At 53.3% G+C, this 127,862-nt stretch overlaps 4 protein-coding genes and 1 non-coding gene across 8 annotated transcripts; 1 reads left to right on the top strand and 4 right to left on the bottom strand.

Annotated features, from left to right (window-relative positions):
• Positions 1-10,223: 10,223 nt before the first annotated feature.
• On the bottom strand, positions 10,224-18,361 carry LOC113916850 (migration and invasion inhibitory protein). Its single transcript, XM_027583949.2, has 10 exons — positions 18,330-18,361; positions 17,215-17,402; positions 16,627-16,962; positions 16,130-16,214; positions 13,860-13,968; positions 13,727-13,779; positions 13,111-13,240; positions 12,838-12,934; positions 11,769-11,903; positions 10,224-11,512 (listed from the first exon to the last, which is right to left on the bottom strand). The coding sequence occupies exons 2-10, from the start codon at positions 17,335-17,337 to the stop codon at positions 11,474-11,476; spliced, it is 1,107 nt and encodes a 368-aa protein (XP_027439750.1). The 5' UTR covers positions 17,338-17,402; positions 18,330-18,361; the 3' UTR covers positions 10,224-11,473.
• A 7,507-nt stretch (positions 18,362-25,868) lies between these two features.
• MFN2 (mitofusin 2) lies at positions 25,869-53,969 on the bottom strand. 4 transcript variants are annotated; one of them, XM_027614772.2, is made up of 20 exons: positions 53,719-53,969; positions 52,363-52,504; positions 51,883-51,967; positions 47,921-48,099; positions 43,827-43,962; positions 40,495-40,657; positions 39,692-39,816; positions 38,887-38,995; positions 38,658-38,765; positions 37,010-37,163; positions 36,723-36,790; positions 36,468-36,589; positions 34,151-34,277; positions 33,630-33,734; positions 33,275-33,377; positions 32,622-32,842; positions 31,846-32,001; positions 30,247-30,443; positions 29,287-29,421; positions 25,869-27,953 (listed from the first exon to the last, which is right to left on the bottom strand). In XM_027614772.2, the coding sequence occupies exons 4-20, from the start codon at positions 48,093-48,095 to the stop codon at positions 27,884-27,886; spliced, it is 2,274 nt and encodes a 757-aa protein (XP_027470573.1). In that variant the 5' UTR covers positions 48,096-48,099; positions 51,883-51,967; positions 52,363-52,504; positions 53,719-53,969; the 3' UTR covers positions 25,869-27,883. The 4 variants fall into 4 exon arrangements, with proteins under 4 accessions (XP_027470573.1, XP_027470565.1, XP_027470581.1 ...); XM_027614764.2 differs by lacking the exon at positions 51,883-51,967 and adding an exon at positions 52,883-53,110 and having other exon boundaries at positions 53,719-53,966; XM_027614780.2 differs by lacking the exon at positions 51,883-51,967 and having other exon boundaries at positions 48,027-48,099; positions 53,719-53,968.
• A 12,706-nt stretch (positions 53,970-66,675) lies between these two features.
• On the bottom strand, positions 66,676-93,138 carry PLOD1 (procollagen-lysine,2-oxoglutarate 5-dioxygenase 1). Its single transcript, XM_027570409.2, has 19 exons — positions 92,981-93,138; positions 85,340-85,431; positions 84,127-84,260; positions 83,560-83,723; positions 82,424-82,536; positions 81,015-81,078; positions 79,093-79,190; positions 78,094-78,195; positions 77,399-77,530; positions 75,890-76,011; positions 74,559-74,663; positions 74,061-74,186; positions 73,655-73,796; positions 72,922-73,035; positions 72,259-72,324; positions 71,616-71,720; positions 69,917-70,063; positions 69,062-69,187; positions 66,676-67,544 (listed from the first exon to the last, which is right to left on the bottom strand). Exons 1-19 carry the CDS (start codon positions 93,054-93,056, stop codon positions 67,389-67,391), a joined length of 2,184 nt encoding a protein of 727 aa, XP_027426210.1. The 5' UTR covers positions 93,057-93,138; the 3' UTR covers positions 66,676-67,388.
• A 4,228-nt stretch (positions 93,139-97,366) lies between these two features.
• KIAA2013 (KIAA2013 ortholog) lies at positions 97,367-103,469 on the top strand. Its single transcript, XM_027576642.2, has 3 exons — positions 97,367-98,515; positions 100,610-101,463; positions 102,814-103,469. Exons 1-3 carry the CDS (start codon positions 97,483-97,485, stop codon positions 102,829-102,831), a joined length of 1,905 nt encoding a protein of 634 aa, XP_027432443.2. The 5' UTR covers positions 97,367-97,482; the 3' UTR covers positions 102,832-103,469.
• A 7,828-nt stretch (positions 103,470-111,297) lies between these two features.
• Positions 111,298-111,415, bottom strand: LOC113917106. The gene has a single exon (XR_003518126.2). It is a non-coding gene; the product is annotated as a U5 spliceosomal RNA (small nuclear RNA).
• Positions 111,416-127,862: the final 16,447 nt, after the last annotated feature.

Raw genomic sequence — 127,862 nt, 5'->3', positions numbered from 1 at the left:
CTTTGGCCACTGTGGTCCAACGAGAGTTTCTGTGCCCGTGAGTGACAATGTCCTGCCATGAGACAGAATGGTGCTTCAGTTTTCTTGCTCTTTTATATGGACGTCTAGGTGTGTCTACTGTTGCTTCCCTTTTTCCTCTGTCTGGGGCGGAAGTGTTTAACGTCTTCCGGGGCCCGTCTTTCTGTCTGGCTCTGATTTAGCAAAAAGCAAGCTACGTCCAGGGCCCGTTGGATGCTATTTTCTTGCTGCCGTGCAGCCACAAACCTATGGGTTCCCTATCATACGTTAACACTCCTGTTTCTACGGTATTCCTTTGGTTATTTTTCCTCCTAATCCTTCAATGTTTATAGTTTTTCCTTTAGCAGGTCTTTCTCTCCTCCTTTTTAAAATTTATTTTTCTGTAGTGATCTCTATGCTCAATATGGGGCTCGAACTCGCAACCCCTAGGTCGAGAGTCACACGCTCCAATGACTGAGGCAGCCAGGCGCCCCCTCTTGAATAATGATATTTGGGATCCTGTAGCTCCTAAAAATGTGTCTGTTATTATTTCTTTTCCTATGCTCAGTGCTACTTGCATATATGGCCTAGTATCCCTGGTTTCAGGGGCCAGTCAATCTACCCCGGGGTCCTGGAGTTTTTTGTAAAAGAAGTTTTAGTAAATTTCCCTGTTCCCTTTGTCGGTCTTCCTGTTCCTCTCCCTCTCTCTCTTTTTTTAAAGATTTATTTATTTATTTATTTATTTATTTATTTGACAGAGAGAGAGAGCACGAGCAGGGGGAGTTGCAGGCAGAGGGAGAGGGAGAAGCAGGCTCCCCACTGAGCAGGGAGCCCGACGCGGGGCTCGATCCCAGGACCCCGGGATCATGACCCGGAGCCGAAGGCAGACGCTTAACGACTGAGCCCCCCAGGCGCCCCTTCCTTCCTTTTTTGTAAACTAGCAGCTGGTATATACAATTTCTTAACTAGGTAGACCTCTATTTCCCATGTATATCTAGGATATTTGTACAGATTTGTCCACGATTCTTTTTTGCATCTTTCTGCCAAGTAATAGATTAATTTGGCCAGTAGTGCCTTGTATCTTTGCAATGTTCCCAAACGGTTTAATTTTTCTTAGCCCTCCCAGTGCCTATCCGAGGCAATCTCCCATGGTCTTGACTTTGGCTAGTTCTACCTCATGCCCAACACGCCAAGGGGTGAGCCCCGGACGGGCCTCCGCTGTCGACTGCTCCTTGCGTAGAGCCCACCTTGGCTTCACCTGCCCACCCCTAAGGGTTTCACCCTCAGTGAGATGCTTGCCAGGTCTATTAATCACATCAATTTGTTCCCCAATTTATTATTTTTAGTTCTGTTGCGGGCAATTCAAGCAAGATCCTGGCATTTTTTTCGGATTCTTCTAAATTTTCCAACACACCATGAGTCAATGACATGGAATCCTGCCGTCCGCTCCAACTGTGTCCTGAGCATGGGGCGAAGGTGTGCACACGAGCCGTGTCTTTCCACGATGTCGGTTTTATTCAATCATAAGGCGGGGGTAACATAATGAGGAAGCAGGTCCAGGATTCCAAACTCAATGACATTTCACCTCCCGATTAACTTGGCTTCTCACAGGGCACACGAGCAGCACACAAGACGAGCTACACAGCAAACAGGAGAAGAGAGGGCACAGGAAGGTAAAGAACTAGACATGAAGTCAGTCTGCAGGCGCCGGGTTGAGATGAGACCTCGGTCGAGCCCCGGGGCAGCTCTCGGCACTCACTGCTTCATAATTATGTTCAAGGAGGGAAGGGTCTCCGTTCTGTTCGGAGATCCCTCGGGCAGAGCCTTGGGTACAGCTGCCTTGTTGAGGCGATCAGAGAGAGAGGGGTTGTGTCTGAAGAGTCTGACAGTTTGCTGCAAACATCCTCCTCTTTTTAAAGGGGTTTAGTCAGTCTCAAGCCCCTGCAGACCCGCTCTGCTTCTGTTGGTTATCAGTTCTGGGGCGTCCTCAGCCAGTGCAGGTCTCAGCGAGGTCGGGTAGCTGCCGTCCCCTTCACTGCCGGCTGCACTGCTTGACACGGGCCCCTGCTTGGCATGGGTGACTCCATCTTGCTCTCTACAGGCCACCTAAGCAGATCGTGACGGAGCGGGCGTGGTGGCCAGAGAGGGCTTCCCTGAGGAGGTGACATAGAAGCTGAGAACTGTGGGGAGAAAGAACAGGAACCCACAGAGAGTGGGGCTGCTGGGAAGACCTCTGCGAGGGCAGTTAGGGGGAACTTCCAGTGGCCCCACGGGGCCCGCGCTTTGCTGAGGGCGAGGAGAGTGAGCTCCAGATGAGGCCAGAGGTGGGCAGGACCCTGGGTTGCTTAGTCAGCACCCAGAAAGAAGGAGGCTTGGCCCTCGAGCAGCGCAATCAGACCGAGAAATGTAGATAGGTAATAAATAGCCACAGATGAGTCATCTCAAGCCCTGATTTTTGAGCCTGCCTTGCAGCTCTCCTCAGCCTGCATCCTTCCCAGGAGGGGCCCCTGATTTCAAAATGACCAGGTCAGGCAGAGCTCAGCCCCCGGGGCCCCTGTGTGGGAGCTCAGCCCTGCAAGAGCCCAGGGGGCAATGCAGCTTTTCCTTGCACCACCTGTATCCCTATCACCTTCTCCGGACTCAGCAAAATGAATAGCACACAGAAAACCTCTTTCATGTGATCTGTGCTGCAAATTAAAAAACAAAACAAACAACAACAACAACAAAAACCCTTGTATTAATAAAACGGAATATTGGAGATAGCCAGGTGCTGTTAAAGGAAAAAAAAAAAGAAAAGAAAAGAAAAGAAAAGAAAAAGGAGACGGTCTGGAAAAGTCAGACCAAAGCTGGGTTCAAATGGCACGGATGTCCCCGCCATGCCCTGCCACAGCTGAGTGAGCTGGAGTGAGCTGGTTAACCTCCCTGGGACTGGCTTCCCCCACTTCACAGTGCCCTGCAAAGATGAAAGGAGCTGACAAGGCTCCCTGCAGAGCTGGACGCACAGGAAGCTCTAGAATATTCATAGCCCAGCAACTACAAAGATGGGGATCTATTCTAAATATGCACATATGTGATCATCTAGTACAGATGAGACCCCCCCCCTTCCACTGTTGGATGGGGGCACTAAGGACCTCATTTAACCTTACTTCCCTAGGGGCCCTATCTTCACATACAGACACATTGGGGGTTAGGGTCTCAACATACGGATTTTGGGGGGAACACAAGTCCGTCTGTATACAGTCCTTACCCACGTGAGCCCATTTATTCTTCCCCATACCCCGAGAGGTAGGCATTACAATAGCCAATGTTCGGCTATGAGATTGAGTTGAGAGGCAAACCGTCCAATGTCACATCCGAAAGAAGAAAAAAAGGCACCGTTTTCTGTTACTCCAGTGATAAACAACCCCTCTCCCTGGCCCCTCCCCCCAGCCCCAAATAATCTGGAAAGGAAGAGGAGAGTCATAAGATTTGGGATCTGAAGAGTCTCAAAGCAGGAAAGGGCTGCTTTCTCCCGCGGATTGTTCTAAGACTTCCCATACTTAGCATCTCTGAGTTAATGAGGGCATGGAGTGCCTTGCCCAGAGTCAATCTGTTAGCAGTGACAGAAGTGCACTTGAGCGGGTCTGAAGGAATGGGGCGGAGAACCCCAAGCCCGGTGGCTCAGGGAGGGGCGGTTCAGCTAGGGCAAGCAGGTGTCAGCACCCCGGGGAAAGCTCTGTGATCAGCTGGTGACCCCAAGTTCCTGAAGGAGCTCTGGCTACCACGTCAGGATTCTCTATGCCCCAACACTCCTCAAACTGCTCACAGAAACTCCCAGCTGAGGAGGTTGCGTGACACACTCATGCCCTTGGGGTCTGTCCACAACCCCAGGCCCCCGCTGTGAGCTCACTTCTCACCCTCACATGTCCTTCCCCCACAGCCCCTCCCCCGACCTTCCACTTTGCAAATGGCTGGGCAGCTGCGGTGGGGGTGGGGGGCTGACAAGCAAGGCCCATCCCCCCCCACAGTGGACACATCAGATGGGCAAGAGCTAAGCCCGGAGGTGTGGGGTCAGAGCTACAGCCAGCGGCACAGTCAAAACCACGAGAAAGAGAAAGAGAGAGAGAGAGAGACTGAAAAAAACTCCTTCCCAGTCAGAATGAAAAGTGAGACCGAGAGAAATTGAGTGAGAAGCTCTCGGCAAAAGAAAAGCCAAGCTTTGGCTTCCATGAAAGCAACTCAGCCCAGTGGGTTGTTAAATGACTAAGTGTTGGGGCCACAGTGACAATGACAGGGCCTCCTGCAGCACGTGTATGTGTGTGTGTGTGTGTGTGTGTGTGTGTGCATGCACGCACACACGCACATGTGAGAATGCTGAGTGGGGGGGGGGGTGTGAGTGTGCAGGGGGGCTTGTGTGCACGGGGGCGGGGGTGGGCGGTCAGTCTGCCAGGGCTGCCCTCACCAAGCGCCACACACGGTGCGGCTTACACAGCGGAAGTGTGTTGTCTCAGAATCCTGGAGGCCGGAGGTCTGAGATCAAGGGGCGGGTGGCTCCCTCTGAGGTCCTGTCCTTGGCGTGGAGGTGGCCATCTTGCCATGTCCTCACATGGCCTCTCCTCCGAGCGTGTGCCTGAGTCCAAATTTCCCCTTTGTCGAAGGACGCCAGTCGTGCCTGATAAAGAACTTCATCACCTTTTCAAAGACCTCATCTCCTAATCCGGTTACCTTCTGAGGTGCTGGGGTTACAGTTTCAACATACGAATGGGGTGGGGGGAGACACGGAGGTTTTTGCTTTCCCCCAAAAATCAAACCTGACGCTAAGAACCGAACCGTGGCCGGGAGCTTGCCTGCGAGCGGCCGTCACGTGGGCCCACCCAGCCACAGGGCCAGGCCTCACTCACCCCGAGCTCCTCGTGAGCTGTGTCAGTTTTCCAGGGCAGCCATGGTCACCACAGATGGGGTGACCTGAAGCAACTGAGATGGATTCTTTCACGGTTCTGGAGGCCAGAAGTCCAAAATCAAGGTGTCAGCAGGGTTGGTTCCTTCTGGAGGCTCTGAGGGAGACTGTTCCAGGCCCCTCTCCCAGCTCCTGGGGGCCACCAGCAATCCTGGGGTCCTCAGCTTATAGACGGGTCACTCCAGTCTCCCCCTCCTCGTTACATTCCCCTCTCCACGTGTCTGTGTGCCTTCTTTTCTCTTACAAGGACACCCCCTCCTGGAGTTAAGGCCCTCCCTCATCCAGGATGATCTCATCTCGTGAGCCTTACCTTCATTACATCTGTCAAGACCCTTACCCCAAATAAGGCCACATTCTGAGGTTCTGGGTAGATAAACATCTTTGGGGCCACCAGTGAAACCACTTTGTGGACCCAGGGGTGTTCCTGGCTCTTCCCGATGCTGGTGGCCACCACATCCCCCGAGAGTATTGACAAGCCGGGGCCCACAGGGATGAGCAGCTCCCAGGGACCCCGGCCCCTCAGAAGGCCCCAGCCCGGCAAGGCGAGAAGATCCGATGAGCCCACCTGGCCCTGGTCCAGAGACATGGGGAGATGAAGGCCAACAAGGTGGCCCGGGGAGGGACGGCTTCCAGAGCTGGGGAGGGGGCGGGGCCGGGGGTGCGTGGGGCCAGCCAGGGAGACCAAGGAAAGGTCTGGACAAAGTTCCTGAAGGGAAGACAGGAGAGAGGTTTATCGCTGAAGGAGATGGATGGAGGCTTGTGTCACCTCACGCCCACAGCCGCTCTCTTCTGTGTCACCCGGCCCCGCATCCCGAATTCTGAGCCAAGGAGTCCTGGAAGGGCCTGAGTGGTTTCCAGGCTTCGGGGCAGCCCAGCCCTGTTGTTCTCAGCTGCCCCCCCCGGCTCTCCCAGGCATGCAAGTATGGGGGCCCACTCTGGCAGGGACACGGGGCCAGGCAGGGCCCTTCACCAACCATTTACCAGAGAAATTACCTACCACTCTCCCCTTCCCTCCCTCATTCCTTACTGTGTTTGAGGCCCAGTGGGGTAGACTCTCCAGAGACAGGCCCCCCCGACATTGCAGGACACCTGGAGCAAGCTCTTATTAAGTTCCAGCTGTCCCACTACGCATCTCATTAACTTATCATCTCGCTCAGACCTCAAAAATGCCCTCATGAGGTAGGCAGCATTAGAATGCCCACCCTACAGATGAGGAAGCTGGGGCTCCGGTGCCCACTGACTTGCCCTGAGCCCCAGGCCCAGGGCTCTGCCCACTCGGTTGGCACAGACCCCACCAAGCTGGGAGGGTGTTCCCTCGAGCTGCTCCTTCCTCCCCCAGCAGACTCTAAAGGGGGATTGCGAAGGCTGCCAGAAGTTGTTGGGAGTGGGAAAGAGGGGTCTCCCTCTGCGCTGGGGTTTTCTGATACCCCCAGCCCTGAGGGCAGGCCAGATCCCCCGAATACCGTATCTGAGATCTGGGAAAATTCTTAGAGCCTCTCCCGTCCCCTTCTTTCCCAGCTGAGATCCCATGGGTCCCCAGCCCTGGCTGGCTTGGGAGCTGGGACCTACAGCCCCTAGATTCCCACCCACCCCGCCCCTGCCCCCGCCATTGTCATGCCAGAAGGCAGAGAGGGCTGCTGGTGCCTTCTGGGGATGGAGAGAGAGGCCCACTTCCAGCCAGACGAAGAGGACCTGAAAATGAGTACCCTGTGGTCAGGGCTCAGCCTAGTGCCACGACAGGGGGATATCCCAAAGGCCACCCAAGCCACCATCGGGCGCCCCGTCAGTGAAGCCCAACCTCAGGCCACCCCCACTGGCCACAGCACGGTCCCGTGGAGGCTGGCTTCGCTTCGCGACTTCCTGCGCAGCCTCGCCAACCACCCTCACACACCTGAGACTCTGGCCGTGGGGAAGGCCCTGGTCACCCGCAGGCCTGTGGCTGACTCTGCCACCCATCCTCCTCGCTGTAGGCAGGGCCCAATGACAGGACTGCTCTGCCACCTGCTCTTAGCAACAGCTGGGGAGCAAGGCTTTAACCCCATTTACTCGATACTCCATAGCTCTTCCTCCCCGGGAAGACGTGCGCAAGGAAGCGTGAATTCAGCCCTGCGCCCGGTCGAGACAGCACTGATCTTATGACGGGGTGGGGCAGGGGGCTTGAACAGCTGATGAGAAGCGTCGTGTCTTACCAGTTAGGGCCCTGTTAGGTCAGCCTCCCCACCTCCCACCATCCCTGCCACCCTTGAGGTGCAGGAGTTAGGTGACATGCCCAAGGTCATGGTCAGGAAGCCGCCAAACAGTGTGGAGAGGGTCTGAACCCCGATCTCTGACTTGGGGTACCCTGTAGAAACTTGGCACCAAAATGTTGTAAATTCCCAGAACATCAGAATGCCGAGTTCAAATAGCACGTGGGGAACTAAGTCTGGAAAATCCAGCGTTTTGTTGTCTTCTGGGCCACGCGTGGTCCACCTCCATGAGTACAGAGAAGTAGGAATGGAGTGGTCGCTCAAATTCCCAAAGAACAGCAGCAGCTCCCAGTTGCCATCCGGGAAGTTGGAAGGGTCCCTTGGGAGGCCAGCTAGCGTTCCTTCCTCTGCACGCTCCCCATCTGCACACCAGAGACTGGGACCCACAGCTGCTGACAGGTGTAGGAAGTTCCCAGGGTGGAGGGCTCACTCCCCACATCCCCTCTCAGGAGGCCAGACCCCCAGGATCTGCTGGAGACGCATGACAGTATGACCTACTGAAAACCAGTGACCAACCAGAGCCAAATTCCTGGGACGCACTCTCTTCAGGTCCCAGGGCCGTGTGGCCTCTTCTCCCCAAGACCTAGGGGTTCATGGGCTCAGTCACTCGCCTGCTACCTACCTGTTGAACCCCTACCATAGACCACGTGCTCCTCCAGACTAAAGCTGAGGACGAGTCTGAGCCCAGCTCCTGCCCCCAAGCGTCTTGCTGTGGAGGGTGAGGCGGCTCTGGCAGGTAAGCAGAGGGGGCCTCAGACTCTGGGGGCCCAACCCAGTTCTGTGGGAGCAGGGCAGGCCTCTGAGGAGCAGACGTGGAAGCTGAGGCTGGAGTAGGAAGAGAGCTCCGGGCAGGGGGAGCAGCGTGGATCAAGACCTGGAGGCCAAGGGCAGCCAGCAGGTTTAAGACTCAGAAAAAAAGCTTCAGCAGAGCTGGAGGCTTGCTCTGAGGGGCGGGAGAGGGGAGCAGTGTCGGCTTCTCCTGCGTGGGGGCTCTGGGTGGGGGGCAGGCCCCTGCTCTGTTACCTGGATCACTGCTCGCTCTGCGGAGCCCCGGGACAGTGCCTGGCACACAGTAGGAGCTTGACACACACATGGCGAACAAGTGAGCATGTGCGTGAATGAATGGCCCACGTGGGTCCACGTGTCTACGCGTTGATATGGCAACAGAGATCAGACCCCCACCCCGTTTTGTTTTGTTTCTACGTTTATTTATTTAAGTAATCTCTACCCCCAACGTGGGGCTCAAACTCACCTCCCTGAGATCAAGAGTCATGCGCTCCCCCAACTGAGCCCACCAGGCACCCCTGTTCTTAATTCTAAGTGACTAACACACGACATCAGTTTGGGAGGAAGTGGGTGATCTTGCTTTTTTCCTTTGGGATTTATGCCACGTACTTGGAGGGGGAAGGGAGAAAAAGAACATTATTAATTTGCAGGAGTGGGGAGAAACATGTACGACCTATCAGTGTGCGCACCCCAACACAAGCCTCCTTTGGCGCAGGGACATTAAAGCCCCCTCTTATCACCTTCTTGACGCAGGTGGGAAGCCAGGTGGGAGGAAAACGGCAGATCCTGAACACAGGGTAGCCACTACTTTTGAGAAAACAAGAAAAGAAAATTCCAACTAAGAAAAAAAGACTCCCTCCGCTCTCACAAAGCTATTACATTCTAGCAGGGGAGAGAGACGCGAAGCAAGGAAGCACATGATCAGACACTTAATAAGCTGTAAGGCCATGAATGGACAAGTGTGGGGAAGGGAAGAGTGTGACGGGGGGGGGTGCATCTGAGGGGCACGGCAGCTGAGATGTGGAGGGTTAAGTGGGAGCTGGAAGGGGTGAAGGTGGGGGAAAGGAAGAGGTCTGGGCAATCCTAAGTGAGGGGGGACCGGGGGGGCCTCGAAGAACATAGAAGGGCGCGTGGGTACCTGGGAGGGCAGGACAGCAGGGGGGGGAGAGGCTGCAGGCTGAGTGAAGGGGGCCTGGGAGACATGCAACTCTGTCCAGGGGTCTCTGTCGGTGACCTTCATTCTTGGGGACCCTTAGGTTTGAAGAAGGCTATTCCCCCCAGATTGAAGCGGTCATCCGGAATAGCTCAGGAGAGGCAGCGTGGGCTGGACAGGAGCCCAGGGCCGAGTCCTCCTTAGCCTCCCTGAAACACTGGCGGGCAGACCAGCAGCAAAGATCAGGTTAAGTCTTCCCACCCCAGCCCACTGGCCCTGAAGGCCCCAAGGAAGCCACCGCAGAGACCACCACTGAGACAGCCGGCGGGGTGCACAGAACCCAGAAGTCAGTACATAGAAAGTGTCTCAGCGTCCCTGGGTGGGCTCAGTCAGTGAAGCGTCTGCCTTCGGCTCAGGTCACGATCCCAGGGTCCTGGGATAGAGCGCATCCCCCGCATAGGGCTCCCTGCTCCACGGGGCTCCCTCTCCCTCTGTGCTCTCTCCCTCTGGTCTCTCAAATAATAAAATCTTTAAAAGATAGTAAAATAAAATTTTTTAGTAAAAAAAGACTTTTTGTGTCTCATTAATTCTAAGATGCAAATTCTTTCACATTTTAACATCTCTGAAATTAGCATGACCTCACAGCCTGAGCATCAGAGTTTAGACCCATTTTTCCTGGTGGCGGACAAAGTAAGGGTGAGTCTGACTATCAATGGTGTCACAGTGTCTGGAGACCATGGGTGTGGTTTCTCGCACACAGGAATGACTGGAAGTAAATGGGTGAAACCTACATTTTCAAAAGAATTGTGTTTCCAGAGAAACCACTTACCCTGAGGCTTTAATGGCCCAACACTGCAGTCAGGACTTTTATGGGAAACATCTGTCTTGTTCAAACTGTTGCTTTTCTGGGTCAGCTGAACTTCTAAGCTGATCTTAGCTGTAAATTCATAATTTTTGTTTGGCCAAAGGTTTCCAGATTCTCTTTTCCCTCTGGCCAAAGAATTTCTAATAAAACCACTGACTCCCACAGGCCCTATGACTTCAAATTACATGTGAACAACATAAAAAAAAAAAAAAAAAAAAAAAAACCAACCCCAAACAGCCCAATTTAAAAATGAACAGAGGACTCAAACACACGTTTCTCTGAAGAAGACGTACCAATGGCCTACGAGCACAAGAAAAGATGTTCTCCATCAATCATCATCAGGGAAATACAAACCAAAAACCACGAGATACCAACTCACACCCATTCGGATGGCTACCATCGAAAAAGCAGAAAATAAACATTGGTGTGAATGTGGAGAGACTGGAACCCACAGAAGGGCCCTGAGAGCAGGGGGTTCATCAGCTACTGCAGCAGAACCTCGCCCACCCTGACTAACACGGGAGCCGTGCGCAGCAGGCGGACCAAGCTTCCCCGGCGTCACGGCTCTCGTGGAGGCCACAGGAGACCATAACCCTCGTTCCAGCCCTCTAAGTTGAGAAACCTCAGAAAAACCGTGTGCCTCCTCTGGCCTTCGGGCTCCCATTTATTCCATTTTTATCCTACAAAACCAGGAATTTCATACTGTTCAACCTATCAAGAGGAAGACAGACATCGGCTGGTAACCCAGGAGGGGAGATCTGGGCCCTCGGCCAACCTTGCCTTCAGCTCACCGCCTGGCTCTCGGCTTCCCCGTCTGTGCCTGCCAGGGCTCTGATCACCCGGGGCTCCCAGGGCTGGGCTAGATAGAGAGGGCAGGGGAAGAGCCACCGGCCCAGAGACTTCAGGAGAAGCCCCCCGTCAATGGACCCCAGCTTTAGGGACCAAGAAGAAGGGGAGAACTCACTGTCTGCTGTCCACAGCTTCAGCCTCATCCACGGGGGCCTGCCTGAGACCCTGAGCCCCAAGCCCCCACCTGGGAGGCCACCTGCCCAGAGTTGGGAGCTGCAGAGCCACGCCCGGGGCCATGGAATCGCCCGGCCCAATGCAGGTTGTCAGACGTGTCTGCCCCTGGGTGAGGGGAAGAGGCTGCTGCCGGGCCCCCTCCCGGACACTGAGGGCATCAGCAGGGCAGACCCAGCACACAAGGCGATCCGGAGCTGCACAGAGTACTGAGCTTTATTTACGGACATGTCATAGAATCCTCTTACCCCCTGCCCCCCAACCCTGGAGTCCCCACCTCTGTCCCCGGGAAGGAGAAAAGCCTGGGGCCATCCACCTGCCCACCTAGGAGGGTGGGGCCTAAGTCCACCTCCCTTGTCGTGGGTGCCTTAACAGGGGAGACGGGTTACAGGTGATGGCAGGGGCTCTGCCTTCCTCCAAGTGGCCAGTCCTCAGGGCTTCCGCCAGGGGGCACACGGCTGGGGTTCCAACTAGATTGGGGTGCAGGGTGGGACCCTTGTTGGCAGGGCCTGGATGGTGAATGGGGAGGTGTCAGAGGGGGCCACTTGAAAGGTCATCCCCAGTTCCCACCTCATCCCCTTCTGGATCAGAGAGTCAGGGTCACCTTCCTGGGTGGGGTGGGGAGCTGGCAGGGAGCAGAAGAGCCTGGAAGGGTGCCGAGGGCCGGGGGGCCGGGGCCCTGCACTCCCTGCCCCGATCTGCCCCCCACCCACCCCCAGGCCTGCTCCAAGGCATCTGTCCCTCCTGGGGCATCCTGGACCATACCAGGTGAGAAGGACTGGCAGCTAACAGCTTCCGGTGCTGGGCCTCGGAGGAGACACAGGACCAGAGGTCCAGGCTCTTGGGTGCTGAGCTTTTCTCGGACTTCGGAGGGAGAATGTCCCAGCCCAGCAGGCAGTGCTGTGGAGAGCGAGGGGTTAAGGCGCCTGGCCTGTGGCAGGGCTCCCTTCTGATGGGGCGCACCCCAGGGAGGGGGCTGTGCCTCTCCCCTTGGACTGCCAGCATCCCCTAGCTGGGGCTGTGTCCCCCCAAACAGTCATGATGTCCCCTGGAGACAGGCTCCCCCAGGGCAGGGCCCGTGTCCACCCAGCGGGTTACCCCAGGCCTTCCTTTCCCTGCTGACCCAGGCCCTGGGCCCCTGGCCTGAGGCAGAAGGAGGGAAGCCTGTGGATACCGACAGAGCGCTTCCTGCGTGCCGGACTCTGCCCCACGCCCCCGACAGGTACTGATCACTGAAGTGCCCCACTCACCCCACCAGGCTGAGGGCTGTTTGCTGTACCCATTTTACAGATGAGCACACCAACTTTCCTCAGCATCCCTTCTCCTCCCCCATAATCCCAGCTCCCCCAGCCCCCACAGGCTCCCCCCTACCCGGGAGACATAAAGAACGTTTCCATGGGAGACACTAGGAAACATAAGGACCTGGGTTCAAAGCCCTGCTCTTCCACCTGCTGACCTGAGACCAGTGACCTCCCTCGGCCTCCGTCTCCTTATCTGCACAGTGGGATGGCAACAGGACCCACAGTCTTGGCTGCTGTGAGGGCTCCATGAGGTAATCCTCCTAAGGACTCCGCACACAGCACCCAAGAGCTCAACCAATGAGGCGCACGTGCACGACGCCGGCAGGCGGGCAGACACTAACCCTGGAAGCGCGGGGTGGGCGAGGAACAGGGGACGAGCACAGGGCCAGGTGACGGGAGCGGCCCAGCCCGAACTCCACAGACCTGAGCGCTCGCCCTCCTTGCGCCCAGCCTCGCTGTGTGGCCTTGCCCCAGTCTCTGGCCCTCTCTGGGCCTCAGGATCCAACTCCCCCCAGCCCCACACGGCTGCTCACCCGGGGCAGGGCCAGCGTGTCGGAGGCGTCGAAGCTCTTCCGCCGGTGGATGCGGTACTGGTGCGGGGGGTCCAGGACGGACAGCGGGATGCTCACCCTGCGGGGGCGGGGGGGCAGTGGACAGAGGAGGCTCGGCGGCGCGCGCCTCCTGGCGGCTAGGGGGCCCACCCTGCCCTCCCGCAGGACTGGCAGGCCTCAGGCTCGGCTCCTCGCCTCAGTCGCTGCCGCCCCTCCGGGCTGCCCCGAGGGGTCCTACCTGCTCGGGCCACTCACCTGACCTGCGCTGTCTGCACCCGAGTCTCGGGACGCTTCTGGTCCCGAGGTGTCCGGCACAGGCGGCAAGGGGCGCCAGGATCGGAAGGCACCAGAAACAGGCGCCGGTTGACGCGGTAACAGTACAGGCCTGCGGTGCCGGGAGAAGCAGCAGCTCCTCTCAGCTGCACCCCCAGATCCCTGATCCCCCTGCTGCCCCCACCGCACGGGTCCGCCAACCCCACCTCCCCCACGGCCACACGCACAGGTGTACACACACAGAACACGAACCCGACGTGACGTACACACGTGTGTGCATCGTCTGCTGTGGATGGGAACCCAAAGCAAAGGCTCGGGTGCTCGTGCGACTGAGCCAGCGCCCCCACGCCCCTCCACGAGCACAGAGCAACAGAAGTGGGGGTGCACAGGAAAGGGGGCGGCTGGGGAGGGGGGAGGGGGGTGCCACAGGCTTGGCCTCAGCTCCCCGCCACTCCCCAGCCCCCACCCAAGGCTTGCCCCACCCTGTCTGGACCCTAGGCTCCCCCTCCCTGAGTCTCCACTACCCCAGCTGCGTCCCTAGGCCCCCGAGACCTCGCTCGGCGAGGCTATGGGGCACCTGCCAAGAATTTCCACTCACATTCATGGTCTTCCTCCACACCACTGCTCTCCCACGGGCCTAGGAACTGGGGTCTGTGAGGGGACAGGGGTGAGCAGGCTGGGCAACGGGGTCCCTGAGCCGCTCTGCCCACCCGTTGGCCACCCCTGCTCACTCAGGGTCACTGTTGATACACTCCTCCTTGTTGGCTTCCCGGAAATCCTGTAGCTCCGAAAAGAAGGCCTCGGGCTTGCTGGTGATGGGTGAGCTGTTGTCCAGAGACCCTGGAGTGGGCGAAGCACCAGCAGCTGCTGTGTGGCCACCGGCTGAGCCTTAGGGGGCACTCAGCACAGCACTCCAGTCTACCTGCTTTGCCCCAACTCTGCCTCGTACAGACCTGGAGGGCACGCGTCACTCGCTGTGACTGCTGGTCCTGTCTCCGTGTGTGTCTACCCTCACGCACAGCCTGTCGTCCGTGCAAAAAACATTAAAACAAAAAATACTTACAGAGCCCCTCCTAGGGGCCGCAGTTTGATGTGCCAGGGAAAGAGGAGGGAACTAGACAAAGCCCTGCCTTCATGAGCCTTACAAATATGGTGGCAAGGCGGTGGGGGGCCTGGGAGGCTCAGTCGGTGAAGCGTCTGCCTTCGGCTCAGGTCATGATCCCGGGGTCCTGGGATCGAGCCCCGCGTCGGGCTCCCTGCTCAGCGGGGAGTCTGCTTCTCCCTCTCCCTCTGCCCCTCCCCCTGCTTTTCCTCTCTCGCTCATGCTCTCTCTCAAATAAATAAAATCTTACAATAAAATAAAATAAAAGAGAAAAATTTCATCAGGGTAGAAAATAACACGTTGCAGCTCTACCACTGAGCAGATGGGAGACTTCGTGAAGTGCCTCAGGGCCAGCAGCTCAGCCTTCTCATCTGTCCACGGGGACAGGGGACGACAGCAGCACCGGCCCTAACAGATCATCGTGAAGGGCAGAGGACATTAAGAGGAGTAAAGCCAAGGGAAGCTCACAGAACACCTGTAACAGGTGCTCCCTAAAACCTATGCTCCTCACCCTTCCCAGTGTTCACAGACTGATGGGACTGAACGAGGAGGCAGGAGAGACTCGCGGGAAGCAAATCCTCCGGGCGCCCAGAGGGGATGAGGCAGAGCACACAAATGCAGGGACAGGCCTGAGATGGGGGCGCTCGTTCCCCCTCGGGAAGGAGAGCGAGCACAGGGACAGGGCGGGCAGGAGGCAGGCGCCTCCACTTTCCAGAAACGGGAAGCAAGGCAGTGAGCTGACAGGCCGGGAAATGCTGGGGACAGGGCCTGTGTCCCCACCACCACTGGGTCTCAGCAACCCCTGGAGCACCTGCCTCTAGGAAGTAATTCAACCTCTCTGTGCCTCAGTTTCCCCCTTTATGAAACGGGGAGCCAAACGGCAGCAACCTCTTATGGCTGCTCACTCACTCATTCGACAAGTGTTGTGGGAGGGCCTACTATGCGTCACACACCTCTAAGCTCAGGCTCAGGAGATAGAGCAAGAAAATGGCTATGGCCCTGCTTGAATGAAGCTTACATTCTACTGGAGAACTCAGCTAAGAAACAAGGAAACAGGACGATTCTTGAGAACGAATGATACGAAGAACATACAAATGACTGATGCCACAGGCAGGGATGTGGGGGGCAGGGGCCCTATGACATTATGCTCACAGAAGGCCTAGCCCCTGAGCTGGGCCCTCAATGATAAAAAGCACCCAGAGGGTGTGAACCTGAGGAAGTGCATTCCAGGCAGCACGGACAGCAAGTGCAAAGGCCCTGAGGCTGCCATGAGCGTGGCACGGTCAAGGACCAGCAAGGAGGCCCATGAGGCTGGAGCAAAGAGCCAGAGGCTGGTAGTGAGACGTCACGTCACAGAGCTACCTGGGGCCAGGTCTTACCTCGTAAGTCTAGATAAGGATTTTGTATTTTATTCTAAGTGCTAAGTACTCTGATTCCCAGGTTTAAAAAATCCATTCTGGCTGCCAATCAAAAATGGATAGTAATGGGGTGGACGAAGCCAGAGGGAGACCAGCCAGGCCACTGAGGTTGCTGAGGGTGGGGGGTGAGGAGGATAGGCAGTACAATGTAAAGAGACGATATGCACACGCAGTTTTGCAGGGGCCTGGCACCAATACATGCTAAAGAATATGGCAGCTCTGGAGCGCCTGGGTGGCTCAGTCGGTTGGGCGTCTGTGTTCGGCTCAGGTCATGATCCCAGGGTCCTGGGATGGAGCCCCATGTCCGGCTCCCTGCTCAGTGGAGAATCTGTTTCTCCTCCCTCTTCCCCTCCCTCCCCTCGAGCTCGCTCGCTCTCTCTAATGGGAAAAAAAAAAAAAAAAAAAGAAGAATATGGCAGCTCTGACTCATTCGTTCAGCACCGGTAGGGCTCAGGCAGGCATGCGCGGAGGCGGGCCATACCTGCAATCCAATCGTAGCCCAAGTATGGCCGGAGGTGCCCGCTCCTGTCCGGCAATGCAGACTCCTCACTGAGGGTCACTCTTGACTGAGGAGGGGGACAGAGAGGGGCAAGGGCTAGGCATGCAGGCCCAGCCCGGAGGAGGCCCCAACTTGCGGGAAGGAAAGGGGCCATGTCTTAACTTATACCCTGACATGAGCCCCAGGACTCCGCCGGGAGCTTGGGAGTTGGAAGAGTTTGGCCCCCGATCCCCCTCTATGTGTAACTTTGAACAAGCGTGGCCTCTGAGCCTTGGTTTTCCCATCTGTATAATGGGCTCATCACCTTCTTCCCAAAATGCCGAGAAACTAACAACCACCACTTTTTAAGCACTTCAGCTGAGCTGGGCATGACTCAAGGTATCTCCAGGAAGCCTCCCACCCTGAAGGGAGCCTGCCGATGAGTGCATTTGTGAGACAGGGAGACTGAAGTTCAAGGAAGTTCTATTCTCCCATGTTACCTTGGACAGCCACTTTTGTTGATCCAGGGTGGAGCTCTGGGCCTGGACCTCCTGAGGCCCTGGACTGTCCAGCTCTGCTGAAAGCGCTGGGTCATTTGGGTCTGAGATGGCCAGCAAGGGTGCCGAGTAGGGCCTCAGTGAGCCCAGGGACGCCTGGTGTCGGTACTTGGCAGAAGGGAGAGAGATCACTCCAGAGCTGGTCCCACCAGGCCCGGACATATCACAGGGATCGCCCTGGTGCGCAGGGTGTAGGCCGGAGGCTCTGGGGGCCATTAACAATGTCTCCTGGGACGATGGTGTCCGGGAGTCGTGGCTGCTGCTGGAGTCCAGGGCTGACTGGAAGAGAGAGGCCAGGTCACCCAGGGAGTGGCCCAGCTCCCCACCCAGCTGGCCTGCACCAGGCACAAAGGCCTGGTTCCTCAATCCTCAGCCCTGCTCCGGCCTCTGCAATGTCCCAGGCCAGTCAGTCCCTTCTTTGCTGGGCCTCAGTTTTCTCCAAACTGGGCATGTTGCCCAGGAGGCCTGGGACCTGCCTGGTTAGGGAGCCCCTTCACGCCCCCCTTGCAAGTTCTCAAGGTGGGTGCTCACCTTTGAGGCTGCTTTGGCCACCGACCGCCGAACGGCATCCTGCCCGACCCGCAGCTGCCTCAGGAGTGCCGAGTTGAGCTGCCGGAGATGCACCAAGTCCTTGGTCTCCACCATCCCAGGCATATGGCGCGGCTTCCTCCTGGGCTGCGGTGTACCCTCGGGCTGGGTTCCAGTCCCAGCTCTTCTACCTAAAGCGAAGACAGCATGACACCAGCCAAGGAGGCTGCCCTGTGGAGCCAGAGGCCTGGGTTTGAATCCCCACTCTACTACTCCCTAAGTGTGCGGTCTCAAGCAAGTTATTTAATCGCTCTGTGCCTCAGTTTCCTCATCTGCCAAAGAGAAATGATAACAGACCTCCTCAAATTACTGTAGGGAATAAACGAGGCAATGCATGTTAAGCCTTAGTATGGCGCCTGGTACACAGTGAGCACTCAACAAATGTCTATTATTAAACTGGCCAGAGTGTGTTTACTTACCTGCCCAAAAGGGAACAATCCCCCTTTAACAATCTTAACTATGAAAGTAGTTTAATTTGTAGAAAACAATTAGAGCAAGTCTACAAATGTAAAGTATTATAAATTGTGAATCCAGCACAGACCAGGCTTCTGAAGGGAGGCTTCCCTCTGTCCTGTCCACCCTTCCATCTTCCCTTTCTTTTTACAAATCAGGAAACCAAAGTTCAGAGGAGTTAACCAACTTGCCCCACGTTCCACCGCTAGTAAGTGACAAAGCCAGGATTTTAAGCCGGAATCTGGCTCCAGGACCTCTTGCAGCAGAGAGGTGCCTGGGACGCCTTCTCCTTCCTCCTCCTCTCTCGGTCTTTTGCCCCCAGGGACCCAGGCTCAAAGACACACAGATGCCTCCAGAAAGGATTTCTGCAGCCTGGGGAAGGGGCTTCCTAATCGCCTCTGGGATCCAGGCCCAGGCTCCACCCAGAAACTCAGTCTCCATCACTGTGCACCGGGCGGGTTTTAACGCCGGGTCAGGCCAGACCCTCCTCTCAGAATGGCGGCCCGGCCCCCCGCCCGCCTCACCCACACTGGTCACCTGTGGACCGCCCACACCAGGGGCCGAGTCCTTCCTCCCCACGCCAGCCCCGCCGCTCCCGCACTCACCGCCTGGAAGCCTGGAAGCCTGGAAGCCCGGAAGCCCGCCGCCCCAGGGAGGCTCTCGCAGCCCGGAGTTCCGCCCGGCCGCCCTTTGCTTCGCCGGCTGTGGGCGGGGCCCGACGCGGCCGCCCTGATTGGTCAGATTGCGGACGGAGCCGGCCGCTCCTGCGAACGTTACTCCGCGTTCAGAAGCGGCAGTTTCAACATTGGGGCGGGCCTAACAGGAGCTGATTGGTCAACTTCCGAGACCGCGTACTGGTCGCCGATTACAGGAATGGGGGCGTGCCCCCGCAGGGCGAGCTCCGATTGGTCAGGACGGGGCCGCGGGCCACGCCGGGTTAGGCGGCGGCAGTTTCAGTCTGGACCTAAAGTTGCTCCTCAGCAGCGGAATTCAGCTGTGGGAGGCCGGGCGGGAGTGGGGGAGTCGGCGGCTGGAGACTCATTCTTTAATACTTTCTTTCCTGTATCATGTCGTGCCTACTTTGTACCAAGAAGCACAGTGCTAGGCACTGGGAGGCAGAGAAGGAAGAGGGGTCCCTGCCTGAAGGAGAGGCCGTGGGTTAAGCACGAACACAGATACCTGTAATCCAATTTGTATGCGGAGCATGCCAGCTCCATTTTACAGAGAAAAACCAAAAACGAGGTTGTACAAGATGAAGTGACTTGACCAGAACATTTTAAAACCAATCAGTGTAATTCAGCAAATTAACAGGAAGAAAAGAAAGGAGAGGAGTGAAGGAGGATGGAAGGAAGGGAAAAAAGGAGAGAGAAAGGGAGAGCAAGAGGGCTCATTTTGGGGTGCTGGACACGCGCTAAAATTGGATTGTGGTGGAGGCTGCACAACTTTGTAAACTTGCTAAAATGATTTAATTGTACACTTAGAATGAGTGAATTTTATGGTGTGTAAATTACACCTCAATAAGGCTATGTGGGTTTTTTTTTTTTTATAAGTTCATACCAACTATACAAGCCAGTCATTTTACTCCTAGGCATTTATCCAAGGGGGGAAAATTGTCCATACAGAGATTTGCATATGAATGTTCATGGCAGTTGTAGCCAAACATAGGTCAACAGATCAATGGATAAACAAATCGTGGTATGGCCATACAATGGATACTACTCCGCAATAAAAAAGAATAAACTATTGATATGCACAATATGGATACATCTCAAGATAATTATGTTGCACGGAAAAGAAAGAGTATGTACTGTATCTTCCATTTGTATAAAACTTTAGAAAATGTAAACAGATCTGTAGTGATAGATCAGTGGTTGCTAGGAAACGGGGTGGAAGAAGGCATGATAACGGGGCATGAGGGAACCTTGGGGGTGATGCCTATGTCCACTGTCTTGGTTGTGGTGATGGTCTCATGGTGCATACATATGTCTAAACCTAACGTACACTTTAAACATGCAGTTTATTGTATATAAATTATATCTCAATAAGGGACGCCTGCCTGGCTGGCTCAGTCAGTAGAGCATGTGACTCTTGATCTCGCGGTTATGAGTTCAAGTCCTGTATTGGTCATAGAGCTTACTTTAAAATAAATGAACAATTGGGCGCCTGGGTGGCTCAGTTGGTTAAGCGACTGCCTTCGGCTCAGGTCATGATCCTGGAGTCCTGGGATCGAGTCCCACATCGGGCTCCCTGCTCAGTGGGGAGTCTGCTTCTCCCTCTGACCCTCTTCCCTCTCGTGCTCTCTATCTCTCATTCTCTCTCTCTCTCTCAAATAAATAAATAAAATCTTAAAAAAATAAAATAAAATAAATAAATAAAATCTCGATAAAGCTGTTTAAAAATGTGAATTGGTGGGGCGCCTGGGTGGCTCAGTCGTTAAGCATCTGCCTTCGGCTCAGGTCATGATCCTCAGGGTCCTGGGATCGAGTCCCACATCGGGCTCCCTGCTCTGCGGGAAGCCTGCTTCTCCCTCTCCCACTCCCCCTGCTTGTGTTCCCTCTCTCGCTGTCTCTCTGTCAAAAAATAAATAAAATCTTGGGCACCTGGGTGGCTCAGTTGGTTAAGCGACTGTCTTCAGCTCAGGTCATGATCCTGGAGTCCCGGGATCGAGTCCCGCATCGGGCTCCCTGCTCAGCGGGGAGTCTGCTTCTCCCTCTGACCCTCCCCTCTCTCATGCTCTCTCTCATTCTCTCTCTCAAATAAATAAATAAAATCTTTAAAAAAAATTAAAAAAAATAAATAAAATCTTAAAAAATAAATAAATAAATAAAAATAAAAATGTGACTTGGTTAAACGTCTGCCTTTGGTCATGATCCCAAAGTCCTGGGATCAAGCCCCACATCGGGCTCCCCGCTCCTCGGGGAGCCTCCTTCTTCCTCTCCCTCTGCCCGCCGTTCCCCCAGCTTGTGCTTGCTCACGCGCGCTGTGTCAAATCAATCAATCAATCAATCAATCTTTTTAAAAAAATGATGTGAAGCGTGTAAAAGAAACAAATAAGAACTTGGCCTCATTGGGCACAGTGTGTTTGCCCTAGCTGGAATGGACAGCTGTCACTCCCGTGCCCCCACCCCCTCTCAGGAGTGGCCCTGAGGACAAAGACGAAGGCCAATCCTCCCAGTGGACACAGCTGTGCACTGCACACTTGGTCACCCATGCATAAAGAGGGGTGAACAGCCTGAGGGACAGACATACACAAAGCCCTGGGTGGTGGCAGGTGATTTGGCTGGTGGCCAGGAGCTTAGGGGGTTAAAGTTTGGAAGATGGGGTACCTGGAGAACTGGGGAGGGGTTAAGAAGGTGAGCCAGTGAGCACCAGGACGGGCACAACAGACGAAATCTGTGTCTCACGTTTCGAATCCACCCATCAGAGAATGTCCAAGGCAGGGGAGACGGTCAACAAACATCTGGGAATGGGTGACGTGCTGGTAGACGTCAGCCGGCCTCTCTCTGCAGCCACCCTAGTGCGGGTACACAGGGCCCGAGGACAGACAGAGCAGTCATGACGACAGGGGTGAAGTGGCCCGGGCGGGCTCCTCTCCCAAAGGCTCGGGGAGGTCCTGAATGCCTGGTCTGCCGAAGCAGGACCAAAGCTGAGCCCTCCATACGCTATCTCCAAGGGACCAGCCAGCCATCAGTAGCAGGTGGATTGCATCCGTCCTCTGTCCACCCTGGAGGGGGGCAATTTGTATTTACTGAGATTAATGCCAATCCACATATGGTCCCCCCTGACCACCCTGCTGCGGGGGGGGGGCTCACCCCCACCACCATCTGAGGGGCTTTAGATTCCCTGACGTAGTGACATGGTATACACACGTCGCCTCACACCAAGGGACCTGTTTTTTGGCAAAATGTGGAACAATGGGCATCTGACCAAAGGATCCACCGATCTTTCCAGGAACCTCAACACCCGAATGGCATAGCTTGGAAGGACCAAGCTCAGGGACCATACTTCACAGCTCTGCTCTCCAAGCAGCTGAGAAAGGCCACCGTGTCCCCTGTGGCTAGAATACTGGGGGACAGGAAGCAGAGGGTGTAAGTAGAGGCCCCTCCCTCCATCACTCCAGTGACCCACTTCTGGAGTTCGTATTTCCCGTGCCTGGGGGCAGAAAGCTTCTGCTGAGGGACACAATAGGGTCCCATCGAACTTGAAGTTGTGGCCATCCCCCGGTGGCTGGGCCTGTCCTGCTGGCGGACCAGCGGGCAGAGTCGCTGTGCTGCTGGGGGTCAAGATTCTGGTCCCCGTGAGGAGCCAGGGCTGAGGCTGCGCAGTGGGACAGGGGAGTGTCGGGAACCCCCTCAGTGTCTGTCTCTTGGTGTCTCCACACCCACTGGTAACAGCAAGTGGCAGTCACGGCAATCATGGCCCAAGCAGGACCAGACAGCCAAGGGCTAGGGTCCCCTGGGATGAAGTCTGGATCACCCCACCAGGAACCAGAGCAGCTGAGGCACAGACGAGGACAAGGGCAATCTAGAATGGGGCTGGACGAGGGACCAGCTATACCAGCAGGGCCTGTAGCTTGCGCCACTAGTCCCCGGAGGCAGAGACTGTGCTGGCTACGGCCTCGTAGGGCTCTGTTGGGTCAGACTTAGACCTCCCCTCCCAGGCAAGAAGGGAGGGAAGGCAAGCGTAGCTCTGAGTGATTTGAGGGGTAGACTTTTCTACGTAAACCCTCTGCCCCCCTTCAGGCCCTCCTGGCCTCCCCTGCCTGTTGCTTCAGCCCCGCCTGGGCTGGGTGATTTGTGGTGAACACAACCTATCCACACCACAGCCCCAGCCCACGCCTGTGCTCCTCACCTCCACCACCCACCATGGACCCCAGTTTGGTGCCCCAGCATTCATATATGCAACCCAGAAATACAGAGTAAGTGCCCCAAGAGGCAAATCTTCAACCAGTGGGAAGAAAGAAATAGTGGGTAAATTCTGCCCCCCTCCGTCCCCACCAAGAAAAGGCACGAAATTCGCCTGCATGGCTTCTCACGGTCACCGCCTGTTACTCTGCAGGCACATCTCACGGCAGCCAGCTCTATAACGCACCCTTCTGCTAGCTGTCCTTCCTTCCCACTTCTCTCCTCCTCCCTCCCTCCCTGCTCCTCTCTGGGGGTGTTCTGCAGAAATAAAATGAGGGTGCATGAGCCCTCTGCTTGAGGCTCTGCTTTCTGGGGAACCCTGGCCAAGGCACCATCCATGTGCCGACTCCCAAATGTGTACCTCCAGGCCGGACTCCACGGAGCTCCAAGTTCTTGTATCCAACTACAGAAGAGGGGCCTTACATTTAACATGCCCAAAAGGGACTCCTGATTTCCCCCAAACGTGCTCCACTGAAGCTCTCCCCGTCCCAGCATGTGCCCAGGACCCTGAGTCATCCATGACTCATCCAGTCTGTCAGCACAGCATATCATTTATTTTTTTTTTTTAAAAGATTTATCTATTTATGAGAAAGAGAGAAACCCAAGCAGACTCCGCCCAACGTGGGGCTTGATCCCACAACACTGAGACCCACGACCTGAGCCGAAACCAAGAACCAGATGTTCAACCAAGTCACCCAGGCACCCCCCATTTCGATCTTTAAAAGGACTTCAGAACCTGAGCGCTTTCCACCACCTCCATCACAGCCGCCTGGCCCCAGGCACCATCCTCTCCTCTTTGGGACACTGGTCATCTTCTGCCAGGTCCCCCTGCTTCCATTCTTACTCTGTTGTCTACACAACAGCCTGAGACCCCATTAAGATGGAAGTGAGCTTATGGGACTCCTCTGCTCAAAGCTCTCCAATTGCATCTGCCTCACTCAGAGTAAAGCCAAAGTCCTTACCTGTGAGATCCCAATCTGCCTCCAGTTCCTTTTCATACCTTATCTCCTGCTCCTCTCCCCCTCCCTCACTCCAGTCACACTAGTCTTATTTTGCTCCTTAAAGATATTGGGCATGCTCCTACCTCAGGGCCTTCGCACCTGCTGGTCCCTCCATCTAAAATGCACTGCCCCAGATAGCCCCACGGTTTCATTCCCCACCGTCTTCCTTCAAATGTTGTCTTCTCAGAAGGCCTACCCCAACCACACTGTTGTTACACCCTCCCCAAACTTTCCCTGCCTCATTTCCCCCCATAGTCCTTATCTGCTGATATACAATGTCTTTTACTGAACTGGTTTTGCCTGTAGTCCGCCTCCCTCCACTAGCATACCAGCTCTAAAAGGACAGAGCTTTTTATCCACCTTACTCACTGCTGTATCTCTAATGCTTAGCACCATGCTCATTAGCACATAGTAGGCACTCAAATACTTCGATGAATTCATGAACTTCCTCATTTGCACAGAGGCAAATAGATCACCGAATTTCCGAGATTTGGGTTCTTGCATATCAATGTCTGACGTGTGCTAAGCTCTCGTTAAAAGCTGGCTGTTCTAATCTCAAGCCTGAGAGTCTGACTCAGAGCCAGAAATCCCTGTCCTGGAGGACAAGAGTGAATTTAGCTGAAGAGGGCCCAACCTTGGAAGAGGGGTACATTCTGGCCACATACTTTGTGATTAAATAAGGACACTGTTACTGGAAAACCAAAAATCCCACCTCTTGGATTCCCCAGAACTCTCAGTGGGTGGATGAGGTAGGCTGAGCAACCACCGGCATCTGGTCTTGACTGGGGATAGAGAACTAGGCGGTGTTGAGTATGGAACAGGGTATAGAACACCTCTTTCCAAATACAGGCCATCATCTAGTAGCTGGTGAATGACTTAGTGGGTTGCGAATAGCAGCGGAAGAGAGAATACCTGTGTTATCACAGGAAAATGGAACTGACCAACTTCAAATTTTTCGTTGTACCTACACATACACACGTGTGCTGGTTCATCGTGTTATTTCTAATTGTGGGTAAAAAAGAGAGAGAGGAAGGAAGGAAGGAAGGAAGGAAGGAAGGAAGGAAGGAAGGAAGGAAGGAAGGAAGGAAGGAAGAAAAGTAAGTTTGAAAGCCACTGGGCTTTGGGAAATTAAGACTTAGGCTCCAATCCAGGACCCATCAGCCCTACAGTGCTGAGACTGGAACATCTGAAAGCCCCTAGTCCCATGACTACTCTTAGGAGGTTTCCAGTAGCAATTCTGTTCTGGCCCCCAACCCTGGAGGGCTGATAAGATGTGGACTGTGTTATCAGGACAGGATTCATTAATTCAAGTGTCAATACTGACTTCTGATTCTGTGCCAGGCACCGGACTAGATGCTTGGCACGTTATCAATAAACAAAACAAACAAAAATCTCAGGCCGTACAGAGAGCTAGTGTTCTAGCACATGGACACACCAAACCGTATTACGTGCTAGAGAACAGCTCCTAGGAAAACATGGCTACTCCACAGGTGCAGGGTAACGGTCCCCGGAAGTACCAGGGAACAGGGAAGGAAAGAGGGATTGAAATAGGGTGGTCCAGGAAGATCCAGACAATGAGGTAACATCTCAGCAGGCTTGGAGGTAAAAGAATTAGCTGTGACGTCTGGGGGAACAGGCAGAGGGTCAGCCAGGGCCAAGACTTAAGGAGGTTATGTGCTTAGCAGTTTCAAACAGCAAGGAACCAGTGTGGCCAAAGTGGAGGGCACCAGGGAGTGAGGGGTGGTCGGAGGCAGTGCAGACCTGCAAAGTACCACTGGAGTCCAGGATGACACCCCAAGTTTGTGGCCTGGGCGTCGGGAAGGATGAGGCTGCCACCGACCACAGTGCGGAGAGTGGGGGCACCAGGGCCTGGAGCACACGTGTGGGGGGCCAGGGAGGCGGACAAGTCACTGCCGAGGGCCCTTCAAAAAACAGAAAGCTCATAGCCAAGTTCTCAGAAGGCAAACTAGGGTGGGTCAGTCTGAGTCATTACTTTTTAAGTGAAAAATGAATGGCTTGGAGTTACAGCGAAATCTGTAAAGACATCACTCTAGATTTCCTGGGTCTTAAAAGATCAGTTAACGCCTTTTGTTCTCAGAGTATCAGAGTCCTTCCAAGAGCAAGAGGAACCCACGGGCAGATTACAGTTGGAACTTCCCCTGAACAAAGTTAAGGTCATTTCAAAATACAACCTGCAGACATGGTTTGCATCAGAGCAGTAAACTGAGGTCCCACAAAGTGTTTCCAACTAGGTTTTATTTTAGTGCCAATATCATGAGCAATGATACAGGAGTAATTCAGGCAAAGAGATCACCTTAACTACATCAGAGAAAAAACTCACTGTGTCAAGCACGTCTCACACTCCAGCAAATGAACATAAAACCAGAGAACAAAGTTAGCAGCATTAAATTAAAGTGCTTTTTGCCACGCTTCTGTCAAGAGTCTTTCCCTCACTGGGATAAATTTAATTTTACTTACTGTGTAAGAAACTCAAAATTCCATTCATTGCCCAGGGGCTACATTCAAAAACATTCAGGTTTAGTTATTAAATAATTTCTTTTTCCCCAAAAAGCACAAAATTCATTGGAATTGTGTGACAATGATTTCTCCTGACACGCTGGGAAGTGACCACCATCTAGGCCCGGCAAAAAGCTCAGAACATTCCCCTGCCGTGGGAGGACCTGGGCGAGGTCCACCACTTGGTTCCACACAGCAGGTGCACTAAGGGTCTGAAAGACAAGTGGGCACCTGGAGAAGGTGCCACCTGCATGGCCACCTACCAGTGAGCAGAGGCCACCAACTCATTTCCCGGAAGCCGGAGGGCGGGGCGTGGGGATTGAAGAGGACAAGCCCCACCTCTCTGCCTGAGCCCCACCTCTTTCTGGGAGACAGGACCTGCTGGTTTCTAGGAAGGTCTCAGACCTGAACTGTGAAGGCTGCTTGCCCCAGTTAACACCTTGGAGACAGGAACCTGCCCCCACTTCAACCAGTAACAATCCCAAACTCAACAGGAAACATTTCTCAAAGTTAACAGGAGGCCAGGTAAGGGTCAGTAAGAGGCTCTGGGGATCAGGGAGGATGGGAGGACCGGAGGATGGCTGCTGGGTCTCCCACACCATCTCTCAGCCAGCGGCAGCCTCCCTGGCACAGGAGACTTAGTCCAGAGGACCGGTGGCCAAGGGCAGCCTGGGCCAAGGCAGGGGCGGGAGCGTTTCTTAAGGAACCTAACAAGGATGCAATCAAGCTAACAGCGTGGGCTCTCAGACCCTATGAGCCCCTCACAGGGCAAGGTCATACAGAAGGCCCTGTTCTCCGTGGACTCCACATTCTCCAGCCATCCTGGATGGGGTCCACCCTTCTCCCTCCGCCATCTCTCCTTCAGCTACATCCTTGAACGCTCTGGACCAAACCATCTCTGACCAACAATAAGACCAGACGACACGGACTAAGGACCGAAACCAGAACAAGGGACCAAAGAAGAGGAGGGAGGTCAAGGCCCTCCCTCATCGTGGAACCAGCTACCTGCTCTCTCCACACGGCCCCTCCCCTCAGCCACCCTGACTCCAGTCACTTCTGCAACATCTTTCCCACCCCCCAGGGCAACGAGGCCTGCCTCAGCCTACAACCCAAGGCAAGCCCCACACCTCCAAGACGTGTCTGAAATGCTCTGCTGAAGGAGCGAAGCACAAAAGCTGAAGGGCCAAATTGACACACACACAGGCAGCAGCCCTTCTGGGACGGACTTGGCCTTTCTGGAACTTGTTCTAATGCAACCTGGGAAGAAAACTCAACCCTAAGGCGGCCTTTCTCTGCAGGGGTGCTGGAGTGCGCGGCAGGCGGGTATGCTTGGGTCGGTGTTAGTGTTGGCCGGAGAAGGGGGTCTGCCTGATACCCTTAAAGGCTCCAACCAGGCATTCTGCGGTGCGGGCAGATCCCAAGACCTTGTCAAGCACTCAAATGAGTTTCAATCAAGTGCACCCGACAAAGCAAAGACTCGACTCCTTGGTACCATGCTATCCACAATCACCGTTTAAAAAGTCTCCTTTAGGGGTACGAGCCAGATCTTCCTGCAACAGCAGGCAAAGGGGGAAAAAAAAAACACTAGCGATTAGGGGCTCAAAATGGTATGAGACGGGGGTGCTTTCGCTCTCACGGTGGCGGCCACGGGCAGGAGCTGTGCGTGGCCCTGGTGGGAGGCCCACACGGCTGGCGGCACCGCCCTTCCCCACGCGGGCTCCGGCTCGCGGCGGCCCACTATCTGCTGGGCTGCAGGTACTGGTGGGTGAACATGTTGAGCTCGCTGTCCAACCAACCGGCTTTATTCCTGCAGAGAAATGGTTCTTTTGTAGCACTCAGAGCTGGTCACGGGCGATAGTGTGACAGGCCAAGCACTGTTCTAAGGACGTTTAACATGTAGCTTCGTTTACTCCTCTGATCACCCCCACTCCACAGATAAGGAGAAGAGGCCCGGAGAGGTCCCATAACTTCCTACAGTCACACCGTCATGGTGAAGCCAAAAGTCGGGCTTTTCTGACCTTCAAGCCCTATGCTGGCTTTCCCTGACCACAGGCAAGTCCCCGAACTGTCCGGAACTTGGTTTTCCTGCCTGTAGGTGAGGGGCTGGGTTGCTGGATACATAGCCCTTACGGGTTCCCCCCGTCCCCATTGGTGACGAGCAGGAGAGACACACTCCACCACACACGCCCCCCATGAGATGTTCCACGTGTCCCTAGAGGAGGCCTGAGCCAGGCTGGTGGGCGGGGAGGGTGCATCTGCACTGTCAGGGAGGGAAAGTCCACTTGTCACCAAGGGGGCTGGCACTGACGTCAGCGGCGGGGGCAGGAAGCACAGGGTCCCCATGTGCAGATGTTATCTCGGGCTGAGCGGGCCAGGGACCTTTGCACAGTGCTTTTAGGTTCAGCTCTGTGGCTCTGTCATGAAATCCTGCTCCGTCTTACAGATGAAAACAACGAGACCTAAGAAAGCTCCGTGACCTCTCCAAACATGAGGGCCTGGGCCAGAACCCAGGTCTCTGGCTCCTTAGAATCATCCTCTCCAGTGAAGCATGGACGGAAGCTCTGACTTTCAACAGGGACCCCACATGGATCTGGGCGCCAACGCGGGCCCTGCCAGCCACCAGCTGCCTATCCCGCTCTCCTGTGGGTAAAAATGCTGACCTGCCCCCTTCCCTGGGCTGAGAGAGAAATGGAGTAAAGCGTGTGGCAGGTCTAGCCCAGAGTCCCCCGCACACAGTAGACAATGAAAGATAATCAATGTGCAGAGTATCATAGACTGCTAGGACCACGCACGCCTGGATTCTTCTACTCCTGGCCTGGCCATCTCCTATGGGACCCCAGACAAATTACTTAACTTCCTTTTAGAAAAAGGAAATGGGTCACATGAGCCTGGAGGGATGCCGAGGGCTCAAGTGCCAGCCACGGGCCGCTAAGGAGAAGCATACGCCTTGGTTCCTCCACCATCAGCACAGCCCTGACTGCAAGCATCTGGACGCCGGGGCCCTACATCTCGTTGAAGCTCTGGCGGCACACCATCTAACCTCTCACACACGAGGGAGGTTCGTGTCCACGCCCAAGCCACAGACACGCCCGCGCCGCACACCAGAGCCCACCACCTCCGAGCACCTGGGCCGACCTCACCTGAGCAGTTTTGCTTTGCTCTGAAGTGAATCGAGAACTTCAATTTTCTTGTTCATGGCGGCAATTTCCTGCTCCAGGTTCTCCCGAGTGACATCGACTTGCTGGCACAGATGAGCAAAGGTCCCAGACAGCTCCCTGGGGGAGAGAGAGGCGGAACACCGTCGCTGGCTAAATCCTACCGAGCGCAGCGCAGCCCGTGTGTCAGCCGCCGGTAGCTCTGGCCAGCGCCAGCGCGGCGTGGCACAATCCTGCCCGCCCCCTGCCAAGGCCGTGGACGTCACAGCCACCACCCACTCAGCATCACCACAGGGAGCGAGCCGGGAGCACCCTGGCTTGGGCACAACGGGCCAGGATTCAGATCCTGGCTCTGCCGCTAATCACCCAGTGGCAGGGGAAAAGGGACAACTCCTCCAGTCTCAGTTTACCCATTTGAATAAAGGAGATGCCAATACAAACTACGTCTACTTCAAAGGGGTCACAGAGGAAATGAGAAATGAGGTGCCAAGTGCCTAGCAAGGGGCCCGCCACGCAGCGATATAAGGCAGGCCGGCCAGTACTCCCATCCACCAGCCAAGCCAAGCAATCCAGCCCCAGCTGCCCAAAGCTATGCCAGGAAGACAGGCCTGTGGCTTAGCATTTCAAAGCTCTGCCTACAAACCAAGCCCTTCAAGGCAACCTTTAATAAATGCTACAAGTAACGGCCCTCGTCTTCGTCTTCCCACACCCTCCCCTCCTTAGGGGAACAGAGGCCTACGTGGTCCCAGCCCAGGACATAAGGTGTCCCTGGAAAGACCCCTCTCCCCGTCCCTGGTCTCAAAGCCGGCATGGCACAGCTGAAGGCCAGTGGCAGATGATGCTCGGGACCCAGCGGTTTCCAGGCCAGGTCCAAAGGGAAGCTAGAGGGAAGTCCTGGGCCACAGGCGCCGGCGCTGGCCCCTCAGCACGGATGAGGACACTCACTGCTGGACTTGGTGGCTGCAGTTGGAGCCAGTGTAGCTGATGATGAGCTGTAGCTTCTCGCTGGCATACTCTACAAACTGGCGCTTGAAGGCCCTCTCCTTGGCCTTGGTGGTCCAGGTCAGACGCTCGTAGACATACAGGAGGCCATAGAGCCCAAAGGAGAGGGCGATGAGCCGCCAGCCCACTGCCTTCCACACCTGCAGAGGCACACTGATGAGCCGACGCAGACTCTCTGCCATCCCACTGCCCCTCCTCTTGGCTGTCACCGCCAGACTTGCCCAAGGATCCCAGTTCGGAAACAAGGGTAACTGAGTGTTGGCCACACGACCTAACTTGTGCAATGGACGTGGGGAGAAAAGGAAGGTGGTGTTAAGATGAGAAGCATAGACCCAGACACTCAGAATTCCTAAAAATGAATGTGGGCATGCTCCACAGTGACATTCCATTCCAATGGCACTGACAAGTAGAATTCTGCATTTCGTTCCCTGGTTAATGGTTCCTGTTGGTCTGGTCTGTAATACGCTGGGGTTCAAGGCAGTGTGGTTATGGTCAAAGAGCACTGGACATGGAGCTAGAAATCAAGGCTTCAGTGCTGCCTGCCTGCCTGCAACTCGGGCAAGTTTCTTTACACCCATTCTTCCCAAAAGAGGCATAATGGCCTCCACCCAACTCACAGGGTTGTTTGGGTAAAATGGGGTATTAAGACGGTCTCATGACCATCAAGTCTCAGCATCTGAACTAATGACCCTCTGTCCGGTCACTGTCTATGAATAAAGCAGCACAGCATGCACCACGTCCAGAGAGGGAAGGCAAGGGGCCTCAGATTTGCACGCCCGCAGCCCTCCACGCCAAGGACGACTCCTGGCAGTTCTGTTATCGTCACATCTGCGACCCCTGTATAGCTCGAAAGACCTCAACCGAGAAAATGAGGCCGCAATGTCAGGAAAACTCAACGTATTACCTAATCTGGCTGCACTGTTATCTTGGGTCAGGACGTGGGGAGCACCCTAGTTATCAGGAAGGCACCCTGTGATCTCAGGCCCTGGGGTGGGAAGGGCAAGAAAACCAGGAGATAGACAGACAAGGGTTCAAGGCCCAGCCTGGGCTCTTTGTCTTAAACCCTTGCAGGTTTTGCTCTCAGCCTCCTCACCTACAAACGAGAAGCACCTGGCCACACCCACCTATCTAGAACCCAGCTTTGTCCATTTCTCAGGCCTCTTCTCTGCCCATCGTGTAGTATGGGCCCCAGTGGGGCCAAACATGGCCTTGAGATCAGAGTTCCAATCCTAACTCTATGTCTTTGGCAAGCCAACAAGATGTTCCTCCTCTGTAAGACGGGACTGCTGTTGTCTAAACCCCATGTTAGTGGAGCGAGACTTAAAAGAAGTCAACGAATACACGATGAAGCTTAGGCTCAGGCTGCGCACCGCTCCCCATGCGACCACAGTGAACAGTCGCTGGTGGCCGTGAAACCACCGGCGTGCCCACCATGACACACCATGGGGCCAATGCAGGGACCCCCGCCAGGACCGTGCCCCTTGGCCCCCACCCGCCCGCCCACCTGCCCCCAGCCTTCCCCGGGCAGGGCTTGTCACTGACCACGCCTCCAACAACGAGAATGCCCATGGAAGTCCTGGACGTCAGGGAGGCCAGGCCGGTGACCATGGAAACCATGAGCTCTTCCTGGGTGAGGGAGCCCTGCGGCAGCGGGGGCATGCTGGGGTTGGCTGGCGTCAGAGGCATGGGGCGCTGCACCTGAAGAGAGACAATGAGCGGGGTGAGAAGAGTGTGGCAAGTCTCTCATTCCACAGAACCCTCGGGGAGCCCGGGAACAGGCTCACAGCGTGGCTCTGCAATTTCCAAAAGGCAAAAAACCAAAAAACAAAAACAACAGCAACAACAAATGAGCTTTGCGTGCAGCCAGGAAAAATTTAGGCTTCGTAACAGATATGCCAGCCCCAAGGGGAGCACTAGGGGACCCCACAAAATGTAAGCACTGGCCGTCCCACCAAGTGTGGGATGCGCACCAGGAACAGTACACACAGTAATTCAAGTGGAATGGACGGGAGTGGTTTAAAATCTAAATTGTGAAATGGTGCCATATGGGTACACTTAAAACTTCTATATTTAATAAACGCTTATTTTAATATAAGAGAAAAAGTTCAGCTAACGTTTTAAATTTCACAATTATCAGTGCTTAGGGTAACATACGACAGATTTGTGGCAAAAACCTGGAACCGCGGTGTGCTGTGTGGCTGGCAGCAGACGTGCCACGGCTGTTACCGCAAGAAAGGCCCGTCAGCCCGGCCCGGGTGTCTGCAGGCAGGGTGCAGAAGGGCCTCTACCGAGGCCCGTGGGTCAGGGACGCTGCTTGCCTGGTCATTGTAGCCCATCAAGGCCCGGCGGCTATTCTTGGGGCCCAGGAACCTATTCACCAGCATGGTCCAGCCGAGGGAAAAATGGAACTCGATGTCCTCCTGAAAGTCAGCACACAGCTTGTCACAGTTCAGGTCATAGCTGAGGGAGAAGCACTGCCGAGGGACCAGCATGTCTATCTGACTCCGCACAGATGCAGGAAGGAGGGGTTTCAAACCATCTGTCAGGAGCAGAGATGAGAAGGCCCATCAGTTCGGCCCCGTGCCGCACATGGAGGCCGTGCCGGCCACTGCCGAGGCTCATGCTGACAGTTCGGCAGGAGTGAGCCCATGGGGCCCGTGGGGCTGCAAGTCCCTCTCCCAGACAGGCAGGCCAGCGCTCCCCAGGGGTCTGTGGACCGGGGCGCCACACCTGCTGATGTTTATGCCCCGTGTGAATCTCAGGACAGGCCAAACCCTCGGCCTGGGACAGTCCCGTGGGATCACCCAAGACGGCGAGTCTGTGTGTGGAATGAAGGCACAACACACCCCAAGAACCTGAGGGTCTTGAGCTAACTCATCATCAAAGGTGACAGACCAGGAAAGGCCGTTATTTCTGTGGACGGGCCTCCAAAGTGGACCTCTGGCACCGTGAAGCCCCCCGCAGCACTGACCTATCATGTCCTGCTGCATGGTCTGCAGGGAGTTGGTGATGGCCGTGGAACAGCGGTCGGACATATTCCGACCCAGTCCTTCCTCTATATGGCGGTGCAGTTCCTGCAAGTGGAAGGGAGAGCTTAAGAGAAGCAGCACCACGGTCGGGAGCTCCTTCTGGGGACCAACCTGAGGCTGGTGAGCCCGCACCCGCAGGTGACCGCGGAACGCTGAGTGAAGCCCGGGTCCTGCCCCCTGGCTGAGGGGCCTGGACACAGACCAGCAGGGGCTGCACCACTGTCCCACGTGGGCTACTCCACCCTGCAGCCAAAAGGGATGGGGGTGAGAGCAGAACACCTGCCACTGACAACTCACGTTCTTGTAGACCTTGAGGACCACCGGGGAAGGGTGGAAATCCATCTGGTATTCGTCCACCAGCACCGAGAGGCGTCTGATCTCTTCCGCCATGGCGGTGGACACCTGCGGGACGGGGCGCACCATTAGGTACGGAGGGCGAGCCCGCTTCCATCCTGCAGTGTCAGGAGAGGCTACGCGACGCTCACAGACTGCACCGGCCCCCCCACGAGCCCGCAGTCTCCTCGGCTCACTTGCGGCGGGAAACCTTCTGAGGGAGAAGGGCTATGACAGAGGGGCGGGCAAACGCTCACCCCAGATGCGGAGGAGAGGCCCGAGGAGAGGCCCGGAGGATGGGGGCTGGCCCAGGGGGCCCCAGGTGGTGGGGGGGGGGGAGTACTGTGCGCTCGAGTCAGGGCCACAGCTCCCTCCAGGAGGCTGAGAAACCGCCAGGATGAGGACGTGTGCTCTTTCACCTTCCTGGCACCTGGGATGAGACTTGGAGACCTGGTCTCCCCGGGGTGCGCCCTCCCGCTCCTTACCTGCCTCTCCACCTCCTCCGTGATCTGCTTAATGCGCAGTTTGTAGTCCTGCGCCAGGAGCTCCAACTGCTTGTCAATAAACCCCAGCCGCTCTTGCCGCTCCTCCCGCATTTCCAGGCAGTAAACCCTGAGAGAGCACCCACCGGTTTCAAGAGCGGGTCCCCGCCCAACCCAGCGGAGGAGCGAGGGGACACCGGAAAGCCTGCGTGTGCCCCGGTGGTGGCCCCAGCAGTACCACGCACATGCGGAGAGACGCGCTCTCCCCCCTCCCAGCTGCCAGCCACGGACTCTTGGGTCTTCCACCCCGGAAGGGGTGGTGGCGGGGCAGGGAGGCTGCTTTCAGGGGGCTTAGAAAAAGTTCTGCCCATTCACAGAGAAAAACAAAAAACTCAGCCTCACTAGTCATCGGGGCAATGAAATTAAAAAGAGGTTCTACTCTACGCAGGCAGAAGCCTGACAAAAATCAGCAAGTCTGAAGTGTTGGCAAAGCTCGGGGAGCGCCGAGTCCCAGCAACGCACTGCTGGTGGGACTGGGAGCGCATTCAGCTGTTTCAGAGAGCAACAGAGGAAAACAGGGTAAAACTGAAAATGCACACACCCCAAGATGGAAGAGTTGTACCTCCAGGAGTTAATCCCAGACAGACTCTTACAAATGTACACAAGGGGACCGTAAACTGGTGTCCCCTGCAGCAGGGTTTGCAATGGGAAAATAATGGAATCTAAAGATCAACCCCGGAGGGGTGCCTGGCTGACTCAGTCAGTGGAGCTTCCAACGCTTGAGCTAGGGGTTGTGCATTCGAGCCCCATGCTGGGTACAGAGAGCACTTAAATAAACAAAAACTTTAAAAAATCCATGGGAAAATGATGTATGTTCCCAAGGGAATACTCAATGGTAGTTCATAGTCCCAAACTCCAACTCTACGTTATCAACAGGGTAGGGGGTGACACCAGTGCTGAGCAGAAACAAACACGAGGTGCACTAACCCGGGCAGTCCCGATATGATGTCCCTGTATTTAAAGCAACATTACATATTCTTCAGGACCTATGTGAAAGTACTTTTTAAAGGATGACAGCTACACACCAAATTCATGGTTGTGGTTGCCTCTGAGGAATGGGCAGGATGACAGTGGGGCAGGGGCTGAAGAATCAAAGAGTACGTAATGGTTTTTTTATTTCAACTTTAAGATAATGTAAAGCAAATGCTGAAGGAATCAAGATGTTTTTATATTATTCTCTATTATTTTCCTTATAAATTTCTATAAAAAAAAGGTTATTTTTAAAAAAACATGGGACGCCTGGGTGGCTCAGTTGTTAAGCATCTGCCTTCGGCTCAGGTCATGATCCCAGGGTCCTGGGATCGAGCCCCGCATCGGGCTCCCTGCTCGGCGGGAAGCCTGCTTCTCCCTCTCCCACTCCCCCTGCTTGTGTTCCTGCTCTCGCTCGTGCTCTGTCAAATAAATATTTTTAAAAAATTAAAATAAAAATAAATAAATAATAAATAATAAATAAAAATAAATAAATAAAATTAAATAAATAACGTGTGTGTGTGTGTGTGTGTGTGTGTGTGTGTGTGTGTGTGTGTGTGTGTGTGTGTGTGTGTGTGTGTGTGTGTGTGTGTGTGTGTGTGTGTGTGTGTGTGTGTGTGTGTGTGTGTGTGTGTGTGTGTGTGTGTGTGTGTGTGTGTGTGTGTGTGTGTGTCCTGGGCAGGGTGCCTGGGTGGCTCAGTCAACTGAGCATCTGTGGCTCAGTCAACTGAGCATCTGACTCCAGATTTTAGCTCAGGTCATGGTCTCCGGGTCCTGAGTCTGAGCCCCGAGTCAGGCCCAGCACTAAGCCAGAAGTCTGCCTGAGGTTCTTTCTTTCTCTCCCTCTGTCCCCCCTAAAATAAGTAAATCTTAAAAAAAAAAAAGAAGAAGAAGAAGAAAGGTATTTGGGGGCGCCTGGCTGGCTCAGTCAGTGGAGCATGCCACTCTTATTCTCGGGGCTATGAGTTCAAGTCCCACGTTGGGTGTAGAACTTACTTAAAATAAAATAAAACCTTTAAAAACAAAAAAACATGTCCTGCTTCAAGCTCTGAGAAATGCTGCAGTGCTCAGTGTGCTGTTACATGGGCTTGTGGGCAGCGTTTCAGGAGACCACCGTACAGACCACAGAGGACAACCAGACACCCAACGGCTGTCCCCCCCAGGCTACTCCACGTGGATCTAACTGGGCCTGGGGGCATCCCCGACACTCAGCTCTGCCAGCACGTCCGCAGGCGTGGGGGGTGACCATTCCCCAGCACTGCGCCCGGGGCACACGGTCGCGGGTTCTCACCGCTGCTCCTGTGCCGCGATGTGCAGGGAATCCATGATGAAACGCACCGCCTCGGCAATCTGCTTGGCCCGGACTGTGTGCTGCTCAAATTTGGTCTTTACCGCAGACTGGGAGATGCACTCCTGGAACCGACAAGAGGTGCTGAGGGAGGCAGGGGCCACCAGGGCCCACCAGCCACAGGCGAGGCTCTGGCATTCACTGCCAGGGACATGGCTGGTCCACAAAATAGCCAGATACCGGAATCAAAGGGCTCACCTCAAATCGTCTCTCAAAATTCTGAAACTCAAACATCCGCACTTGAAAGCCTTCTGCAAGAGCACCCCCTAGGAGAATTGCACCACGTGAGTTGGGAAATAACTGCACAGCAGAGGAAAATGGTGAAATCCCCCAAAGCCAATGTGACCGGGCACTGGGCTTAACACTCTCCCTCATGGCTCTTCTTACCACCTCATTCTCAGAACTATCTTCTACCGGCTGACTTAGCACAAACCAATTGTCTCACACAGCCGGGAAAAGGAAGAAGGGAGTTTGTTCCAAGTTACCTCCTTCAGGCATGCCCTGGGCCTTCTGGATCCTGGCGTTGAGCGCCTCCTTGGCAGACACAAAGAAGATGCGGTCTCCAGCCTGGCCTCGATCCACCACACCCAGCTCATCCACCAGGAAGCTGGTACAACGTTCCATGTGCTGCCGCCGCACCTGAAGCCCAAGCAGACAGGTGTGACCAGGTGGGATGCCGGTGGGCCCCTCCTGATGGAGCCCACAGCCCCCAACTACCTCTCTTCTAAAGAACAGGTAATATAGTCACACGGTTCAGTATCCCCGAGGTGCAAACACACACACGCACACACACACACAAAGAACTCCTCTCCCACCATCACTGTTCTCTAGCCACCAAGCTCCCCAAAACCAACAAGATGGGGGTTTCTTGAGGTATAGGCTGCCACAGCTCTTTTATGCACATACAAGCAGAAATGCTTAAAGATGTAGGATGCCCGGGTGGCTCAGTTGGCTAAGCATCCAACTCTGGATTTCAGCTCAGGTCATGATCTCAGGGTCCTGGGACCGAGCCCCATGTCAGGCTCCGCATTCAGCATGGAGTCAGCTTGGGATTCTCCCTCTCCCTCTGCCCCTCCCCCCACTCATGCTCTAAAATAAATAAAATTTTTCCTTAAAATTAAAAAAATAAATGCTTAAACATGGCCCAAACTGCCTCTTATTAGAACCAGCACAGTGTCTCACTTTGGCGCCCCAGAAGGAAAGGAAGGCAGGAGCCAAGAAATAAATCTAAACCTGGGCTCTATCCTGCCAAGCCGAGTCCTCCCAGGACCTTGTTTATAAAATGAGTGACCCAGGGGCACCCGGGTGGCTCAGTCGGTTAGGCGTCTGCCTTTGGCTCAGGTCATGATCCCGGGGTCCTGGAATCGAACCCTGTGTCAGGCTCCCTGCTCGGTGGGGAGTCTGCTCCTCCCTCTCCCCTGCAGCTCCCTATGCTGCTCCCCCTGCTCATGCTCTCTGTCAAATAAATAAAATCTTTAAAAATAAATAAATAAGTAAATATAATAAAATGAGTGACTGGAAAATCCCTTCTAGCTCTGAAATCCTACAAATCCTAGGGTTCTACTGCCAAGTGCTTTCCTCAATGTTAGCAGATTTCTTCTTTTCAACAACTGTTACATCCACATCACAGGCAAGGAGCTTCCCAGTCACACTGCCCAGCGTCAGCCTGCTCGCTGCGCACTTTGCCATCCCATGTTACCCATCTACTACTCCTTTCTCTTTCCTTTCATGCAGAACAAGCAAAGAATTATGAATTGTCAGCAAGGATCAATTCTTCTCCACTCCTCCTTTAAGCTTCTTTCCTGGATGGCTTCCAAAAGCTGAGCCTGTTCTATAATGATTAATTCTTTATGAACTGAAGCGAGCACTAGCCTCAAACAAGGACGCAGCTGATGCGGTGGGGACGCTGTTCCGACCTGGACAACAGCCTTCTGAAGAGTAGAGGGAGCGGGGCAGGGGTGGGGGGGGGACGGGGGAAGTGAAGAGTGCTCTCAGAGCCCTCGGAGGAACACTTGGGAAACCTCCGGTGATGAATTGTGTCACAGGCCTGATGTGGACCAGGAGCCCACGAAGAGGCCCTGGGTAGACACACAGGGTGGCACTCCCCAAACTGACGAATAAAGAGCCACCAACCTCTTCCATGTACTCAGGCTCTGAAGCAGACGCGTCCCAGCGGTTGTTCAGGATGAAGATGTTCGGGCGGGACAGGCGCTCACTGACCTTGTGGAAGAACTGCTTCTCCTGATGGGGGAAAGACCTCAGTATAGGAGGGGTGGTGTCGGCCAAGGCCCTGTCAGCCGCAAGCCCCCCTTCCCGCTCAGCTGGGTTCTAGGGGTACAGGAAGAGGTGGAAGAGGGGTTACCGTCTGCATCAGTGTAGACTCTGAGTTGGCCACCAGCACAAACACATCAGCGTCCAGGCAAAACTTGTCAATCCAGCTGTCCAGCTCCGTGGTGACATCGATGCCAGGGCTAGAGGAGACAGAGGCAAACTATCATCAGGCACCCAGACCAGGGGCTCTGTTCTTCCTATTTTACACAGACCTGAGGCAGTCAGGCAAGGGAAGAAGTAGTTACAGATCTGAGAGAAAGTGGGCCTGGCCTTTACCAGATGATGTTTAGTTTTCACTTCATACGCTTCTTGATTGTCTGAAAATATGTGTTTTGTTCCATCCCTGTGTCACTTTTATAAAAACAACGATTTGTAATTTCGCTTTGGGGATAACAGTTAAGGTAAAATTTTACATGCACGTGAGTCCCATAAGCACTAAAGCACCGTACATACTTTCCAAGATAGTTATAACCTGTCCCCAAAGTGGTCCTTCGAGAACATTAAATACCACACGGACCCCACCACCGCCAGCTTCCACCCCTAACACATGCACCAACATTGGGTCGAGGCTGAGACCCTCCTTCACTTTTGGGCGTCCCCCCCATCCCTCTTTACAGACCATCACTGGGACCTCTCCGGGGCACTGACGCCAACGGACACAGTAACCGGCCCCTGGGAAATCCAGGAGACAGGGGGATTTGGCTGAGCCAGTCTGAAAGGTGGTCTACCTAAGCAGAGCAACGACAGGCCCCGGGGGACACTGGCCTGGATGACGCCGAACCAGAAACCTGAAGCCTGCCCAGTTTGGACCTCCAAGGGAGGCCCCTCCCTCTCACCTGTCCATCAGCACGAGGTCATCCTTCAGAAGCGGACACTTGGAGTTGGGCCACATCACACTCACCAGGCTGCCAGCATGTAGCTGCTCGTCCTGGTGAAGGGCATGGGCCAGCTGGTTCACAGTCTGACAGGGCAGGAGGGAAAGAGAGAGAGGTCAGGGCTGAGGAAGGTTCACCGAGCAGAAGGCTGTGGCGGCCCAACGCCGCGGCCTGCCCTGCGTGCGACCCCGTCTTCTCTCTTTTCACACGGAAAAGCCAAGAGCAGGGAGTTGCAGTAAGAAACCACTGTTCTTCACTCCCCTTTTAAAGCTTCTTTCTTGGATGTCATCCTAAAGCTGTGGTTATTCTGCACCGATGAGTTCTTTATGACCCAAAAGCAGCATCTAGCCCCAAAGAGGAATGCAAATGGCTCTCAGAAAAATAAACACGGACTAGCCGCTAGCTGCTGATTCAGAATCCCAGAGCCAATGCGGGAATCGCTCTCAAGCAGCCGCTCAGGAAATGAGGCACAGGCTCGCTTCATGGCAAAGAGAGGCTGGCGGGCCTGCTTGGCATTCCACAAGGACCTGGAGCCTCCTGACTCCCGACCCTCCCCGAAGCTCTGGCATCTCCTTGACGGCTCAGCTCCAACAGGGCTTCCCATCTACCCCCCACGGGGGCACTGCCCTCTCCCTTGAGGTGCTGACGGTCCGCTCACAAGGGACATCCCGGTTGGTCTAAGCTCTAAGGCCACCAGCACGCTCAGGGCCGAAAGCCGAGCGCACAGGCTGCAGCTGGAACGGTCCCTGCCACAGCCCCCTCACCTTGACGCTGCGCTTCTCCTCCGAGCCCTCTGTGAGCAGGAAGGCCTCGTGGCCGTCTGTGCCCTCGACCCGCAGGAAGCAGTTGGTGGTGTGGCCGATCCCAGAGGGCAGAACCTTGTCCCAGAGCATGGCATTGATCACGGTGCTCTTGCCATTGCTCGTCCTGTGAGGGGATACCAACCATCGGGGAAGCTCCCCACACCTGCGTTTCAGGCTCCCACAGTGAGGCTGCCGGCCAGAAAGCCCCAAGTCTCCTTCTCTGTGGGGGCACAGGTACCCAGACAGGCAGAGTGTGCGCTCGGTGTTTATGAGACTGGATGGACAAATGCCTCTGGCCTGTACCCATGATGTGCTCCCAGCTCATCACGGCAAGCCTACCCACGAGCAGACCCTTAACCGGCCCTTGAGTATGCCCACCGCTGACCAGCATCACCACGGAGACCACCTGTCTACCTCCGAGGGATAACCCCCGCTGCTTCTACTGGAAACCGGCGGCTCCCCACCGGGGCGGTCTTCCTTAGTCTAAGTGACCTCAGCTGAATGACCCCAATGTCCCTGGCTTTCCACAAAAGGCCCATTTGCTGCTTCCTCCCCTCGTGCTCCTCTTCCCACGCGACGCCCCACCTTCAGTCCCCCTGATAACTGTCACCACCGGGGAGATGGCTAGCGTGTTCTTGCCCAGCACACCCCTTTCCCACATTCCGGTGAGGTGAGGGTCACATCTCTGAGATGAGGATGGAGAAATGACAGTCCCTAGGAGTGGAGGGCCACACCGGAGGTTAGGGTCCCCTTGATCTTCATAACTAGCATGGGGACCTTTAACAGAGGTTCCTAAGTGCGTGTCACTGACTGACTGACCCTCTTTGTGTTATCAAGAAGTCTTACATTCCTTTCTAGAGAGAGAATAGAAAGCCCTGACAAGTCACAGAACAGGAATTCGACCCCTTGCACAGCCCTTGAGCACTGAAAGCTGTAAACAGGCACAACCATATCTACTCAGAATCAGGAAATGTTAGAGGCCCTATACCTTCTCACTGATGAACGACCCTCAGCCCTTTAAAATCCTCTTGGCTAGGGGCACCTGGGTGGCTCGATCAGTTAAGTGTGGACTCTGCTTAAGATATTCTCTCTCTCTCTCTCTCTCTCTGCCCCTCCCCCTGCCCTCTCTCCCTCACAGGTCATTAGGGGCAGGACTCAAGGCAGAGCACCTAGTCCTCAGATGACTGCTGTGTGTATAGCACCCAACCTGTCCAGGTGCCTTTTCCCTACATCAGACTTTAACCTTTTTAAAGGTACTGTGATAAAATAAGAAATGTATTTGACTAGTTTTTTTTATCTCCAGTTCCTAGAACTGAGCTCCTAAAATCCTTGGAATTTCCTAAGTGATGGGAGTGTCTTTTGTCATTCACAGGAGCCCCTTTCGAGCACTTCTGTCTATGCTGATGAGAGGATCCAGGGTGGGGTCCCTAGATAGTCTCAAAATGGGCTGCTCACCAGAAAGACCAAATGATGAGAGGATTGGAACTTTCAGCCCCACCCACCCACTTCAGGGAAAAGAGGCTGTGGATTCAACTCCATAAAAAGCCCTGAACAAGGAGGTTTGATGAGCGTCAGGGTTGATGAAGGCATCCACACACCTGGAGGGTGGTACTTCTGGACCTCACCCTGTGTACATCTTCATCGGGTTGTTCTTCTGTATCTTTTATACCAAACCAGTAAACATTAAGTCATTGTGTCCCCCACTTTGTGAGCCGCTCTAGCAAATTAATCAAACTTGAGGCGGAGTCACGGGAAAGTCCGTTCTACCGCCAGTGGGGCAGAAACTCAGGTTTCCCAACATCATCTGAAATGAGGCCAGTCTTGTGGGACCGGGCCCCCTTAACCTACAGGATGTGATGCTCCCTCCAGGTAGACCGTGTCAGAGCTAAGTTCCACCTGCAGGATACCCAGGGTCTGCTGAGAACTGTGGAACTGCTCAGGGGTGCGGGGAAACACTCCAGACCTCTAGTATCTACTAGACTTCCAAGTGTAACAAGGAGATCTGATGGCTAAAACTGTAAGACTCTTGGAAGAAAACAGAGGAAAAGCCTCGATATTGGATGTGGCAAATTCTTGGACATGACACCAAAAGTACAGGCACAAAAGTATAAATAAATAAATGGGACTACATCAAAATGAAACACTTCTGCGCATCAAAGGACACAGTCAACAGAGTAAAAAGGCAACCCACGGAATGGAAGAAAATAATTACAAATGACACACCTGGTAAGAGATTAATATCTGGAATATACACAGAACTCCTACAACTCAACAAAAAAAACCCACAAACAACCCAATCTAAAATGGGCAAAGGACTTGAACAGACATTTCTCCAAAGAAGATATACAAATGGCCAACAAGCACAAGAAAAGATGCTCAACATCACTTAATTAACAGGGAAATGCAAACCAAGCCCCAATGCGATCCCACCGTACACCCATCAGGATGCCTGTTACCAAAGAAAGAGAAACAAGTGTTAAGAGGATATGGAGGAACTACAACCGCTGTGCACTGCCGGTAGGGACGTAAGATGGTTCAGTCGCTAGGGACAACATGGTGGCTCCTCAAAAAGTTACAAACAGAATTACCATATGATCTAGGAAATCTACTTCTGTGCATATACCTAGAACTCTAAGTAAGGTCTCAAACAGATATTTGTACACCCATGTTCACGTAGCATGATTCGCAACAGCCAAAAAGTAAAAGCAACCCAAGTGTTCATTATGGATGAAGGGATAACCAAGTCTATATGTACAATGGAATATCATCCAGCCTTAAAAAGGAAGGCCATCCTGAGGCATGCCACAACAGAGATGAACCTTGAGGACATGATGCTAAGTGGAAGAAGTCAGTCACAAAAGGACAAATACTGTATGATTCCACTTACTTGAGGTCCCTAGAAGAGTCAAACTCACAGAGACAGAAAGCAGAATGGTGACTGCCAGAGGCCAGGAAGGAGTTGGGGGATTGGGGAGGAGAACAGGGAGTTACTGTTTAATGGGGACAGAGTTCAGTTTTGCAAGACAAAGAAGTTCTAGAGATGGATGCTGGCGATGGTCGCACAACAATGTGAACGTACTAAACACTACAGGACTGTAGACTTAACAGTGATTATGACCATGGACTTCCCCGTTATGGGTATTTTACCACGGTTAAGAACTGAAAAAGGAGGAGAGCCATGCGCTCTGAGGCATGCCGGCTGCTCCCCACCTGGGGTGCTCAGACGGGGAGACCGCACGAGTGTCCCCCTCCCTCCTGGCCAGGAAGAAGGTGTGAGGGCTTCACAGACTCACCGGCCAAAAAAAGCCACTTTCATGTGCCGCCGGGCCAGCACCTCGCTGATGCCCCTCACTTTGGACAGGTAGCCTTTGACGTCCAGAACCTGTTCTTCTGTTGTAACAGGGTCCAGTTCTGCATTCCTGTGAGTGTCTAGAGGTGGAGATTGAAAGGGAGTCACCGCATGGTCAAGGCAGGTTCACGGTCACAAGTCTGCGGGGGACAGAGTCTACCACCGTGGTTTTGTGTCATCGCCTGCCGGAGGCTGGATCCCACCGTGGCGCTGCAGCCTAGCAGTTCAGAACAAGGCTTGGAAGCAAGGCTGCCTGGGTTCCAGTGCAAGGGAAGTGCTGCTTCTCCCTTCTTCCCAGCTTTGTGACTTCAGGCAAATGAACCTTCCAGAGTGTCAGTCCCCTGACTCTTAAAACAAAGAGAACAGCAGTGCCTACCTCCTACAACTGTTGCAAGGATTAAATGAACAAAATACAGAGGCACCTGGGTGGCTCCATCAGTTAAGCGTCTGCCTTCGGCTTGGGTCGTGATCCACGGTCCTAGGATTGAGCCCCACATCGGGCTCCTTGCTCAGCAGGGAGCTTGCTCAGGCCTCTCTCCCTCTGCCATTTCCCTGCTCATTCTTGCGCTCTCTTTCTAATAAATAAAATCTTAAAAAGAACTACAGAAAGCGAACACTCGGATATCACTGCCATCACCTCTATGCATTTCACTGAACAAACACAGTTTTCACTACCTACCAGGCACTGTTCTGATCGCCTTCCGAACACGGTCTCACTCAGTCCTTGTCATTTCCCCGCCACACACTTAGCAAATGGCAGAACCAGGACTGGGAGCCCACGGACCTTCACAAGGCCCTTCCTGATCCGCCTGGCTACTGTTCTGGCCGGGCCTCTTGCCAGCCCCATCTCACACGGCACCTCACCACGTCCCCACCTCGCCTCGCTGCCTCCCCATTACTCTGGGCTCTGCTCCGTGCACCCCAACCCCTCCCTGCACGGATGCACTGCCTTGGGGGACTCTGGCTCCCTCCCATTTAGCCTTGAGCCTAGCATGGACTGCACAGCCCCCAGAAGCCTTCCCCAACTCCCCCGCAACTTGGAGTTGGGTCCCTTGTTTGTGCTCACAAAGCACCCTTACTTCTCCAACCCTAGCACTCACCTCACCATGGTGGAACTGTCTAGCTCACCCGCATCATCTCCCATGTGAGAGCCAAACTGCCTGGTCCCAGCACTCGGCAGGTGTACGATGTTTGCTAAGCCAGCAGGTACTGGGATCACCTCACTGTTTTCCCAGTGGCCTTGACAGGCAGACGGACAAGAAATGATGGGAGCAACGGAGCCCCATCCCATCTAGTACTTGCGGCAGGAAGGCCAGCCCGAGGACATGGGTGACTGGCCCCTCGGCACAGGCTGGCCACAACGGACTGTTTATGCCCTCAGCGTGTGACGGTCAGGATGCGTGCAGCCCTCACGACTGGGGTCAGCGTCGGTATCAGAGACCCAGACAGCTAACTAACTCCCTCTGCCATGCGGCTACCAGGGATGTTCCAGAGAAAAGACAGTAGTCCAGGAAGCTCGCCCTCGCTGGACACCGAATCCGCTGGTGCCCTGATTTTGGACTTCCCAGCCTCCAGGACTGCGACAAATCAGTTTCTGTTGTTTATAAGCTACCTAGTGTGTGATATTTGTCATGGCAGCCCAGGCAGACTGGGATACTTGTGACCCACTGGGCTGACAACATGCCATGAAGGGAAGTGACCAAACCAACATGGCCTCCCAGGTCCACCGGTCACCCCAGCCTCAGACCCATCGTCATTCCTCCCTCACAGGGAGGCACATGGGTGTTGCCTCAGGAACGTACCTGGAAGTTGGGCTCTCAGGCGTGTGGCCACATTTAAGAGAAAACAGCCAGGGACGCCTGGGTGGCTCAGTCGGTTAAGCATCTGCCTTCGGCTCAGGTCACGATCCCGGGGTCCCGGGATCGAGCCCCGCATCGGGCTCCCTGCTCAGCAGGGAGCCTGCTTCTCCCGCTCCCTCTGCCCCTTCCCCCCCTCTTATGTTCTCTTTCTCTATCTCAAATAGATAAATAAAATATTTTATAAAAGTAAATAAATAAAAAATAAAAGAAACAGCCAGTGGACTGACAAGTCTTTATAGAGTCCAGTCCCAAGGCAGTCACCACACCCTCCCCTAGCCAGGGCGGCCCCAAACACTCCTCAGGAGCACTCCAGCTCTTTCCCCTCCAGCCCACCAATAGGAGAGGCCTAAAAGTCCCACAACAAAAGGAATCAAACACCCATTCCTAATGCCAGCACATAAACACCTTGACTAAGCACATGTCCATCCACAGCACCACCTAAGGGAGTGGCTCAGAGCATCACCAATGGTTAGCCTGGGCTCTGGGAGGAGTGGTCGGTCCGCCCCATCTCTGCATGCACAGTGCCAGGAGCACCTGAGCTACTGCCAAATAAATGGGTAATGAACTGGAATAATTTCAACTGCCAATCTTGTAACTTTAGAATTCAGATTTTTAAATTAACAAATACGCAGGGAACGCCTTCTCCTGCATCAAGCACCATGCTAGGGGTAGGCATAGCAAGTCCATTCTCAGTCTTTGTTTGCTCAGCCTGCTCTAATGAAATACCACACACCGGGTGGCTCATACAAACAGAAATGTACTGCTCCCAGTTCTGTGGCTGCAAGTCTCAGATCAGGGTGCTAGCCTAGTGGGGGGAGGCTCCTCTCCCAGGTCACACAGACTTCTCACTGTATCCTCATGTGGCAAAAGGGGGCTAGGGAGTTCTGTGGGGTCTCTTTTATAAGGGCACTAATCTCATTCATGAGCGCTCCCTCCTCACGACCTAATCACCTCCGGAAGGCCCCACCTCCCAACCCCATCACACTGGGTCTTAGGATTCCAACATGTGATTCTGGGGGGGACACAAACATTCAGACCAAGAGTACTGGAAATCGTCCCTTTTTATAAAGGCAGCCGTAAGAAGCAGCCTGTCAGTAAACCAACCAACCAGAAGTCAAGCCTCTCTAGTGGAAAGCAGAAGGTGAAGTATGTCCCTGGGGCATTTCCACTGAACATCGAGAGTTTTGCGGACCAGAATTTAAAAAGCCCTGGTCTCGGGCGCCTGGGTGGCTCAGTTGGTTAAGCAACTGCCTTCGGCTCAGGTCATGATCCCGGAGTCCTGGGATCGAGTCCCGCATCGGGCTCCCGGCTCAGCGGGGAGCCTGCTTCTCCCTCTGACCTTCTCCCCTCTCATACTGTGTTTCTCTCTCTCTCTCAAATAAATAAATAAAATCTTTAAAAAAAAAATAAAAAATTTAAAAAAAATAAAATAAAATAAAAAGCCCTGGTCTCGCTTGAGCACCTCTTTCACAAACAAGGAAACCAAGGGCAGGAAGACTCAGCTCCTGGGTCTTTGCTGACAATCCCAGACACAGGAGGCAATGTGTGCCTTCTAGAGGGGGAGCCTGAGAAAGCCAGAGGCTGGGGTTGGGCATTGACTGAGTGGGGCCCTGGGAACCCTTCCTCCTCTGCTGATCGAGCAGGGATGAGAGGCTGGGCTCAAATTAGTCACTAGTGAAAAGGTGCCAGTGACGCAAGTTTCCTATCCATAATCCCGCTGACTATAAATATCAGAGAAAGAACACCCTGGTCAGGGACAACCAAAACCCACACAGGGCCTGGTATAAATGGCGACCAGAACCAGGCCAAAGAAAACACCTGGGCTCAGGAGTCAAAGATACCTGGTAAAGCACTGCTGTTGTCACTGAAAGGTATTGAGCAATTCTCAAAACCTCAATCTGCCTGTCTTCTACACACGGGGAGGATTCACCGACCCCTCATGATTAAATGACACAGAATACGCAGAATTTCTAAATGAGAGGTCCCTTGTTTTCCTGGCCCCATCTCCCTGGAGCCCAATTCCACATGATTCCAAGAGCAGAACACTAATGAAGGTGACAATCTATCTGGGCATGAGCTCCCCAAAAGCCAGGCTTTAACTCCCCACCCCCAAATCCTCCCACCTAAATGTGGAAGCTGGTAGAGGAGTAGGCCCAGATGAGCAGGCTGCCTGTCTCACCTTCAAGGAAGGTGGCACTCTCCTGGATGTAGGCCCCCAGTTGCTCAAAAATGCCATTGATCTTCTTCTTGGCAGTGACAAAGTGCTTGAGTGGGGAAGCATTCACCTCAGCCATGTGTCTCTTGTCCTTCTTGACTGTGATGATGGAGTTGCACCGAGAGAAAAGCAGGGACATCGCGCTGCAAAAGAAGACAAGGTGAGTAACCTAGGAACGCCCGGCTCGGACGTTCTGCTAGGGCCATGGCAGGGCACACTGGGTGGTCTGGGGCTAGCTCTGGGGGCCATCAAGAACACAGGCCCTCCAGGACTAGATCAGGGATGGCAACATAAGAGCCAGTGTCCTCAAGAGGATGAAGGGACCGCTGAGGACATGTGGGCAGTTTCCCTGTGACATGGTGTGGGCACTCAGCTGGAGCCAGGACCCTGAGCTGAAGCCTTGGGCTGGCTGATCCTCACCTACTGACCGGTGGCAGACCCTGCCCACCCCACCTCAGACAGTCAGGCAGGAATCATGAAGGGACACACGAGAAGCCATCCTCTCAGCCTTAAGGCAGAAAAGTGTGACAGAAATCTCAATTCTTTCCTACACATCACCCACCTGAGAAAAAGCACTGAATTCAAAGCAGTGAAAGCAAAGTGATGCTCAAGGTCCATGACCCCTACCGGGCCCCCTTGGCCACCCTGCTGTCCAGGTCACAGTGCCCTAATTCTTAACAGATTTTTTTTGTTTTTACTTTTCGTGGTGGTCGGGAGTGGAAAAGGGTGATGGTCAAGTGACAGGTTTACTTCTACTGTTTACTTAGAAACATTTATTGGTCTCTTTCATTATAAATGTGTGCACTACAGAAAATGCAGAAACCGAAGGAAAAATCCATAACCCCACCATTCTGTGATAAGCACTATGAACACCTGTTTCGCAGCAGTCTGTTTTGGGGGCAGGTAGTTCTCTCGCGGTCGATCACACACACATTTTTATAGCCTATATTTGTTCAAGTACCAATAATATTTTAGGTCTGTGAAGCTTAACTCCAAAGTCCTAGAGATCTTCGGTCAAAGCCCAAAGAAGCAGACAGACTAGAGAAGGTGGCACCCGGATATGGCTGGGAATCTCTGGTCACGCTGCTCCTGAGTTCCCACCATGCACAGAGCTACATCCCCAGCACAGCCCTTGGAGCCTGGATGTCAAAGGACAAAGGCCCCTCCAAGCATAAGGAGGAGTGTGCACAGCTGAGTGTGCCTGGTTCTACGGCTCCAACACCCAGCAAATTCTTGTGGGCCACCCCCTCCCCAGCCGCCCCCATCACAGCACCGTCAGCTCTCTGCCTGAGATGGCACCCGGCACTCAACTGTTTCTACGAACTGAGGAGGCTCATGGGTGAACACACATGAGAAACTTCCCAAGGGTGCCAAAGGGTACTGAACAAGTCCCTGAGAAGCAGAAAGACCATCTAGAGAACATGCCCAACAACTGAAAACTGGCTCTTGGGATCTAATCATCCCAAAGAGTGGGCAGAGAGACACACAGGGAAGTATCGAACCACACACGTTTCACCTAAACCTACACATTACTGTTACCGATCTCTAGAGAGACAGGAGAGACAAGTAACTGTATGTCCATTTCTACCTCTCTCCTCAGTAAACCGCCACAACTGTGAGATTTTCTTAGCGTGGAGGTCAAGCGTCAGGGACTTCTGAGGCAAAAGAACTCTGAGAAGGCAAACTGGGAGGGAAACACCACTGGCTCCTCCAAAGCATTAGAATGCGCCAAAATCAGGCTTGGCGTGGCCCAGCAGGTAAGACTCTCAGAGAAACGCGTTGAGTGCAAAAAGAGGAAAGCATCGAAAGGAGAAGAGAAGGGGTCCAGGATGGGGCAGGATACAGCCGGTGGATGAGATTCTGGAATCAGACAGAGCTGGGTTCAAATCGTACCCTTTCTGGGCCACATAAACTTGGGCAGGTTACTTTACCCCAGAGCGCTGAATTCTTCATGTGTATGACAAGTGTGATGCCACACAGACTGAGAAGACCCAAGAGGACACAGTACAAACTTAAAAGGTAGTTTCATGTGTTATACGGCAACGACAAAATAAACTCCACCAAGATCCCACGCAAAGCCCCACCCTTGAGTCCCCCTGATAACTGTCACCACCGGGGAGATGACTAGAGCGTTCTTGCCCAGCACACCCCTTTCCTACATTCCGGTGAGGTGAACACCCAGCCTTCGGGGAAGGGTGGAGACAACCCCACCAACACACCCAGGGCTCTCCCACCACTGCCATGCGGAATCCAGTAAACAGGTCTATTCAGGGCTTGAGGATCAGCGGTGCCCAGCCCCAGAAGTGACTTGCTTGCAGGAGAAAGTTCCCTGAGATCAGGGGGGTCTAGAAGCATATGCTTTTGAGTTCTGGTTCATTGTATGCAAGCCCAAAGGATATGAAACCAAAAGTGTTAGTGTTCAGTTAAGTGTAAGATTCAAAGGCAGGCACGTTAGTCAAAGCTTAGTGGTTCAAGGTTGTAAGATCTGCTCAGAGTTGAGCCAGTCCAGGAGCTGAGCTGCTCTCACCATTCTCTGGCCTGCAGCAGCATGCCCCCACCCTTTCTCAGGGATCCCACCTCCAACCCATCCAAACGGTCTGATTTCTCTGGCTCGGCGAACTACCAAGCTGAGGCTCTATATTTGGGTTGCTGCTTCACCCATTTGGCACATTCCTATTGTCCTTCTAGACCCAACTCTAGTGTCACCCCTACCCCCGTGAAGCCTTCCTTGGCATCTCCAAGGAGGACGTGCGACCTTACCTGACTTTTGGTTTTTTAATCACACTGTCTCTTCATCTAGTCAATGAGCTTCCAGAAAAGACAGTCTGATTAAGAGTCGTGACCTATTTCCATTTCTACTTTTCTCCTCCATGACTTGAGAAACATGGATGAGTTAGTGAAGGCCCCTTAATGGGAGTGTCTTCTTACCCTTCCATCCCTGGAATACCCAAATCTACCTTTTTCTTAAAAAGCAGCTTCTGGCAAATCATCTATTTCTTAGTGTTTGGAGCTCAGGGAACGAAGACAGTTGAACAAACCTTTCATATTCCAGGATTTGATCCTTCAAAGAGCAAGTTGGACATACATATATGCACCGATGGACCAAAGTGGCAGAATACACACACACAAGCCAAGACAGGGCCCCCCACTATCTTGGGGCTTTGCCTATTGGCTTCCTACCCTCACTGGGTGGTAGGAAGCAGCTGGGTTCCTGTGTCTCCTCTGGGAAACCCTGATAGTCCCTACTTCACTGCAGGGCTCACCGCAAGCATGTGGGGCCAGTCCCCCAGGCACAGCTGGGTTACAGTTCTAATATCAGCTGGACATTACGTGGCATGCTTCAAGCTGTTGTGACAGCCACAAAGTGCTCTTCAAGTCAGGCTTTCACATAGTTTACAGAAGCATTTCCCAAAGTGCGGTCCACAAAAATGTAGTACACCCAATGCTCCAGGTAAAAAGGATTCCAGAGTAGAAAAAATTTTTAAAAACACTATATACCATGCTCTGCCTCCATCAGAGCACATGACCAAAGCAAAGACTTTGGAAAGTTACTAGCTTAACTGTACAGTTATTAGCTTAACTGCATTTAGTGCAGCATTTCACAAATGTATCTAGAGAAACTCCTCTTCCATGTAACAGTTTTTAAAATCCTGAGGAACATACTTTGGGGAAAGCCTCATTCATCCTGGCACTCTCCCTCTCTCCCACCCCAAGAAAGTGCTAGGGGCACAGTATTAACAGGTATTAACCTAAGACCAGAACCAAACCCAATTCTAAACCGAAGAAAAAAAAAAAGCTTGGCCTCAACCTAGGCTATTGGTTGAGGAGTATGAGGCGTCTTCCATGTGGGAACAGCAGTAGCAAAATTCACTGCATGGTGTGTTTGGATCCCAAGCACAGTCCCTGAATCCACACCACCTCCTTACCCAGTTTTATGCACAGCAACTCCTAGCAGGGAAAATAAAATAGGTCCACGGATCGTCTGCTGGCACAACTGGAACAGAGGAGAAGCTGAGAAATTGAAACAAAAGAGTATACAGGGTAAAGGAAGCAGAGAAGACTCTCAGAAGAGCTGTGATAAGGAGCCAGTCTCTGCTGAGCAGAGAGGGGTAGGGAGGAGCCAGCATAGCACAGAACAAGGGAGACAGAGCCTAATTCTTCAGGGAGCCCAAAGATTCCAGCCACTTTCTGAACTGTCAACCTTTAAACAGGCTCTCTCCACCACCAGTGAAATCCTCCATGGAAGCAGAAAGGACATACAGTTTTTTTTTCAACACAGACTGGAAAACTCCAGCTCTGTGCAATGACGACCCCATCCAAGACACGTGCCACTGGATGGCCAGCAGAGCACACCCCTTTCCATTCAACCCAGATCCAGGGTGCCAGATGTCACAGCCACCACTTACTTTTTGGATGGTGAGAGACCTTCACAGGTTGGGCATCATGGGCATGGCTGGAGTCAAAAAGACGAAAAGAATCTGAGTTCTCCTCTGTCGGGTCCCTCAGATTGAGGTTGGCTACTGACTGTGTTGACTCCACCAATTCCAACTTTTTGGAAAGGAAAAGGAACATGTCAACAAGCAGCAAATTAAAAAAAAAAAAAAAAGGTGCACAAAACATGTTTAATCAGTTTTTAAAGCCAAACAAACTCATCCCTGAGGGAAGCTTAGTCATTGCCCGCATTAGGCAATGGTATGTGAGGGAAGTGCCCTGGAGAAAAACACAATACACAGGTGGGGACAATCCTGGGTACGCACAAACATGCGGTCAGCCACGTGCTGGTGAGGTGCAGGAGCTTGCTAAAGGCACGTCCAGAGAGGTGCGAGGACAGGAGGTAACAGAACAGGACAAAGACTGGGCTTGAGGACTGTGGAACTCAGGACTAGAGATGGGAGGGTAGGCGTGAGGAAGAGAAGTAGAACTTACTGAAAGGCTATGTGTGCTAGATGCTGTAAAATACCTCACTTAATTTTCAGTTCTATGGAGCAAACAGAAGCTTGGAATATTTAAAAGATTTATGGACTTCTAGTTAAGTGGCCAAGCTAGAAACTGAGATACCACCTCCCTTTGACTCCAAAGCACACTTGTTTTTAACTTCGTGGAGCTGCCTTACTCCACCCTTGCAGGTGGGAAGAGGGATAATCAGAGGCCTTTCTGGGAGGAGAAAAGAAAGAGAAATGAACAGGGCAATGAAGGATTACAAACAGATGATGGGCAGTTTTGGCTTCATGTAGCCAAATAGCTAATTATTCGGCACCTTCTGTGTGCCTCCTGCGTGTTGCTAGGCGCTGAAGTTAGGGATGGGTAAAACAGTACCTGCCCTCAAGGGGCTTACCTTCAAGTGAGAAGTCAAACAACAAATAGGTGACAGCACAGGAGTGCAGTAAGTGCCCAAAGTGGGAGAAGGCAGGGGGCTCTAGCGGTGCACTTGGGCACTTACATGCTGAGTAAATGCTGGCATATACAGAAGACTGCATACGAAAAGGCGAAAGGCCTGGGGTGGAAAGTGGCCGCGAAGGATGGGAAGGCGGGGGAGACGAGGAACCTCAGGGAACCCCACCCCCAGTCCCGACACCCGCGTCCCGCCCCCTGCTCGCAGGGCCGCGGAGGGCCCCGCAGCGAGGCCGGGGCGTGGGACGCCCGCCTGCCCGGATCCAGAGCCCCCGGGGTTCCAGCGTCCCATCGGTCCCCGCCGGGCTACTCAGGATTCGCAGGGTTGGGCCGGGCGGGTCCCCACCCTTCTGGCGCGCTCGCCCTCTCACCTTCACCTTCCCGGCCTCGCGGCAGCCATCATACCCCCAACGTCACCAGACGGCGCCACCCCGAGAGGGGCGGGAGGAGGAGGGAGGACTCTCACGTCACCAGCCGCCGCACGTTCACCGCCCTGGCCCTGGTCAGTCGGAGGACTCCGAGCTCGGGCGGTTAGACCCTATCACTCTCTACGGGCCAGTGGGTCTGCCGGCTCAGCGCCCGGAGAGGCGTCTCAAGCGGGCTCGTTCACTGCCTGGGCGTCCCAAGCCCATGACTCAAGCCTCGGGATTCCCGCTGCATCATGGGGGCTGTAGTTCCGCCGGGCGCCCGTCAGGGCGGGGTGGGCGGGGCCTCGGGCTGTCGAGGGGACCAAGAAAACAAGGGCGCGGGTTAGAGGTTCCCGCTTTCTCGTTTATTGCCCCACAGCCTGACCCCAAGACCCCTGACCCCAAGGCTGTGTAATCCCAGCCTGCGCTTTGTAATTTTAGAGAAAAGCTCTTAAGAGGAAGACAGGAAGCAAACTTGGGCCTGCTGCCCTTCAGTTGACTTTGAGGCAGCAAGAACAGTAACCGTCACTGAACAGGCAGGTACCTAACGTCATTTTATTTAACCTTCACAACAGTCCCTGGAAGCGCAGAGGACAGATTACCCCAGCTCACGTATGGCAGATCACTGGGCCTCATTATGTGCCAGGTACTAGGACACAGCAGTAGAGAGGTCGCCTGGTGGCCTCAGCACAAGGAGGGAAGGCTTGAAGCCTGTGCTCGCCAGTAAGACAGCTACCAGCCACGTGTGGAGATGGAGCTCCTGAAAGGTGACCAGTGCCAACTGAGATGTGCTGCAGACTTAGTACCAAAAAAAAAAAAAAAAAAAAAAAAAAGGCGGGGTGGGGGGAGCACCTGGCTGGCACAGTTGGAAGAGCATACAACCCTTGATCTCCGTGGTCATGAGTTTGAGCCCCACATTGGGTATAAAGATCACTAAAATAAAATAAATAAGCTTAAAAAATTAAACAATTTCATTAATATTTATATACTGATTATATGTTAAAGTGGAAATATTTTGGATACATGGAGTTAAAGTCTATTACTAAAATTAAGTTCACCTGTTTCTTTCTACTGTTTAAAATGTGGCTACTAAAACATCTAAAACTGCATAAAAGTGGCTCACTGTGATATTGTGGTTTATAATAAATATGTATTTGGTTTTCATCCACTGTTCCTGTGAAATGAGGGTCTCTTGTTATGCATAACAAGCCCCTTTCAACCACACGTGAGTTTATGTGAATGGGGTAACTTTTGGAAATCCCCTAAAGTATGAGGGTTGTTTGCCCCGGGAAACCAACAAAGTGATTAGAGGGTTGGAACTTTCAACCTCACTACCTGTAAGCAGAGAGAGTTAGGGGTCCCCAGAAAAAGATAGACATAATTTTCTTGACATAAGAAAAGTCATTTTAGGGGCACCTGGTTGGCTCAGTTGGTAAGCATGTGACTCTTGATCTCTGGGTTGTAAGTTCGAGCCCCACGTTGGGTGTAGAGTTCACTTAAAAAAATAAAATCTGTAAAAATAAGTTAAAAAATTTTTTAAAAATAGGCATTTCTTTTGGAGTTATCAACATCGAATATACTACCGATGATCAGCTTTTATTCTACCTGAGTTTACTAAATTCATGTACCTGTTGCAATTTGTCAGCAAAAGAAGACTTAAAATGATGGTTGATTTTGTCTGTCTCATGAAGTTTCCATGTGTAATTGTTGGGAAGAAGTAGGTTGAATAGATAAAAAGATTTGTAGGTAAACTTTTTTTTTTTTTAAGATTTTATTAAGTAATCTCTACACCCAGTGCGGGGCTCGAACTCACAACCCTGAGATCAAGAGTCGCACACTGCACCAACTAAGCCAGCCAGGTGCCCCTGTAAGTAAACTTTTAAAGAGTTTCCAAAATCTTTGGTAATTTAAAACTTTGAAGTTTTGCCAGCTTAAATAAGAAATTGGGTTCAATTCATTGGATATCTAAGTCTTTTCGAAATAAGATTCAGGTATAACAGCTCAAAACTGCTGACCACTTAGTTTCCACTAGAAATTAAGGTTTCTAAGCTTTAAGGATACAATTAAGACTACTGAAAATAGTGAGGGAAACAACTCTATATGCAAAGAAAGATACATGTTTTTGGTAAGAAAAGAATGAGGAATGGAAATACATTTTTTAAGGGAAAAGAAAGTAATTTTGTCCTAGAATGAGATTGGTGGCTTATTCTTTTTTCAACACTTTTTTAAAAACTTCTATTTATTAAGTAATCTCTACCCCCAACATGGGGCTCGAATTCTTGACCCTGAGATCAAGAGTTAAATCCTTCACCAGCTGAGCCAGCCAGGCACCCCCTTGGTTTACTCTTTTTTTTTTTTAAGATTTATTTATTTGCAAGAGAGAGAACACAAGCAGGGAGAGGGACGGGGCGGGGGGCAGGACAGAGCGTCCCAAGCAGACTCCACACTCTGTGTGGAGCCCAATGTGGGACTCAATCTCAGGACCCTGGGATCAAAACCTGAGCTGAAACCAAGAGTCATCAGGTGCTTAACCAGCTGCGCGCACCCAGGTGCCCCTTGGTTTACTTTTTATTAGAAATTGTAAACAATTTTTTTTCTTTATCTGCCCAGAAACAAAACAGAACAGTTTCTATCTTTTGTCTTTTTTTTTTTTTAAGATTTTTATTTATTTGACAGAGAGATACATAGTGAGAGGGGAACACAGGCAGGGGAGTGGGAGGGGGAGAAGCAGGCTTCCCGCTGAGCAAGGAGCCTGATGCGGGGCTCGATCCCAGGACTCTGGGATCAGGACCTGAGCCGAAGGCAGACGCTTAACGACGGAGCCACCCAGGCGCCCCTCTATGTTTTGTCTTTATTGGGTCTTTGATTACTTTAGAAAACTGAATCTTCTCAATATTAAAAGAGCTAAGTTTTCTCAAAAAGTTAAAAATAGAACTACCCTACAACCCAGCAATTGTTACTACTGGTTATTTACCCAAAGGATACAAAAAATACTGATCCAAAGGGATACATGCACCCCAGTGTTTATAGCAGCATTATCAACAATAGCCAAATTATGGAAAGATCCCAGATGTCCATTGACTGACGAATGGATAAAGAAGGTGTGGTGTGTATATACGATGGAATATTACTCAGCCGTCAGAAAAATGAAATCTTGGGGTGCCTGGGTGGCTCAGTTGGTTAAGCGACTGCCTTCAGCTCAGGTCATGATCTCAGGGTCCCGGGATTGAACCCCGCATCAGGCTCCCTGCTCGGCAGTAAGCCTGCTTCTCCCTCTCCCACTCCCCCTGCTTGTGTTCCCTCTCTTGCTGTCTCTCTCTCTCTGTCAAATAAATAAAATCTTAAAAAAAAAAAGAAAGAAAAATGAAATCTTGCCTTTTGCGACAACGTGGATGGAGCTAGACTGTATCCTAAGCAAAATAAGTCAGTCAGAGAAAGATAAACACCATATGATCTCACTCATATGTGGAATTTAAGAAAGAAAACAGATGAACATATGAGGGGGGGAAGAAAGAGGGAAACAAACTGTAAGAGACTCTTAACTATAGGAAACAAACTGAGGGTGGCTGGAGGGGAGGCAGGTGAGGGATGGGGTAACTGGGTGATGGGTATTAAGGAGGGCACTTGTGATGAGCACTGGTTGTTATATCTAAGTAATGAATCACTAAATTCTACACCTGAAACCAATTTTACCATATATGTTAACTAACTAGAATTTAAATAAAAATAAATAAATAAAAGAACTAAGTTTTGCTCACAACTATGTAACCCATAAAATCTCTTATTGCCATCTTGGTTAAATAGATAATTAAGAGGTAAGTTTTGTAGTGATCTGTAATCCTATTTTGCATGTACTTTAAAAACTTCGGAGGTGGTTTTTCGTTTTTTTTTTTTTGTTTTGTTTTGTTTTGTTTTGTTTTTAAAGATTTTATTTATTTATTCATGAGAGACAGAGGAGGAGAGAGAGAGAGGGAGAGAGAGAGGGAGAAGCAGAGGGAGAAGCAGGCTCCCAAGGAGCAGGGAGCCCGATGCGGGACTCGATCCCAGGACCCCGGGATCATGACCTGAGCCGAAGGCAGACGCTTAACCATCTGAGCCACCCAGGCGCCCTTTCGTTTGTTTTTTTAACAAGCATCCCCCAAATTCAAATTCCAAATGAAGTCGGTTTTTTTTTCAAGATTTTATTTATTTATTTGACACAGAGAGAGAGAGAGAGAGAGACAGCGAAAGAGGTTCACACAAGCAAGGGGAGTGGGAGAGGGAGAAGCAGGTTTCCTGCGGAGCAGGGAGCCCAATGCGGGGCTCAATCCCAGGACTCTGGGATCATGACCTGAGCCAAAGGCAGATGCTCAATGACTGAGCCACTGGTTTTTCGTTTGGCTTTTTAACAAGCATCCCCCAAATTCAAATTCTAAATGAAGTCTTTTTGACTAAAGCAGCTTGTTTTTTTTGGTCTGTTCAATTCCATGGGAAGCATTGTCAAATAAGTGATTATAAGTCTCCTCAGGTTACATTGTATGGGCCAATGCTATAGTTCTAGAAATTATATGAAATTCCTAAAGTTTTAAAATGACCTGGCATAGGGGTGCCTGGGTGGCCTAGTCATTGAGCGTCTGCCTTCTGCTCGGGTCATGATCTCAGCATCCTGGGATCGAGCCCCGCATCAGGCTCCTTGCTCCACGGGAAGCCTGCTCCTCCCTCTCCCATTCCCCCTGCTTGTGTCCCCTCTCTCGCTGTCTCTGTCTGTCAAATAAATAAAACTTTTTTTTTTTAATTTTTATTTATTTATTCATGAGAGACAGAGAGAGAGAGAGAGAGAATGGCAGAGGGAGAAGCAGGCTCCCAAGGAGCAGGGAGCCCGATGCGGGACTTGATCCCAGGACCCTGGGATCATGACCTGAGCCGAAGGCAGACGCTTAACCATCTGAGCCACCCAGGCGCCCCAAATAAATAAAACTTTAAAAAATAAAATAAAATGCGGGCGCCTGGGTGGCTCAGTTGGTTAAGTGACTGCCTTCGGCTCAGGTCATGATCCTGGAGTCCCGGGATCGAGTCCCACATCGGGCTCCCTGCTCAGCAGGGAGTCTGCTTCTCCCTCTGACCCTCTTCCCTCTCATGCTCTCTATCTCTCTCATTCTCTCTCTCTCAAATAAATAAATAAAATATTTTAAAAAAATAAAAAAAATAAAAAATAAAATAAAATGTTCTGGCATAATGTCATCACTTGTAATTCTAGTTATTGAAATGTGTGTGTCACAGAAATAACCAAATTTCCTTGTCAGGTTCATTATGATATACTGCCATCAGATCTCTAACCATGGCCATTTTTAAATTTTTTTAAAGATTTTATTTATTTATTTGAGAGAGAGAGAGAGAGAGTGCACAAGAGGAGGTAGGGTCAGAGGGAGAAGCAGACTCCCCACTGAGCAGGGAGCCTGATGCGGGACTCAATCCTGGGACTCCAGGATCATGACCTGAGCTGAAGGCAGTCACTTAACCAACTGAGCCATCCAGGCACCCACCATGGCCATTTTTTTTAAGAGGCTTTATTTTTAAGCAATCTTTTTTTTTTTTAAGATTTTATTTATTTATTTGAGAGAGAGAATGAGAGAGAGAGAGCACATCAGAGGGGATAGGGTCAGAGGGAGAAGCAGACTCCCTGCCGAGCAGGGAGCCCGATGTGGGACTCGATCCTGGGACTCCAGGATCATGACCTGAGCCGAAGGCAGTCGCTTAACCAACTGAGCCACCCAGGTGCCCCTATTTTTAAGCGATCTTGATACCCAACATGGGGCTCCAACCCACAACCCTGAGATGGAGAGTCACAAGCTCCACCGACTAAGCCAACCAAGTGCCCTTACCCATGGCCATTTTTTTTTAAGATTTTATTTATTTATTTATTTATTTATTTATTTATTTATTTATTTAAGAGAGAGAGTGAGAGAGAGCATGAGTGGGGAGGAGAGGGAGAAGCAGGCTGCCCAGGAGCAGGGAGCCCGACGCAGGGCTGGATCCCAGGACCCTGAGACCACGACCTGAGCTGAAGGCAAACGCTTAACCAACTGAACCACCCAGGTGCCCCACCATGGCCATTTGTGAGTCTTTTGTCACTTAGTTATTGTTGTGATGCTCTCATAAATGTATTTCATTTTCAAGGAGATTCATGGAAGGGATTTTTGATGAATACAGGTTTCTGATACCCTTCAGATCATAAAACTAAATGGAGTAAGAACTTTCGGAACTAATGGAAAAATTGCATTCAAACAGGAATAATGTGGGACTAAAGAATTGAGGAAAATGATTATAGTTTTTATGACTCTTGTTTGAAACATTGCTGGTTCTCTAATGTTTGTCTCTTCCAGATTTAAGGAAACATTTTTCTCTTAGCATACCTGTGACTTACAGAAGCTTGGTAAAATATTCCTTTGCGAACAAATTGAAACATTTATCTTCTCCCCCCTACATGATCCCTCTATTTGGAAACTCATTGAGTATTCTTACTCTGATGGCAACTATAGTTACTTGCATAAGTGCAGTAAGAATCTGTTCTACTTGGAAAAAGACACCATTGGAAACATGGTTATATTACCAAGGCTTTGATTGGAAGGTCATATTTGAGAGAGACATACATAGACTCAGATATGACCAGCTTTTTTTTTTTTTTTTTTTTAAGATTTTGTTGGGGCGCCTGGTTGGCTCAGTCAATTAAGCATCTGCCTTTGGCTCAGGTCATGATCCCAGAGTCCTGGATGGAGCCCTGTGTCGGACTCCCTGCTCAGCAGGGAGCCTGCTTCTCCCTCTCCCTCTGCCCCTTCCCGGGCTTATGCTCAATCTCTACCTCAAATAAATAAATAAATTCTTTATTTATTTATTTGAGATAGAGAGAGAGCATGAGCCAGGAGAGGGACTGGGAGAGGGGGGCAGGGAGAAGCCGACTCCCCCAGTGAGCAGGGAGCACGAGGGGCTCTATCTATGTTTACACAGTCTTTGTGCCTGTTGCTGAATGGGTCATTCAAAAAATCACTAGAGACCTCATGGGAGAGGCTATATAGAATTGTATGTACTGTGTTAAAAATGAGCAGAATAAACTCTGGCTCTCCCTCTAGCCAAGGCTATGCAAAGAACAGAGACTGCCTGGGGAGGACTGGCCAATGGGTTCTACAGTTACACCCATCGAACCTCGCCCCTGGGGGATTTTATTTTTTATTTTTTTAGTTTTAGAGATGGATAGAGCACCAGTGGGGGGAGGGGCAGAAGGAGAGGGAAAATCCCAAACCAACTCTGAGCTGAGCTTGGAGCCTGACGCTGTGCTCAATCCCTGGTCCCTGAGATCGTGACCCAGGCAGAAATCAAGAGTTAAATGAGTTGGATGCTTAAAGAACTGAGCCACCCTTAACCCCCTGGGGGATTTAAATACCTTCTGGTTTTCATGGATACTTTTGCAGGATGGATGGAGGCTTTTCCCTGTGGAACTAAAGGGGCAGTTGAGGTAATCAAGGGGTTGCCTGGGGACATGAGTCCTAGCTCTGGTCTTGCCAGACCAAAGTGATAACGGACCTGCTTTGTTTTAAAGTAATCATGGGTGTGGCCCATGCTCTAGGGATAAAAATGGAAGCCACCTGCTGCCTGGAGGCCCCAATCATCTAGAGGTTTTAAGAAAAAGATCCTTTTGGGAATGAGATCTTGCCATTTGCAACGACGACGTGGATGGAACTGGAGGGTGTTATGCTGAGTGAAATAAGTCAGTCAGAGAAAGACATGTATCATATGACCTCACTGATATGAGGAATTCTTAATCTCAGGAAACAAACTGAGGGTTGCTGGAGTGGTGGGGGGTGGGAGGGATGGGGTGGCTGGGTGACAGACATTGGGGAGGGTATGTGCTATGGTGAGTGCTGTCAATTGTGCAAGACTGTTGAATCACAGATCTGTACCTCTGAAACAAATAATGCAATATATGTTAAGGAAAAAAAAAAGAAGATAGCAGGAAGGGAAGAATGAAGGGGAGTAAATCGGAGGGGGAGACGAACCATGAGAGACGATGGACTCTGAAAAACTGAGGGTTCTAGAGGGGAGGTGTGTTGGGAGATGGGTTAGCCTGGTGATGGGTATTAAAGAGGGCACGTTCTAAGTGGAACACTGGGTGTTATGCACAAACAATGAATCATGGAACACTACATCAAAAACTAATGATGTAATGTATGGTGATTAACATAACAATAACAAAGAAAAATGAAAAAGACCCCTTTGGGACACCTGGGTGACTTAGTCGGTGAAGTGGCTGCCTTCAGTTCAGGTCCTGATCCCAGGGTCCTGGGATCAAGTCCCTCATCAGGTTCCTTGCTCAGCAGGGAGCCTGCTTCTCCCTCTGCCTGCTGGTACCCCTGCTTGTGCTCACTCTCTGAAAAAACGAAAAGAAAAAGGCCCCTTTGGGGAATGTTCTGGGGGATTGAGAGCCTAGACATCCCCAGGGAAGGTTGAAAGATAACAACAGAACGTTACATGTGGAAGAACTTCTCCAGGCATCTTGCAACCTTAACTCACCTTGATGCTGAAACTGAGTAAGCAATAAAGCGTATAATTCACCTTGGGACTGTTGTGTCTGCCCTGAACAAATTATGCAAATATGAGCCTCCCTTCATCAAATGGAATAAACTGTATTCCTATGAACCAAGTGACTGGGTTTGCTGGAAGTCAGGGTCAGCTCAGGATCAGTTCAGCCCCATCTGGACAGGACCCGACCTGGGGCTATTAACCACTCTTCTCGGAAGCTACAAGATACAGCTCCCGGGATTCATCGCTAACAGCTATAATCCTAACCTTTCTCTGTCTCCCAGGGACCAGTGTTATTTGGTCCACGCACATTTAACTTGCTAGTTGCAACAGTCCACTTAAGTCTCATGCTCCAGTGGGGATATGGAAAATTGCAGACCAAAGCCTCTGATCCCCAAACTTATCTAAATGCAACAGCACGACAGTTTCACTCCTTGGATCCCCTGGGTGGCACAGTTGGTTAAGCATCTGACTCTTGGTTTCGGCTTAGGTCATGATCTCAGGGTCTTGAAATCGAGCCTCCCATCAGGATCTGCACTCAGTGTGGAGTCTGCTTAAGAGTCTCTCTCCTCTGCCCCTCCCCTCGCTGAAATAAATAAATCTTAAAAAAGAGAGAGTTTCATTCATCTAACTAGGGAGACCACAACGCTCTTTCAGGAAGCAATTATGGAAGACTGACCTGCGCCCAAGACCCCTCAAGCATGAGGAATGAAATATCCCAAGGGGCGTGGCTTATAAGCGGGCCAGGAGATAGCCTAATCCTATCAGGGACAATAAATAGTGGTAAAGTGCTCGCTTCGGCAGCACATATACTAAAAAAATAAATAGTGGTGAAACTCCCAGTGCTGATTCCAAGCACCGACCTGATGCACTTTCTAGAGTTCATTCTGCAGGATCTAAACCCCTTTGAGCACTCAGATACCAGAGCAGAAAACTGAAAATGCTGACCCTAATCAGCCCAATCCCGTGCAATAGTCCCCATTGTGTATGGGGACTATTCATGAATATGTATGCAACCTTACCTTAAACTTCCCTGTTTGTTGTTGGGAGACACTGCTTTGGGAAATATCCCCAGTGTTCTCCTTACTTGTTGCACAGAAACCCCTTCCTTCTCCTATTCTTTGGCTTGGTTGTGCCTTTTAGCTTGACACCCACAAAGAGACAAAGCCAGTTTTGGGTAGCAGACTCCCTCAACCTCCTGGGAGGGGAGGGGGCTGGAGACTGACTTGATCATAAATGGCCAATGGTTTAATCAATCATAACCTATATGTAATGAAGCCTCCATAAAAAATCCCTGAACCATGCACGGAGGGCAGCAAAGCTTCTGGCTTGGTGAACATGTTGAGGGGAGGAGCGGACAGAGGGCCCAAAGGGAGTGTGCAAGCTCCTTGTCCCCTCCTATGTACCTTGCCCTACACTTCTCTTGTATCTGGCTATTTCTAAACTGCAATCTTTTTATTCTTTCTTTTTTTTTTTTTTTTAGATTTTATTTATTTGTTAGAGAGATAGAGCACAACAGGGGGAGCAGCAGGCAGAGGGAGAAGCAGGCTCCTCGCTGAGCAAGGAACCCAATGCGGGACTCGATCCCAGGACCCTGTGATCATGACCTGAGCTGAAGGCGGCTGTTTAACCAACTGAGCCACCCAGGCGTCCCTAAACTGTTATAATTAACCAGTAATCCAGTAGGTGAAGTGTTTTCCCAAAATTCGTGAGCCACTCTAGCACGTTAATTGAACACTCGGGATGATGTGGGAATTTCCAGTCTGTAACTCACTGGTGGTCAGCAGCCTGGGTCACAATGTACATTGGTGATTGGTGTTTACGTGGAGGTGGGCAGGGGACAGGCTTACAGCATGCAGCCCCTAGCCTGTGGGATCTGACATTAATTATCTCCAGGTAGATCGTGTAGAATTGAGTTCAATTTATAGGACATCCTTTTGGTGTCTACTGAGAATTGGAGCATTGCTTGGTGTGGGAAAACCACCCGCATTTGGCGATCAGAAGTGGGGTAGTGTGTGGAACGTAAAGGAAAGCAGTAAGAGTTTTTCTCTACAAGTGGATTTGTGGTTCACGTTGTATTTCTACTAGACAGCACTGCTTTAGAACCATGGTAGAATCTTGCCACAAATACTTCAAGGCAAATCAGTACGGCAGACTGACCAACTTAGCAGTTCCCAAGTGAAACTGGTCCAAGGGAACAGTCGTGCCCTGAGTGAACTAGCAGCCTCATGTCCAGAGTCTCACTCTACACCGTGAGGCCTTCCCCAGATGCTGCCTCTGGGTGTGGCCAGGCCTCTGGGATGGGGTGCACACTGGGGCCTGTGACCCGCTGCCTTGTCGTGCCGCTGTTTCTTCTTTCCAGCTCCCTGGCCTCCCGGAGGGGACTGTCCATTCTCCAAGGACAGGAAGTGAATCCCATTTCCTTCCCCTTATTTGGCAGAACCTTGCGCAAGTCAGGTGGAGGCCTGGAGGTTCTCCCTCTTTAACATCTGTCCTGTCCATTTCCTCCTGGGTCCTGGTCATGTGCCTGACCCGCTGCAGGAGGCTTGAAGTCCATCCCCCACCCTCTGGTCTGGCCCTCCAGCCAGCACCCGGGCTTTCTCTCTGAAACAGTTCCAGGCCATGAGGCCCTCTCGATGACAAGACTCCCTTGAATCGGCTGGTGGTATTATTGGGGAAGGGTGCAGGGCAGGGTTGGTATGCAATTGCAGACCTTCCTTTCTTACGTGACGTACTTCTGTTTTCACTGACTTTTTCTTGGTGGACAGGAATTGATTTGTAATTAAAGGCAGCAGTTAAAAACGACCCTGACACACACATACACACACGTATAAGCACAACTCAGCTCAAAAAGGACACCTAAGGGACAGATTAGGCAAGGTCGCTTCTGGGGAGAACTCTGTAGCCAGGGGTGAGACAGGAAAGGGATTAAGATTTGCACTACATGAATTCGCCCTGGGTCACTTAAAAAAGACGAAACACTTAAAATTATCTTTAGAACGCATACACAAAACCTTGGAATGTCTTTTGAAGCGATGAAGTCCAGCCCTCCTGAGCCTGGGCTGTACAATGTACAATGGGAAAATGGGCTTGTACAAGCTGACCCCCACCACCGCCCACACCCAGCCAACCTGCATTCTGGGATCCCATCTGTGCCTTGCTGGCCCCAGCCACCTGACAGAGAGTCTGCTCCTGGGAGCCTCCCCCGCCTCCAGGACCCTGCATAAATGGCATCTGCTAACCAGGCTTCTGTCTCAGCACTGCCGGCGTTTGGGGCAGGTTAATTCCTTGGGGGAGGGGTCGTCCTGTGCCCTGTAGGGTGTTTAAGGCCATCCTGGCCTCTACGCATGGGTGACAGTAGCACCCCTAACCCCTTTCCCGGGTGTCACAACCAAAAATGACTTCAGACGTTGCCAAATATCCCCTGGGGAAGGAAGTCACCCTCACTAAGAAGCATAATGTCACAGAAGACCCAGATGCTTCCCGCTACTCTTACTGGTTCTTCCGGCCACTGGGGCACTAAACCACACTGGGTCACCTTGGACCGAAATTGCAGTTTGGATTTCTGGCCCCACTGGTGACTGCAGGGCTGCCTGGAGGGGGGAGGGACCAGATGTCTAGCGAAAAGCCCTCTCCCTTACCACTTACTACTTCCTGGGCTTCCCCAAGCCTACAGTTGCTCATCTATAAAAAGGAAGTGACAGGAGCGCCTGGGGTGGGTTAAGCGTCTGCCTTCTGCTCAGGTCATGATCCCAGGGTCCTGCTCAGGTCATGATCCCGGGGTCCTGGGATCAAGCCACGCGTTGGGCTCTCTGCTCAGCAGGGAGCCTGCTTCTCCCTCTCCTTCCCGCTTGTGCGCGCTCTCTTTCAAATATGTAAGTATGATCTTAAAAAAAAGAAAATGACAGCCCCTGGCCCAGAGGCCTGGGTGCCGGACATGCACAATGCCCAGCCCACAGCAAAGGATGGACAGACGTTGGCCCTTATGATTAATAAACACCCCAAAGTGTTATCAGTGCTACACACAGAGTTTGCCCAGGGCATGCTGGGGGCCACCAGGAGCTCTATGTTCTCCAATATTCCTGTTTGCGGGAAGGGTGCTCAGCAAAGGCTTCAGGGAGGAGGGAGCACTCGATGCAGATCTTGAGAGAGGATGAAGTGTGCCCCAGCGGCCTGCACCTAGCTCACGTGTAAGGCTTTCCGGAATACACGGACGACGCAGGGATCACACACGACTGTGTTTGGGAAACACATGTCACCACGTCTGCTGACACAGCCCTTCTGGGCAGCCCTGGGCTCTTAAATGTCTCCCTGCAGACACTCGCCCTGTCACGTACACACTCGCCCACCCAAGCATCTCCCACTCCGTAGTTTGAATGACCTTTAATAGAAACTCTCCTGTTTCTGACTGTCTGTCCCTCTCTCCGGAGGCATCCAGGACAGGGTTACGCACTGCAGTGTGTGGGCGTCTCACTCCCTCCCCGCACGCCGAGGACGAAGCTGTGGCATTGATACCTTTCCCGTCTCCCAGGAGATTTTCCGAGTCATTCTCTCCAGGGCACAAGGTTCTGCTCCCACGACAGGAGCCACGGAGGAAAGGGCTTCAGCAGTCCCCGGGGGCAGGGAGGGCCCTGAATCTGATCCAGGTCTCTGTGTTTGCCCCGAGGCCCGGAGCAGAAGTCCTGGGGCTGCAGCTCTGTCCGGCAGGAGGTCTGGGGCTGCCTTGTCACCCCTAGAGCCTCTCTGGGCAGCTGGCTAAGCCCCTGTTCTGCTCAATTCCACCCCCCCTCCGACCCCCGCCACGGAAGAAGCAGAGGAAGAGGCCTGGGTTTTTTCAGGAAGCCGGGTGGGAAAGGACAAGTTGCTACAAAGCAATGAACAGGAACAGTGTCTCCCTGGGCTGGGTCCAGAGCACCACGAAAGCCCCAGCCGAGGAAGTGGGCTCTGCCTCTGGCTCGTGGCCGAGTCTCTCCAACGGGGGCTCCAAGAGCCTGGAGGCTGGGACCCCGAGGCCCCAGAGTGCTGCTGGGCAGTGGTTGTTGGCAAAGAGGAAGAGGTCTGAGGTGGCCTGGCCTGGCCGATTAGGGATCGACGAAGGACACGGCGATGTAGCGGGTGCCCCTGGTGGTGGGGAGCCCCTCATGGTAGTGCGTCAGTCGCCCAGGGTGCATGAGGGTCCAGCCCTTCCGTGGGGCTCGGATGGAACAGTTATAGCGCAGAAACCGACAGCCCCCGCCCTGGAAGACGGGAAGCGTCAGTTCTCCAAGGGGAAGCAGGTCCCTTCCCCCACCGCCACCGGATTCTTCTGTCTGAGGCCCCCTCCCCCGGGGGGCGGGGGAGGGTGCCCCGCGGCCCTCGGCACAGCCCACCTGGGGCGCCCAGCCTGGGAGTCAGGCTGCCCTGGGCAAATGCCGGCTACGTGCTTTACCAACTTTGTCACCAACCCAGGCCTCAGTTTTCCCTTCTGGGAAATGGGCATTAACCTCACAGGGTCACGAGATTTCAGTGAGATGAGTAAGAGCTTACGGAAGGCTTTCTCAACCTTGGCCCCCGTGGACATTTGTGGCCAGAAAACTCTTTTTTTTTAATTGGGCCAAAAAGACACATGACATAAACTTTACCATCGTAAACATTTTGAAGTGTGCAGTTCGATGGTACTAAGTACATGTGTACTGTTGTTCAGTCATCGTTGCCAGGGGCCAAGGAATTCTCCTTTGGTGGGGGGCTGTCCTGGGCGCCCAGCCTCTACTCGCTAGCTCTCAGCAGCACTGCCACAGTTGTGACAACCAAAAATGTCTTCAGATATTGCCAATGTCCCCAGGGGCTGGGGGGGGGGGGGGCAGGGACAAAATTGTCCTCTAGGAGAACCCCTGGTACATGGTAAACTCTCCAAAAAAATGAGAGGTGTTTGTACGGGTGTCTTTCACTGTGGCCAGGCCAGGCCTGAGTCCCCGAAACGCTTAGAAATAGTAGCTTAAGGGGCGCCTGGGTGGCTCAGTCATTAAGCATCTGCCTTCGGCTTAGGTCATGATCCCAGGGTCCTGGGATCGAGCCCCACATCGGGCTCCCTGCTCCGCAGGAAGCCTGCTTCTCCCTCTCCCAATACCCCCTGCTACTCCCTGCTTGTGTTCCCTCTCTCGCTTTCTCTCTCTCTGTCAAATAAATAAATAAAATCTTTAAAGAAAAAGAAATAGTAGCTTATTAAAGTAAAGGAATGAATGAATGGCCCCCCCAAGCCGATCACACCCAGAGGCCTCCCGTGGGGCCCTGAGGCCCCCAGAACTGTCCCCTCTCCACCCCCATCCTCTTGGTTTCCCCAGCTCTCCCATCCAGCCACAAGCCTGAGCCCCACACCCGGACTGACCCCGTCCCGCCATTCTGAAAGCAGCCCTTACTTCCAAGAATGATGGAAGCCCTAAACTCATCATCACAAACGGCTCGCAGGCCTTGAGTGCTTACTGGGCGTCCACGTAAGCACTCACCTGGATGAGCTTGTGGAATTCTCATAGCATTTCTACGAAGGGCGCCCTACATTTTCCCAACTAAGATATGAGGAAACCGAGAGCCTAAGAAACATGTCCGAGGCCACAGAGCTGGTGAGAGCGGGCAGGCAGGCTCCAGGTCCACGCAGTCTGGCCTCTGACCTCCTGTGCCCCTGCTCCACAAGCACAGAGGCCTTCCCTTTCTCTCTGGTTCTCCGGCACCGGGCCCCTTGGGCCCCGCCACCTCCTCAACCACCCTGTAAGCTGCTCACCTCATAATCCACGCCCACCCGGTTCAGGGCGATGTTGATGGTAAAGGTGGAGGCATCGTGGTGCGGCATGAGTGAGGGCTGCTCGTCCGGCTTGTAGCGGACAACAAAGGCCAGGTCGAACTGGGCCTGTGTCAAGGGAGTGGGAAGGAGAACAAGGGCCGCTGAAGAGCAGGAGAGGCCGGGGTGCACAGAAGGGGCCCTTCATCTCGGGGTCTCGGGGAATGTTGGCTCTCGGAGGGCAGGGTTTCACATGGTGCTCCCCAGAGCCCGGCCTAGGGGAGGTTCTCGGTAAAAATGTGTGGAGGGAGGAAAGGACAGAAGGAAGGGAAGGAAAGGGAGAGGAGGAAGGGGGGGGAAGCAGGGCAGAAGGAGTGAACCGAATCTTTACAACCCTTCATGGCAACCAGGCAGGCTGCCAATTCCTTGAGGGCAGGGCCCAGGCAGTGGAACCAGGTGTCCGGAGAAAAGCTTGCGCATGAGGCAGTGAGGGAGGGAAGGAGGGCAAAAGCCAAAGGGGGCCGTCAGCAGGCTCTCAGTGGAGAGCTGAGAGAGGAATGGGTGCACTGGCTTGTGTGGGGAGCCTGCAGAAGCATTACCGAGGCAGGATTTAAGGACATGGAGGAAGGAGTCAAAGGGGTGCGGTCAGAGGCCACAGGCAAGGTGGGCTGCCCCTACCTTGGACTCTTCCAGAGCCCCCCCACTCCCCCAACCATGGGAGGAGACTGCACACCCACCTGGAGACCAAATTTTCAGGCCTCTCCTGCAAGCTGCGGCTGCCCTCTTTCCTTTCCCCCTCTCCCCTCCCGAGCCGCTCCAGCCCTGCCCCCACCCCGGTGGCCTCCCAGGCGCGCCCACCCTGGTATAGTAGCCGGGGTAGAGCTTCTCCGTCATGGGGGCGATGTACTCCATCAGGAACTTGTGCCACTCCCGCTCAAAGCTGATCTGGTTCATGTGGATGTCGATGGTCGGCACGTTTTCGTAGCCACCCTGGATGCGGCTGTCCTGGAAATGACCATGACCGAGGGAAGCGTGGTAAGCAGAGTTCGAAGACGGCCGCCTGGGGTGTGGGCTGTCTGACCCCCCACCACCTGGCCAGTGAACGTGATGGGAAAAGGTCAGGGTAGGGGGCCAAGTGAGGGGCCTCTGCAGAGAGAAGTAAGGTGACTAGTTCATTGACTTTGGGTTCATCACAAGGGAGACTGTCCCGGGTGGGCATTTAAACGAGGATCTTGGGGGCGCCTCGGTGGCTCAGTCGGTTGAGCGGCTGCCTTTGGCTCAGGTCATGATCCCGGGGTCCTGGGATCAAGCCCCACGTCCGGGTCCCTGCTCCGCAGGAAGCCTGCTTCTCCCTCTCCCTCTGCCTGCCACTCTGCCTGCTTGTGCTCCCTATCTCTCTGTCAAATAAATAAATAAAATCTTTAAAAAAAATAAAATAAACGATCTTGAAGAGAGAGACTCTCCTGCCGGCTGGAGGAAGCAGGGACGTGAGTTCTGCCCCAGAAGCTCAGAGTAGGACCCCGAGCCTCAGAGGAGACCCCAGTCCTGGCTGACATCTCGACTGCAGCCTCGTGAGACCCTGAGCAGAGGATCCGGCTAAACCACATGAGGACTCCCGACCCACAGAAACCCGCAGAGGATACGTGGGTGTGGTCTGAAGTCGTGAAGCTCTGTGCGGATTTGTGACACCGCAGAGAAAACCAGTGCAGAGGGCCATGGGTTAGGTCGGGCCCTAGAGTCCCAGCGCTGACCTGGGCCCTGGAGGACGAGGGCCAGCCAGACCCCAGAAAGCCTGCACTATCCCAGTTACTGGCTTCTGGAGATCATCTCAGCCACCAAAGCCCGTGGACTAGGTCCAGCTGCCAGGTCAAACATTAGTCAGGCTCTGAGGCACACAGGCCCGGGGCCTCATGTGCCTTTAAAAGTGCTCCCTGAACTTGGGGCGCCTGGGTGGCTCAACTGGTTGAGTGTCCGACTTGATTTCGGCTCAGGTCATGATCTCAGGATTGTGGGATCGAACCCTCCATCAGGCTCCACGCTGAGCACGGAGTGGAGTCTACTTAATAGTCTCTCTCTTCTCTACCCCCCCTTCCCCTCCCTTAAAAAAAAAAAAAAAACGTTCCCTGAACTTTCCAAGATGAATGCAGGTACAGGATTCCTCCTCCGGGGAACGCACAGCCTCTCAGCCTGACGCGCCCCCTGCTTCTGCTGTCTGGTGAACATGGCACTGATGTTCCTAATTCTTCCTCATCCCACACTTGCTCATTCCTCCCCCATGACACACCCAATCTGGTAAAGGAAGCTAAATCATTCTAACAAACCAGGAGCCGGAAATCAAGCAATTCAAGATTAAGGAGGCTCCCAGTCATCTCGTGGTCCCGGCAGCTCGGGGACCCACACTCCATCCCATTTCCCAATCTCCCCCACTCCTAAGTGCCAGAGCACCCATCTGAAGAGTCCCAGAGAGGCTGGCTGGCTTGCCAGGGAAAGAGCCCGGAGGGCAGGCATGGGTGGAGGGGCGGCCTCCCCGCATCCCTAGCCCAGGCACCACGCCCACCTTGTTATCTCCCAGAGACCACTGGCCGTAGTGCTCCATCTCCTCCACCAGCTCGTCACAGGCCGCTTCCGTGAAGATGGGGAACCAGTAGACGTCTGGGCAAGGCTGGGGAGGGCGGGGACTCAGTCACAGGGGTCCAGAGGGGCCCCGCAGCACCTTCCCCCACCTCCACAGCTCTCTGCGGCAGCCACCACAGGCAAGGCCCCTCATGCAGCCCAGGCCCTTCCCCACGCCCTGGTCTGCGAGCCGCAAAAAGGGGAAGGAAGCAGAGCTCAGTGCTGGCCCTTCTCAGCCAAGGGCTCCCGGTGCAGGGCCAGGAAAGGAATGTGCACAGTTTCTCGCTACTGGCCCCTGGTCCCCAGCTGAGACCAAATTCGGGGCTGTTCTTCCTCTTTCTCGCCTGGGCCTGGGCCGGAGGAGAAACCCAAGGTCCCAAGGCCCCTGCAGACTCCAGCCGGGAAGCGACAACGGGAGGAGGGGCCATCCTACCACCCACTCCCTCGCCCAGGCGCTGCTGGGGCCCAGAAAGGTGCCTCCCCACCTCCCTTGGGGCAGCTAGTTTCCTCCCTCTGTCCTTCATCCCCGACAGCAGGTGCAGGGTGTACATCCAGCACCTTTGTTCCCAGAGGTGCCCAGTCCTTACCATCTCTACCAGCTTCCCTGCCAAGGCCTTGGTGTAGTTCTCGTGGATGTACTTCTCCTTCCAGTCCTGGGGGGTAGGTGGGGGGGGGGCACGCAGGCGGGGTCCTCAGGCCTGGCCTGGGCCAGCTGGGCTCACCCCTTGCCCAACTCCACAGGACGCTCCAAGAGGGGGTTCCTCCCCCAGTTCCTCCCCCGTGCAATGTGGGTGAATGTGTGCCTGCAGGGGCTGGCGTCCACGTGTGTACCTGCATGTGTGTGCAGGTGCGTGCATGTGCGTGCATGTGTGTGTACAGGTGTGTGCGTGGACCCACGTCAGCCACAGGCTCACAATGTCTAGGAACATTTCAGCACTCTCTCCTCCTCTGATCTTCACGACACCCTCAGAAGTGAGTGAGACTGGGATAGTATACCCATTTTAGAGCTAAGAGAACTGAGGCCCCAAAGACAGAGGCTCAACCGATGGTCCACCAAGGGAGGCCTGACTCCTGGTCCCTCCTCCTCCACTAGATGGCGCTGCCTCTCAAGAGCCCTGCCCTGCCCAACTGGGTCCCTGGGGTGGGGGAAGGCAGGTGGCCTACGGGGCCCGACCCCTCCTCAGGCTGACCCCACAGGCTCACTGGAGTCCCTTCTTCTCCCTCCCCTGCCCATCCAGCCAGGGCCTCACCTCGGGATTGCTGAACACCTCCCAGAGGTCATTGTGGAGGTGGCTGGTCTGGTAGCTGTCCAGGGAGAGCAGGTGGCCAAAGGTGTGCCGGTTGGTCAGGAACATGAACACATCCTAGGGAGAACAGGCCGGATGGAAGAGACTCCCACCCCGACCCCCACAGTCCCATGCACGGCCCAGGAGAGGCACGGCTGCAGCCTCCTCTGCCCATTAAGTTGGAGATCAGGGAACCAAGTGTGGGTCACCCCACCTCATCTCCCCAGCACCCAGCCCAGCCCTGACATGGGATACAACCAAGGAGGGCTTCCTGGAGGACCGAATGGGAATGAAAGAACAAATGCGTAAAAGCAAAGGATGGTGTCCGGTCCTGAAGTCTTGGGCATGGGGAAAACGTCATCGTGCTGTCGCTTTAAAAAAAAATAACCACAAAAACATATTGGGTGGGGTGCAGGGGTATGGTAAGGGTGTCTCTCGGGCACGTGACTTGGGAGTATATTTAGGTGGAAACTTTGGGGTTTTTGGCTCTATTGAAAATGTACATAAAATAGAGGGGTGCGGAAACCGGGTCCACTAACATGATCCCCACAGACCCCAAGGACCAGGCCTCACGCCTGGTGCCCCAAGTGCCCCCCACCAGGCCCTGGCATCTCAGAAGCTCCAGGGCGTAAGGTGGCAGAGAGAGACCACCTTCTCCATCAATAGGGCCTCGTCTGACTGCCCAGCCCAGGCCGACCTGCTGCCGGATATTGGCACAGAAGGCCATGTCGGGGTCCAGCTTGCTGTGGTGGAACAGGTCTGTCTGCTGCAGCTCGGCCCGCAGGGCACTGCCCTTGATCAGGTAGACGTTCGAGATGTAGGGCACGTTCCAGACACCCCTAAGGGTGAGAGAGGAGGATGGAGGGGGCCGCAGGCCCGTCACAGGCTGGGGGGCTGGGGCCCCGGGCGAGGGGAAGTCACAGGCTGGGAGGGCACAACAGGGCTGACTTGGGCCCACGGGGGCAGGAGAATTGTCAGGAAGTCCTTCCATGTGTTTAACTGCAGTCGTCCTTGCTTTGGGTCCAGCAGCAGTTTGAGGGCTTCGAGGATAGTACCACGGGGGGGGAGACAGAGGAGGGGGTTCCCACCCCGCAGGTACTCACACACGCCGGCCCTGCACAATGTCCACATAGTCCTCAGAGCGGGCGTAGTAACCATCTGCGCTCAGCGCGCCCCAGAAGTTCGACCACAGCCTCCCATGGCGGGTCATCAAGGGGGCAAGGACGTTCCTGAGGAAGGGAGCACCTCAGTGGGAATCCCTCGGCCCACAGGGAGCCTGGGGCAGATCTAGCTGGGTGTGGGGAAGGGGAGGGTGGCGACCTTTCCACCCGCAAGCACCCCCTGGGGGAGGGCCTGGAGCGGGGGAGGGGGGGCTGGCCCACCTGGGGTCCCCACCCCCTCCAACGGGGCAGCCAGGGGCAGAGGGTGGGAGGAGGGAACATCCTGGACCGAGCCGAGGCTGCCAGGCTGGGGCAGGCACAGGGTAGGAGGGGAGGCCGAGGGAGAGGTGGACAAGGAAGGCACGGCAGGGCGGGCCCGGAGTGGGCGCCGGGGCTCGGAGGGCCTGGCGGCCGACTGCTGCCGCCCACCCACAGCCTCACTTGTTCTGCTCGATCAGTAGGCGCAGGGTTTTAGGCTCAGTCAGGGCCACGTCGGCGTCCACGCTGAAGTAGTAGGTACAGCTACGGTCCTGCCGGCACAGGTCCCTACAGGTTGGGGACCTGGGCTCAGCGGGGGTGGGGCTCTGGCGCCATCCTCTCCTCACCCAGGGTCCCGGAGTGCCCTGCAGCTGTTGCTCTCCAGGACTGTCCCCATCCATGACCACAGGGAACCAGCCAAGGGTGTTTAAAGGGGTCAGGCCAGCCCCGGTGCAGGTTGGAACCCAGACCCTGGGCTACTATACTAGCCTCTCAAGGTGAACACCCAGAGCTCACTCAGCAACTGGTGTCAGGTGCCCTGAAAACCCCCGTACTGGGGAAAGCATGGCCCCCTGACAGGTTCCTACACTGCCCGGGGCTAGGGGGGTAAACCGGTTCTGCCCTTCCGAAGCGCAGTTTGGTGACCTGGCTGGAAAGCCTTACAAAGGTATGCTCTTTTTGTTTATCTGGCCCAGGGCTCAGCAAACTGGAGTGCACGGTCCGGATCCAGCCCCCTGCCTGGTATCGCACAGCTCATGAGCTAAAGACTGTCTTGCAGTTTTAAATGGCTGGGGGAAAAAATTTTCTTAAAGTGACATAAAAACCATATGAAATTCAAATTTCAGGGTCCATAAACAAAATTCTGGGGGTGCCTGGGTGGCTCAGTCGTTAAGCGCCTGCCTTCGGCTCAGGCCATGATCCCAGGGTCCTGGGATCGAGCCCCGCATCGGGCTCCCTGCTCGGCGGGAGGCTTGCTTCTCCCTCTCCCACTCCCCCTGCTTGTGTTCCCTCTCTCTGTCAAATGCATAAATAAAATAAAATAAAATTCTGTTAGAGCACAGTCACATCTGTCATGCTACACCACAGAGCCGACGCACACGGAGTTACTACCTAGTCCTTTACAGGAAAGTTCACCAGCCTCGGATCTGAACTAATTCTTCCACGGTCAACACAGATGACTTGTTTGTTTGTTTGAATAATAAGGGAAAAATCAGAGATGGTCTCTGTCAGCATTTATCTACTTCTGGCCCTCCAGTTCTTCCTCTTTCTCTGATTTCCTTCCTGCACCCAAATGACACTGCTCAGCCCCACCCAGGAGCCCCCAGGTGGGCAGGGCAGAGAGCATTTCCCCATTTGACAGATGGGGACGCTGAGGCTCAGACAGGGGCAGGAACTTGCTGGAGAACACACACAGCATCTGGCCTGATGCTCCTGACACCCTGGGACCAGCCCCCGCCCCCGCCCCGCCCACGACCGTCAGCAGAGACACCATGGTGCAGTGGCCCCCAACTCACGCGCCCACGTTCCTGGCGTCAGCATTGGCCACCCGAACCTCGGGGCCCACCAGTTTCACGGACTGGTACTCGCCGCCGTGCTCTGTCAAGAACTGCTCCACCTGAGCCTTATGGTGTTGCTCCTAGGGGTGGGGGAAGGGAGGGTGAGGAGGCGGACACAGGCTCCACCCCCCCAGGACCGGAGCACCCTCTGGGACTGCATCCACTCCCCTTCAGTCCCCACACACTGCTGGCCGTTGGCTCTCCGACCTCCAGGCCTTTGCCCATGCCAGGCCTCCTGCCTGGAGTGCCCTTCCCCAGCCATCCTTGAGCATCCTCCCTGGACCAGGCCAGGCCCACTGGCCTCTTAAAGAGCCTGTCTCTAGGACAGCACCCCCCCACCCCACAGGCCCCATATCCAGAGTCATTTATTCTGGTCTGGAGTGTGGCCCAGGGATCTGCTTCGTTGCAAAATGCTCCAGGTGATCCTTGGGCCACACTTGGAAAAACAACAGTCCACACCCGGGCCCCTTGCCTGGGGAAGTAGAAAGAGCGGGAACTCTAGAAGCAAACCCAGGATTTCGAGCGAAGCCCGGCTCTGCTACACTCAGCTGCGTGACCTCTGACCAGCCACTTCCCCCGACTCAGCTCTGGTGCCCTCCCTTGTAAAATGGGAAGGTGACTGTGCCTCCCTCACGGGGTCACTGTCAGGAGCCAACAAGACAGACGGAGCACACAGAAGGACCCCAAAGAAGGCCTGTGAGTGCTCTCTTCTTCCACGCCCAGTCACAGAGTCGGAATTCATGGTTGTGCCATTTCACGTCTCCAGGGAAGCTGGGAGCCTCCCAAGGGCCAGGCCCACACCCTTCTCCTGTTTCCATGTGGCACAGCTGAATGAGTGTCTGTGGCCCAGGCAGAGCTGGGCGTGGGGCCCCGGGCATGGGGTGTAGACTGTCGGGGCTGAGACGTCTCAGAAAGGGGTGACACTGGATGGGGCAGTTAAGAGGACATGAAGACAAGGAGCCTGGACAACAGGGAGGACCGGAGAGTCTATCTGGCACCCCAATTATGGAAACTGGGATAAGCAAAAGCAGAGCTGAGACTTTATCCAGCTAAGGAGAGGAGAGGGAAGGAGCCGGGAATCCTGAGCCCGGGCCTGCTCCCCACAAAGCAGCAGGCCTCAGGGCTCTCCCCGATTCCCCAGAAGGTACGCAGGGGCGTGAAAACCCATTTGTCACCGAATCAAATCAGGAGGGCCTGAATGAGACAGGGAGGGAAACCACGCCGATGCTGACAGCGAGGAGCGCCTATCATGTGCCTCCCCCATGGCAGGCGCCCCTGCATCCCACGTGCCCACTTGTTGAACCCTTGTAGCAAATCCCCGTGGTCGGCACTCTTCTCTCCCGATTTAAGAGAGGAGAAAACTGAAGCACAGAAAGGTTGAGGAATGTACGCAAGGTCACACCTCTACCCAGCCGGTCCGCCTTTACCCCAGCCACACGGCAACCCCACCAAGGGCCTGCTACTCACGTGGTTGTGAATGAAAAGCCGCATCTGTTTCCGGGGGTAGCGGAGACGAAGAAGCCGCTGGAAGAACAGCGATAGGAACGGCGTGGGCTGTTCGATGAACACGCCGACCAGGACTGTGGGCAGAGCTTCATCCTGCATCGGGAGGGGGGCAGCGTGAGGGGCCGGCAATGTCCAGCCACCGGGCCACTGCTGAGCCCGTAGGGTGGCCTGAGGGACCCAGAGCCGGAGGCAGAGGTGTGCAGACTTAGCAGGAAAGGGGCCTGGGCCACGCAGCTCCAAGCAGTGTGTGCAGGCAGGCAGAAGCAGGGACCGGCGTGGAAGCAGAAGGAAGCCGGAGGAGGAGGTCCCAGCTGGGCAGAGTGAGCCTAGACTTGGAGCCAGGACCAGCTGATGGCCTGCTGTCAGAGAGCCTGGCTGGCATGGGTTTGAAGTGAGCTATAAATGAGGAGTAAGGTCCGTGAGATGAGGGGGCTGTAGGAGGACTCAGGCTGAAGGAACCAGAACTTTGGCATGGCTGGAGGTGGGGTGTGAGCTGGAGCCATGTGTAATCTGAGAAGGCTTCCAGGAGGAGGTGCCTGGGTGAAGAGGAAGATGGAACCCCAGAGAGAAAGGTGATCCCTTTACCTCCCACCAAAGACAATAGTCTCTTCCACCCCATCCAAGGAGACCGAGCCCCTCACAACCGGCGGCTGTACCCCAATGCCCCTGAGGCTACGCAGGCCCTCATCACACACAGCGCAGCCCGTCTCGAAGGTCCAGAAGCGTGGGATGTAGTTGCCCAGGTAGTTCAGCTGCAGCTGTAGGGAAACGTGCGGTCTGAGACATGGGGTCTGAGATGTGGGGTCTGGGCCAGGCCCACCCATCTGTAACCACTGAGTCACACCTCCATCGGCCCCTGGGGTACCCACACCCCAGCCCTCTAATGGGGCAGGAATGTGACTTTATTTGGGGCAGGTTTTAGAGAGAATGTTCTGTCCCTCCGGAGATCTCCAAAGCTGCTCTGAGGGCAGAGGGAGGGCTTGGCATTCTGCCGTACCTTCACCTCTGGATCTGCCAGGAGCTTGTAAAATGCAGCTTGCTGGCCAGGCCCCCACCCCAGAGAGTCCCACTGAGCAGCTCTGGAGCGGGGTCAGGAAATCTGCTTTCACACTCGCCCTGTTCTCTCCCGGCCACGTGACTCCGACACAGTGGAGGGGGGGGCGGAGCGGAGGGGGTCGAGGACCACACTTGAAGCAGTGTGCTGTAAGCCAGGGCTGGTTCCCCAGGGCCCATGAGGTCTGGCCTGCACCCCAGCTCCTTCTGAGCCCCAGGAGCACAGGAACCAGTCTGTCCCGCTCAAGACTGACTCTGCCTTGTATCCCAGTGCAAACACTCAGTAAATGTTTGTTGCACGAAGAAACAAGTCTGCCCTGGGATGACGGGATGCAGATGACTCAGGTGGCCCAGCTGAGGCCCTGATGGGGACAGTGACCTCCTCTGTGTCCTGTAGCTGAGCAGGGATGAACATCACTGACCACCACAGCAAGGAGACAAGGCACCACGCTGAACTCAGACGCAAGGACAGAGGCAGCGAGGTGGCAACGGGGCCCAGGGGGCCCTGACCCCAAGGAGAAGCTGTGGGGTCACGATGAGAGCAGACTTGGGCCTCTGGCCTCTCTCCCGCTCTTCCCCTGTGGGCTGGGGCCTCTCCCTACCTTGGTAGGCCCATTGCCGTGAATCAGGACCGGGAGGGTGTCGTAGGCAAGGTTCCTCGCTCTCACGTGGCCCATCTCAAACTTGAGCACGACCTCATCTGGGGGTCACAAAGCACAGACACATCCACCGTCAGGCCCGGAGGCCAAGCTCAAATCCTAGCTTCCACCCAGGGCATGTTCCGGGCTACAACACCACCTCTTTGAGCCTTGAATTTCCTCGTCTGTGAGATGGGGGTAAGAGTAGGAGGAGTCCATGTTGGGCAAGCACTTAGCACCCTGCCCAGCACATGGAATCCACAGCAACCCCTAGTATTTACTGTGATGACTTCTTGGAGCCAGAAGCAGGGAAAGGGACAAAGCAAAGACCTGAAACATCCCAGCTCCAGCTCCAGCTCCAGCTCAGAGAAGCCCCGGGACAGAGCCTGGGGTAGCCGTTCTGACAGGCATGCAGAGCAGTACTGAGAATACGCCAGCCCAAGGGGAAGTCCTGGGCAGGGTGGGGGACAGATCCTGTCCTGGTGGAGAGAGTTCCTCCCGCAGGACCCTAACCCTCTTGCTCTGACCCCATTAGACAGCAGGAGGAAACTGCCTGTCCGACAGTTATAAATGCAGAGGGGCCTTTCATCAGCAGCCTGGGAGACACTGGGAAGGCAGGCCCTCTGTGTAGGTGGTCATGCGTGGGGGCCCCTCCACGTAAGTTCCTGGCTTCCCCAAAAGTGTTCTGGACCAGGCTTCTTAATGTAGGTCCATGCACTCCCAGAAGCCACAGACAAAAGGATGTGGACACTTCTGCACCTTCCCAAGAAAGGAGTCATAGTGTTCACTAGATTCTCAAAAAATAAGATTCCATTTACCCCATAAAATCACCAATCAGCTATTGGGTCTAACTACTCCTTTCCAAAGACGGGAAAATGAGGTCTGAGGGTGTGTGTGTGTGTGTGTGTGTGTGTGTGTGTGTGTGTGTGTGTGTGTGTGTGTGTGTGTGTGTGTGTGTGTGTGTGTGTGTGTGTGAAAATGAGGTCTGAGGGGTGTGTGTGTGTGTGTGTGTGTGTGTGTGTGTGTGTGTGTGTGTGTGAAAATGAGGTCTGAGGGGTGTGTGTGTGTGTGTGTGTGTGTGTGTGTGTGTGTGTGAAAATGAGGTCTGAGGGTGTGTGTGTGTGTGTGTGTGTGTGTGTGTGTGTGTGTGTGTGTGTGTGTGTGAAAATGAGGTCTGAGGGGTGTGTGTGTGTGTGTGTGTGTGTGTGTGTGTGTGTGTGTAAATCACCAATCAGCTATTGGGTCTAACTACTCCTTTCCAAAGACGGGAAAATGAGGTCTGAGGGTGTGTGTGTGTGTGTGTGTGTGTGTGTGTGTGTGTGTGTGTGTGTGTGTGAGAGAGAGAGAGAGAGAGGTCTGAGGGTGTGTGTGTGTGTGTGTGTGTGTGTGTGTGTGTGTGTGTGTGTGTGAGAGAGAGAGAGAGAGAGAAACTTGTCCGAGGTCACCCAGGAAGACAAAGGAATGTCATCACCAGCCATGCATTTGGGGCCAGCCCCAGGGTGTTTCTGGTTTTAAGGACCAGGCAGCCTCTCTGCTTCCCAAGCCATCCGTTGCCCTCCTGTCAGGTCAGTCCCCATGCGAGCCCAGGAAGCCTTCACCTGGGAGGTGGGAGGGCAGGGAAGGAGGGGAGCAGGCTCCCCTGTAAGAGCCAGGGCTGCAGGGCAGGGGGCAGGCACCCGTGGTGAGCATCGCCCAGCTGCTCCCAGGCTGAGCGGCTGCCTCCCGCCCTGGTGTCCCGCAGGCTCTTAGACTGACCTCTTGGCCCTTTCTCCACCCCCCGAGAAACACACTTCTGCCCCAGGACATCCAGGCAGCCGCTGGGGACCTCGGATGGGGCCAGGCCACCTCCCAGCACGGTGGCCAGAGAGCCCGTGGGGGCTGCTCACCCAGAGCTCCATCCAGGTTCTGGAAGATGCGGCAGCGGTGGTCCAGGGTGATGTTGATCCGCTCCTGCAGGAAAGGAGACACCAGGATGTAGCAGGGACAGGCCCTGGCAGGGGTGAGGCCCCACCACGCCCAGTGCGGGGAGTCTGCCCTCCCACTTCTGCCATCTCCTCTCCCCACACCCACCCTGCCCTGTCACACCGGGGCAGCTGCTCGCCCTAGGATCTGCTGGTCCAGGCACTTTCAGAATTGGAAGGCATCGAAGGGAAACAGCTGGTTCAAGCACAAACCACCATGATGACAACAAACGCTTGTTTTCTGCTTTACTGTCAATCACGAAGTACTACAGATACATTAATTAATTTAATCCACACAACATCCTTACGGGAAAGTACTACCTTTTACAGATTTAAAAAAATAAGGCACAGAGAGGTTGGTTAACTCGCCTAAGGTCACACAGCTAATAACAGCCCAAGCTGGCATCTGAACCCCAGGAGCCTGGCCCTGAGGTTCCCTGTTCATGCGCAATGTTGCCTCTTCAAGATTCAACCGTGTCTCATGGAGACCTAAGCCAGGCCAAGGAAGACAAGTGGAACCCTCGGCTTGGCCCTCATCCCACAGAGAGCGGCTCCACTTTTATGTCTGGGACCCTGAGCTTCTGCAAGTGGTGTCACAGGAGGCAAAGGGGAAGGAGGAGGAAGGACTGAGTTTAGAGATCAAGTTCACATTTCGACTGCACAGGTCCAACCGCTTTGTTCCATTATTTCGTGGATGACAAAAACCGAGGGCCAGAAAGGAGAAGTGACTTACCCTAGGTCACACAGCATGGCACGGATAGGGGTTGGGGGGGTAAGCGGGGCAGAATCCAGGAATCCTGACCCTCCAAGGACTCTCCGAGTTTCCTGCCTGCCCAGAGGACACTGGCTGGTTTGGGGCGACACGGGTCCAGGCCTGCCATCTTCAGTCCCCTCGATGACCTCTCCTGAAGACAGGCTCGGAGGCTGGGGCATAAGTCTGGCCAAGACCTCATCAGCCCGCCGGGAGCCTCCCAGGCAAGGTGGGGCAGGGGCAACTCAGCCTGTCGGTTCCTTTCAACACCATCACTACAGATGTGAGGTCATAAACTCCTGCCTCCCCGACCTGAGGGTCCATGAGGGTGGAGACCCCAACTGTCTCATTCACTGCCACATCCCAACCCTGCACCTGACAGCATCTCACACACAGGCGCCCAATAAGTAGCTGCTGAATACATCGGTGAATCGGTGAATGGATACATGGGGGTGTCAATGCCCAACCCAGGGGGTCAGGCCTCAGGGGCGCTGCTCCCACTGCAGCATCAAGATCCAGCATTAAGATGCCCCAGCGCCACCCACCCCCCTCCGACACACACACCCCCCCGGCTGGCCCTTACCCTCTTCTCTGGGTCCAAGAAGATCTTGGTATAAAAGAGCTGGTCGCTGTCACTGTCCTGGCCTTCCCACTCGGCCACAAGTTTGCTGAGGTTGGGGGCATAACCGATGAAGCCTGCAGGTTGGTGGGGGACACGCAAAGACAGACACTTAGCTTCCGGCCTCCAAGTCAGGAGCCTTGTCCCAGCATCCACTTTCATTCACCTCCCCCTCCTTCACCTTCTCTTAGAAGTCCTCCTGGATTGAGCAGAGGTAGTGTCCGTAAGCTGAAAGTGCCTTGCTAGCTAATGCCACTTGGTGACAAATTCCCACTGAGCTCGCAGAGAAAGATCACTGTACCCACTAACCTGCCCCAGCTCAGGTGCTGGGCGCCACACGGGTGGTGAACGAATGGATCACACCAGGAGTCCCTGGAGAGCATAGCTGGTGGGGCAGAGGCCAGGAGCCCCCTTTCTATAGTCATCTGGGAAATTTGGCCCAGAGAAGGGCAGAGGCTGGGCCACGGTCACTCAGTGCATGGGGGGGCTCAGAGGAAAAAGCCCACACGGCACCTTGGCCACAGTGCAGATGGGTAAGGAGAGAGAAAAACGGGAAAAGGGGCCAGCCAGGGAAAGGGAGAACACCGCCAGCCCTGGGCCAGGACCAGGCCATCTAGATGGTGCTAACTCTCTCGGCCAATGGGGAAACGTGGCTGCCAGGGGGTGGACCCTCTTCTGTGGCTCGACAGAGGAATCCAGAATAAAATACAGATTTTAGCCTCCATGCAATATGAAGCCACTGAGTGATGTGTGTGGATTTGTGCCTGGCTGCTGGATGGAGAATGGCCTGGAAGGGGTGAGGGTAGAGGCTGGCAGAGCAGGCAGGAGACTACTACAACCGGCCAGGAGCCAAGGGAGGCGGTGCCAGTCGGGGTGGACTCGAGAGGTCTTTCAAAGCGGGAGCGGCATGACCGGCCCACGGACTGAGGGGTGGGGGGCCCGAGGGAGGACATTCAGGGGTGACTCCGGTTTTCCCCTGTGCAGATGGGTGGCTGTTCACGAGATGAGGCCGACTGCAGGGGGGACATCCTGATGACAGTGGACGGACCCCTCTGGAGTCCGCCCAGCCCTGCCATGCTCTCTGCACCCAGGCTCCTCACCTCCAGAGCCCAGGAACCTCTTGCCGTCGGACACGGCCGGGTACTTGGCCTCCAGCCTGCGGTCCGGGTAAATGAGCTCCTCGGCCGAGAAGACCACCTGACTCCTGGCCTGTCGGAACTTCTTCAGGAGCTCTCGAGGCCCCGATGCAAATACCACGTCGTAGCTGCAGCCAGAGCCGGGGGAATCGGGAGCAGGGCAGAGGTGAGCAGGGGCTCACGAGGGTACCTCCTTCCGAGCCACCCCTGGGAAACGGATCTGCCCTGTTGTCTCCGGCCTGGCCTGCAGTGTTTCCACCCCACCCTGGGCAGAGAGATGGTCCCCACCCCGGTGCCCTCCTCACGCTCGAAGCATGGCTCACCCGACCTGGGCAGGCCCCCTTGCGCACCTCCTCACCACCAATGGCAATGGTCTTTTCTGGGCTCACAGACCCCCCCCCCCCAAAAAAACTATAGACAACCTTAGCTGGAGTGATCCCCCCTCCTCCCCCTTATTCTGCAAGGGCCTCACTCTAGAATATTCCATCTCTCTGCTGAGGGGCCCTGCCCAGGAGGCCCCCAGCTACCTACCTGTCTGTGAAGAGAATGACCAGGTTCTCCTTGTCCGCGTGCTTCTCCAGAGCTTTCTTTAGCAGCCGGACCTTCAGCCCTCCACCGGCCGACGACCCCTTCTCCCCACTCCAGTCCTCTCCCAGGCCCAGTGCCTGCAGAGAAAGGCCCCTTAACATGGGCTTTTGGCAAAGAACTATCTCACCAGCCAAAATTTCACCCCCACCTGGACAGTGACCATCTCTGCCTGTGTCTGTCCAGCACCTATGGGGAAGCCATTCTACAAGGTACCTGAAGCTGATGGGCCTGGGGGAGGGGGGTTGGGTCATGTGACCACACCTGACCCATCAGTGTGTTCCATCCTTCTGGGAACCCTGAGACCTAAGCATGGCCTGTGGGAGTCTTCCCTGGGGCTCTTCTGTTCAAACTAAGGAAAGGCTGTCTAGTTCTGCTGAGGTTGAGAAGCTGGGGCATGTGGGTCTGTAGCTGGTGGTCATCTTGCCACCATGCAGAGAGAGCGTGTCGGCAAAGGAAGACCAACAGGACCTAGAGATGGAAAGACGAAGCCCTTATCATGGAGCTTGAACCCCTAGATCCAGCTATGCCTGAAGCAACCCTCTGCTTCAACCCGCATTCATGTGAACTAATCTGTTTTCTTTCTGGCTTAATGCCACTAGACTGTAAGCTGTGTAGGCAGTGCCACGGTCTGCCTTGTCCACCATTCTGTTCCCAGCGCCTACCACTGTGCCTGGCAGGAGGAGGCACTCAGCACACTCCGGTAAATGGAGGAATGTCTCCCTGCAGGGCTAAGCCCCCCACACCGCACACAGAGGACACCAGGCAGACTGGGCGTTGGCCTGGGTTTCTTTAGAGCGGTGTTTACGCAGGTACCATCTCTAACCTATGGCCATCCCAAAGTCACCTGGGGGGACTGGTGCAAATGCTGGTTCCCAGGCCTTGCCTTCTAAACCAGCCCCACACGCATCCCCCCCCAGCGTGGGCCTGGCCACACAACCCTCCTGTCTCACTTCCCCCACTCTCCCATCTCCAGCGCCTCCCAGACTTTGTTTACGTTCTCCCCCTCTTGCTTTTCCTAACTCGTCCTCATCTTTTGGGCTTCCAGAAGCTTTCCCAGTGGCCCCCATCAGTTTGGGAAGGGCAAAAACCCAGCTCCTGGACTCTCCCGCCACCCCTTGGCTGCCCTGCCCCCCTCCCGCCCCGGGGAGCCCCTTGCCTGGATCTTGTAGTTGAAGAACTGGCCCGAACGCTTGAAGCGCCGGAAGCCTTCGGTCTCCCTCGTGGCCACCGTGAGGACTAACAGGCCGTCTGTGGACAGAGGAGGGCGTGGTGAACCGCACTGGAGGGGGAGGGGCGACAGGCAAGAGCAGGTCACTGTTCCCAGATGTGTCAAATCCCAGCAGGACGCGTCCTCGTGTCTACCCGTTATAGACAAGGGCCCAAGGCCCAGGTAGGAAGGACGTGCCAAGGGTCGGAACACAGGGCTCCCAATTCTCCTCCAGGGTCCCATCCGCCTGGGAACGGACTGGCGTGACAGGAGGTGTCCAGAGCAGAGGTGTCTGCACGTCGCACTGTGGGGCTGGGTCTCTCCGTATTTAGGGGGCTCTGGCCTTGCACAGGGGCGGAGGCAGGGATTCGCCCTGAATGCTGAACACCAGGAGTGCTGAACACCTCTCTGGCCAGTGCTGGACAGGGGCCCAGGGATGGCCCCTGCTCTCCAAGCCTGTGCCCGGGGCACACGCTGCTCGTCTATCCCAACAGTCTTGCCGAGCCTCACTCGGCCACCACGGGAGAACCTGTGAGCGGATCCTGAGGGGAAACCGACTTGAAATCCTTAGCTTCTGGGGCACCTGGGGGGCTCAGTCAGTTAAGGGTCTGCCTCTGGCTCACGTCATGGCCCCAGGGTCCTGGGATCGAGCCCCATGTCGGGCTCCCTGCTCAGTGGGGAGTCTGCTTCTCCCTCTGCCTCTGCCTGCCACTTCCATTGCTCATGCTCTCTCTCTCAAATAAATAAATAAAATCTTCACAGAAGAAAGAAAAGAAATGAATCCTTAGCTCTGACCAGAGCAGCTGTACAACCTTTTTAACAAGAGACCTTCTCAGGCTCTGTGGTGTGGCTTCACCTCTGCAATAGAACCTGCTGGAAACAACTCCCCAGACAGCATCTCTGGAAGCCCCGGGGCCGTCCCTTCCAGATCACAATTCGAAGCTGTGTTATCTGAGAAGTAAAGGCTCTGTAGCTGGCCTGCCTGGTCAGAATCCTAGCTTTGCTTCTTACCAGTTCTGTGACCTTGGACAAGTCCCTGATTTTTCTGGGCTCCAGTTCCCCCTTTGTAAAATAGGGACAATAACAGTACAGCAGGGGCGTCTGGCTGGCTTGGTCGTCAGTAGAGCACACGACTCTTGGTCTTCGGGTTATGGAGTTCGAGCCCTGCAGCCCCCCCTTTATCCATGGGAGATGAATTCCAAGACCCCCAGTGGATGCCTGAAACCACAGAGTACCAGACCCTATACATACTATGTTTCTTCCTCTGGGTCCATACCTATGACGCAGTTTAATTATAAATCAGGCACAGTAAGAGATTAGCCATATAAAATAGGACAATAATAACAATATACTGTAATAAACATTATATCAATGGGGCCTCTCAAAATACCTCACTGCACTGAACTCCCCCTTCTTGTGATGGTGTGAGATATAAAAACCCTAAATGACAAGGGGCACCTGGGTGGCTCAGTCCACTAAGCATCTGCCTTTGCTCAGGTCATAATCTCAGGGTCCTGGGATCAAGCCCAGCATTTGGCTCCCTGCTCCGTGGGGAGTCTGCTTCTCCCCCTCCCTCTGCCCCTCTCCCCCCAGCTTGTGTGAGCACTCTCTCTCAAAAAAACAAAAAAAACCCACACACACTACAGGACAAGAGGAAATAAGATGAAGATGTAGCACTGTGACATAGTTAGGCTAGTACTGACATGTCCTCAGAAGGAGGATCATATGCTTCCGGACCGTGGTTGCCCGTGGGTAACTGAGACCACTGTGCCTACCTCAAGAACTGATCAGTGAGAGGCAAACACCTTGCCCTGGCATTCAAGGCCCTCCCTGATTGGCCCAGTGACATACTCATTCACTCCACTGAGAGGGCCCTCCCCCAGCCAGGGGTCTCACCTTACTGGGCTCTTCCCCTTCTGCCCCAGCTCCCCCTCTCTCTACCCTTTCCCTAATCTTCCTCCAGGTCCCAGGGCCAGTAACAGTGACACCCCTTTCCTGCCACCACCTCTATGAAGCCTTCTCAGATTTCTCCTGACCTCTCTCCTGCCCTTAGAGGCAGGACCCCCCCCCCCACCCACCCACCCATTTGCAGTGCTCAGGACTGTTTTCACTGGGGTCCAGGACATAATGCTTTTCTGGGTAAACAGACCCGCCCAACACAGGCAAGTAAGGCCTTCCCTTACACCCCCACTCTGTGAAAGCAAGAGGGGCCCGGGCTGAGAACAAAGGGGTCCTGCTGGGCAGAGCTGGCTGAGCTGGCAGAGCTCGGCAGGCTGCAGGCCCCAGAGCAGGGAGCGGCCCAGCAGGTTTTGGCAGGAATCCACTGGAAGTGGGCCCAAAGACCTGGGGTGGATTCACTAGGCAGGTGTGGAGAGGGGAGGCCTCACCACCTGACCCTGGGGACCAGGTAAGCGGGCTGCTGCTCACACTTGAAGAAAGGCTCCCCCAATTCTTGCCAGGATGGTGAAGTCTCCCCCACAAGTGAGGAGAGGCGAGTCACCAGCTCCGAGGCCCTCCTGTCCTTGGCAGGGGCTGCTGGGGACAGAAAAAGTGTCACGTTTCGTGGATGGAAAAAGCCAGCATGTGTGTCTGTGTAAGGTGCTGGATCAGGGCTCCTGAAGCCAGGATGCAGGGTTAAGGCAAAGGGGATGGCGTGGGCATCTTGAGGCTCCCTTTCTGAGTTCCCTCTACCAAATCACGGTACAAGATAGCTAACCTTTACCGAACACCTTCGACAAACCGTACTTGGTTCTAAGCCCTTTCCTGGTCCTAACCCCCCACTCTACAGTTAGAAACCAAGGCTCGGAAATGGTAACTTGCCCAAGGGAGCCAGGAAGTGGTAGCACCAGGCGGTGGGACGCAGAAGCCTGGATCCAGAGCCGCTTCTCTTAACCCGTGCATGCAATGCCCAGGCCTGGGACAGGGACCAGCTCTGTGTCTCCATCTGTCTGAAGAGACCCTCGCTGAGGTGGAGGAGAGGGCCCCAGGCCATGCTGGACCCTCCCCAGCAACTCAGCCTGTCTCTTCTCTATTTTCCTTGGTGCTGCCAGGCGCTCCACCAGGGCCTTCACACATCTAGTGCCTGCTTCCCTGGCTGAGGACTCGAAAAGATCACCCAGTCCAGAGTCCCAAACCTGCCTGCATATCAGCATCATGAGGGACGCTTGTGAACTCTAGACTCCTGGGCCCCAGGACCAGAGGTTTGAGATGGGCCCAGAAGTCTGGATTTTTCCTACATCTCCTGGGTAACTTCTGAGGCCAGCCACATTTGGAAACCTCTGATCCAGCCCATCCCCTGGTCCTGACTCTGGGCTCCAATGGAGGGGCCTGGGGGTGGTTCACAGCAAGAGAACCCCAGGCAGGCCCCTCCCCCCAAGGGACCCCGGCATTACCTCTCAACACCGCCCACCCCCACGAAAGCTGTCTCACTGAACCCAGCCTTTGCCCCATTCCCTTGTCCTGCCTGCACAACTCACTCTTCCTCCTAAAGAGGCCTTGGTCCTCCATGAAGCCCTCTGTCATCCCCTCCCCTTATCTGGTGCGCCATCGGCCGGCCCAGCAGGTGACGCACCAGTATAAACCTGCCCCTTCTCCCTTTGCTGGACCAGACTCACATCTTCATCTCCTTGGCCTCCTTGCCCCTACCCGTGGCTGGGATTGAGTGTGACTCAGGATGTCTGGTGTGCACTGTCTGGCCTTAGGAAGCACGGTGGGCACGTGATTCTAGTAAGCACCGTCATTGGCTGAGCCCTTACCAGATGCCACATGCTACACGAAGTGTGTTATGTTCACTATCACACTTAACGATCAACAGCCCGTGTGGCGGGTGATATTTCTATCCCCCCTTGTGCAGGTGAGGAAGCTGAGGCACAGAGAGGCTAAATACCCTGCTGAAGGTCACAGAAGCTTGAAGTGAGAAGAGAGTGAGCTGGAATTCCAAATGCCCGTGTTCTCACCCTCATCGTTTCCCCGTCCAACACCCTGGAATGCTGCGACCGAATCCAGCACGTCCAGCTGCCCTCAATCAGGCATCCCCAGTGCGGCTGGACACTCAGCTCCAGTCCCACAGAGGGCAGCCAGAGCATGTGCAGGGCATGCCACAGGGCGACACCGTGGAGGATTCGGTTCCGAGCACCAGGGCCCGACCCGGCCCCCCCCCCCCCCACCTCCCCTGCTTTCTGGCTGGTCCGGCAGACCCGCCCGGGGCTAAAGCCAGGGTCCGAGTGAGGCCTGACACCTAGGGCTCCTGGCCCACTTCCCCAGACAGACCAGCTGTGCTCCAGGAGCAGCAGAGGCGAGCGGCAGGGAGCAGGGCGGAGTGGCAGACAGACTGCTGGATGAGTAACTTAGCCTCTCTGGGCCTGTCTCCTCATCTGTAAAATGGGTTCCTAGCAGCCCTAGTACCTTCCTCCAGAGACTTTTGTGAGGACTGAATGTGCTAGTCTGTGAAGTGCTTAGCACAGTTCCTGGCCGTGGGGGCCACACGGGTTCTTGTCATAGGGAACCTCCCCGGAGAGAAGGCCAGCTGCTGCCCTTAGGGGTCCCCGATACAGAAAAGCTATCTTCCTTCCGGAGAGCAAGAATGATGCGGAGAGGCTGAGCCCAGGGGCCTGGGGGTGGGGGTAGGAAGACACCTCGCTGGGGTCTGAAGACAAGGCTGAGAACTTAGGCCTGGGGCGCTGTGCTGCAGCTGATGCCCACCCCCCCAAGCAGGGCCAGCCCACACAAGGCTGTGGACACCATTAGGAAGCCCCCCCGCCCCCCCCCCCCCCCCCCCCCCCCCCCCCCCCCCGTCTGCTCTCTGGGGATTGGGAATGAATGATGAATGAAGCTCCTCCCCCATCCTCCGGGCTCACCGAGCCCCAGGCTTGAACGGAAGCCATAAACCGGGTGTGGCAGAATGGCAGGAGATGTGGATTCCCAGTGCCCAGGAGCCAAGTGTGACTCTCCTGGGTTTCAGTCCCCTGAGGTGTCCTCAGACACTCCCCCCGCCAACACACACACACACACGCGCGCGCACACACACACACACACACACACACACACACGCACGCACACGCGCGTGCACATCCAGCTGGGCCTGCCTGACTCCTGGGACCTTTCCATTCCCTGCGTGGAACAGCACGACCCACAACCCCCGCCCACGCCCTATTGACCTCCTGGAGTCTCAGAAAGGCAGCCACCAAGCTCCAGCTGGTCATTCCCTCTCCATGGCCAAACCAAGGCCCGGAGGGACAGGTGGGAGCCCAGGCAGAGGACAGTGATCAGCTAGAAGCCTCTACAAAAGGGAGACAGGACCAGGGGGCATCTGGACTCTCCTGCTCCCAACTCTATGAAAATTTGCTTGTTTGGATGTTGCTTTGTTGACACCCTTTTTCTGTCCCCCACATTGGTCTGGGGACCCCCCCCCCCCCGCAGCATAAGGCAATGTCCCCTTTCTCAAGCACAGGTCATTCTGGGAAAGAAGGGTTGTATCTCCTGCATAATACTGGGCATCTACTAGGGAGAGGACCTCTGTGTCCTCCCCTAAAATTGGGAGCTCCCTAAAGTGAAAACTCCGTCTTTCTCTCCACGTGCCAAACCCATATCTGCTCGGGTACGGGGCGGACAAGCTCCCAGGAGGCCTCTCTGACGGCTGCTGGGGTGTCTCTCCCTCCTGACACCAGTCAGTGGGCCTGCAGGACAAACCACCCTCCCACAGCGTCCTAGCCAGCAGGCTGAGGGTCCCCCCATCAGCTGGGTCTGTGGAAGTTGAGCAGACTCCTCCCGATAGGACCTCCAGGAAACAGCACCCCCCCCCGCCCCCGCCCCCAACAGGGGTCAGGAGAAGTGGGTCTCAGTTCCAGTCAACGACTCCACCTCCAACCACCTACAGCAACTGGAGACCAGGTATTTAACCTTTTGGGGCCTCAGTCTTGCTATCTGCAAAATGGGGCTAATGATTCCTTACTTATCAAAAGGGTCTGAATGGAGTAAGGGAAGCGAAGGGCCTCAACTTGAGAGTGGCTTGATATTAGCTCCATGTCTGGCCACCCGATGCTTCTTGTCCATCAATCTACTATCTACTTACTATCTGCCAGGTGCTCTGCCTGGATCGTTGACACACTGGATCCTGCACTCTTAGTGGGGGCTACCTTCTGTCTACTCTGTCCCCTCCCATCACCTGCTGCTGGGGTCAGGGCACCTGAAGGCCTGTCACTGATTTGGTCCCTCTCACTCATCTCTGGGGGCTTTGCTGTGGGCGGTGGGAGTTTTCTCTCCTGGAATGGTCTGGGGGTGGACGGAGCCCACATCAGCAGAAGCAGGGCAAAGACAGGCCCAGGAAACAAAGGCTATTACAGGGCTCCTGGCTCCCGACCAGTGAGTAGACCCAGGCCACAGGCCTTTTGCACACACCACCAGCCCAGCCCTGTGCTCAGCACCTGGCTCACTGGATTTTTTTTTGACCTGTTTCACTACCCTGCAGGGATACTCCAGGAAAGCAGGCAGTGCTGGGTCCAAGAAAGAAAAGGCCTATACAGGCCAGGCATTGAGCTGAACCCTCACCAGTGGGCCTCATCCCATGGAATCCTGGCAAGAGCACTAGGACTCCGGTACCATTGCCCCCAGTTTGCAGGCTAGAACACCAAGCTTCACAGAAATTAGTCACCACGGGCTTTACCACTGGGAGACATGTGGCCTTGGGCACAACCTGGCACAAAGGAGGTACTGAGAAATGGCAGTTCCCACCCTCTCCCCTGGTGAGGGTCTGCTACCCTACCAGCCTGCCCCCTCCAGCTCCTCTCAGAGGCTCAGCAGGCAGCCCTGGAGGTGGCCGAGAGAGGGGCGGGGAGGGCAGGAGGACCCACGCAGAACGGTGGGGCACACTCTGAAATCCAATCTGCCTTGAGGATGGAGAAGGAACATGATGAAGATGCAGAGTCCAGCAGATCCTGAACCAAACAACCCGTTGTTCCAGGACTGGACAACACTAGGCAGTCAGCGCACCTGTCTGAGCCTGCTTCCTGCTGTGCTACCTGGAGCGAGGAGGACCCACCACCCAGCAGGGGCAGCGCAGACCACAGAGGTCCCCCAAAAGTGTACAAGGCTCTGCCGTGGGGGCCCCCCATGCCACTCCCCACCCCCGTGGCTGGGGATGCCCAGTGGCTCCCACGGACCAAGACACACCTGGCTGTCACTCCTGGTTCCAAGGCCCACACGCTGTGTGATCTTGGGCAAGTGAATCGACTCTGGAGCCTTAGTTTGCCCAGCGGGCAAAGGGGGATAAAAGCAGAAAACACCTCGGAGGGTTGAGGTCATGCTTCACTGCTGCCCGGCCCGTAGTAAGTGCTCCATAAACAGAAGCCGCTGTTACTACTATTACGGGAGCTATTACGATTTGACCCTCTCCGTGCCCCTCCCCTCCCGGCTGCACCCACGCGGGAACCGCAGTCCCAACAGGGGAAGTGATTCGTCCAAGTCGCCAGCGAGTCAGTGGCCAAGTGACCGGAACCCGGATCCCCTCGGAAGCCCAGGCCTCCCGTGCAGACCAGCTGCCCCCGGACCAGCGCCCCCTCCCCCGCCCCCCCGGGCCCCGGCCCGCGCCCTCACCCTCCGGCTTGGCGTCGCCCTTCGCTTCGGCCAGGAGCAGCCAGCCCAGCGGGGCTAGGAGCAGCAGCGGCCGCATGGCCGGGGTCTGGGGACGTCCGGCCGGCCCGGCGGCGCTCGCAGCCTGGAAACTTCGCGACGGGGCCGGCGGTCCGGCTGCCACGCACAGGGCCCGCCCCGGGGGCGGTGTCGCACCGCCCTCTGCTCCCTCCCCGCCGCCGCCGCCTCCCGCCCCGGGGAGGGGTTTTCCCGCAGACTCGCCCGACCCCGGGCCTCTCCGAGCTGGGGCGGCTCCCGGGTCCTTCCGCCGGCCGGTCCTCCTCCCTCCCTTCTCCCCGGGCTTCTCCACCGCTAGACACGGTGGGTGGGAGTTGGGGGGCAGGGGGGTGTTCAGGGAGTTCAGAGGCATCCACCTCCCTGGCGAGAGCCTCCGGGCTGCTGGAAATGCAGAAAGTGCATCACCTTCTACCAAAAAAGGAAATCACTTCATCCGCCTTTTTGTCCCTGGGTGGCAAACAGAACCTCTGAGCCAAGGAAGGTCTTGCTCTTGAGGTCGCCCTGTTAAGTAAGTGAATGAATGAATGAATGAATGAAAGCAAGCAAGGAAGGAAGTTTAGTGGCTTTTCACCGAGGTGGGTCTTCAAAGCCCAACAAACAGCTCAAGGGTTTCTTAGAACAAGGGCTCCTGGAGCAGAAGTCAGCTAGGGGCATCCAACTCTGGGAAAAGAAAAGCATCCTCCCTTCCTTGGAAGAGGCCCTCCGACAGATCTGGGAGCCTCCTTCAAGCAGATTCGGCTCCAAGAGGCATGCGTGGTGGGTGCAACTCTGGGTGGGCAAGGGCTCCCTTCCCCCAACCCCTGGGGGACAAAGGGTGGAGGGAGGGGTCATGTCATAGGTGTTAATGAACAGTGCAGAATAGGCCATGCCTAGGTGCTGGGGTAAAGAGAAATCAGACTGTTTCAGCAAGGGAAATCCTCTACCAATTTGCTAAGTGGAAAACAAGGACATACTCTATGACCCCACTCAGTAAAAAAATATCCTCTCGTGGATACAATTGAGACAGCGCTAAAAGCAAATGACAGGAAAATGTTTGCAGTGATTTTTTCCGGGTTGTGGGATTGTATATGTCTATAATTATATATTATATATTGCACATATGATTTCCTGGTAGTTTTATTTTATTTATATTTTTCATTGTTTTTACAATTTTTTTGCAATTAATATATCCTATTTGTACAATCCAAACAAAACCAACCCATGTTATTTTTAGAAGATAGAATCCCTGGGACTGTTGGCGATCATCTCATTGTACCGAGATTTACTCTGTACAGATGGTAAAAGTGAGCTCAGAGGGACCCAGCAGCAAGCTCAAGGTCACAAGGCAAGTAAAGTGAAGAGGCGTTGAGTGCAATCCAGGTCTTCTGTCTCCCAACTGCGACCCAGGGTGGGGAGTCTGTGCAGCTGGAGACAGGATTTGGTGCCAGAATCCACCGGATGTTTTTGAATTCAGGAGGATGCAGACTGAAATTCCAGATCCTTCGAGAAGGAAATGGAGGGATGAGCAGAGGGGTGGAGAATGAGCACATGTTGGCTGGCTCAATTTTCACCAAAGCTCTTTCTCACTCTATGTTCACAACAGCCCTGTGAGTTGGGCAGTAGTGCCCCTATTTGTGAAATAAGGAAACTGAGGCCCAGAGAAGCGAAGCAACCTGCTCAACGTCACACAGCTGATGCAGGAGCCTGGTAAGGGAAGCGGCTTTAGAACCCACTCGAACTTTCCATTTGCTGGGATCCAAGGAGAACCTCTATGGTCAGGTACTGTGGACAGAAAAAATCCTTGGGCCTTGGGGTTCCCGTGGTCCACGTGCCCAGAGTCAGTGTAACTCAGGAGAGGCAATCCATCTGGGGGGCTGCCGGCCTTCCCTGAAGAAAGGATTCACCCAGGCGAAGCCTGCCTTCCGTTCCTTCCGTATCTCTTTCCTGCTCCCTTTGCCAAATTGCTGGAACTTGAACCTGGTACAAACTTCATCCAGAAGGAGAGCCTGTCTCCTTAACCAGCCGTGTCTGCTGCCCAGATGTTACAGCTGGTACGTGCTGCACGTGTTGTGAACAGTTAAAGGCGCAGGACTCTGGTTTCCTGGGAAGCTGCAGAAAGGATGGCTGGCCCGGAGGGCAGTTGTCTGGTGCCAAGGGGTGGGGGTGCTTTTCTCACTTTCCTTCTTTTATCCATTTCCTTTGCTGAGCCTGAGCCAGGGAAGGGTGCTGGCCTCCGCCACATCCAGCTGCCCGCCGGCCCTCAGCTAGTCCCACTGGCACTTAGCCCCTTTAATAACAATAACGATAGGATTTCCAAGCTGTTCCGTTAAGTGAAAATAGAGAGATACAAGTGTATATTACATGCTACAATTTCTGTGAATGGAAAATAGCGGTGGTTGCGTCTAGAGAGAGGAACAGAATAACTGGGGTCAGGAGAGGGGACAACGTCACCCTTCACCTCCTTAGCACTCTTAATGGGTAAAAAATGGTGAATGGCTAAATGTATCACATGCCCGTGGCACTGAAGTCTGAGAGTAAGCCTACTCTCTTTTATAATCCCCACGTTATGGATGGAGAAACTGAGGCCCAGGGAAGTCAGCTGACTTACTAGCAAGGGGTAAGGCCAAGATTCAAAGCCCAGAGAGCCTGAGGCCAGGGTCCTCTGTGCTCTTGACCCCTGGCTTTGTTGTGGCTCTGTTGCTGACCCTGGGCTGTGATTCCCCTGCTTAGGGGTGGAGGGGGGCAGAGGAGGGTAGGTAGAGTGGCAAGGGAGTGAAGAGCACAAATAATGAGGCTTCCCTTTGACCCAGGAATCTGCTTCTAGGAATTGCTCCCCCTGAAACATTCACGTAAGTGAGCCAAGGTATATGTCTATTACACAGTTGATTGTAATAACAAATATAATTATGTGGGTTTACATTTACTGAACATTCACTATGTGTCATGCACCTTACATTCCTTGCTTGCATTAACTTATTTATTCCTCAAAAACATGAGAGGCAGATTCTCTTGTCATCCCCATTTCACAGTCAGAATCAAGCCTGGTCCTTTGTTCTCACCACACTGTGCCACCCGAAGACTTCTGCCTTCCCAAGGGGGTTGGATAGAGCCTGTCTTTCTAACGGTAGGTCATGGATTCCTGCACCTCCATGAACATATTCTGTGGGGTTTGTGAACCAGGTGGGAATTAAGAAGTGTATTTACGGGGGTGCCTGGCTGGCTCCGTCGTAAGAGCATGTGACTCTTGATCTCGGGGTAGGGAGTTTATGCCCCACGTTGGGTATAGAGATTACTAAAAAAATAAATAAAATGTTTTAAAAAATTGTGTTTATGCTTTGATAATAACCTTGAAAAAAAAATAAGTGAGCATCCTGTAGGATCACCTGGACAGGTACCTTCTCACAGGATGCTGGCACCCCAACTCAGCAAACATACCAGTGCCTGCTCACAGCCCACAGGAAGCCGCCTCAAATGACCGTTTAATTTTCAACAACTGGGAAGCACTGTCTGGTTTTGGAATGTCCTGAAACCAAAATGGAAACAATCTCCCCATTGTCCGCCCCTGTGCTTGTGTTGAATTTTTTCCCCAGAAACAAAGCAAAATTTCTCTTTTGCATTGATGATTCACAATTTAAAGGCATTTTCAAATAATGAGACTTTAGTGTCTTATGTCATTTAATAAGTTAAAACTCAGGGTGACATCAAGAAGACGACTTGGTATGGTAGAGAAATGGACAGTCCTGGGTGGGATTCGTGTCTCCATATACTGTACATGCAGCCAGACAGGTCTGGAAGAGTTGTCAACAAAATATTTCCTAAAAAGTCTAGTTTACAGTGGTCTTTTTCTTTCTTTCGTTTTTTCTTTCTTTCTTTCTTTCTTTTCTTTCTTTCTTTCTTTCCTCCTTTCTTATCTATACTAAATTTTTTTGCAGGGAGGATCGTCATTTTTACAGAAAAGTTTCCTTTTTAATTTTTTTCCACTCTTAGGGCTGTTGAATCCATCAGTAGCAAAGGGAGCCCAACACGTGTTCGGTTTGGCTGACTCAGTATTTTTTTTTTTTATAAGTGAGTTGGATACTTCCACTCCCCCACCCCTCCCCCAGACCCCAGCCCTCCCTGGGACTTCGCTCTACCAGCCCGGGATCCTACCGTCCAGCCCCCGCGGCTCCCGCCGCGTCGTCATCGTGGCTCCGCCCCCTCATCTCTGGCCCACCCCTGCCTCTTCCCTCCGCCCCCTCCTTTCCCGCTTGTCGCAAAAGACCCGGCAGTGCTTGACGGCCGGTGCTGTTTGACGGCCGGGGGCAACCGAGAAGGAGGAGGAAGCGGCGGAGGCTGCTGCTGCTGCGGCGGCTGCGGCGGGGGCCGGAGTGGGCGCCGCGGTCCGGGCCGGGGAGTGAGGCGCGGGCGGCCGGGCCGGTGGGCTGGGCGGCGGGCCCGGCGGCCGCCCCCGCGCCGCGCCTGGTGGCCCGATGTGGCTGCAGCAGCGGCTTAAGGGGCTGCCGGGACTCCTATCGAGCAGCTGGGCCCGCCGCCTACTCTGCCTGCTCGGCCTCTTGCTGCTGCTTCTGTGGTTCGCCGGCTCCGGGGCGCGGCGGGCCGCGGGCGGCCTGCACCTGCTGCCCTGGGCCCGCGGCGAGCCGGGCGCCGCCGAGCCCTCTGCCTGCCTGGAGGGGGCCACCCGCGCCTGGCGCGGCCTACGGGAGCGCGGCGAGGCTGTCCCGCTGGGCCCTGGAGTGCCGGCCCTGGTGGCCAACGGCTTCCTGGCACTGGACGTGGCCGCCAACCGGCTGTGGGTGACTCCTGGAGAACGAGAGCCCGCCGTGGCGCCGGACTTCGTGCCCTTCGTGCAGCTACGCCCGCTCAGTGCCCTCTCCGAAGCGGGAGAGTCGGTGCTGCTGCTGCGTGAGGGGCTGCTGCGCCGAGTGCGTTGCCTGCAGCTGGGGACCTCGGGCCCCGGCCCTGCGGCCGCCGTCCCCGGGCCCGCCTCGGCCTCCGGCCTGGTCACAGGATCCGGCCGCGACTGCGTGCTGCTGCAAGAGGACTTTCTGGCGCACCGGGGCCGACCCCACGTCTATCTGCAGCGTATCCAGCTCAACAATCCCACGGAGCGGGTGGCCGCCCTGCAGACTGTGGGGCCCACTGCCGGCCCGGCCCCCAGAGCCTTCACCAGTACCCTGGAGAAGGTGGGAGACCATCAGTTCCTCCTCTACTCAGGCCGGTCTCCGCCTTTTCCCACGGGGCTGGTGCACCTGGTGGTGGTGGCCGCCAAGAAGCTAGTGAACCGGCTCCAAGTGGCTCCCAAGACACAGCTGGACGAGACAGTGTTGTGGGTGGTGCATGTTTCAGGCCCCATTAGCCCCCAGGTGCTCAAAAGCAAAGCAGCCAAGGAGTTCACGGTGCTCCAGGATTTGGCCCGAAAGGAAATGCTGGAGCTCTTGGAGATGCCAGCGGCTGAGCTACTTCAGGACCACCAGCGCCTCTGGGCTCAGCTCTTCAGCCCAGGTGAGGCCTGGCCAGTTCTTGGTCCCCAGTCCACACTTTACACCAGGGTGTCCACGGTGCACCCTGGAGATACCCCGCTGAAATATACGGAGGTGACACTGAAGGGGAGTAGTGGGGTGGTTACACGGGGCTTGGCCATTGACCTGGGGCTGACTCTCTCTGCTCTACCACTTAGTATTTGTGTGATCTTGGACCAGTTAAGTGATCCCCATGGGCTTGTGTTCAGTAATAACAGTAGCACAGACCTCAGTGGACTTTTGGGAGAGTCTGATGAAAGAATGAGCGTGAAGGACAGGTCTTACTGTTCCTTGTTCTTGTAGATGAGGACTGATTTGGAGAATGGATGTGGGGGTCAGTTTTTAAAGGATAAATCAACAGGCAGAGAGAGCCCTGGCCGTCCCCAGATTCTTGTTCTCAGTTCCCCCAGTCTGGCTGGTGACAGGCATGGGCTTTTTTTTTTTCTTTTATTTTAAGTGAACTCTGTGCCCAACGTGGGGCTTGAACTCACAACCCCAAGATCAAGAGTCATGTGTCCCAGGCGCCCCCAAGGCAGGACTTTCGCTAGGCTGAAGTGTGCCTTGGCCAGAGTGGCTGCACCTTTTCACTGGGAGGGAATGGAACTTCTGCTCCAGCAAGTTGGAATGGGCAGGTCAAATGAAAGCTTCTTTCCCCCGTTGACTGTTGCAGTAAAGGAAATCCTGTTCTAGATGAGAGAGAGATTTTGGGTTCCAGGGTGCTTGTTGTCTAAATCCTTATACTTAGTTGCTCAACGTGTTTTTAATTCACTCAGCAAGTATTGAGTGGATCTTGCCAGGGACTGTTCTCCGCATACGAGGGATACATAGAAGTGAATAGAACAAAGTTCCCGTTCTCTTGGTGCTTGCTCAAATTCTGGGCAGGAGGAAGGTGACACTAGAAAAGTGAAAATCTGAATGAATAAGCAAGAAAACTTTTTAGAATAAAAAGTTCTGTGAAGTTAAAAGTACGTGTTGGAGGGTGACAGGGTGAGGGGAAGGGTGGGGTGGGGCTTCTGTTTAGCTCCAGTTGTCAGGGAGGCCTCTCCGAGGAGGAAGCACTTAGCTAAGACCTGAATAGCAAGAAACCAGCCAAGTGATGATGTGGAGGGAGCCGGCAGGTCAGAGGCCCTAAGGCAGGAGGAGGTGTGGTTGAGGCCAGTGTGGCCGAGCAAGGGAGAGGGGGTGATCGCCAGACCCTGAAAGGGCCTTGTAGACCTTGATGAGGATGGTGATTTTGATTCTCTATGGGATAGGAAACAGAGCACAGACACCACGAGCTGTACGTTTTTAAAGCTCCCTCTGGCTGCTGTGTGCAGAGTACCGACTGTGAGGGGATGAAAGGGGATGAAAGCGGGACACGGAGACCCCGTAGGAGCATTTTGCAGGAGCTCAGGTGAAAGAGGAGGGTGGCTGGGACCAGAGTTGTGACCGCAGAGACCGAAGTGGACGGCTTCTGATACTTTTGGAGGTGGTGCCACCGGGACTTTGCATGGACTAGGCGTGGGGCGTGAGAATTTGAGGGTGACTTCTAAATGTGTGGGGAAGGCTTGAGCAAGTGTCCGGAGATAAGCTGGGGAAGGATTGGCCTGGGGCTGGAAGAGTCAGGTTCAAAATGCCTGTCGGGCATCCGGGTGGAGACACCGCCAATGGGCGGTTAGCTGTTTGAGTCTAGAATTCATACAGATGTGGGAGATCGAGTGTTCAGATGTTATTTAAAGCTACAGGACTGGAAAAAGATGTTAGCAAGGAGCAGGCTGAGACGGGCCAGGGCGCTGATGAGTCTTGTGGACACAGAGGGCTGGACTTTTCAGCTGCCACCATGTCCTGGCCCCGTCTGTGTTCTTCTGGGCGCTGGCAGGAGGCCCTGCTTCGAACAGGATTTTAGGTTTCCGGCCCACAGGGTCAAGTTGGTCATGTGGGGGAGCCAGGCAGAATGACTTTCTCCCCTCGGGGGAGACTGGAGCTGCCCGTGCCTCCCTAGGGGCCAGAGGTTCATTCTCTGCTGCTCTTCATGTCATGACCTCAGCCTCCCGGCCACGCCATTCCTCCTTAACGTGCACCCTTTGTGGCGTTACAGGCGTGGAAATGAAGAAGATCACGGACGCCCACACCCCGTCGGGCCTGACCGTGAACCTGACGCTGTACTACATGCTCTCCTGTTCACCAGCCCCCCTGCTCAGCCCCAGCCTGAGCCACCGGGAGCGCGACCAGATGGAGTCGACGCTCAACTACGAAGACCACTGCTTCAGCGGCCACGCCACCATGCACGCTGAGAACCTCTGGCCGGGCCGCCTGGCCTCCGTCCAGCAGACCCTGCAGCTCTCCAACCTGTGGAGGCTGACCTTGCAGAAGCGCGGCTGCAAGGGGCTGGTGAGGGTCGGCGCCCCAGGCATCCTGCAGGGCATGGTGCTCAGCTTCGGGGGGCTGCAGTTCACCGAGAACCACCTCCAGTTCCAGGCCGACCCCGACGTGCTGCACAACAGCTACGCCCTGCACGGCATCCGTTACAAGAACGACCACATCAACCTGGCTGTGCTCGCAGACGCCGAGGGCAAGCCGTACCTGCATGTGTCCGTGGAGTCGCGCGGCCAGCCCGTCAAGATCTACGCGTGCGAGGCGGGCTGCCTGGAGGAGCCTGTGGAGCTGACCTCGGCGCCCCAGGGCCACACCTTCCCGGTCATGGTGACGCAGCCCATCACGCCGCTGCTCTACATCTCCACCGACCTCACACACCTGCAGGACCTGCGCCACACGCTGCACCTCAAGGCCATCCTGGCCCACGATGAGCACATGGCCCAGCAGGACCCTGGGCTGCCCTTCCTCTTCTGGTTCAGCGTGGCCTCCCTCATCACCCTCTTCCACCTCTTCCTCTTCAAGCTCATCTACAACGAGTACTGTGGGCCTGGGGCCAAGCCCTTCTTCAGGAGTAAGGTATAAAGCCCCGGCCTTGTGTTCTGTGCTGAGGCCAGCACAGGGGAGGGCCCGGGTCATACTGGGGTCCCCTTCTAAGCCAGTACCCTCCACCCGCAACATAGAGGGGAGTGAGTGTGTTTAGAGAGGATACGAAAAAGTGAGTTCTAAGAGGAGACCACAGGAAGGGACAGTGGTGGGTAGCTGAGTCTGCTGGCCTCCCAGGGACAGTCCCTTCCCTCCCCCAGTAAATCTCAGCATTTACAAATAATTGCAACAAACCTCTACGTTGACCCGAGCCTCCGTCCAAGCTGCAGGGAGGGGACCCCTGTCCTCACCCCTGAGGGCCCGTTCACTGCCAATTGCTGGAGGCCTGCTAAGGGGGTCATCTTGTCAGCGCAGGGCACGATCCTCCCCTCCTGTGTCCTGAAACCTCTTTGCCCCCAGGAAGCCGTGACTTTGAGCATAGCCACTGTGGTACTCTCAGCTAGAATGTGTCTTGAGGCTCAGGCTCAGCCTCGGGGAGGCCGCCTCGTCTGCCCTGCCACCCAGCCCTCCGTGCTTTCTCACTGCCGGGGTTTCCCGGGAGAGGGAACAGAAGGGAGTCCATTATTGGCAGTCACAGGAGAAAGTCCCTCAGAGGGAAATGGGCTTGCTTCCCTTTCTCTCCTCTCTTCTTGTCGGACTAGTGAGTGGGGAGATACATTAGGTCTCGATCTGTGCTCTCAGCAGTTAAGGAGCCTGGGCCAACTCAGGAGAGATGCCTCATTACCTCCACAGAGGGCTTCGTGCCTTCTGGTTTCTAGTTTCTGGCCCGAGGCCAGGTTGAGAAGAAGTAGCGCTCATCCTGAGGGAGGGGGAGAAGGGTGGGCAGCAGGTCTGAGCTCCGAGCTTAAAGAACAAACGGAAAGTCAGATGAGAAAGAAATCTTCCCGAGCTTTAATAGAACAGGTGCTAAATTTGCATTGCGTGGGTCTGACAGCCTCTGTGAAGTAGGCAAGCTGCTTTTCCCTGCTGCTTGGTGGGCTTCTGGCATATACCCATCTGCCCTTGGTTCCCCACCTGATCGGGAGGAGGAGCCAAACCCCTAATTTTGGGGTGCTACCCCGCTGTCCCTCCATCTCCTCGGGCTCGAGCTGGGCCACGGCAGAGCAGAGCCCAGTGCACACCGCGCCAGCCTGCGGAGGTGTCCTGGCCACGGACTACACGGTGGCTGTCGCACGTCCCTGGGCCAGGAGCGCCTGCAGAGCCAGATCAGAGCCTGGGCGGGGGGCCACCAGGGTCATCTCTGTCACCTGCTCCCCCTGGTAGTCGTGTAGCTTCCACGGGGTTGGTGGTGAAGAATAACAGCTTGTTTTGTTAATTCAACAGGAAGATCCCAGTGTCTGAGCGCACCAACAGCCCTGCTTTCAGCCCCGTCTGCACAAGACACCCAGCACTGACAGTCCTGCTGCACGAACAAGGGAGCCTTTGAAAGCACCCACCCTTTTGTGCCTTGTTGGGGACACCAGTGACGCAGAGCGCATGTGGATGTTCAGGAGTCGGCATCAGGGAGCGGGAGGGGAGGGCCAGTGGACTTTTTGTAAGCTTTCGACTCAATAAAATAAAGTGAACCTAGATGGAAAATACTTGAAATTGAACTCACTCCTTCTGCTCCCTTTCTTCTGTCCCAGGATATAGACCCTCTTTTGAAAAGACTTGTTTAGGAAAAATTGTGTTCTATTTCTAATTTAATGTGTTCTTTCTCGACTGAATTTTTAATTTATTGTTGTTGAGATTTGGCTGGATGGCTTTCGCATCCCCTTGAGACAGTGAGTCGTGGAGGTGATCTCCACCCGTCGCCGCCCCGCCTGTGCAGGGGGCACGGGTCTCGGCTCATCCCCCGGTATGAGCCTGGGGAGATCTGTGCTTTTGTACTTCTGGCCTTTAGGGGAGGTCTTTAACTTTCTAGTGATTGATGATTGTCGGGTTTTGAAATACCAAAGCTTCTTTTTTGTTCTGTTTTTAAATAAATCTCTTTCAAACTTCCTTGACCGGTCTGTGTGTGGTTGAAACCCGGAGACATGGGGTCTTCCTCCGTCATCAGGCTTTTGGGGTAGTGTCTGAAGCAGAAGGGCCAGCCACCTGGCCCTGCCCTGATGACACGAATTGTTTTCCCGTCTCTAATTCTCTTCAGAAGATGTGGAGGCCGCCACCTCGCCCCTCAGCCAGGGTGGGGACTCACGGGGTCGCCCGGCCAAGGCCACGGTGGCCACAGCCCGACTCACCAGGGAAGCCTGGTCTCCTTCGCCACCATCTGAATGTCACCCACAACAGCAGGCCAGGAGAGAGTGCGACCAGGCATGTCCAGCCCGATCATGAGTCGCCCTGGCTCCACATGCCTCCCCCTCCTGCGCTGGGCAGGGCAGAGCTCAGAGGCGGCCCCCTCGTCCACCCACGAGTCCTTGGCGGGCCTTCCCGTTCAGGGGAGCAGGAGCCTCATGGGGCGCCGCTGGGTGTGTGGTTCAGGGTGTGGCGTGCCCTGCAGTCCTTACGTGAAAACTGGCAGCTGCTGGACAACAGTCCCAGCTCTAGTCCCCCCCACCTCTGTTTAGCTTGGAACGCGGCCTGCCGGAGGTTGCCGCAAACGGTAAAAATAGACCTGTGTACCCGCTGCCGAGAAATCCGGAACCTACGATCTCAATAAACGACTTGGGAGGGACAACATCGAGTGCTCGCCGCGTGCTGGGGACGGTCCACGGGTGGGCTGCCACTGGCGGGCGGCCGTGGGCTGGCAGCCTCCGGAGGAGGTGAAGATCCGATCGGGGTTTGAGGGCGGGGAGGCTGCGGGAGGCCAGGCTGCGGTGCGGCGCCGTCACCGCCCTCCCCCACCTCTGGCGGCCCCTGCCTCCCCTGAGCGACCTTTGCTCCCCTCAGCGATGGCATCAGCAGCCCGCCCCAAGAATGCCAGGTGTCTGCCGGGAGCAGGGACCACCCTCGCAGGGAGGGGATGCAGGCGGCCTCAGCGGGGGGCCGCGCTGTGCCGGCCAGTAACGCCTCCCGCCTCTCCCGACAGATGCACCGAGGTTTCACCAAGTAACCCTAACCTGCACTGTGGGCGCCCCCTGGGGAGCTTCCCAGGTGTCATCTGAACCTTGTCCCTGTTCCCAGAGGGCAGGAGGGACCAAAGACGAGGCAGGCCACTGCAGGTGGGGGGAAGGCAACTTACCGGTGAGACGTCTCTCTTTAGCGCCATCGGACGAGTGGATCCCCGACCTGCCCACCTGCACGTTAAAACTTTCTGCAGAGGCCTTACCTGTAGAGCTCCGTCACCATCACGGGGCCGTGTCCTTGGAGCAGCCTCTGGGAGCAGGAAAGGCACTCAGATCCCGTATCCAGGGACACGGAGGGGGTGAGGAGCCTCTGGGGTCACTGGCCGTCACCCCCTCTCCACTCGCCCCCCAGCCCTCTCCCCTCCTCTCAGCCCACTTTTTACTGGCAGCTGCAGCCAGCCCCTCTGTGTGGATTCGAATCCCCACCAGCACCTCGCGTAGCTTCTCTCTTCCCTTTGGGAAGACTAGGCCACCTACCATGAGGCCCGCAGCTCCTCTGGGGGAGGAGTTTTCCAAAAGGGATTTGGACCCTCCGAAGGGCATTGGTATGGGCTGAATGTGTCCCCCCAAATTCACATGTTGAAATGCTATCCCCCAGGGTGGTGGTGTTTGGAGGGGGCCCTGTGGGAGGTGACTAGGTCATGAGGGTGGAGCCCTCCCGAATGGGATTAGTGCCCTAATAAGAGGGACCCCAGCGAGCACCCCTGTCCTCTCCTGTGTGCAAGGTGAGACAACAATGGGCATCTGTAACCCAGATGGGGGTGCTCACCAGAAGCCGTGTGCTGGCCCCCGATCTTGGGCTTCCAGCCCCCAGAACTGGGGGAAATACCTTCATGTTTTTCCTAAGCCCTCTGTCCCTGGCCCCCTGCTCTGGGAGCCCAAACAGACTAAGATATTCAGGCATATTACTGCAGCGGAGGAGTGGAACTTTTCCCAGGTGAAAACAAACCAAGAAACAGATTCATAGGACCTTAGATGGAGAAGAAACCTTGCTGCTCTTCTTGCTCGGGAGTCTGTAACCTGGCTTCACGGGATCCATGGACCCCAGAATGGCCAAATGTATGCACTTTTTTTTTTTTCTTTCATGAGAGGTCCTGTAGCTTTCTTCAGATTCCCAAAGGATGCCTGACTTCAAAATGAACAAGACAGCCTGCACTCTGGGGTCTTGTTTTTCCCCTCCCCCACCCACCCCAGGGAGCAGCAGTGGTCTGAGCTTCTGAAGCCTGGTTCGGGGTCTGGCAACTGGGTGGCTCACACCACTTGCTGTGGAGCAGATACCCTCCCTGCAGAAAGGAGGCTGCCCGGCACTGGCTGAGCAAACAGCTTCACCGTAAACCAGCTACCTGCGGTCTGACACTCCTGGTTCCTGGGAGCCTCTCTTCCGGACTTTGGCCAATGGAAGCTTTGGATAAATAATTTGATTCAGTAAATATTTATTGTGAATCTTCTAGGCGGCCATGCACCTGGCCCATGGGTGGCAAAGGGGGAAAGATTACATTTGATGAACATCTACTGTGTGCTTGGCACTTAAGTTTTGCAAAGGCAGTGGCTATGTCTGACTTTTCATCTCTGGCTGGCCAGAAACTAGATGTCCAAAGAATGTTTGCTGAATTATATCTGTATGCATTATGTCATTTAATCCTTGTGTTTGAGGTTGCAAGTGACAGAAAACCTTAATGATAACCTCCTCAGAGCTGAGCAGCCACTGAACAGAGAATATTAGGAGGGGATTAGTTTCCCAAAGGAAGTTTGGGGTACCCTTATCAGGAAGGAGGAGGAATAGATGCTTGGCAGCAAAGTACAGGGGTCCAGCACACCCTGCAAGGTAAGTTTCATTCCCACTTTGCAGATGAGGCAAGTGAGGCTCAGACCAAAATGCACTAAGCCCTGGAAAACCAGAGAACAACGTAGATATGGTCTCCAACCTCGGGGAATGCACAGTATGAAGTGCAGACAGACAGATAAGAAGTCAGACAGTTAGACGGCGATCAGAAAGTGGGAGCATGGGGCTGGCACACTGAACCTCTGCTGGAGGGTCAGGGGTGGCTCCCTGGAGGAAGCTGAAGTCTGCAAGCTGGAACCTGGATAATGGGCATCCCCCAGGGTAAGGCATGGGAGAGGGCCATCCAGGCAGTGGGCAGAGCATGAGTTAAGTGTACAGAGGTGGGGACATTGAGGGACGCAAGGGCACCGTCATACTTCAGTTCGTCCAGAGTGTAGACTCCTCAAAGGGAATAAAGTGGGTGATAAGGTTAGAGAGTTGGGGTTTATGGATCATTCTTTTTATTGATCTTTATTGGGGGTTATTGATCTTTGACTTCTTTTTTTCCCCTTCCCCCGTGATCCGTATCTTTGACTTCTAAAGGCAAGGGGTGGGTAGGCTCAGCCCTAACTCATGGCAATGACAACATCACAGGTGACAATTCCTCCCATGGACATAGCACCTCCTCTCCCCTCCTTACTGTTATAATTTTAGCCAATCTTTACAGCTTCCCCCCAAACCAAGGGAGGACAGTTATCACCCTGTTTTACAAAAGTAGAAACTGAGACCGGGTGCAAGAGAGTGACTTGTCAAAGGTCAAAGGGAGGTGACCAGCGCCTTGCAGGATTGACGTTCTCCCATTGATGGGATAATGACCACCTCTGCTCACGGGTAAATCATAGCTCCTGGATGCCCAACTGCCACAGGAATCAATGTGACCGCTCTGTGGGTGTCCTGAGAGATGACAAAACAGGATGGTGAGCTCAAAGAAAGGCTGTGCATTCTCTCAAAATAGAACTTCGAGATGGGGCACCTGGGTGGCTCAGTCGGTTAAGCGTCTACCTTTGGCTCAGGTCATGATCCCAGGGATCCTGGGATCAAGTCCTGCATCAGGCTCCCTGCTCAGCGGGGAGTCTGCTTCTCCCTCTCCCTCTGCTGTGCGCGCTCTCTCTCTGTCAAATAAATAAATAAAACCTTTAAAGAACAAACAAACAAAAAAAACTTCGTGAAAATGTAATTAAACAGCATTTCCGGGGAAGGGAGCTGAATATAAAAGAGTCAGCAGTGGGCCAGGAGTTAGGGGACCTGGTTCCATTTCCAGCTTGGTCATTATCATCGCGCCACCTCAAAGAAGTGAGTTAAGTGTTTATCCTCCAGGTTCCCACCTGTAAAATGGGTCTAATAGCACCTTCCAACTTCATAAGATGGTCAGGAAGTCCCACTAAATAAATGACTGTGCGTGAATGTGCTTTGATAAATTCGAAACCTGCTACCCACACGGGATGGTTTGTGCTGAATACCTGGAGGCAAAAGAATGCAGCCCAGAGCTCTGAAACTCATGGACAGAATTCAGAGGGGCTGCAAACGTGGATCGGAAATTCATCTTTATTTTCACTAACCTCTAACTGAAATTTAGCATCTCCTCCCACGATTAACTTTGGCATTTAGGTCTTTGTCCCAAATAGAAATCACAGCGTTCTTGTCCCATTATGGTTGCTGCAGAGATCTTGAAATATTGTTCATGTTCATCGCAACTTTGAAATTATGGTAGTCCTTAGACTTGCCACTTGATCCTATTTATTTATCTATTATTTTATCTATTTAATCTATTAATGAAGAAGCACATGTTACCACTCACAAATTTGTTTTAAAAATATATTTAGGGGTGGGGCGCCTGGGTGGCTCAGTCAGTGGAGCGTCTGCCTTCTGCTCAGGTCATGATCTTGGGGAGTCTGCTTCTCCCTCTGCCCCTCTCCCCCTCATGCTCTCTCTTTCTTAAATAAATAAAATGTTTATATATTTAGGGGCGCCTGACTCAGTCGGCAGGGTATGTGACTTAATCTCAGGGCTGTAAATTCGAGCCCCATGTTGGGTGTAGAGATTACTTAAAAATAAAGTGTTAAAAAATTTTTTTAAATATATTTAAAACTTTAAAATTATGGCTCATGTTTAACATACACACAAATAGCCAAATGGGAGATAAATAGATATAAGAGGAGGTTTATGATGGGAATTGGCTCATGAAGTTATGGAGGCTGAGAAGTCCCATGATCTGCCATCTGCAGATGAAGACCCAGGAAAGCTGGTGATGTAAGTGGAAATTAGGGCCAAGATCCAGGAGCTGATGTCCAAAGGCAGAAGATGTGTCCCAGCTCTAGTGAAAAAAGAGCCAATTTGCCCTTCCTCTACATTTGTGTTCTACTCAGGCCCTCAACAGGTTGGGTGAGGCCCACCCACTTGGAAGGACCATCTACTCAGTCCATTGGTTCAGACGCTAACCTCTCCCAGAAACACCCTCACAGACACACCCAGAAATAATGTTTTACCAGCTCTGGGGGCATCTCTTAGCCCAGTCAAGCAGACACCAAAAGTCAATCAGCACAGTGACCAGTTAGTTCAGATTTAGTATCTTTATGAACTCATAGATATTTTTTTTTTAAGATTTTACTTATTTATTTGACAGAGAGAGACACAGAGAGAGGGAACACAAGCAGGGGAAGCGGGAGAGGGAGAGGCAGGCTTCCTGCTGAGCAGGGAGCCCAATGCGGGGCTCGATCCCAGGACCCTGGGATCATGACCTGAGCCAAAGGCAGATGCTTAACGACGGAGCCACCCAGGCGCCCCGAACTTACAGATTTAAATAGATTGGAGATGTCTCGATCCTTTGAATGTATGAATCTTCTTAATGGTCCATCGATATCATTTTTGGCTTTTGGGAGACTCTGTGAGGGGCACATTTCCTGGCTGGCGCCTGCACTCTCCATTTCTCCAAGGAGCCCGCTTCCTTTGACCAAGGAATGGCATTTGGAGACTGTAATCTGGGTGCTTGGGGGTGCTCATTACACTAGGTTGTTTTTGCCAAAGGTGAACAACGAACAAATTTAAAACCCCTGCGTTGGATACGCAGAGACAGCACTGGCCGCCAGCATTTAATTCTGACTGACCCGAGCTGGCAAGTGAGGAGCAGTTTGCTGGGGAGAAAGAAAGGAAAATGACCCTCTTAGGGTTTGAATATGTCACCAGACAACGTGAGCCCGCTCCTTGGTGAGCTGTAGACCCAGACCACACAGAGTGCAGGTGTCTGCCTTGCCAGGTCACTTTATTTGTACAGATAAGGAGACCTCAAGGAATAGTTTCCAAAGCTGTGACTCCCCGGGCCGGGGGGTGGGGGTGGGGGGTGGGGGGGGTGGAGAAGGCTCCTTTTATTGGGGTTTGGGATGGATATTTAGAGAGGGATTATAATTTTATAATGAAGCTGAGGTACCTGTGGGCACTTTCTGACTCATCTGGACAGGTATGGTTCCCAGATGTTTCTTTTCCTGTTTCAGCAATTTGTTAGTTTCTAAAAGATGAAATGGACAGGCAGAAGCTTCTAGGAGTTTCCTGAGTTCAGGAGGTCCAGCTCTGAGTTCAGCGGGTCAAGAAGTCTTCCTGGTGACAAACGCGGGAACCAGCGGAGCAGGGCTGGACCGAGGGCAACTGCCTCAGGCACCCTGAGCCAGGGCCACGGTCATCTACACAAAGGGACATCAAGGGGCGCCTGGGCGACTCAGTCGGTTAAGCCACCGACTCTTGGTTTCGGCTCAGGTCATGATCTCAGGGTCATGAGACTGAGCCCCGCATCGTGCTCAGCATCGTGCTCAGCGTGGAGTCCCCTTGGGACTCTCTCTCCCTTTTCCCCTGCGCCTCCCCCCTCCCTCTCAAATAAATAAATCTTTAAAAAAGGAGGGGGGACATCAAAAGGGTCTAGGAAGGAGGAAGAGCTGGCCTGGGAGGTGGAGAAACTCAAGGAAGGAACTTCGGGATGGATTCCCTCTCTCCTTTGCTGGTTCAAACACTGCTAGTTTTCTTCCCCAGGATTCACTCCCTCCCTCCCGGAGTCTCACACCATTAGCAGGGCTCATGGCTGCCTAGGGGAAAGACTACATTTCCCAGCCTACCCCACACCCAGGCGGGATCGCAAAGCTAAATTCTGGCCAATGGGATTGGTTAAAAAATTAACTTCCTCTTGAGTTTTATCAAATCCCTTATAACCATGATTAAAAGTCTTTCTCATTCCGATTTTTCACCAGTGATCCAGCTCTGGTTTTTTTGGTTTTTTTTTTTTTTTTTAAGATTTTATTTATTTGACAGAGAGACAGCGAGGGAGGGAACACAAGCGGGGGGAGCGAGAGAGGGAGAAGCTGGCTTCCCGCAGAACCGGGAAACCGATGCGGGGTTCGACCCGCGGACCCTGAGATCATGACCTGAGCCGAGGGCAGACGCTTAACGACTAAGCCACCCAGGCGCCCCTCCAGCTCAGGTTTTAGTGAACTTATCAGGAAAACAAAACAAAACAAAACCAACAGCAATGCTCATGTCACAAAAAAAGCAGCCAAAAGAAACTTACAGTAAATGCAACACTCAGAGCCAGAACCAGAGGGGTGCCGGACCTTGCCAAGCATTTATCCTTTGGGAAAATGTGAGAAGACACGCCCCAACCATCTTTTTGCAAAAAAGGTTTCATCCAGAGTCAGGGCAAAACCCACCCAACTAGATATTCTCTGTTGAAGAAATATCTGAGCTAAAGTCCCTGCGAAGCGCCAGAGTAAAGGAAAATCAGTGCTCAGAAGACGGAATTGAAACTTACACAATGCACAAAGGTTGCCGAGCTAACTGTTTATCTTCCGGCAAAGACTTCTAAGAGCGTGTAGAAAACAACTTTTTTAGTTGTAAAGAAGAATTTTTCAAGAAGAATTAAAGACACTAATTGAAGTCAATCTTTTCTTAAACACCGTTAGTAGCCTTGCCAAAAGCAAGGCCTCAAAAAATTGGGTAAAAACTCAGAATTGTTCCTCTCCACGGAAATCTTTAGTAAAAGGCGAAAGATTTATGCGATCTGAAGAGTAAACCAGAGTATGCTTACCACTCCTCGCACACATCTCTCGGGTAACTGTTTCCCCGAACACAGTGATGGTGACTCTTTGCTCGAAAGAACTAGTGATTTCTGTCTTTCTCCCGGACAATTCTGTGAGAGCAGCCTTATTTTTGGGGAAAAATAATTCAAAGGAAAAAAGGAAAATCTAGTGATTTCTAAGTCAGAAATTGTCCTGTGTGCAATGCATTTTGGGTATGCAAATGAACCTCCGTTCGTCACGCCCCGGTTCCTGGAAACGCCTTAACTAGTACATTCGTTTTCCGGCTGGGACTAGGACTATCGCCAGGGGGCAGAGCGGAGGCCAGGTTTTCGGGATTATAGACTTGATCTTGGTCCAACCAGAAAAAGTCTGACTCTTGTTTTATAAATCTGGACTCCAAGCAAAAATGTCTATTGTACTTAAATAAAATAATAATAAAATAAAACTTGAAAATATTTACGTTCATTCATTAATTCATTCAACAACAATTTGCTGGGCACTGTATTAAACCCTGTGCTGGGCTCTAGGGATAGAGCCGTATCCCCAACATTTCATCCTCAAGGAGCGTGTCTGTGATGGGGGAGCAAGCTGTGCATGGTGAGCACTGATAACAGATGGTTCTGTACCATCTGGGCAAAGCATTACAGGATCCATACAAGTAGGGCGATGAGGGCTTTCTAGGCAGAGCCGAGAGGATGAGTGCCACAGATGGTCCTCAGTGCCAAGAAATGAGTTTGGATTTACCTTAAGGGCAATGGCGAGGCACTCAAGAGTTTAAAAGAGACCAACGTAATCAGATGAGTGTTTTAAGGCAGTGGTTCCCTCCCCGTGGTCCCCAGAGCAGCAGGTCAGTGTCACCTGGGTAACTGCCAGAGTCCCAAATTCTTGGGTTCCTGGCCAGACCTACTGGATCTGAAACCCTGGGGGTGGGGCCCTGCAAGGCGAGATTGCACGAGTCCCCCTGGGTGACTCTGATGCAGGCTAGGCTGATGACCACTATGGGACAACCATTCTGGCTAACGTGGCCCCTGTACAGATAAACAGTTTTGGGGAGGTGAATTAAGGAGCTGAGCATTAGGGGCACCTGGCTGGCTCAGTCAGTGAAGCCTGCAACTTTTTTTTTTTTTAAAGATTTTATTTATTTATTTGACACAGAGAGAAAGGGAGGACAAGCAGGCAGAGCTGCAGGCAGAGGGAGAGGGAGAAGCAGGCTTCGCGCTGAGCAGCGAGCCTAACATGGGGCTTGATCCCAGGACCGTGGCATCATGACCCGAGCCGAAGGCAGACTGCTTAACCGACTGAGCCACCCAGGTGCCCGGAAGCCTGCAATTTTTGATCTGGGGGTCATGAGTTCAAGCCCCACGTTGGGTAGAGAGATTACTTAAAAGATAAAGTCTTACCAAAAAAAAAAAAAAAAAAAAAAGGAAGCTGAGCATTAAAGCCAGAGAGAAATACACGGTGACCAGCCTGGGGGGCCAAGGCCTGGGAACAGGGGAAGTGAGGAGACGGGAGAAGTCTAGGTGGGTCCTTGGGGCTTGGTGGCAGGAAAACCAGGAGTGGGGGCTGCACAGAAGTCAAGGGCAGAAGAAGGGAGCGGTCAGCTGTGGTAACTGTCCACCAGAGGTCCAGTAAGGTGGGGACGGCGAAGACCAGTGGGTGTCATGGCAGGGAGGTTGGTGGCCTTGGAAAGAGGCCATTCAGAGGAGGGGGGTTGCTGGAAGCTCCCAGCTGCAGAGAGTTGATGAAGGAGGGAGAGAGGGGCTGGGGTGGAGAGTGGGGACTCCGCAGGGACAGCTGCGAGGAGCGTGAGGTCGAAGGAGGCCTTTCTCTTTCTTGGATATCCTGGGACTGCCTTTTAAACTTTCTCCCTCGGGCGCCTGGGTGGCTCAGTTGGTTAAGTGACTGCCTTCGGCTCGGGTCATGATCCTGGAGTCCCAGGATCGAGTCCCGCATCGGGCTCCCTGCTCAGCGGGGAGTCTGCTTCTCCCTCTGACCCTCCCCCTCTCATGCTCTCTCTATCTCGTTCTCGCTCTCAAATAAATAAATAAAATCTTAAAAAAAAATAAAAAAATAAACTTTCTCCCTCTATGCTCCCCTTCCTGACTCTCCGTCTCCAACCCTGACCTTTCCCCAGGGATATCACTGAGCCAGCAAGAAGCCTTTGTCTTCCCACCCAAAACCTACAAGCGGGAGGGTATCCACCCCCTTCTTCTGGCCCCTCCCATCCAAGGCTGATCCTCCACTTGGGTTTTGCGTCTCACCCCCACAAAGACGCTGCTCCTCCCACTCGGACTCCCTCAGCAGCACCCGTCTCCCCTCCCTGCCAGTGGATACCTGGATACCTGGATACCTGCAGGCTTCCTTATTTCCCAGCATGAGAGAGGGGAGGCCAGAGACAGAAAAACTCCCCAGACCCCATCACGCTTTCCTCTTGTGGAATATAATAATCAACCACAACAAAGGGGGGGGGAAGAAAGACTTTACTTTGTATTTCTCTGTCAGAAAAAAAAATGGTCAGAAATCACTTTATTTAAACCAACTTATGCCACTTCACACCTACTAGGAGAGCAATAGTAATAATAAAGGAAAATGACAGGTGTTGGCGAGGATGTGGAGAAATTGGAACCTTGTGCACAGTTGGTTGGAATGTTAAATGGTGCAGGCGCTGTGGGAAAGTTTGGAGGTTCCTCAGAAAGTTAAACACAGAGGTCCCTGGCAAGCTCAGTCAGTGGGGGGAGTGAATCTTGATCTCAGGGCTGTGAGTTCGAGCCCCATGCTGGGCATAGAGATTACTTAAAAATAAAATCTTTTTTTTAAGATTTTATTTATTTATTTGACAGAGAGAGATACATTAAGAGAGGGAACACAAGCAGGGGGAGTGTGAGAGGGAGAAGCAGGCTGCCCACGGAGCAGGGAGTCTGATGCAGGGCTCGATCCCAGGACCCTGGGATCATGACCTGAGCCAAAGGCAGACGCTTAAAGACTGAGCCACCCAGGTGCCCCTTAAAAATAAAATCTTAAAAAAATTCAACGCAGCATGATCTTATGACCCAGCAATTGCTCTCCTAGTATACAACCAAAAGATTTGGAAACAGAGACTTGGATACTTGTGCTCCCATGTTCATACTAACAACATTCACAGTTGCCAAAAGGTGGAAACGACCCAAGTGTCCATCAACAGATGAATGGATAAAGAAAATGTGGTGCATCCATCCAATATTATTCAGCTTTAAGAAGAAGGAAATTCTGATCATGCTACAACAGGCATGAACCTTGAAGAGATGCTAAGTGAAAGAAGACAGACACAAAAGGACATATTGTATGACCCCACTTCCACGAACTATTGAGAACAGGCAAATTCGTAGAGGGAGAAAATGGATCAGAGGGTAGCAGGGGCTGGCATAAGTGTGTGGGGGGAATAAGGAATTATTGGGTAACAGGTACAGAGTTTCTGTTTGGGGCGATGAAAAATTTTGGAAAAAGTGATGATGTTTATACAGCATCGTGAATGTATTTAATGCCATGAACTGGACACTTAAAAATTGTTACAATGGCAAATTTTGTTACATATATTTTACCACAATGATAAAAAAAAAACCCTCTTGAAGCCACAAGAGAACAAGTCAACCTATTTGTTTTATTTATTTTTTAAAGATTTTATTTATTTGTCAGAGAGAGAGAGAGAGCACAAGCAGGGGGGAGCGGCAGGCAGAGGGAGAGGGAGACTCCCCGCGGAGCAGGGAGCCTGACGCCAGGCTCAATCCCAGGACCCCGGGATCATGACCTGAGCCAAAGGCTGACATTTAGCTGACTGAGCCACTCAGGTGTCCCCAACCTATTCATTTAAAAATGATTCTTAAAAAAAAAAAAAAAAGAAAGAAGCTCACTAACCTTTACTATCAATGCATTTACATCACTAGGACAACACTGAATTAAATTTCACACGAAGACTTTTTCTAAATGGCTTAAGTAATTAGACAATGCTTCACAAACCTTGAGACAAATTCAACATCAGAGTCTTCGACATACATTTTTCATCAGGTGAAACTAAGGTCTATAGTGAAAGAGTTCTTATTTTTCTTTTTGTCTCCACTTCCTCACTTCTTTTATTCATTAAAAAAAGAATCATCAGGGGGCACGGCTGGCTCAGTCAGTTAAGCATCTGACTCTTGATCTCAGCTTGGGTCTCGATCTCAGGGTCATGCGTCCAAGCCTCACGCTGGGCTCTGCACTGGGAGTGGAGCCTACTTTAAAAATAAAGATAAAAAATCATAAAAAAAAAGAACCATAACGAAATATTTCTAATTTCACAGAAAAGTATAACAAACAAACATGCACCTCACACCTGGATCTGAGAGGTGTCAAGATTTCTCCAAATGTGCTTTAGGTCTGTTTTTTTTTTTTTAAGATTTTATTTATGTATTTGACAGAGAGAGACACAGCGAAACAGGGAACATAAGCAAGGGGGAGCGGGAGAGGGAGAAGCAGGCTTCCCGCTGAGCAGGGAGCCCGATGCAGGGCTCGAGCCCAGGACCCTGGGATCACGACCTGAGCCGAAGGCAGACGCGTAACGACTGAGCCACCCAGGTGCCCCTTTAGGTCTGTTTTGTTGTGTTTTTTTTTAAAGATTTTATTTATTTAATTGACAGAGAGAGAGAGAGAGACAGAGAGAGAGGGAACACAAGCAGGGGGAGTGGGAGAGGGAGAAGCAGGCTTCCCGCCGAGCAGGGAGCCCGATGCGGGGCCCGATCCCAGGACCCTGGGATCATGACCTAAGCCGAAGGCAGTCGCTCAACCAACTGAGCCACCCGGGCGCCCCTAGGTCTGTTTTTTAAAAATAAACAAAACCTGGGGCGCCCGGGTGGCTCAGTAAGCTGACCATTAGACTCTTGATTTCGGCTCAGGTCATGATCTCAGGGTCCTGAGATCAAGTCCCATGTTGGGCTCTTTGATCAGCAGGGAGTCTGCTTGAAATTCTCTCTCTCCCCCTGCCCCTCCCCCCACTCATGCAAGCTCTCTCTCTTTCTCTCTCTAAATAAATAAGTAAAAATTTAAAAAATAAAACCACATATATATATATATATATATATATATATAGCTGAATCCTGCATTTGTACCTCCCCCGTCTCATTTGCTCACATACACAAACATTGATGTTGTGCTTTTTGAAGTAATGTTTATATTTTAATCTTTCTGCAACTTGCCTTCTTCATGCAACATTATGTTCTCAAGATCGATTTGTGTTGCTATCTGCAGATCTAGTTCCAGTTTATGTATTTTATCTGCTTAATCTTTTGAGTACATCATAGTGCCCAAGTTAAACAGGGCAAACAGGTCAAGGCAGGCAGGTGGCTACCGGATTACATCTTCCGATCCCTGTACCCTGACTTCAGGTCTCATGTGAACAGGAGGAGGGTGTGGGAGGCTGAGCAATGGTCCCCCAAATCTTCAGGTTCTGATCCCTGGAAACTGTGTCACCTGTTAGCCTTAAAAATTAAGCTGCCAGTTAATTTACCATCAAAAATAGGTTTATTAGGGAATAAGAGACAATTGCAACCTGGGACAAGCGTGGTATGGCAACACCATAAGCAAGTCTGGGGAACAAAGAGGACTTCTTTTATAGAGAAAAGGGGGAAGTTGGAAAGGATGTTCTAAACAAAAAGTCTATTGGAGGAAACTGGGAGTTGGAAGTATACTGGCTTCTCATTGGCTGAGTTGTGACAGTCTCTCATTGGCTGGGCTGTTGTCAGGGTCAGAGGAAACCTTTCTTGTTCCTGCTGGGGTAGTCAAGTAGCAGCTAAGGTGGTTTGGACTGGTAAGGTTCCTCTCTTCCGGTAGTGGCTGCAGCTGAGGAGTAGGAGGGCGTGAGAGCTCCCCCTGCTGGCCTCCCGCCTCCATTCTAAACACGTTTTCCCCTTTATTTTGACATACCCTGTTCTGCAAGAGGGATTCTGCAGATGTGATTATGTTAAGGATCTTGAGATGGTCCTTATGAGGAGGGCGTCAGAAGGAGATTTTACCGCAGAACAGGAGAACGCGGTAGCAGAGATGGCCGTGATGTGCTTGGAAGATGAAAGAAGGGACGTGAGCCAAGGAACACAGGGGGCCACTAGGAGATTGAAAAGGCAAGGATTCAGCTTCGCCTCCGGAAGAAACCGGCCACATCAACAGCTTGACATTAGCCCAGTGAGACAGATTATAGACTTCTGACCCCAGAATTGTGAGAGAATAAATTTGTGTTGTTTTAAACCACCAAGTTTGTTGTAATTTGTTAGAGCAGCAATGGGAAACTGATATATGGGGACAGCAGGAATCTTTTCCTGATGTTTAAGAGTGTATGTGTGTCTTTTTTTTATATATTAATTTATTTGAGAGAGAAAGAGCAGGGGGGGGAGGAGCAGAGGAAGAGAATCTCAAGCCAACGCCCTGCTGGGGGGGGGGGCGGGGGCGGGATGCAGGGCTGGATCCCACAACCCTGAGATCATGACCTGAGCTGAAACCAAGAGTCAGACACTTAACCGACCTAACCACCCAGGCGCCCTCACTGCTCTTATAAGAAAAGTTGAGCACCTTTTTGTATATTTAAGGCCATTTGTGTGCATTTTAAGTTTGTGTCTTTGCCCATTTTCTATTGGGTTTCCAGTCTTTTTTTTTTTCCTCTCAATTTTTCTTGGAAATCTGCGCTACCATCTTGTAGCGGCACGTTGCAAAAAGGGAAGGTTTCCCCATTCACTTTAAAGAACTCTTTATTAAGGATATTGGTCCTTTATCTGCCAGGTAAGTCACTAGTATTTTCCTCCTATTTTTCATTTTTGCTAAGCAAAAGTATTTTTTATTTTTATTTATTTTTTTTAAAAGGGAAAGAGAAAGCGAATGTGGATGGAGAGGGGGGAGGTCAGGCAGAGGGAGAGAGAGAGAGAAAATCTTAAGCAGGCTCCACACCCAGCGCAGAGCTCAATGTGGAGCTCGATCTCACAACCCTGAGATCATGACCTAAGCTGAAATCAAGAATTAGACGCCTGACCAACTGAACAACCCAGGCATGCCCAAAAGTATTTTTAATGGAGTCAAATTATTATTTATTTTTTCTAGACTTTGAGTCATAGTTAGAAGGGGTTTCCTCAGGCATATTATAAGAAGAATTCACTCATTTTCCTTATATGGTTTCTTCCCCCCCCCCCCCCCCACAGTTAGTTCTCTGATGTGTTTGAAGTTTATTCTGATATATGGTGTCAGGTATGGGTCCAATTTTATATTTTTCCAAATGGCTGGAACAGCTGGTAGAATATAAGACATAGTTATTCCTAAAGAGTTTGGTAGAATGTATCCCTAACCATTCTGGCTTGGGGCTTTGAGGCTCTAAGTGTTTTGACTATCATATCAATTTCTTTATTGGCTATGATCTACTTAAGATGATTAATTTTTCTTATGCCAGTTTTGACATGTTATAGTTCTCGAGAAATACATCCCTGTTGTCTACCTTCTCAAATGTATTGCTGTGATATTATTCATTAGACTTTTTAAAATTAATCAACTTTATTCTTTAGAGCAGTTTCCCCATAAAATCCTTGTCTGCACCTGAGCACCCCCCACCAGCAACATTCTGCATCAGAGTGGTACAGTTGTTATGATCTATGAACCTACCGCTGCTAGGAACCAGGGTGATGCTGACACTGATCCTGGTTCTCGGGACAGGCTGCTGTCCCGCAGGATGGAGGCCCCTCTGTCTGGCGGAGCAGGGGAGGGTGCCTGCCCGCCATGCCTGGTGTGAGAAGGAACCGGGCTTAGTCTGTGAGCTCTGTGCGGAGAAGGCGGCACAGAGCCTCCATGTGCCCTTGGAGTCAGGCTCTGAGCCCAGCTTGTGGTTCTCAGGCATCATCTCTTAGCTGCTTTGACTCCTGGAAGACCCTGAAGAATCCCTCCCAACTCTGTGGTGGCCATGAGATTCTTCCTCCAGGCTGGGCAGCTGCCCCCACATGCGGTGAACAGCAGGATCAGGGTGCCATCTACCTTGGCTATGCTTTGTGGTTTCTGAGCAACTTCAGACTTTGCTGGGGGGCGGATGTCACCCTCTCCCTCCTCTGGCCCCTGTTCGGGGGGCAGCCTTGTCTTCTTGATCCTTCCAGTCTTTTCATTGCCAGCACTAGTGGGAGTATGGTTCTGTGGGGCTGGGCCCCACAGAATACAGCAAGGCCAAGGTGGTACTCTCCGCTGTCAGCCTGAAGGTCAGCCTACTGCTGGTGGCCAGCCTCCTGTACCCCATCATTCTGGTTTCCTTCAGGAAGATGACCCACTGGGGCCAGGACTGCACCCAGGGCCTCTGAGTACCAAGGTATTGCGGTGGTAGTGGTGGCTGGCTACCATGGGGGTGTTTCAGCTCCGTGCCGTGCAGGTGAAAGCATGTGATGGCCAAGATCTAGGAGCAGGAGAGGCCACAGACACCCAGGGTGACACGAGGAGTGGGGAATGAGCCCAGATCCAGGCCACCTCGACCTTGGCTCTTCTGTAGTATCCCTCACCCCTGATCCCTAATTCCCAACAGAGCCCACTTGGCAAGATGGCACAGGTGATGAACATCTCCCCACCGGGCACAAATTCAAATCCCCTGTCTCAGTTTTCTCATCTGGAGAATAGTACTAAGCACAGAACCCACTTCACAGGGTTGAGTGAGGGTTAAATGAGTTAACATGTGAAAAGCGTCGAGCAATGCCAGGCGCTCAGTAAGTATCCAGTAGATGTCCGTCTGCACCATGGTTGGCTCTCAACCCTGGCTGCACATTAGAGACTCTCTCGAGGATTTTTAAAAACACCAGTGCCCACCAATTCATGTCAAGCGACAGAGGTCGGAATAGTGGTTACCTCTGGGGCTGTAATGACTGGGAAGGGGCCAAAGGGAACATTCCGGGGTGCTGGAAACATTGCATATCTTGATCGGAGATGACTTCATGGTGTATACAGACGTGAAAATTAGTTGCACAGCGCCTGCCTTTACAGAGCTTATATTCTACCAGAAAGAACTTAAAATGTCTCTGGCCTAATTACCAGGTTGTCCTGAGGGTCACCTGAGGTGAAGGATGTGGCTCTGCCTTGTACACTGTCATGCTCCCACCTCCAACCCACTTCCATGAGTATGGAGCAGTCTGCTCATCTTCTGTAAAATAAGATAAAATAATAAAATAAAATAATAAAATTAAATAAGTAAAATAGAACCAGTAAGAGTAGTGAGTTGCTTTGAGCCTTCCTCATGGGACACCACCTGAATAATAATGATAATAGGTATCTCTCCAGCCAGTGCTTAGTGAATGCCAGACTTCTATCAAGTGTCTCATACAGATTATTTTAATTAACCTTCAATACAGCCTATGGAGGAGGCACTTCTGTCATGTTCCATTCTCAGAGAAGGAAACTGAGGCTCAGAGAGGTTAGGTAACTTGCTCGGGTGAGACAGAGTTACAGAGCCAGGACTTAAGCCTGCGTCTTTGTGACCTCAAAGGCTGTGTATTTACCCACCGCCAGGAAGTGTCTCCGGCCCCAGAGCCCCTGCTGCAAAGGTTGGCACAGGGGAATAAAAGCCGAAACTCTTCCCCATTCACATAACACGGAAAGCTTAACAATAATCCAAAAGTTTTCACATCTGCTTCTTCAGCCTCTAAATCCCTCGGGGGCACAACGCACAAAGTCGCTACTCTTAGGGTCTCTAGCCACAGCCCAATCCAGCGGAGCACTGGAATGGGAGTCTGGAAGCGCAGTTTTCAGTCCCAGGCCTGCCTATAGTTTGCTGGGTAGCCTAGGGCAAATGTTGCTGTTCCTCGTTGGGTCTCAGGCTCCCCCTTTGCGAAGGGGGTTGGGCCTGTGAGGTCGTGTCCAGCCTTGTGTCCCTTCCTCCCTCCAGGGACCATTTTCTTCTCTGACATCGTGGGCCGCCTGCACACTGCTGCAGCTGGTGGTGATGTTCAACAACCAGTACGTACGCTTCGATCCCCGCGTGTGGTTCAGAGACACCTGCCACGGAGAAAGGGGCGGGGCCGGGAGTGGGCCGGCGGAGGGTCCTAGGGCGGAAAGGGGGCCGGGTCGGAGAGGCGACCCGGGACCTGGGCGGGGCTGGGGCCTGGGGGCGGGGCCTAAACCTGAGCGCCGGATCGGGTGGGTGAGGCTGGTGCTGGGTCCGGAGGCGGGGCTTGAGGCGGGGCCAGGGGCGGGGCGGGGCCGGGGACCAAAGACGCAGCTAGGTCCCCGGAGCCAAGCGCTGCGCACGCGCAGGTGAGAAGGTCGGCGTCGCGTACGCGTGGTGAGTGGCCCGCCTGAGCCAAACGGGAGTCACGCGCCGACAAGTTCTCCGAGATGGCCCCGGACCTGGTGGCCGCCGTACGCCACGGGCCACCCGAAAGACTGGAGCGGAGGCGAGACCCACTCGGGTGCGACGGCGCGTGAGGGTGCGCGGGGAGGTGGGGAACGTGGGCAGGCGGCCTTCCTGACCGCGCAGGGGACACCCCCCCCTGCTCCGAGGCCTGCAGCCCTTTGCTCGGACCTAAGCCGGCCGTGCGTGTCACGGCTCTGCTCCTGCGGCGCAGCCCCGCCATCCTTCCCGTGGGCTCCCCACCTGCCCTGCCGCCACCCGTCCGTCGTCCTCACCTGCTCGCCGCAGCCCTTAGATTTCAGCAGAATAAATCACTTTGTCATGTGCTGTGTGCCCTTGGGCAGCTATTTCTCTTCTCTGAGCCTCAGTCTTCTCATCTGCGTTGAAAATGCCTGTTTCACAGACCTGATGTGGGGATTACGTGAGAAAAGTCGTCCACAGCGCCCAGCAGAGTCCCTCAGTAAATGGCAGGTGTGACTGTGGCTCCCGGGGAGGCTTTTTCTGACTCAGTCTGCCCACTTCCACCCGGAGGACCTCTGCTCAGTCCTCCCCCACCCAACTTGCTCTCAAACTCCCCCCTCCTCCCCCCGCCAAGCTGCGTGGGCCTGTCCCCCTCTCTGGAGAGACAGACCTTAAACTCAAGCAGGCAGCGCCCATTGGCCTTCTCACCTGGTCTGCCTGTTCTCATCTGAGCTGCCCCTACTGCCAGGAAAATACCTCCCCAGCCCCGATTTGCCCTCCAGGGCTTCTACATAGGCACCCAGCAAACCAGACTTAATGGTTCACCTCTCCTCATCAACTGCTAATGTATGGCACTCTCTGTTCTTCTCCAGACCACCTGCTGCTCCAGGGTCCTGACTGCTCCCTTCTGCTCTCCTTTCTCATGGTGTCCTTCCCTTGCCTCTCTCCTATGTAAATTCCACCCTTCCCCTGAGGCCCAGCTCACAGGCCTCCTCCTCCAGGAAGCCATCCTGGGCACTCTAGTGGAGGTGTTCGTTTTCACGACCCATGTTTGGCATGGAGCATCTGCTTCCTGGCATTCTTGGGACGTCCCTACTGTGTTCTGTCTCCCCACTGAGGGAGACAGAGGCCATGTCTTTTTCATCTTGGATCCTGGGAACTGAGCATGTGCCCCACACAGAGTAGGAACCCATGAGCAGGGTTTGCAGCTGACAGCTTGCTGATAAAGCCCATCATTACCCCCGACCTTGTTCTGCACTCTGAGATGATGAACTCCTGGCAGCTGTCCAAGGTTTCTATCCTCTGCATCACTCTTATCACAAAGCCTGCCCCTCCTTTTGTGGCCTCCTTGTTGGGAAAACTCTGGGAGGCTCTGCCCACCTCCTCCCACCCCTCTTCCCCCTTGTCCCTTCTCTCAGGAAGTGGACATTTTCTAGGGGTGCCTCTTTGGCTCGGTTGGTAGAGCACGCAGCTCTTGATCTTGGGGTTGGGTGTAGAGATTGCTTAAATAAATAAGCTTGAAAAAAAAAAACACAAAAGGAAGCAGACAGATACTTCTCCTCCCAGAAGTTGATGGGCTGGGCAGTAAATGAGTTGGTCAGCATGGAGTTTCTCCCTCTGTCAAGGCAAAGGGAAGATGAAAACATATGGGCTCCTCGGGATCAAGCACTACAGGGTCCAGAACGACAGCCCAAGCCCAGATTCAAGCCCCTCAGGGGCACCCAGTCCCTGGTCAGCAAGTAGGGAGGTGGGGTAGGGTTGGCTCAGAAGGACGTTGGGCTAAAAGCAACTGCTACCAAGAAAGGAGTAGAGAGTGGGGAGGAAGGGAAGCTCCTTTTGACAATAGAGTGGGGGAGGGAGCAATGTCCCTACAAAGCATACTCTAACCCTGGTGGGCCATGGGGAGGATTCTAGCACAGTGTGCAGTGGTCTCCAACCTTCACTTGCATGCAGACCGCCTGGGGAGCTGGCTCATGTGTGCATTCTGATTCAGTAATTCCCGGGTTGGGCCCAGATTCTGCATTTGAGAGAGAGCGCGCACAAGCAGGGGAGGGGCAGAGGGAGAAGCAGGCTCCTGCCTGAGCAGGGAGTCCAATGCAGGGCTTGATCCCAGGACCCTTGGGATCATGACCTGAGCTGAAGGCAGACGCTTAACCGACTGAGTCACCCAGGCGCCCCCAGATTCTGCATTTCTATCGTGTCCCAGGTGATGCTGCTGGTCCGTGGGCCACATTTTGAGCACGGCATTGTAGCAGGACTCTCTGCAGGCCACTTCCTTTCCTTCTGCCCAGCCCTGTTCTTCCACCTAGATGCCCACCCTGTCTGCCCCCTGGAGAGACCCTCAGCTTGTTTCGCTAGAGGGGATGCTTTTTAAAATTTCATTAAAGCAAACTCTTTAGGGCGGCTGGGTGGCTCAGTGGGTTAAGCGGCTGCCTTCAGCTCAGGTCATGATCCCAGGGTCCTGGGATCAAGCCCCACATCAGGCTCCCTGCTCAGTGGGGAGTCTGCTTCTCCCTCTGCCTCTGCCTGCCACTCCCCTTGCTTGTGCTCTCTCTCTCTCTCTCAAATAAATAAATAAATAAAATCTTAAAAAAAAAGGCAACTGTTTAAAACAAAAGAAATGGTTTGTATTTGGTATATGTGCTGCCAAAGAGAGCACGTAATGGTTTCTATTTGGGAGTTTATAACATAGAAGTGAAATATACAACATTAACAAAGAAGGAGGTTAAACGGAATGCTGTGTTTTAAAGTATTTACCCTTTACTTGAAGTGGTAAAATATTGATTCTAGGTACACTCTGGAAAGTTAATGACACATATTATAATCCTTAGAGCAAGATAAAAATGTATAGCTTAAAAAACTAATAAAAGGAATAAAATGGAATATCAGATTATTCGATTAGCTTAAAAGAATTCAGCAAAAGAGGGGCGCCTGGGTGGCTCAGTCGTTAGGCGTCTGCCTTCGGCTCAGGTCATGTTCCCAGGGTCCTGGGATCGAGCCCCACATCTGGCTCCCTGCTCAGCGGGAAGCCTGCTTCTCCCTCTCCCACTCCCCCTGCTTGTGTTCCCTCTCTCGCTGTCTCTCTCTCTGTCAAATAAATAAATAAAATCTTAAAAAAAAAAAGAATTCAGCAAAAGAGCAACAAAGAAGAAGAGAGGATAAATAGAAAACACATAGCAAGATGATGGACTTAAACCCAACAGTATAAGTAATTACATTAAATCTAAACGAATTCAGGGGTGCCTGGGTGGCTCAGTTGTCAAGGATCTGCCTTCAGCTCAGGTCATGTTCCCAGGGTTCTGGGATTGAGCCCCACTTCGGGCTCCTTGCTCCACAGGAAGGCTGCTTCTCCCTCTCCCACTCCCCCTGCTTGTGTTCCCTCTCTTGCTGTGTCTCTCTGTCAAATAAATAAATAAAATCTTAAAAAAAGAAATCTAAATGAATTCAAGGCCAGAGGTTATCCAATAGCAAGACTCAATGGTATGCTGCTATACTCAATACACTTGAAATATAAAGACACAAATAGGTTGAAGCTAAAAGGATGAAAAATTATGTGCCAGTAAGCATTGTAAGGCTTGTGCCATTGTACTAATATCAAACAATGTAGATGTTAAGACAAGGCATATTGCCAGAGATAAATACGGGCATTCTATGATGATAAAAGGGTCAATGCATTGGGGAGATGTAACAATCCTAAATGATTATTCACAGAGTTTCAAGGTGTAATGAAGCACAAAGTGACAAAATCAAAGAGAGAACACTAAAATCTTACAGAGCATGTTGTCTGACCACGAGAGAATTAAATTAGAAATCAAAAATCTTAAGTTATCTAGAAAAGCCCTAAACACTTGATAATTAAACAACACCCTTCTAAATTAATCCGTGGTCCAAGGAGAAATCAAAAGGGAAATTAGGAGCTATTTTAAACTCAATGGTAATAAAAGCTAACACATAAAAAATAGTGGGATGTGGCTAATGTCCTTAGAAGGGAGTTTATAGCTTCAAATGGAAGATTTAAAAATAAATATTCTAAGCTTCCACTTTATGAAGCTGGAAAAAGAAGTGCAAATTAACCCCAAAGTAGGGATTAAGATGGGTCATAAACCTAAACATAAAAGCCATGATCATAAAGTTTCTAGAAGAAAACATAGGAGAATATCTTCACGACCGTGGGGTAGGTGAAATTTACTTAGAGTGAACAGCAAAAAGCATTGCATATAAAAATAAATAGATCATTTGCATTCCACTAACTAAAAATTTCTGCTCATTAAGTCAGTGAAAATGAAAAAGCAAGCCACAAACGAGGAGAGAACATTCCCAATCCACACATCCGGCAAAGGACTTGTATGCAGAATATATAAGGAAATCTGTAAGTCCATTAATAAAAACAGAACCTAATAAAAACTGTGCAGAAGATCTGAATGGACACCCCCTCTCTCCCAGAGGATATATGAATGCCCAATAAGCACATAAAAGGTGCTCAACATCATTTCTCATTAGGAAAATAGAAATTAAAACCATAGTGAGGGGCGCCTGGGTAGCTCAGTCTGTTGAGTGTCCGACTCCTGATCTCAGCTCAGGTCTTGATCTCAGGGTCGTTAGTTCAAGCCCTGCATCGGGCTCCATGCTGGGCATGGAGCTTACTTTTAAAAAAGCAAGAAAAAAAAAAAAAGAAAAAGAAAAACAAAAGCACAATGAAATGCTACTTCACACTCTCTAGAATAGCTAAAATTAAAAACAGTTCTCCAAATGTTGGTGAGAACATACGGTATTGGCTAAAATAAAGCTGTGTGTGCTCAAGCTTAGAATAACCTCCAGCAATTGAAGCAGTATGGTATTGGTAAAAGGACAGACAAATAGACAAATGACACAAAATAGTCCAGAAATGGAGCCACATGTATAGAGTCTCCTGACGTAAAACAACCACACCTATATTAGACAACTAATGTCTTTTTTGGGAAATGGGGCTCTATCAACTGAGTATCCAAATGGAGACACCTATCTTATACCACACACACAGACCAATTCCCAAGTGTGAAGGCAAAACAAGAAGTATTCTAAAAGATAAGCTAGGAGAGCACTTTATGACCTTGAAAAAACAATTTTTTTAAAGATTTTATTTATTTGACAGAGACACAGCAAGAGAGGAAACACAAGCAGGGGGAGTGGGAGAGGGAGAAGCAAGCCTCCCGTGGAGCAGGGAGCCCGATGCGAGGCTCAATCCCAGGACCCTGGGATCATGACCTGAGCCAAAAGCAGACGCTTAACGACTGAGCCACCCAGGCGATCCCCGACCTTGGAAAATTTTTTAAAGAGGAGTCTAAAAACATTTTTCCATGAAGGAAAAGACTAATAACTTCATTTAAAATATTAAAATGAAGGCCTGATAAGACTCCATGAAGAGAGTTAAAAGATAAGATCACCAGGTGGAAAAAAGATATTTGCAAAATGTATATTGTCCCATATACGTAAAAGCACTACCAATCAATGAGAAAATGACAATCTACTAGAAAACCGGGAAAAATTTGAATAGACATTTCACCCCGAAGAGGATATCCAAATGGCCAATAAGCATGTGAAAAGTGGTCAGCATTAGCAGTCTGGCTGCAGAGGCTGCCCGCTTAACCCCTCCCTGATGCTCCTCCCTTTGTGGCCTAAGCAGCAGAAGGCAGTCTATAGGACTGGGTCCTGGGGATTTCCATCTGGACAGAGGGCTGTGGATGCTGGTGCCTCCCTCTGGGTTAAAGCTTCTCCCTCCCTCATTGGTCACAACCAGGGTCAACAAGACCATGTGTGTAGTGTGCTGGGCATAGGATTTGGCAGAAAGGGTACGCTTGATAGGTGTTGGCTGTGGGAACAACCCTGGATCTCCTCCTTTCCCTCCCTAGGGCTGAGCTGTCTCCTTGTCCCAGGTTCCCTGGGGCCAATGCAACCCCAGACCCCCTCAGGAGAGGATGGGTGGGCGGTTAGGCTGGGAGAGGGAAGATGAGGGAGGTTTATAGTGGCAGCCGTCATGGGCTCACTAATGCTCATGATTGTTACGAAATTTTCGGGCTGATCAGAAATAGGGATGACTTTAGGCCCCAGCTGGCCCCTCTAATCTTCCTCTTTGGGCTCAAACAGCCGGGGCA

The sequence above is a fragment of the Zalophus californianus genome, chromosome 4 (genome assembly GCF_009762305.2).
Source record: "Zalophus californianus isolate mZalCal1 chromosome 4, mZalCal1.pri.v2, whole genome shotgun sequence".
In the NCBI taxonomy this organism is placed as follows: Eukaryota; Metazoa; Chordata; class Mammalia; order Carnivora; family Otariidae; genus Zalophus; species Zalophus californianus.
The sequence above is the reverse complement of the archived record's forward strand: the minus strand, read 5'-3'. Positions and strand labels throughout refer to the sequence as shown.

What these genes read in the sequence shown, in the direction of transcription:
- LOC113916850 (XM_027583949.2), bottom strand. Translation starts at nt 17,337, where the DNA reads ATGCCTGGGATGGTGGAGACCAAGGACTTGGTGCATCTCCGGCAGCTC. An exon ending in AACAAAAGTGGCTGTCCAAG is followed by an intron (nt 16,215 to 16,626) that starts GTAACATGGGAG and finishes CCCCCTCCTCAG; the next exon opens with TCAAGAGTGACCCTCAGTGA. An exon ending in TGTGGAGGAAGACCATGAAT is followed by an intron (nt 13,241 to 13,726) that starts GTGAGTGGAAAT and finishes CCGGCACCGCAG; the next exon opens with GCCTGTACTGTTACCGCGTC.
- MFN2 (XM_027614772.2), bottom strand. Translation starts at nt 48,095, where the DNA reads ATGTCCCTGCTTTTCTCTCGGTGCAACTCCATCATCACAGTCAAGAAG. An exon ending in CATGCAGCAGGACATGATAG is followed by an intron (nt 32,843 to 33,274) that starts GTCAGTGCTGCG and finishes TGCTCCTGACAG; the next exon opens with ATGGTTTGAAACCCCTCCTT. An exon ending in AGCAAAGCAAAACTGCTCAG is followed by an intron (nt 27,954 to 29,286) that starts GTGAGGTCGGCC and finishes ATTTCTCTGCAG; the next exon opens with GAATAAAGCCGGTTGGTTGG.
- PLOD1 (XM_027570409.2), bottom strand. Translation starts at nt 93,056, where the DNA reads ATGCGGCCGCTGCTGCTCCTAGCCCCGCTGGGCTGGCTGCTCCTGGCC. An exon ending in GACGCCAGGAACGTGGGCGC is followed by an intron (nt 74,664 to 75,889) that starts GTGAGTTGGGGG and finishes CCCAACCTGTAG; the next exon opens with GGACCTGTGCCGGCAGGACC. An exon ending in ACCCCGGCTACTATACCAGG is followed by an intron (nt 69,188 to 69,916) that starts GTGGGCGCGCCT and finishes CCCTTGACACAG; the next exon opens with GCCCAGTTCGACCTGGCCTT.
- KIAA2013 (XM_027576642.2), top strand. Translation starts at nt 97,483, where the DNA reads ATGTGGCTGCAGCAGCGGCTTAAGGGGCTGCCGGGACTCCTATCGAGC. An exon ending in GGCTCAGCTCTTCAGCCCAG is followed by an intron (nt 98,516 to 100,609) that starts GTGAGGCCTGGC and finishes GTGGCGTTACAG; the next exon opens with GCGTGGAAATGAAGAAGATC.